The sequence below is a fragment of the Micromys minutus genome, assembly GCF_963924665.1.
Source record: "Micromys minutus genome assembly, chromosome: X".
Taxonomy (NCBI): domain Eukaryota; kingdom Metazoa; phylum Chordata; class Mammalia; order Rodentia; family Muridae; genus Micromys; species Micromys minutus.
Genome location: NC_137970.1, coordinates 126,801,644 through 126,923,539, shown reverse-complemented (window position 1 = coordinate 126,923,539; position 121,896 = coordinate 126,801,644). Strand labels below are relative to the sequence as shown.

Here is a 121,896-nt window from a genome sequence, read left to right as displayed (position 1 = left end):
CATGAGCATGGGAGATCTTTCCATCTCCTGAGGTTTTCTGAAGGGACCACCTCCTATAGATAGACATGGTTCCCATTGGAGGGATGGGGTCACCCATCCACCTCAAAAATTTAACCCAGAATTGTCCCTGTCTAAAGGAAATGCAGGGGCCACTGGGAACAGCAGAGATCCAGGGACACAGGCCTGGTGAGACTGCGCTGCAAGTAGCTGGGGTGCAGAGAGGTCTGGGCCGAGCACGCAGAAAGTGTGTCCCCCATTGGTTCAGGGGAGCAGGAACTCTGTCGTAGGGACTCAGTTTCCACCCAGAAGACACTTGCGTGCAGACCAAACGCTCAAGCCATTTGCCACCTAAAACGGCAGAGATCCAGGGACACAGGCCAGGTACACGGGAGAGACAGGAACCAATCACTGACAACAAGACCACATATAATCGCAATCAACAAGATGGCAAGAGGAAAGCAAAAGAACTTATTCAATGGAAACCAAGGCAACCTGGCAACACCAGAACCCAGATCTCCCATCACAGCAAACATTGGAATGCCAAATACTCCAGAAAAAGAGGACTCAGACCTGAAGTCATACCTCAAGATGATGATGAAGATCTTTAAACAAGAATGGGAGGAAAAGCATAAAGAAATAGAAACTTTTAAAAAGGAAACAAGAAAAACACTCAAAGAAATCAAAGAACTAGAGGAAAACAGAACCAAAGAGATGAAGGAATTGAAGAAGGAATTTAAAATGGAAATGGACACAATAAAGAAAACACTAAAAGAGACAACCCTGGAGGTAGAAAACCTAAAAAAGAAATCAGGAGTCACAGATGAAAGCATATGCAACAGACTATAAGAGTTGGAAAAGAGAATCTCAGGGGCCGAAGACAACATTGAAAACAGACAAAACAGCCAGAGAAGATGCAAAAGCCAAAAACCTCCTAACCCAAAATGTCCAGGAGTTCCAGGACACAATGAGAAGACCAAACCTAAGGATAATAGGAATAGAAGAGGGCAAAGAATATCAACTAAGAAGCACAGTAAATATCTTCAACAAAATCATAGAAGAAAATTTTCCTGCCCTTAAGAATGAGATAACCATGAGCATAAAAGAAGCCTAGAGAACTCCAAATAGAGTGGACCAGAAAAGCAATTCCTCCTAACACATAATAGTCAAAATGCCAAGTGCCCAAAGTAAAGAAAGAATACTAAAAGCAGTAAGGGAAAAAGGTCATGTAACATATAAAGGCAGACCAATCAGAATCACACCCAACTTCTCAACAGAGACTATGAAAGCTAGAAGATCCTGGACAGACATCATGCAGACCCTAAGAGAACACAAGTATCAGCCCAAGCTGCTATACCCAGAAAAACTCTCAATCATCATAGATGGAGAGATGAAGATATTTCAAGACAAATCTAAATTTACACAATATCTGACCACAAACCCAGCATTACAACGAATTATAGGTAGAAAACCCAATACAAGGAGGGAAACTACATCCTAGTAAGAACAAGAAAACTCCTAAGCAAGAAAACCAAAAGAAGAAAGACATACAGGCACAATTCTACCTCTAAAAGCAAAAATAGCAGGGAACAGCAACCACTATTCCTTGATATCTGTTAACATGAATGGACTCAATTCCCCAGTAAAAAGACATTTTCATTTCTAATTCCCCATCTTGTTGTAGCCTGCATTGTTTGTACACATAGCTAGTGATAGGGTGGCCTTTGGCAGGTACATGTGTTCTTCACTGCTATTTCTCTCCCTCTTCATAGGGTAACCTTTGTCCCTAGGCTATGTGTACAAACAATGCAGACTACAACAACTGCCCATGTTTTCTGCCAATAATCAGGTAAATTTTGGTACAAATGTCTTGGAAAAACTGTCAACACATTAGTTTTCAATAGACTCAAGGTGCTCTATCTTTAATTATGTGCACTGCTGGACAGACATAGTCTTTGTAGGAAGTGTTCTTTGTACCCTTCATGGGGGGTATGTGTCTCTCCCATCTCTACTAGAGGTTCTCTTGCATGCTAGATTTGGGAGTCATTCCAGAGAAATACCTAATGAGATGTGGTCTTAGAACCTTGTATAATAAAAACAGAATGTTGTCTTTCCTACCTATTTTCCTAGGCCCAAACATAGTCTAAGCCTTATCTCCCTGAAATACTCTTCATTTTTTGCTACTTGCTGTTTTGTTTTCAAGGATCTAGTTGTTTTTAAGACAGGTCTATATATCCCAGCAGGTCTGGAACATGTTATATAGACCCAGCTAGTTTCAAACGTAAAGATCTACTTTGTCTCTGTCTACATGCTATATTAAAGGTGTTTGCCCCCACTGTCCAGGAGAAGCTAGTTTTTTAAAAGGGGGATGGGAGTAAACTATTAATAATTAAAAAATAACTAAAATTTGGAGTTATTAAAAATAACTCAAAAGAAGTTGCAGAATTTTTGTGACTATTTTCCTGTCTATTGTTCAATTAGCCACCTCAGTGCTGCTACTGACCCACCCTAGTTGACTAGGATCTATGATAGGAACACAGAAAGCACATCCATGCTCAAGAAACCACTCTAGGTGGCTGAGAGGTCCCTACATGGATGCACTTGTAAAAATCATAACAAAGGTATACTGAACTAGTAGTAGCCTATTTAGAGAACATGGTATATATACAGTCAGGCAAAACAAAAACACTTTCTACCAAAACAAACTTGCAAAAGCATACCCAAAGTACCCAACCCACCTTCTGGATAGTGATCTTCCACAGTGATAATTCGGCCACCAGTGGCTTTTGCACTGGAAATGATGGTGGCAGTGTCCAGAGGTTTAATGGTAAATAAACCAATGACACTGATAGAGATATCTGGAGAAAAATAGTATCAGCTTAGTTTAAGAAACAGAGACAGCTGGGTGGTGGTGGCAGCACATGACTTTTATCCCATCACTCGGGAGGCAGAGATATGTCTGAGTATATCACATAGCTGACATTCTACTTGTTCCTGGCTTAGAACTTCAACATTTACACAATCAACTGACCTTCTTTAGAGAGTTCATCAGCAGCCACTAGTGTTTCATGCAGAGTGACTCCTGCTCCAATAACTAGGACCTTATCATTTTAACTATAACAGACAACCTAGTACAGCACCAAAGAAACAAAATATGGCTACTATGAAAGTCTTCTCAAAGACAATTTGTTTTTGTCCTAATGCCAGCATATTTATTAGTAAATTAATTCACCTGCAAGCCAGGTGTAGTATTCCCAGTCACTTAGGAACCAGAGGCAGGAAGGTTTCAAGCTTAAGGACAGCAGAAGCAATTTTGTGAGACCTTATTGTAAAATAAAACTTTAAGAAAGGGTTGACAATTGTATAGCCTAGATAGCTCAGCAGGTAAAGGTGCTGGCCATCAGGCCTGATGTCCTTAGTTCTATTCATTAGAACATGGTGGGAAGAAAGAATCAATCACACCCCAGGATTGTCCTGTGACCTCCACACCTGAATGCCAATTCAGATTGGATAAATTTCAATGCAAAAAGAAACACTGTTATCTGAATACTATTGTCACCCGGGGGCCCTCACAGCCAAGCAGAGATGTAGAAGAAAGCCTAGGACACCTGCATGTAGTGATGCATCTGCCACACACAAACACATAGAGTTAGCAAATATAATTGGGGAAAAATTGGCTGGCAATGACCCAGAGATAGAGTACTTCCCTAGCATGCAAATAAGGATCTAGTCTCAATCTCTAGCACTCCAAAAACAAAAAACAAAAAACAACAAACAAACAAACAAACAAACCCTTCTCCTATAAAAGGATTCAACAAAGCAGGGTGTGCTGCCACACATCTATAGGCCCCTGCACGTGGAAGGGAAAGTAAGGCAGAAGGTTTCCAAGTTTGAGGCTAGCCTGGGGTACATAATAAGATACTGTTTCTAAACAAAATACAAAAAAGACTCCATTTGGAAAGAAGTACAGATCCAGCAGGCAAAGATCACAATAGACTTAGTAAAGGAAAAGCGACTAAGACATGTCATGTAAGGGCTAGAATGGCTCTCTTTATATAACGGATACTGGTAAATACAGGAAAACTTGTGCCCTTACCTTGGCCTGTCCAATCTGAAAGGTTTCTTGAGTGGTGTAAATAACTGCAGTTTCTGCTCGGCTGGTACGAATGAAGCACATTTCCTGTGGCATGAGTGCAAACCAGAAACCACGGTTAAGAAAAATCAAACTGCAACAGATGGAGATCATTACAGAAAACCACAGCCAATCAAAATGCAGGGTTGTGGAGCCTAGTCTCAATGGATACATCTGTAAAACACTCCCAAATATAAACTTAAGAGAACACTGAGGGAGAGGGGGTGTGAAGACTGTAAAAGCCAGAGGAACATAGAATGTGCTTTGAGACTGTGTCTCCGAGACATGTTAGAAGCCACATCCATAAAGTCTTAACAACATGTCTGAACATGGACAATGATAATACACAATCTAATGTAAATGTAGGTGGGGAAGCCCAGGAGAATGTCTTAACCCTATACAAAGTACTACAGGTAACTAAAGAATGCTGAGAGTCAGAGAAATAAGTCTTCTCCAGGAAGAGCACACCAACTGCCCAGCCCTGAAAACATAAACAAACGTACAAGTAACATTACACAGACTAAGGAGGTTATGTTTCCAAATAACACACACACACACCAACACACACAACCCAATTAATGAAAAAGGAGGTCACGAATTTGAAAGCGAGCAAGGAGGGATATATGGTAAGACTTGGAGAGAGTTGAGAGAAGGGAGGAATATTATATTATAATCTCAAAATAAAAAAAGAAAATTAAGCCAAACCATAAATTTCTAAGTAACAATCTAATACTAGAAAAGAGAAACAAACAGTTCTTTTTCTTTCTTTCTTTCTGACTTTTTAATTCAAGGCAGGGTCTCTGTCCTGGGACTTGCTTTGTAGACCAGGCTGGCCTTGAACTCACAGATTCATCTGCCTTTGTCTCCCGAGTGTTAGGATCAAAGCTGTACATCATCACTGCCCAGCTGAGTGAACAGCTCTTCATACTAACAACAAAATGCATACTCTGGAGTGATGGAGAAGCTCAACTACCAGTGAACAGGTTACACATTTGTCTTAGTTGAATTATCACAGCCAAAAAGCAAGTTGAAGATGAATGTGTTTATTTGGCTTATATGTTTAGATCACAGCCCATCATTGGTGGAAGTCGGGACAAGAACTCAAACAGGGCTGAATTCTGGAGGCATGAGCTGATACAGAGGCCATGGGGATTGGGGGGGACTGTTTTGCTTCCTAGCCTGCTTCCCACAACTTGCTTAGCCTACTTTCTAGGCTAGGACAACCAGTCCAGGGATGACCTCACCCACAGTGGTCTAGGCTCTTTCCCATTAATCAGTAATTGAAAAAAATGCTTTACAGCTAGATCATATGAAGGCATTTCCTCAACTGAAGCTCTTTTGTCTCTGATGACTCTGTTTGTGTCAAGTTGACACAGAAAACCAGCCAGTACAATATTTGACTTTGCTACAGACACAGGAAACGCTCAAGCAGGACCCTAGTGATGTCCTCAGTGATAAGTTTTCTATGTTGTCCCATTTTATGGTTTGGGAAGATTTCTGAAATATGCATTGACTTTTCTTGTTCTCATGGAACAAAAAGTCAGGGCAGAGGCATTGACTTCTGTTGACAAAAAAGCTCAAAACACATTAAAATTAATTTTACCACAATACTGTTAGTAATGATTCATCCATCAATAGTATTTTAACATGTGAATATGAAATGATGTGACACAGCCATTTCCAATGAGATGATATAAATATAAATACTGTCAATTTGAATGCACACATTTTCAAGCTCTAGTGCTAGGATTAAAGATGTGCATCACCAAACCTGGATCCCTGCCCAGTTTTTATGTGAATTCTAGAGACCTGAATGCTGGTGCTTTTACTTGTGTAGCTATTTATCCACTGGGCCATCTCTCTAGACCTATACTAGGCTTTCATTTGAGTGTTTTACAATCCCAGTGCATTCATGTACATAGTCACTTGCTGTTGTAAAAGCTGTATTTTTTTTTTTTTTTGAGACAGGGTCTCATGCATCTTAGGCTGGCTTAAAACTATTGACTGAATGCAACCTTGAAAATTTGACTTCCCAGGCTCCATCTTCTAAATGCTAAGATTTTAGGTATGTACCACAATGACCAGTTTATATGGTGCATAAGATCAAACCCAGGGCCTCATGCATGCTGCATAAATATGCTAGCGCCTTAGTTATATGTTGTAACATGCCATTGGAGCCTGGCCTTATTTTCCCCTCCCCCACTTGTTTTGCTAAAGAACTCCTTCCTTATATCCATTGTGGTTCTTAACCACACCTCAGAACGGTCCATCAGAGCTATCTTTACCCTGAAAACATCCTGTTTCATATACTCTTAACTGCACCTGGCCTCCCCAAACTTTGCTGTTCACCCCATATAAAAGGAGTCCCAAATAAAGCCTAGTTGGCATTCATCGATTATTGAGTGACCCATGTGTCTGTGTGTGTTTCTTTTTCAATCCCCCAGGCCTCTGTCCAAGGCTCGGTCACAGTGGTGGCAGAGATTGGAAACTGAGAACCTGATGGGATTGTCCCCGGGAGCCAGCAATTGTAAGTAAAAGGGAGGGACATATTGGGGCAAAAAAAAAAAAAAAAACCGTTAAAAACAATGACTTAACAACAACAACAACAAAAACAAAACCAACGACTTAACCAAATTCATAAGAAAATGGTTGAATCTAGAGAATATCATCCTGAGTGAGATAACCCAGTCACAAAAGAACAGACATAATATGCAGTCACTGATAGTGGGATGCTAACCCCAGAGGCTCACACTGCCCCAGAAACAACTCACAGACTGTGTGAAGTCCAAGAAAAAAAGTAAACAAAACAAAACAAAACAAAAGAACAAAAAAAAGAAAAAAATGTCATGCTCAATTCTTACACACCAAGTAAACTTTGACTAATTCCGGGTTACATCCTGTTTTACATGTACTTTTTGCTCATTGTAACTAGTAAGACCTTAATGCAGAAGAGTATCAAACCTTAAAAAAAAGAAAAAAAAAAAAAAGCCAAACACTGACACAATTGTATTTGTATACATTTATGCAAAAATGTTTAATTTTTTTTCTTTTATGTTTGTTTTTTAAAATAAAGTTAAAAAAAAAAGAAAATGAATCAAAGAAGAGGTGATATATGTTGATGAGCATATGGAAGTGCTACCATAGCTCCCAACTTACATTTTCCTAGGCATTGTGGAATCTTGTAGATTTATGTTAAGGTGATACATGATTGAACAGGAGAGAGAGATAGGCAGAGAAAGGTCAGAGAGTGGAAGTGGAGGCAAGAGGCAAAGAGGAGATGCAGAGGGAATCAAGATGGCGGTGGAAAAAAAGAGTCTAGATCCTGGACTTAATTGGCAATATGTAGTTATGAATGTTTTAAGGGATTCTATAGGTCTTTTATCTTTATATAGAAGGGCAGTCTGTATCTTTGTCTATTGAATATAATCTTATTATATTTAATATATAAACCTACATGAGAAGAAAAAAAGGTTATTATTATTTTCTAATCTTCTTAAAGTGAAACTAAAATGGGGACGATGAGTTCCTCTGTACTGTTAGCAGTCACCAATTTCTTTTTTGGAGGTTGGTGAAAGATACTCTTTTAAGTGATAATGCTAAAATAAGAGAAATTAGGGCTGAAATGGAAAGAACTTTTGAGACTGTTCAAGATGAACAGACAAAGGGGTCTGTCGCTTCGGCAGATACTTCCGATGAGTCGGGAGACAGTGAAAGCGAAAGCGAGGAAGAATCTAAACTTGAAGAAGAAATTAGGATCCTAGAAAAGAAATTAGACAAATGTAAATTAAAAAATAAAAAGGGCTTTTCTCCAGAGAGGGTCATTGCTCCTTCGGCCCCTCCAGCCTATGCTCAAACAACAGGGAAACAGTCCTCTCCCTTTTCTGGGATGGTTTGGAAAAAGAAAAAAAAAAAAAAAAAAAGAACGTAAACTGTTCCAAGGCTCGGTCACAGTGGTGGTGTGGGCGGTGTCAGTTTTATACTTAGCTTCTTGTACCAAATTTTAGGTTTTATACTAGGAAAACAAACAAACAAAAGAAACAAAAAACAAAACAAAAAAACTGTCATCAGTTCAAAACTTGCAGTAGAGAATTTTATAACTAATCTGGCATCCTTTAAACATACCTTAGTTAAACAGCATGCTCTGTGGAGATAGCATCACTTGGATAGAAAACAATACAATTGGGAATTGCTCAGAACATGGCCAGGTCTTCTAGGGCCATATGGTAGGGGTTTTCATCATCTGAGAAAATCACAGACCAACAATCACATGAATACAACACTACCAGAAACCCACCCTCAACTCCTTCCATCATTCTTGAGAATCAGTTACTCTTACTGCTCCAGAGCATCCTGAACTGCAGGAAAGCCTTGCATGGTTAAACACTTGCTGTAATTTATATTGAGCCTTTATATATCCATCATTCTTGAAAGCTTAGTAAAATATTCTGGGTTAGGTTAGCAAATCATCTTTCAGTTCAGTAACTATTTGGCTGGCTACAGTGTACTACTCCTGTCCAAGTTAATGCCCTTTCTTCCTGAGTCAGCCCTACCCAGCCATACCAGTCTCCGATCTTGTGTCTTCCTCTCCAAAGTGTTGTATTTCTGGCTCATTCTACTATTCGCCCTCAAGAAATTAGAATTTTTCACTCTGAAGTGTCTTATTCATTTTGCCAGTCAAGTATTGAACAACATACTTCTGGGATATCCTAGGATGTTGCTGTAACTAAGGATGCCCTTGAGTATATGGGATCAGTATACCAAAATCACAATGTACAGAGAAGCAGCCTACTTCTTTCAGGTTTGGAAAAGGAGTGTCTTGTGTACACTGTGTTGCCTAGGACAACTGTCTAACCTCAGAACCCCAAATCCTTTCCACAAGATAGATTCATTTGTCTCTGTAGGCTGTCCTGATTTACAAATTCTCACTGAATCCAGTTTTGGTTGAAGATTCCAGGGCTCTTTTTCAGGCTGCTATTTCTGCCCATAGTACAGTGCTTCTCTGTCTCAGTTGCCTTGTCTCTCAGCTATATTTGCTCCCTAGGTTACAATCTGTGCCTCAGTGTCACTCATCTTGCTGTTTCCACTCCAATCTCCTGCCAGAGCTGCTTTCTACAATTAAGTTCTCCTAAGGAGCCACTTATATGGTTCCTGAATGTACAAAAGTAGCATTCTGGCAGCAAATGTAAGCTGCTACAACTATCTAAATGACTTGTCACCAGCTGACTTATCTTTTTCATGCAATTTCTGTAATTCATGAGCAGGAGTCTATCTAAGAAACTCCTAGGTACTTGCTTTTTTGCTTTTTATATAGCTCCAGATTCTTCTATTAGCAACAGCATCATCATAATCATCATCATTATCATCATTATTATTATCTCTCAGGGCCACCCCTTTTACTAGTTCCCACCTTTCTTCAATTGCTTTTCAGACTTTTCTGTTTCCAGCAATCCCTGGCAGGTTACTGGTGATAGAATGAAGATTTCATTAGCATAATTTTCTCAGAGATTACCACCCTACAATAAAAAAGGTAGAACAGAAATCTTGCTCTGCTTCTACCTAAATATGTGTTCAATTGCTCACAATCCACCTTCTCTTCTATTCATAATGCTTATTCCAATTAGTTTGTAACCACACAGAGGATAGAAAACAATTTTAGGATGTGTATGTTATCTTTATTCAGATTTGGTATATAGCAAGTTTCAGAAAAGACTGTGGACAAGTATTTCTCAATGCCTGAGTAGGTCCTTTATACTAATGTGCCTCATCTGGATTGGTATCCAGAGTACCTGAAACACCTAAAACACAATACAACTTTTCAAAAATCCTTTAGTGAACAGTAAGAAAATGCAAGGACTATACAAAACAATCAACAGGAAAATGTTCAGAATACATACCAGTAGATACCCCACAGTGGCAACCAATAAGGTTGATGTTGATTTGAGAGATGGCTCCCACTCGGATCTGATCAAATGCTCGGGTAAAAAAGGCAGCGAAGGTGCAGGCAAAAGCAATGGTCCTGTCACGAGTGGCACATCCCAGAGCCACAATCACCTAAAACACAAAGAACAGGAAGCAGAACATCTCTGGATTTGGTTTTATCCCTTCCCCCATTAAAGCACAGAGACTACATGATATAACTCCTTCTGCACATGGTCAACATTTTTGCAGTCTTAGCATGTCTCTTTCTTGGAGTTTTCCTACCCACCACTGGTGGTATGCATTCCTCACATCCCTAGAGACCAAGGAATGTAATGTCTGTCATCTACTTTTCCCTGACCTACACTTTGTGGATAGTCTGCCCAGTGCTCATCTAGGGTCACAAACTTCTTACTAGGTAGTATCTCTAATCCTATGACTCTCTCCCTTTCAACAATTTCTCACTTTCTTTTAAATCATCTGTTGCCATTCAATTATGTGTCATACTTTCTATCTCCACTTTCCAATCCCACCTTACCCTTCTTCCAGAAACTGCCCTTAATTGGTTATATTTCACATAAAAATTATCAAATAGTATTCTAGTCATTGTTCCTATTTTCTCCTTTCTCCATGGCCTACCTTATCTAGGCCTCCATTCCCATGAAAACCCTAAAGTTAAAATCTTTCCAAGTGGTCTCTTGACCTTGAGTGATATACTGGCTGGTTTTGTGTGTCAACTTGACACAAGCTGGAGTTAATCACAGAGAAAAGGGCCTCAGTTGAGGAAATGCCTCCATGAGATCCAGCTGTAAGTCATTTTCTCAACTAGTGATCAAGGGGGAGGGCCCAGCCCATTGTGGGTTGGTAGACCTGGGTTCTATAAGAAAGAAAGCCGAGTAAGCCAGGGGAAGCAACATCTCTCCATGGCCTCTGTATCAGCTCTTGCTTTCTGACCTGCTTGAGTTCCAGTCCTGAATTCCTCTGGTAATGGACAGTGATATGAAAGTGTAAGCTGAATAAACCTCTTCATCTCCAACTTGCTTCTTGGTCATGATGTTTGTGCAGGAATAGAAACCCTGACTAAGATAAGTGGCATCACAGAACAAATCACCTCTCTTTGCCACAGGGACCATCATGCTCCTGAATTTTGTGATGTTGTAATAGGACCAGTCCTACTGCCTCATGAAGGTTGCAAGAGTACGCAAACCTCTTGTTGATGAGCATACAGAGTGAGTTCTCCAAGTTCTGTGCTCATCCTTTGGGCCACTGGATCTGGAGACTGTGTCTGATTTGCACAATTTAAAAAATCTCTCTCCCCTCCCTTTGCTCTCTATGTTGTAGATTGCTGTCTGTATTTTCTGCTCCCTCAAGAGGGATGCCCCGATGAGGAGTAGATCACATACTCAGGTTAGGTCAGGTAAAATCTTAATTGGACAAATAAGGATGATTGGGCAGTGGAAGGAAAAGGTAGAGCTCAAAGTTTTGGAGGGGGACAAATGGAGGAAGAAGAGAAAAGATGAGAAGGAGGATGGAGGGAGAAGAAGATGGAGGAAGAAGAGGTAGAAGATAGAGCAGACCCACATGGTCTAGAAGAACCTCAAGTAGTTAGGGATTTCATAGCTGGGCAATAGAGTAGTGTAGGCTATATCTGCCCAATCTAGACGTTCAGCTTGTATTCATATTAACTGAGTTGTGTGTTCTTTGCATGGGCATATTGAGGTTGGAGATTTACTGATATAAATCAGTAAATAAATAAATTTACTGATATAAGTCTCTAGTGTTTTCCTTTCATGGGGCTAGAGGGAGCTGAATAAAACCAGAGTGCTGTTGGCATTCCACAGACTATCCATAGGGGTTGGCCCGAAGAACTCAATCAGCTAGCTTTAGGTGTTTTCAGAAAAAAAACTGGTTTGGTTGGCTTAGCAGCTGGCTGATGGAGTCAGGGCCCAATGGCTGCTTAGGGCTGGCCATGGGGGGGGGGAGTGGGTGAAACAACAGAAGCTGGCCCCAGACAGATTTCAATTTTAAAAATTACACATTATACCCCTCCATGTGTCTGTGTGTTTGGGTGCCCATGGAAGCCAAAAGAGACCACAGAATTCCCTGGAGCTGGAGTTATAGGATGTTGCCAAGCATTGATATTGGATCTTTTAGCCATCTCTCCAGCCCCTGATGTGCACATTAATGGTTTCCACTTTATACTGCTATCTTTACACTTCCTTTTGGCAGGCACTCCTGGTTCATATACTCTAGAAGGCTTTGAACTAGCACATGACCTTCTCTGGGAGCAAATCAGAACTTGCCAAGGGGAATGGTGGTAGTGGCTGGTCCCAAAATTAAGATACTGAGAAAGGACCCATGGCCTCTTTTCCCGCTGTCTCTGCCAACCACCTTCCAGCTAACAAATTGTCAAAAGACATGCTTACACTTACCCTAATTTTATAGTGGGTGGCATTCTGGAGTATAAACCTTCAGATCAACAGTAAACAATTTGAAATAATCATGTTGAGCCAGTCACTGTGGCTCACACCTGTAATCCCAGCACTTGGGAGGTAGAGACATGAAGATCAAAAGTTTATAATTCATTTTTAGCTATGTAATAAGTTCCTAGCTGGAGGTCTACCAAAGGGAGGCCCAAAACATGGCTGTTACTGAAATAATCAATGAAGCAATCATACCAGCTTTGATAGGGAGCTCAATTTAGAAAAAAAAAAGAATTGCACTTTTTTTTTTCTAAATGAAGAGCAGCTGTGGATGTAATTTAGTGGTAGAGCATTTGCCTTGCTTCTGTAAGACCCTGGGCTCAATCCATAGCACCATAAGAAAAACAAAATGAAAAGATCCAAGAAGGAACATGGATATTTTTATAATTGTGATGAACTATTACTTAAAAAGTATGCTCTAAATGTCTGTGTTTGAAGAAAAGTTTAGGCCAAATATGGAGGAAGAAGAAGCCAAGAAGCTAGTAAGAGGCTATTGCAGCTGGGGTCTGGAAGCAACACTGATTTGTGTGTTATCAGCAAGAGCAAGCTGGACTTTCTCTGTCCATACTCAGTGTCCAACAAGGAAGGGACCAGGTTTGGCTGGTATAGACATGAGAAAGGCACTACTGCTGTCCTCACTGAGAAAGTCACCCCTCTGAGATTGAGGTGTTAGAAGAGACTGTTCAGACAATAGATACTTCATGAATAGTGCTGTGGGTGGCTGGATATCTTTGGATAACTCAGGGTACACACCACCCCTGCCCCCACCCCACTCTACCCCAATAAGAAAATATGCATTTGGCTACTGCTCAATTGAAAAAAAAAACTTAAAGTATGCTTTAATTCCAGCACTGATGGGTTAGAAAAATGCTATAAAAGGACAATGGGGCCAACAGAGTACAATACCCAAAGAGCTGCTGGGATTGACCATCTAAACAGGGGTGATGCTTGACTCCAGCCAATGGCCATCATGAGGGAATGCCAACTCATTGGAAGTTTCTACTTTCCAAGTGAATCTAGAAATTTGGATTTTATGTAAAATCCTCTAAATTATTAACATTGCAACTCATTAAAAATTGGAAACTATTTGTTTCAAAATATAAAACTAACATGAGTTCTGCTAGTTTAGTTCCTTGTCTAACGAACAAACAAAAATAAAACATAACATTGTGGTTGTCAGAGTTTGTTTTGTCTCTGCAATGTAAAGACAAAAGAAAGCTATCATTCTCTACGTGCTTAAGTCACAAGGTGCTGGTGGTATGCACCTTTAATCTCAGTACTCTTGAGTTAGAGGCAAATCTCTGAGTTCGAGGCCAGCCTGGTCTACAGAATGAGTTCCATGACAGACAGGTTCCCATTACAGATGGTTGTGAGCCACCATGTGGTTGCTGGGAATTGAACTCGGGATCTCTGGAAGAGCAGTCAGTAGTGTTCTTAACCACTGAGCCATCTCTCTAGCACTGGTATTTTTTTAATTATAAGAAATTGCTTGAGACAGGGTCTCACTATGTTTCATTTGATGACCATGAACTCACTATGTAGACCAGGCTGACTTTGAACTCACACAGATCTGGTAGTTCCTTAAGTTGTTTGTCTCTTGGTGGCTGTAAAATTGTCTAGTTATAGGCTAGATGGGACAGAAAGGGCTACTAGGGAACTTAGGACACTTCAGATCTAGAGTGTTCAGCCTGCTGCCTGCTATCTGTATGAACAGGATGCCCAGAGGGTGTTGGGCAGTTTATATATACACTGCCCATAAGACATAGAAACCAGGGGCTGGAGAGATTGAGTCAGTGGTTAAGAACACTGGCTGTTCTTCCAGAGGTCCTGAGTTCAATTCTCAGCAACCACATGGTGACTCACAACCATCTGCAATGGGATCTGATGCCCTTTTTTGGTGTGTCTGAAGACAGCTACAGTGTACTCATATGCATTAAATAAATCTTTTTTTTTAAAAAAAAAAACTTAAAAAAAAAAGACATAGAAACTATCTCTTTGACTTTAGGTGACTACTACTGTTTCTATGGAATGTTTTTGTTACAAAGCCTTTCATAGACTACTACTGACAGTTAATGAGAAAGGACTTGAGAGATCTGCATGATACACTCGCCATGTTTTGTTCAGCAATATAATACTGGATGAATCTCTCTGGGTGTTCTTTCTTGAATATGTCAAAAAAATGCAGTTCTTGGTATCACTATCCAGCACTATAACTCTGTCATTTTCATGGCCCAGTTTAGCCAGAGCCAAACCACATGCTCTTTGAGTAGACAACTAGAACAAAGAGTCAAGTGGTTAGATTTTCTTAGGAGTATACTTAGAAGGAAGTTACTACTTTATAGAATGATAAATTGTTATCTTTAATAAATTTGATTTACCAGACAGGGCATCAAATGAGGGATGAAGTTGCCATCTCACAGTCAAAACCTCTGACCCATAACAGTTCCTGTCTAAAAGCACTGCAGGAACAAAAATGAAGAAAAGCCTGGGGAAGAGGAGGTCCAGCTACAGGCCCAAATTGGGATCCAGCTCAAGGGAAACCCCCAAAGCCTGACACTATTACTGAGACTATGGTGTGCTCACAAAAAGGGACCTATCATGACTGCCCTCCAAAAGGCCCAACAAGCAGCTGAAAGAGTCAGATGCAGATATTTACACCCAACCAATGAACAGAAGCTGCTGACCCCTGTGGTTGAATTAGGAAAAAACTGGAAGAAGCTGAGGAAAAGGGAGACCCTATAGAAAGACCAGTAGTCTCAACTAATCTGGACTCCTGAGATCTCTCAGACACTGGGTCACCAACCAGGCAGCACACACCAGCTGATATGAGTCCCCCAACACATATACAGCAGAGGACTGCAGGGTCTGGACTCAGTCAGAGAAGATACACCTAACCCTCAAGAGACTGGAGGCCCTAAGGTGTCGGGAGATGGGGGCAGGAACAGCTTTGTGAAGATGGGTAGGAGGGGAGGAGTTATAGGATGTGGAACAGTCACAGGGTGGACCAGGACAGGGGGATAAAATCTGGACTGTAAAAAGAGATTAAGTAAAATAAAAAAATAAAATAAAATAAATAAATATTATTTACCAATAGTCTCCTTCAGAATCATACATATGGTGGTTAACACCTGTAACTTCAGAACTCAAGAAGGAGAATGAGTTCAAGTCTAGCCTGGCCTTAGTTGAGATCATATTTCAAAACAAAACAAAACAAAAACCTTCCTTAAACCAATCAACTCACCCAGCCAAAACAAGAAGAAAGTCAGAGTTAATAAGAGGAGGCACATTATCTTTACAACTTATAACCATCAGTCAAATTCCATTATTGTCTACTAACTGGTAAATGAAGATTTTTGTATATTAAGGAAGAAAAAAACCCGGGATGACATATATGATGTTTTTCAATATTCTACATTTTTTGCCTACATGTCATCAGCTTTGTAAACAGAGGGCGAGGCCATATATATATATTATTGGTCTGTATCTGGCTCTCAATTAATTTGATAATTGCATCTGCTCTTTCTTTTGGCATTGGCCTTCCATACCAACTTTCTGCATCCTCAACATCTGCAACAAAACAAAGGATATTTACTCCAGGTGCTTAATGAGCCAGATCATCTGAACAGGAGTCATAGGAATAAGAATCCAACATAGGTGGGTCCTGAAATGCAACTGCAGTAAGAAAAAGCAGCCTAAGAAAGGTCCTGTGGCTTTTGAGGGAAACACAGATTCACTTGTTGGTGAATGGAGGATTTGATGAAGGAAACAAGCTGAAAAGATAGACAGGGAGAGTGACGATTATGTGTATTCCACAGGGGCTGGAGAGGTGGCTCAGTGGTTAAGACTGACTGCTCTTCCAGAGATCCTGAGTTCAATTCCCAGCAACCACATGGTGGCTGACAATAATCTGTAATGAGATCTGATGCCCTCTTATGGTGTGTCTGAAGACAGCTACAGTGTAGTCACATAGAATAAACAAATCTTTAAACAAACAAAAGATCAAACCCACAAAAAGTTTAGAAAAGGAATCAAAGATCAGATAGAAGGATCAGTCTTATAGAAAGATTGTGGTTGCTGTAATGTGCTTTCAAGAGTGATCAGGAAGTAGACAGATTCTTTGTGAAGTTTAATAAAGATGATGAGGACTTAGTGACAACTAAACTAGCAGAGAAGGAGGAGGGAATGTATAAGAGATACACTCTTAGTGACTGGGTATGTAAGGAGGCATGTAAGACACAGGTAAAAGAAAAACATTCAGGTTCTGGAAGGGGCTCATTGTTAAAGTTGTAATTTATCAAATCTGTGGACTCAGCATAAGGCTGTATTTTGGAAGAGCCACAGATCAGTTTTATTCTAAAATATCTATCATTGATTACCCATACCCTTTTCAACTACTTAAACTTGGAAAACTAAATTGAGGTAGAAAATTCTGGATGATAATCTTAAAATGTGCAGTTACATCTTGTATTATGTCTCATTTTCTCCCTAGTTTTAACTCTTTCATAGTCTGCCCACTCCCTAGTGGATTAAGTGAATAAAAATATAATAATGAAAGTGAAATCTGAACTGAAATTCCACTGCTTCAGAATGGCCATACTAAGTGTATAGTTTGGGATTGGGCAAGTATTTCAGTGGTTTCCTTAAACTAGCTGATGTTCTTATTTATGAGTTAATTAGACTAAAATTATTTTATTTAAAAAATAAGTTTCTCTTTCCCGAGCCCCTAGTTCCCAACCTTCTGTGCTTTGTGTGTTGTTCCAGAAAGTCTGGGTCTAGACAAATGAATATGCATATACCACTTTACTCATTGGCTTACCCCTACATATACCATACTTTCTGACTATGAGTCATACAGACCCTTCCCTGTTAGGGAAATGTTCTCTCTTGTGAACTGCTCCACCAGCCATTCCCTTACAAGGGTAGAAAACCATTTTTTACTTGGTAGGAAGGGTTTGGGCTACCTCTCCTATCCTAACCAGACATATTAGCTAGTGAAGTCAAGAGAGAGAAGCACTCTCTAGCATGTTACCAGCATTAACATCGTTCACTAAGGAAATCATCAGCCTAGCCAGTGCTTCTTTCTACTCCATAGACAACTGTTTTGAATACTCACAGGAACAAAACACTTGGCATGCCTTGGGCCTTGAAGGTTTTGGCAACCACAGCAGTGGGCTTGCCTCTTACTTGAGCTGCCTGTGAGAATACACGGCATAGGGTCTCCACATCATGGCCATCCACCACATAAGTATTACACCTGTAATTGAGGAGGTTAGATTACATGAAGAAGAAAGATGGGACAGAGAGACATAGGAACAGAGGCACAATTACCCAAAGGCTTCACAACATTTCTGGTAGATGGCAATGTAGTGCTCAACAGACATGGAGCTACTGTGTCCAATGCGGTTCACATCAAAGATTGCCATAAGATTGTCCAGATTGTAGTAGGATGCAAAGGCAAATGCCTCCCAAACAGAGTCTTCTGTGGACTCCTCATCCCCCAGAAGACAGAACACCCAGTAGCTAGAAACAAATCAAGAAATAGTTAGAATTCTTCTGGGGCTCACTTGGGCCACTTCAAATGCATTTCAGGGAGATAAAAATAGAAGGAGGAGGGGGAGTGAAGGGAAGGAAAGGAAGGGAGGGAGGATAGGAGTGGGGGGGGCAATGATGGGAGGGAGGAAAGGAAGAAGGAAGGGAGAAACCCTAGGAGGTGCTTCAGACTCCAATGTCCTTAAGATAATTTTCTTCATTAATTTTTCCCTAGCTTAGCAGCAGAGAAAATGAAATCCGAGCCTCATGAGACGAACTTTTACTTTTGACTAGCAGTCTCATTACAGCTCTAATACCATTTTGGGGGCTGCTTCTGTTGCCTTTCTTGGTTTTTTATCAAGCAAGAGGGAATGAGAAAGTAGGTCTCTGAAACATGTAAACAAGGTACATATGTTTTGTTTTTTTCAGAATGCTCCATTTTTAAAGCAGTTCTGAACTTAAATTTTTATTTATAATCATCATAGTAATGGAAACATCCTCCACTATAAACAGTACACTTCTCTGCAGCAGAGACATGAGACATTTATATAGGAAAAAGTGCACTCTAGACCTCATAAAAGTACTGTGAGTTTTAGAAAAGTCTTTGTAAAAAATGTTGTATTTCTTTTATATGTATGAATGTTTTCTTTGCATATATGTCTAAGACAGTGTCAGGTCCTCTAGAACTGGACTTACAGACATTTGTGTACTGCCACATAGGTGCTAGGAATTTGATTTGGGTCCTCTGGAAGACCAACCAGTAAGTGCCCTTAACTGCTAAGCCACCTATCTTCCTATCTCTTAAGAACAATGATTAAACTCAAGGTAGTAACTAAGAGGCTATCATGGATAATACTTTTTAGCAGTTCTGTGAAAATGGAACAAAAAGGCTGCTGTAGGGATGGAGGAAATCCAACCAAGTACTTCAAAAGGTTGTCTATGAATTGGAACAAGGTCTCCAGAGATCTAGGTAGTTATCTCCTGAGATCCCAGGAAAGAGAAGCACCGCACCCTGGAGAAACAGAACCAGAAGTGCTCTGGATTCAGGCTCACCACATGTAGCAGAGGCTTCAGGAAGTTCCAGGTCTAAACCAGGCATTTCATTTGTAGGCATTACAAGTAGCAGATGAGGAAAGGTCCAAAAAAGAGACTGAACCAACCCAAAAGCAAAGGACCTGTGTAACTAATATCTGTGCTACTAACATTTTGGGGCTCTTAATTCAAAGTACATGTTATTCATTTCATAGTAAAAATTTTCAGGACAAAACATGAAGCTGAATCAGAAAATATTAGTGTCCTAATGCTGCAGCCACCATTAACATCCAACAAGAGATATTAGAACGGTTCCACAAATGTAATTTATTTACTGCTTCAATACTGTGTAACCAGAACTTTCAAAACCAGCATTGGCTTCTCAAACTAATGAAGCAAAGTGCAGGGGTGAAATAGAGTCTGGTAAGCTCCTTACCTGGCTTGGCCAAAGTACTTGCCAGTATATGCCATCCCACAGGCAGCCCCTAGTCCTCGCCCAGGCCATCCTGTTGCTACTTTAACAAATGGTAGTCCCTGTAAGAGAAAATAAACCTAGTGAATATAGGAACAGCTACAGGACATGGGCTTTGGGCAGATTTGTGGCACCAAGTGCAGGCTACTCCTTTTTACCTACTCAGCTATTAAGAACTAGGACATCATGAGTTTTGCAGGAAAATGGATGGAACTAGAAAATAATCATCCTAAGTGAGGTAATTCAGATCCCAAAGGACATGCATGGTATGTACTCACTATTAAGTGGTGTACTGGTTGATTTTGTGTTAACTTGACACAAACTGGAGTTATCACAGAGAAAGGAGCCTCAGTTGAGAAAATGCCTCCATGAGATCCAGCTGTAAGGCATTTTCTCAACTAGTGATCAAGGGGGGAGAGCCCAACCCATTGTGGGTGGAGCCATCCCTGGCCCAGCCCATTGTGGGTGGAGCCATCCCTGGCCCAGCCCATTGTGGGTGGAGCCATCCCTGGGCTGGCAGACCTGGGTTCTATAAGAAAGCAGGCTGAGCAAGCCAGGGGAAGCAAGGCAGTAAGTAACATCCCTCCATGGCCTCTGCATCAGCTCCTGCTTCCTGACCTGCTTGAGTTCCTGTCCTGATTTCCTTTGGTGATGAACAGCAATGTGGAAGTGTGAGCTGAATAAACCCTTTCCTCCCCAACTTGCTTCTTGGTCATGATGTTTGTGCAGGAATACAAACCCTGACTAAGACAAGTGAATATTAGCCAAAAAAATACAGAATTCCCAGGACACAATCACAGGACTCAAGAGGTTAACAAGGACCCAAGTGAGGATGCCTCAATCTCACTTGGGAGGGAGAAGAAAGCAGTCAGGAGGGGAGGGGGCAAAGGCAGGGAGGGCTCAGGGTGAGAGAAGAGACAGGGAGGGGAAGAGGGAGATCATGATCAGGTATTGAGGGTGGGACAGGACTGAAGCCCTGAGGGCCAGTAGAAAGAATGGAAACAGGCAACCTCAGGAGGTAGGAGGTGGGGGCACCCACTAGAATGTACTAGAGATCAGGGAAGTGAGAGACTCTCAGGACTCAAAGGTAGGGGGACCTTGGATGAAGTGCTCTACAGTGGGGAGAGGGAACTTGTAGAGCCCTACTCCAGTGGTCAGGACATCAAATGGAGGGATGGGGTTGCTATCCCACAGTCAAAGGCTCTGACTCAGAATTATTACTTTCTGAAGGAACTGCAGGGGAAAAATAGAGAAGAGAATGAGGGAAAGGAGGTCGAATGACAGGCCCAAATTGGGATCCAACTCAAGGAAAGGCCTGGGGCCCTGAGACTGCTACTGATCTTGTGTTGTACTTGCAGACAGGAGCCTAACATGGCTGCCCTCTGAGAGACCCAATAAGCAGCTTAAAGAGTCAGATGCAGATACTAGTACCCAACCAATGGATGGAAGCCAGGGACCCCTGTGGTTTAATTTGGGAAAAGTTGGAAGAAGCCCCCAACACATATACAGCAGAGGACTGCTGGGTCTGGACTCAGTCAGATAAGATACACCTAACCCTCGAGAGACTTGAGGCCTTAGGGAGTGTGGAGGTCTGGTGGGGGGGGTGTGGGAGTGAGGATATCCTCTTGGAGCTGGGAGTAGTGGGTTGGTGGTGGGGGTGAGGAGGAGGTATGGGATGGGGACCCGTTGGGTGGCAGACTGGGAGGGAGATAAAGTCTAAACTTTAAAAGAGCATTAAAGAATAAAAATAAGTAATTAAAAAAAGAAAGCTGTCTGTGTGTAACCCAGAGAGGAGAGCATGCCAGTAAAGCAGCTTGAGGTTCTGTTTTGCTTCTCTAAATGATAGACTATGACATAGAAATTTAAGCCAAATAAACATTTCTTCTCAAGTTGTTTTTGGTCAGAGTGTTTCATTAGTAACAGAAAAACAACTAGCGTAACAAGATCTGGTTCCCAGATGTCTTACATGCTCTTAGATCACAGACCTACAGCATCTTTTCCTCCTAGCTGTGAAGCTAAAGGCAAATAAGCCTTAGGACTTCAATTTTTGGCACAGAGTCAGAGCCTCCACTAAAAAGTAGAAGACTATGAGGCAGACTGAGATTATGGGTTGGGTACCAAGCAAGAAGCCTGATATGGCACAAGGGCCCTGAAAAGGTTTCTTAGCTCACAAAAAAAAAAAAAAAAAAAAAAAAAAAGTCGTAAGACGTTTCTGGCCACCTCAGCAGGAAACATAGCCACCAGCAGCTAGCTGTTGAGGACCACAGCCAGAGGTATACCTGGCCACCATGGGAGAAGGGGCAGTGACTGAGGCAGCTGGGTCTGGTCTTCGTAGCCAGGGAAGATGGTGCTGCTGCTGCTGATCACCTGAGTGGCAGACGGGCTTCCGCTGGTCGCCTTGATGCAGGAGGATGAGTAGTCAGGCCGGGACCTTCAACAGTATCAGAATCAGGCTAAGCAACTCTTTCGAAAGTTGAATGAACAGTCCCCCACCAGATAGATGTATGTACCTTGGAAGCAGGAGTCATGACTTTTCACTACATTGAGCAGGGGGTGTGTTACTTGGTTTTGTGTGAAGCTGCCTTCCCTAAGAAGTTGGCTTTTGCCTACCTAGAAGACTTCCTTCATTTGAGTTTGACACCTTCATTCAGAAAACCAAGAAACTCTACATTGATAGCCGTGCTCGGAGAAATCTAGGCTCCATCAACACTGAAATGCAAGACGTGCAGATGATCATGGTGGCCAATATTGAAGAAGTCTTACAGCGGGGAGAAGCACTCTCAGCATTGGATTCAAAGGCTAACAATTTGTCCAGTCTATCTAAGAAATACCACCAGGATGCGAAATACCTGAACATGCGCTCCACTTACGCCAAGCTTGCAGCAGTGGCTGTATTTTTCATCATGCTGATAGTGTATGTGCGGTTTTGGTGACTGTGAGATATGAACCTAGTCACTAGTAAGGGAGAACCTAGAACCCAGCAGGTGTATGTTTTCAGGAAACTGAGCTCACAGAATCCAAGTGGAACTTCTGCCTCTCAAGACCTTGCAAGAAAAGACCTGTCCTGAAAATGAAAGATGGCGTCTCGTTTAAGGAAGCCTGACCCATGTGCAAGTCTCTGTGGGGCAGAGACTTTCTCTGGGTGCTAAGCCATATGTATTAGGGAACAGTAGGTTGTCTGTTTTGTTTCTTTCCCTCCCAGCACCTTTGTGAGACAGCAGAACTGGGGCATTCTCTTTGATGGCGCCATCAGTGAGAGTTAAGGTAACCAAACCATTCTAGCAGCATCCAAAATTCTGTCAAAGAAGGCGGCCCTTTGGGGAGTCTTAACTTTAATCGACATCCCTTTGTTGGTAATATGTGTGGTGGACTTTCAAGCAAGACTCAAAGTATGTGAAGGTTAATTGCTGTGATGCGCAGGTCCTATGTGTTGGCCACTGTAGGAAGTTAACTTTTGTTGTTTTCCTTTTATATTTTGCTTATTGCACAGTTGCTTTGGAATTAAATCAATTATATTAATAAAAAAAGAAAAAGGTCTATTTTTGTAGTTCAGCATGGCCTGGGACTATGTAGTTTAGGCTGGCCTAAAACTTGGTAATTTTCTTGTCTCAACTGCCTAAGTGTATAGATTAATGGTATGCATCATCTCACCCAGCTAACATTCTTTTCTTTTTGTTATTAACTATTATGCATTGAAGGGCACAACTTGGGAGTGGCAAAGTAGAATAAAGGGAAGAATTTGCTTCCAGGTAGTGCTTATCTTTCTCCTAGCCCTAACGTGTTTCAAGAAGCTGTTTATACAAAGATCTTTTGGCTACTTTCCAGGATTACTCAGCTAGAAAAATAAAAGTTGGTAAAATTAAAATCCCATCAGTTTTGGGTTGATGATTCTTCCAAGTCATTCCCAGTTTTCTGTATGTTCAGCAGGGCAGATTCACTGAAGTCATGTGCATCTCAAAGCAGAACAGAGGATGAGAGAAGTATGATTTGCCAATGGGAACTTCAATACTAGCTGGAGTGAGGTAGAGTACTACTGAGAGAGAGAGAGAGAGAGAGAGAGAGAGAGAGAGAGAGAGAGAGAGAGAGAGAGAGAGAGAGAGAGAGAAAGGAAGGAAGAAAAGATGGCCACATGCCATCTTTCCTGGTCACACATGTGATACAATTCCAAGTGGGCCTGACTAGAACAATTTCATACTATAACAAAAAAAGAAAATAGAAAAAAAAGAAAGAAAGAAAAAGAAACAAAATAGCAAATGGCCCATTTCAAGCCCACTGATACATGGTGCCTTTAAAGAGTATGTTAAGAGCAAGCTTTAAGTCTTAAAGCACAGAAGATGAATGTAGGTAGGAAGATAAAGAGTTCATGATTAGCTTGTGTTACATGGTAAGCTGAGGGCTAGCTTAGTCTTTACAAGTCCTGACCTCTTCTGAAAAAAAAAAAAGAAAAAGAAAAAATTCCAACTCAAACCAACCAAACAAAAGCAAAAACCAAAGCCCTACTACTAAAACAAGCAAGCAAGCAAGCAAACAAACAAACCAAAAACCCAACCAAAAAAAAAAAAAAAAAAAAAAAAAAAAAAAAAAAAAAACCAAGCAGCAGTATTCCCAACACCATACCTTTGAAAGGATACATCGGTTACATCGGTCATTGTCTGGGTTTTCGGGGTCTTCCTGTTTATATCTCATTGTATATAGCACAGACATGATCTCAGCAACACTGCTGCATGGTGTGAAATGGCTGAAAGGCAAATGTGATACAATTAAATTCTCACAGGCAAATGGTTCTCAATGGGCACTGTGTACTTTTATGTATAGCAGCAGTACACTGTGTCTTCCAACTAGAAGCAACATTCATTTCCCCTAGCCTGACTGAATTCAGTCAAGAATCAGGGATGCTGGGCCATGACCCCCCATGCTTGAGGCACTAAGAGCCATCTTTGAGAGGTCAACAACCTCCCAATCCCTCTTTCTCTCTGCGCACAGGGACACACTCTGAACCTATCACTCTTCTTCTATCTGAGGAGCAGCATGCACTGGGGCTTATGCTCAAGTGAATGACTTGAGCATTATTTCACTCATATTTATCATTTGTAGAACTTTCACATACTTCATTCTATCAGAACCACCACATAAATTGCATCCTACTACTTCAAATTAATTTCTCTTTTTAAAGAATTTTGTAATTTAAGTATATGGGTGTTTTGTCTAAAAATACATTTGTACACCAGAAGAGGGCACTGGATCCCATGGAACTACAGTTATAGATGGCTGTGAGCCACCATCTAGGTACTGGGAATTGAATTCAGGACCTCTGGAAGAGTAGCCACTGCTTTTAACTGCTGAGACATTCCTCCAACCCCTAAAATGAAATGTCCTGTTTTCTCTTCTCTTATAGGGGAGAGAGAACAGGATAGGAGATAAAACCTACTCTCTGAAAGTATTTCCCAGCTATCCAATTTGACAGAGCATTAATATTCAAAAGATAAGGAGCTCAAAAATTTAACAACAAACTAAAGTGGGTAAATAGTGTAAATAGATTTTCAAAGAACGAAGAATGGTCAACAATTGTATAAAAATGTTTATCATTATTAGTTATCAAAAATGTAAATATAAACTACAATAAGATTCAGACATGGTGGCCAGTATCTGTAATCCCAGTATTCAAGAGGCTGAAGCTGGAAGCTAGCTTAGATAGGGGTAACATGTAGGTGACCAAGTGTGATCCCCAGCATCAAAGAATCAATCAATCAATCAAACAAACAAACAAACAAACAACTGTAATGAAATATCTTCTCACCTATCCAAAAAAAAAAAAAAACCTATTATAAAAAACAAAGAGTATTTGCCTTATAAAACCAAGGACCGCAGCTCAGTCACCAGAACCCAAGCCTTAAAAAACAAAACAAAGCAGAACAATAGAGAGCAACTTCTGTACTATTTAATCTATTCCAGGATAAAGTAGAGGCTTATAATAAGCATTTCTTTTTAAATGACTGCCCCTGAAGTAATTCTATAGATTAGGCTGGCCTCCAACTCACAGATAAAATGCATGTGCCATCATGCCTGTTTAATATTTGCCTCCTTAAACCCATTTCTCTGTATTTGATAAAATTAAAAGACATAAATAAAAGTATTTGCTTCATTAAAAAATAAAGTGTGGCTAGACAGTTAGTGTACACCTTTAATCTCAGCAATTGGGAGGCAGAGCCAGGCAGTCGGAGGTCAGCCTGATCTACAGAGTTTCAGGACAGCTATGGCTACACAAAGAAATCCTGTCTTGAGGTGGGAAAAAAAACCTAGTGTGATGCCATGTAACTAACTTAAGTAGCGGTTGGTGGTCATGGTGGTAGACCTGAGATAGCACTAAGACGAATAAAACAAAAATGTAAAAAAAAAAAAAATCTTGTGTCTTAACTACCTTGTCCTCTTAATGTCATAGTCCAGGTTTCAGACCAAATTATTTTTGTAGTGCTGGGGATGGAACTTAGTGCCTTGCATATGTTGGCAAATAGTCTAATACTGAGATGCACTCCCAAACCCAGGGCATGATGAAAGAAAAAAAAAAAAAAACATTTGAAGTACTTTGTTTGGCTACAACGACATGAAATTAAAAACAGAAAAATAGAAAACATTTAACAGAGTTGTGGAAATTAAACAATGAACTCTTATAAAAATCAAAAGAAAAAATACTATAAAGAAAATTAGAATAAGCTGCATGAAAATAAAAGCAAAACACAAATTTTATGCAGCAAAAGCAGTGCAAAGAAAAATGTATGGCTAAAACTCATTTTTTTTTAACCATTTCTTTCTTTTTTTTTTTTTTTTTTTTTTTTTTTTTTTTTTTTTTTTTTTTGGTTTTTCAAGACAGAGTTTCTCTGTGTAGTCTTGGCTGTCCTAGAATTCACTCTGTAGACCAGGTGTGACTTCAAACTCACAAAGAACTGCCTGTCTCTACCTACCAAGTGCTGGGAGTAAAGACATATATCACCATTGCCTGGATATTTTATACAATTTCTAATCAACAACCCAACTTTACTACTTAGTGAACTACAAAAGAACTAAACCAAAAGCCTTTAAGAGAAGGAAAGAATAATAAAGATCATAGCCGAATTAAAAAATGGTTTGGCAAATGAGGATGAAAAAATCTACAAAACTAAGCATATTTTTTTGTGCAATGCTGGTGATCAAGACCAGGGCATGTTAGGCAATGCTTTGCTCTGAAGTACAATCCACAGGACCCAAAGTTGGTTCTTGCGAAAGATTAGCTCATCTCTACAGAAATAAACAAGAACTTTTACAGTTACATCAACAACTGTATCCTAAAAAACTTTGTTATTAAAAACAAAACATTTTAAATATAATTCTGTAAGTAAAAGTTGTCTCTTATCCCTTAGATACTTAATGATGTTTTTAAGTTATTTATTCAATTTATTTGAAAAAATCTATTCTGAAAGGTTTTTATAAGATTTATCTTTGTTTATTTGCCATAACATAAGCTGATGTAAGATCAACGAACTTATCTAATTCAGAAAAAAAAAAACTTTGTTAATCAAAGTAACTGGAAAAATTCCTAGAAAGAGAAAACTTAATAAGACCTGGTTAGTATTAGTAAGCCTGAATAAGCATACAAGTACTAGTTTATTGAAAAAACTGTGGAGAAGACAGGTGTAGTGGTATGTGCCTTTCATCCCAGTACCCAGGAGGCAGAGGCAGAAGAATTTTTCTGAGCTACAGGTCAGTTTGGTCTACACTTGGAATTCCAGGACAGCCAGAACTATCTAAACATATATAAAAGAATCCCCCAAAAGAGAAAGACAAAAAAAGAAAAAAAGAAAAACTGTGGGAAAAAACCTGTGGACAACCAGTGTTATAGGCCCTAATTCCAAATATTGTGGAGGCAGGAGAATCCTTTGGATTCAGTTCAGGGCCAGCCTGGACCACATGGACAAAACAACCTGTTTTTTATCATGCCCCGCCCAGTCACCTGCTGATCAGTGCAAAGTTACCTTTAACAAATATCAGCAAACCCAATAACCAATATTTCTTACGAACCATCCACTAATTTTTTTGAAAGTACACCTCTGTGTGCTACCTCTCATATTTTCACTTTCCTGTCCCACCTCCTGGAGCACTGCCTCTGTGGTGTGCTCTTAACAGAGCCAAATTTATTTTCCTGAGTAATGGTCACTCAATCATCACCAACCCCAGTTCCACTGCAACTGCTTATACACAAAATGACATTTCTAGCTAAAATGCCAAACTAGAGCTAGCTTGATAAATACTAGGGAACACTGCTCATTCACCCGATTGGGTTCTAGATTTTTCCTTACCAAGGTCGTATAGGCTTCCAGAACTTTGGTCACAATGTAGTCAGGGGTGTACCCCTGCCACCAGGGCTGAAGAGGACTGAACTTCATGGGCATCGAAAAGCAGTAGGTGTCCCTCAGAAGGCAGAAGATGGAGGATAACGGCAGGTTCCTTTCACTTCACAGCTTCAGAAAGAACGACCAAAGAACCGCATGGTAAGGCCTTCCCAAGCCCCTTACCTAGTAGTGGTCGAGGAACCTGTGGCCCTGATGGAATGGATTTGCAGGCAGTTGGCCATGTCCCGCAACACCTGAAATGTCTTCTTATCAGGCCGAGTTGTGGGCCATCTCACCACTTGCCTCAGCTTCAGACATCCTTCCTCTGTGTTGCGCTCTGCAGCTCTAAATGGACGGTCAGTTAAAAGGCCCTGGAATGCCCCGCCCAGTCATGCCCCGCCCAGTCACCTGCTGTTTATGGGGGCTTATGCCTCAACTCTGCTTGCCCATCTCTCCACCACAAGTCCGTTACTTGGCCACAAGTCTACCTCGGTTGTATGTGTATCTCTCTGTGTGTGTATCTATCTATCTATCTATCTATCTATCTATCTATCTATCTATCTATCTATCTATCTATCTATTTATCATCTATCTGTCTGTCTGTCTGCCTGTATGTCTATCTTCTATCTATTCATCTACCTATCTATGTATCTATTTATGTATCTATGTATGTATGTATGTATGTATGTATCTATCTATTTATCATCTATCTGTCTGTCTGTCTGCCTGTATGTCTATCTTCTATCTATTCATCTACCTATCTGTGTATCTATTTATGTATCTATGTATGTATCTATGTATCTATGTATCTATCTGTCTATCTATCTATCTATCTATCTATCCATCTATCTATCTATCTATCTAAAATCTCTCCATCATGAGTGCATTCCTTTGTTGTTGTGCATGTAGTCTTCCACTGCACTCACTGCATGTGTAGTCTGCCGTTGTCGTACGTGTATCTCTTCTTGGCATGTATCCTTCTGCTTTTCACAGTTGTGAATGCTTTTCATTACAAGTTTACTCCTCTGCCACACGACTATATGCTGCTGCGTGGCTATTTCAAGAGAATTTTGAACATTTGTCATTAGTATTTTCAGCACTATACAGACTAATTTTATTTCTTTATATTTTTCTTTGTGTTATCAGTTCCTCAAAGGGACTACCGCCATGTTCAGGTACAGTTTTCCTTGGGAGTGGAAAAAAAAGTTCTGCAATTAGAGTGTAGTCATGACTGGAGATGTAGAGAATTGTAGTGAACATTGTGAAACTTAAACTAGTTGCCATAGTGATGTTGATATTCACATTTTATCACTATATTAAAAATTACATCCTGGAATTCCAAAGGTTTTGGATGGTTACACCTCACATAAGGCAGTCAGCCTCTAGTTAGATTTCTCACCTGGTGAGATGAGCTGGTCATCTTGAGACTTTAAGATATTTCTGAGGTATTTTCTTTTCTAGAACTTTCTGCACAACAAGCCTGGAGTAACTGTTTAGTCCAAAACCGGCCTGTAACTTGACTGCGGAGCCTGACTTGGGTGAGTTTTCATTATGGCAGAATAATTTTTTTGAACTCTTGGGCTATGTCTCTTCTTAAAGATGACATGGTTCATCTCAAATACTTGGGATAACCTTTCACAACACCCAGTGGATGTGCCAGGTTCAGTAACATGGTAGTCCAAGTGCAGTATCTTGATACAAAAGTTAATGAATTCCTTTGTAAAACCTTCAGAATTGTCACTTGAGTGCCACTGGACTTCACTGTTCTTGCTAGGTTAAAAGGTTCCTGCATTTAAAATTTCAGTATGCCTAAAAATCAGCTGCCTGATTTAGCATGGCAAAGAATCTGAATTGATTTTGCTTACAGAGTATGTGAGTATTCTTTTTCTTTTATTCTTTTTTTTTTCTCTTACAACTTTATTTTTTGAAAAAGAGGAATACATATACAGATTTTTAAGGCGTTTTGGCATAACACTATATGAATATTTTTTGTCAGTACTTAATTCTTTTAGAGGTTTGATAGCATGCATTGAAATTACACTAGTTACCATAAGCATAAAGTACATGTAGGACAGAACGTAACATGGAAACAGTTTTCTTTAACTCATGGATGCTATTAGCACTTTTAAATTTAATTTAATTTTAATTTAGCAATCTGATGGATAAGTGGATAGTATTTAATTGCTTTAAATTAATGCCCTGATTTACAAATTGCTGATCACTTTATTTTTTAAAAAAATTATTTTTATGCATATGAATGTTTTGCCTGCATATATGTTTGTGTACAATGTACATGAGTAGTGCCAGAAGACATCAGAAGAGGGCTTTGGATCTCTTGGAACAGGAACTATACATGGTTATGAACCTCCATCTGGGTGCTGGGAGTCTAACCAAGGTCCTCTGTAAGAGTAACAAGTACTTTTAATCATTAAGCAATCTCTTCAGTTCCTTTTCCAGTTTTTTAAAAAAAAGTATTGTTTGTTGTTTATTCAAAGTTCAGCCTATCTGAAGTATTTGATACTACCTTTTGATAAGTTATTTAGTGATACTGTTTTTAGATTACTAATCTATATCATTTCCTTACATATGATGCTGATTAGTCATTTATTATAAATATTTAGCCTTTATGCCCTTAATCTATATTCATTTTTAGTTTCAATGGTAAGCTATATACTTTATTTTAAAGAAAAAGTTAAACAAAACCTAAAGTTTAACTTTATTTTTCCTTCTATACAGTAGGTCACAAAGAGTTTTTAAGGTAATAAAATATGTAAATCATTTTTATGGCATGTAGGCCTGATCATTGCTCAAAAAGTTCTTTTCACTTCAAAGATTGTAAAAATAATTATTATATATTTTTAATTTTTCTTGGATTAACTATTTAATTATTTTGTTTCATTTTGTTTATGAGTGTTTTGCTTGCATGCATATGTGAGTCCCACATGCATGCCTGGTGCCTGAGGTGATCAGAAGTAGGCATCAGATTCCCAGGAAGTGGAGTTACAGACAGTTGTGAGTTACCATGTGAGTGCTGGGACCTAAACTCAGGTCCTCTGTAATAGCAATAAATGCTTTTAACTGTTAAGCATGCCTCAAGCCCTTTTAAATGGATTTTAAATATTTAATAGTTGTGCTTATGTTTAGTTCTTTATTTGGTCCAGAATCTAATACTATACATAAAGTAGCACTTTATTAAAAAACATTTTTAAACATTTATTTATTTTATGTATGTGAGTGTACTGTAGCTGTCTTCAGACACACCAGAAGAGGGCATCAGATATCATTACAGATGGTTGAGAGCCACCATGTGGTTGCTGGGAATTGAACTCAGAACCTCTGGAAGAGCAGTCAGTGCTCTTAACCACTGAGCCATCTGTCCAGCCTCACACTCTATTTTTTGAGTAGCTTAAGACTCTATTATATTTTCCCCCAAATTACATTGATACTTTGCATTTTCTCTTCTAAACTTTGAAGTCAGTTAATTTCAGGCTCACAAGATATTCTCACTTGGATTTTTTTGTTCATTTGGTTGGCTTTTTTTTTTTTTTTTGAGATAGGGTTTTACTCTGTGGTACAGGCTGACCTTGAATTCTTCCTGCTGTCTTCCAAGTGATGAGATTGTAAGCATGTGCCCCCATACATGGTACTGTTTGATTTTTAATTGTCATTTAATGGAATATATACACACACACAGATATTTATTATACTTAGTAATCTACCTAAGATAATGATATATAGATATTAATAATCACATATTATTAACATCTTGCTTTATATTTTCTTTTTTTGTAATGATGGAGATCAAATCTTAGTCCTCATAAATCCCAGGTAAGCCCTCTATTCCTGAGATATACTCTGAGCTCTTAGAAAATCATTAGTGTGTATGCATGTGTAGGTCAGAGGACAACTTTGTGGAGTTGGGTCTCTTCTACCTTTTTGTGGGTTTTGTGGATTGAACTCAGGTCTCAAGGCTTGCATGTCCGGCACCTTTACCCACTGAGTCATCTTACTGGCTCTTCTTGTAGATTTCTTTGTTTTGTTTTGACTTTTTTTTTTATAAGCATGGTATCAGTAGCCTAGGCTGGCTTGGAACCAGAGGTCTTTATGTCTGAGCTTTCCAAGTTCTAGGGTTACATATAGGTGTGCCACTAGGCCACGTTTTCTTGTTTAAATTTAGTAAAGATAATTTATTATTAATTAATATGCGTAAAATGTGTGTGTGCATGTGTGCACAAATATAGAAGTATATAATTCTATGGTGCATGTGTGGGTGCTTAAGAGGACAACTTTTAGTAGTTCTTTCTTTCTACTGTGGGTTCTGAGGATCCAAGTCAGGCCATTAGGCTTTGAAGCAAGAGGTTTTTTTTTTTTTTTTTTTTTTTTTTTTTTTTTTTTTTTTTTTACCTATGAAAGCTTTTCTGCCAACCCTTATCCTGATTTTTTGTTTTTACCTTCTTTCCTAAGTATTTATTTTATGTGCACTGTTGTTTTGCCTGCAAGTATGTCTGTGTGAGGGTGTCGGATCCCCTGGACAGTCATGAGCTGATACATGGGTACTAGGAATTGAACCCAGGTCCTCTGTTAGAGCAGCTAGTGCTCTTATTCACTGAGCCACCTCTTTCTTTGCTTTTTAAATAACAAAAGCAGGGTCAGTTTATTAAGAGACAATATAATCCCAAGGGAGAGGAAGTAGGCCAGAGCAAAGAAAGGTTAATTTCTTTTTTGAATTTTGCTTTGTATTTTGTTATTTTGTTTGTTTACATTTAGATTGAACTTCTCTTCTGTTGATTTGAGACAGGGTCTATATGGCCCAGGTGGGCCTCAAGTTGACTGACTCCCAGCTCTGCAGCTTTCTCTTTTTTTGGAGGTGCTGAGGTTAAAGTCCTGTGCACCTCCATCACCTTATTTTAAGCAGTGCTGTGGATTCTTACCCAGGACCTTTGGTGTGTTAGATGGGCCCTCTGAGCAACAAACTTAGCATTTTTAAAAGCAATTTGTGTGTGTCGGGGGTGGGGGAGGTCCTGTGAGTGTTTGAGTCAAAGGATAACTTAGTGGGAATCAGTTATTTTTCCTTTACCATGTAGGTACCAGGAGTGAAGCTCAGGTCACTTGGCTTGGTGGCAAGCATTGTTATCCTAGAAGCTGTCTCACCAGTCTGTCTTTTCAAAGTATAAACTCATTTTATTTCTTATTACTGTGTGTGTGTCTTGCTGTGTGCCCCTAAATTCCTAGGCTTTGACTACTAAGTGGCTGAGACTACCTGGCTCATTCCCTTTTTGCATAGGTACCATGATCTAATATCAGGTCCCCATGCTTCTGTAGTTATTCACTGAGTCATATTTCTCCAGTATCTTACCTTTAATCTTTTTACACCAACATCTTTTGTCTTCAATTTTGTTTTTATATTATGTCTATAAAATTCCTCCCAGAACATGTTATAAGCAAAATTTTATTTTCCCTATTTACAACTTATTCCCTGGGAAATCATTTAGTTCCTTCATTTGGCAAAGGTCTACATAAACATAATTTAAGCATAGGTCAACAAGTTTTCTGTAAATGTTCAGAGAGCATGTTAGGTAGTTATGGTATTTGCTGAAATGGCTTTGCCCTGCTTTTGTAGCTTCAAAGGGGCCTTAGATGGTGGGGAAGTTAATGTGGCCCTAGACAAATATCTTTTGTTTCTTTTACTTCTTTTGTTTTATTTTGTTTTGTTTTTGAGATAGGGTTTCTCTGTGTAGCCCTGGCTGTCCTTGCTGTTTCAATCTCATGTAATTTTTCTATGTTCTGAATGGTCCCACTTTTTTCATCTCTTTTTAAAAGTGTACTCCTTTTTAAAAATTATTTTCTCATATATTATATCCTGACCGAGTTTCTCCCCCCCCCCCCCCCGCACATCCATGCTCCTTTCCCCCTTGCCTCCCTTCAGAAAAAGAGCATGCCTCCCAGGGACATGAACCAAACACAGTACACAACCTGCATTAAAACCAGGCACATCCAGACTGGATAAAGTAACTCAGTAGAAGCATAGAAAAGAGTCAGAGACAACTCCTACTCCCATTTTTAGGAATTCAGATCTTTAAAATGTATAAATGTAAGCCTGGAATGGTGGCACAGACCCTTAGTCATAGCATGTAGGAGGCAGAGGCAGGCTGATATCTGTAAATTCTTAAAGGCAAGCCTGCTGTACATAAAGAGTTCCATGGCATCATAGAAAAATTCTATCTCAAAAAGAAAAGGCATACATGTTTGCATGCCATTCAAAACCAGGTAGTGGACCTATATGGTAGATTTTGACAATTATTGGTGCTGCAGCTAAGTATTTCTACTAAACTTATTACCAAAAAAACCTTTAACAACCTTATTTTTTAAAAAACCTTTTATTGGTTCTCTGTGAATTTCACATCTCACTCGTCTCCCTGTACCTACCCTCTAACTTTGCAGCCCCCCTGTCTTAGTCAGGGTTTGTATTCCTGCACAAACATCATGACCAAAAAGCAAGTTTGGGGAGGAAAGGGTTTATTCAGCTTACACTTCCACATTGCTGTTCATCACCAAAGGAAGTCAGGACAGGAACTCAAGCAGGTCAGGAAGCAGGAGCTGATGCAGAGGCCATGGAGGGATGTTACTTACTGCCTTGCTTCCCCTGGCTTGCTCAGCCTGCTTTCTTATAGAACCCAGGTCTACCAGCCCAGGGATGGCACCACCCACAATGGGCTGGGCCCTCCTCCCTTGATCACTAGTTGAGAAATTGCCTTACAGCTGGATCTCATGGAGGCATTTCCTCAACTGAGGTTCCTTTCTCTGTAATAGCTCAAGTTGACACAAAACCAGCTAGTACACCCCCCAAAGAAAAAATATTGTTGTGTAAATTGTAATGTGTCACAGTGTGTCCTACAGTATACACTTTAGTCCATACATTCTTACTTGCAAATATTCATTTCAATGAGTCATGGGTCTGGTTTGAGGCCCCTGGCTTCTGCTACACTATCAATACTGGATCCTCACTAGACTCCTCTTGGATATCCTGCTGTTGCCCTGTGTCATGGAGATCCTGTAGTTTTTGGATCTGTAGGACCAGCTCCTTCATACACACCAGCAGTTCATCAATGAAGTAGATGTTGGTGTGGGCAACTCAAAGCCCTGTATGTGAGCTTGGGTAGTAGCTGATATGGTCAGGTGGCAAACTCTCTTGTGACCATGCCACTGGGGTGGGTTCTCCAGCACTGCCCTGGTTAGCTCATCCAATGCCACAGTGGGCAAGGGGGCACCAATCCTCTCTTTCTCATGTCCTCAGGGCTGGCTTATTTGTGCCCATGCCATCAGAGCCAGCTGTACTATGTTACCAAGATGAGGTTCCTGCAGCAAGCAAGGGGCTGGGCCAGCTCTCCCACTCTCAGACTCTCAGAGTTGACTCACCCTCATCCACCCCTCCCCTCTGCAACCAGGACCAGTTCTACTTTGCTGTTCAGGTGAGGGTAAGTTTAGTTTTTTTTTTTTTTTTTTTTTTTTTTTTTTTTTTTTTTTTTTTTTTTTTTTTTTAGTTAAAGGAAGATACAACTTAACACAAAAAAGTTATCAACACCCAGGCTCCAACTACCCACTGTCTATTCTCCAGAATCAAACATTTTCCACACTTTTGCTGTTTTGCTTGGCATTTGCCTTCCAGTTATCTAAACAATTGTATTATGTAATTCTATTTAATTGTCTTTTTGTATTTTAGGAACTGTTGGTTGATTTCTTATAGGAAAGATGATGATGTAGCACTTGTCTCCTCTTTAGCTATCAGATACTTCATATTTGGCCGTCCTTCTTGTACAGTACACTATGATGATTTCAGGTGTATCATTTTTTGGAGTTTACACTGTCAAATTCTCAAGTCCATGGGAACACTAGTCACAAATGAATAATTAGTGTAATTTCTTTTTCCTCTTCATCTAACTTTTTTTCCCTCTGGAGTCAACATTTGTATTCCCCCGAGTTCAGCACTTCTACCAAGTGTCTATGTAAAAATCTCCTATCTATGTGTTCAAAGATGTCTAGCATTCTAGTCAATTCCCAGTAGCTCTTAGAAGGAACTTTGTGTTTATGTATGTGTGCATTTACCCATGTTTGCATGTATTTGGGCCAGGAATAGATGTCAGGATGTCTTCCTCTATCTCTACCTTATATTTTCTTTTACAATTTTTATTTACTATTTATTTTATTTTATGTATATTTGGGTTTTTCTTGCATGTATGTATATGCACCAAATGCACGCCTAGTACAGGAAGGATGAAGAAGACATCAGATCCCCTCAAATTAGAGTTACAGTTATTTGAAGCCACTATGTATGTGCTAGGAACCAAACTGTGGTCTTCTGAAAGAGTAACAATTAATCTTAACCACTGATGAATCTCTTGCTATAGCCCCTCTAGGATTTCCTTCCTTCCTCCTCCTTCACCAGCCAGCCTAGCTTAATTGGTGAGCTCCAACACTGGGTATCCAGCATCAGGTCTTCAATTTATCCACTGAGCCATTTGTTTATCTCCAAAGGATCTCTCTCTCTCTCTCTCTCTCTCTCTCTCTCTCTCTCTCTCTCTCTCTCTCTCTCTCTCTCTCTCACACACACACACACACACACACACACACACTCTTGCATGCTCTCTCATTCTCCCAGCCTGCTGTCCAATCGAGAGCACAGGCTCTTTTTTATCATCTAGAAAATAGAAAAAGATTTTTTTCCTCATTACTCTCTTTACCCCTGCATCCAGAACCCTGTTTCCTAAATCAATCTGGAGAAAGATTGTAGAGGAAGTAAACTATTTGAATTCTTTCATGTCTGAAAATGTTTCCCTGTGCATTCATAGTTAGAGTTTGGAATATGAGCAGCAAGTTTTATCTCATATGAGGCCCTGGGTTGAATCCCTAGCATGGAGAAGAATGGGAAAGAAACTAGAGGTATGGGAGACAATAAAAAGAAGACAAAGAAAAAGCAAAAGAGAGAAGATAAAAGGAAGGAAGGGGGAGAAAACAGTCCTTATCTTAGAAAATGATTTTAGGATGAAATTCTAGGTTGGAAATCATTTATCCTTCAAGCTTCAGAGGCATATTACTTTATCTCCCTCTAGCTGTGCTGAAAAGTCTGAAGACATTCTGAATTCCAATTCTTTGAATCTGACTTAATTTATTTTTCTCCAACAGTATATCTCTTCTGGTATTGAGGATACTATTCTTGATTTTATTGATGCTATTAAGAAGTCAAATTGCAGTCTAAAAGTCATGGTTTTAAAGGTAATATGCTTCCTCCCTCTGGTTTTAATACCTTGTCTCTTGATATAGATCTATTTCTGAGTTTGTTTTTTTTTCTATTTGAGATTTATTAGGCTTCTTAATGTGTTGATTTGTGACTTTTGTTCTAAAAAGTTCTTGTCAAATATTTATTTTTCTCACACTGATACAGTGAGAAGATTTTTGTTAGATCTCCTTATTCTATTTAAAGTTTCTATTTCTTTACAGTTCTGTGCTGGATTCCAGATACCTTTTTTCCATGCCTATTTTACTATTTATCAGTTTTCTCTAGTCATATATAAAATCTGCTTTTAAATCCATCTATTGAATATTTAAAACATTTTTAAAAATTGCAGAATCTGGCATATTCACACAAAGGTGCAGAAAACATAAATATATATCTTAAGAAAAGGAGAAGTGGAGGGTTTCTGTGATAGGGAGACTGGGAAAGGGGTGTGGTATTTGGAATGGTACAGTAAATAAATATTTTAAAAACAAGATTTCATCAGATTCCATTTCTCTCTCTTTCTAAAAAAATTAATATTTTTAACTTATTTCTTTTACATCCTGCTCACTGCCTCCTCCCAGTTTATCCCTCCCACAATATTTCCTCTTCCCCTCTGGGAAGGTGAGGGCTCCCTGGGTATCCCCTGGCACTTAAAGTCTCTGCAAGGCTAGGTGCTTTCTCTCTCACTGAGTCCAGACAAGGCAGCCCAGCTAGGGGAACATACCCTACATACAGACAACAGCTTTTGGGGTAGTCCCCATTACAGTTGTTTGGGACTCACATGAAGACAAAGCTGCACATCTGCTACACATAACTGTGGAGGTCTAGGTCCAACCTGTGTATGTTCTTTGGTTGGTGGTTCAGACTCTGAGAGCCACAAGGATCCAAGTTAGTTGACTCTGTAGGTCTTTCTGTGGAGTTTCTAGCCCCTTCCGGGCCTTTAACCTTTCCTTCTATTCTTGTATAACAGTCCCCAAGCTCCATCCACTGTTTGGCTGCAGGTCTCCTTATCTGAGTCAGCTGCTGGGTGGAGACTCTCAGAGGACAACATGCTCCTGTCTGCAAGCATAACAGAGTATTATTAATAGTGCCAGAGATTGGTGCTTGTCCATGGGATGGGTTTCAAGTTGGAATAGTTATAGGTTGGCCATTTTTTTCAGTCTGTGATACATCTTTGTTCCTGCATTTCTTGTAGAAGGGACAAAATTTGTGTTAAAAGTTTTGTGAGTGGGTTGATGTCTCTATTGCTCCACACTGGGGTTCTGGCTACAGGAGGTGGCCTCTTCAGGTTCCATATGGCCAATGTAATGAATCACAGCTAAGATCATCCCCATTGATTCTTGGGTGCTTCCCTTATCCCAGATCTCTGTCTCATCCTGGAGATACCCCCTACCTCCTCACCCCTGTCAGTTTCAGATTTCCATTTATTTTCATAGCTATCTAACCATTTCTCCTGTCCTTCCATAAACCTTATCCTGAATCCCCATATTGCTCTCCCCATCCCCCTTCCCTCCCAGTTTCCTCCCTCCATCTGCCTTTTATGACTATTTTATTTCCCCTTCTAAGTGAGATTCAAGCTTCCTCACTTGTGCCTTCCTTCTTGTTTAGCTTCTTTGTGTCTGTGGAGTGTAGCATGGGTATCCTGTATTTTATTACTAATATCCACTTATCAGTGAATACATACCACGCATGTCTTTTTGGGACTGGGTTACTTCACTCAGGATGATATTCTCAACTTACACCCATTTGCCTTCAAATTCATGATTTCTTGTTTTTTTTTAAATAGCTGGATAATATTCCATTGTATAAATATACCACATTTTTTTTTTATCCATTCTTTAGTTGAGGGACACCTAGGTTGTTTCCAATTTTTGGCTATTACAAATAAATCTACTATGAACATAGTTAAACAAGTGTCTTTGTGAGGTGTTAGAACATCTTTTGGGTATATGCCTAGGAGTGGTATAGCTGGGTCTTGAAGATAGAATTATTCCCTGTTTTATGAGAAAGTACCAAATTGATTTCCAAAGTATTTGTGCAAGTTTGCATGCCTACCAGCAATGGAGAAGTGTTTCCCTTGGTTCACAACCTCAACAACATGTACCATCTCTTGAGTTTTTGATCTTAGTCATTCTGATGGGTGTAGGATGAAACCTCATAGTTGTTTTGATTTGCATTTCCCTGATGACTAAGGACTTTGAACATTTTTTTTAAAGTTCTTCTTGGCCATTCAAGATCTCTTTGTTGAGAATTCTGTTTAGTTTTGTACCCCATTTTAAATTGGGTTATTTGGGTTATTGGTGTCTATATTCTTGTGTTCTTTGTAAATTTTGGATATTAGCTCTTGGTCAGATGTAGGGTTGGTGAAGATCCTTTCCCAATCTTTTGTTTGTTCATTTGTCCTTTTAACAATGTCTTTTGCCTTACAGAAGCTTTCCAGTTTCTTGAGGTCCCATTTATCAATTGTTGACCTTAGAGCCTGAGCCATTGCTGTTCTGTTCAGGAACTTATCTTCTGTACCAATGCATTCAAGGGTATTTCCCACTTTCTCTTCTATTAGATTCAGTGTATCTGGTTTTATGTGGAGGTCCTTGATCCACTTGGACTTGAGCTTTTTACAAGGAGATGAAAATGCAGATCCCATTTCTTAAGTGTTGCTCTTAGATTAGAGAGATAGTTCAGCCATTAAAGGCCAGGTTTCATAACTGTCTTAGTCAGGGTTTCTATTCCTGCACAAAGTATCACGACCAAGAAGCAAGTTGGGGAGGAAAGGGTTTATTCAGCTTACACTTCCACATCACTGTTCATCACCAAAGGAAGTCAGGACTGGAACTCAAGCAGGTCAGGAAGCAGGAGCAGATGCAGAGGCTATGAAGGGATGCTACTTACTGGTTTGCTTTCCCTGTTTTGCTCAGCTTGATAGAACCCAGGTCTACCAGCTCAGGGATAGCACCACCCACAATGGGCTGGGCCCTCCTCCCTTGATCACTAGTTGAGAAAATGCCTTACAGCTGGATCTCATGGAGGCATTTCCTCAGCTGAGGCTCCTTTCTCTGTGATAACTCCAGCTTGTGTCAAGTTGACACAAAGCCAGCCAGTACAATAACCAAAATATTAACTGATGTTCTTTTTAAAATTTATGTTCTTAATACATGTAAAAATTAATAATGGTAAGGTAAACATGTAAGCAACTCTCTTCCAGACCAAGAATTGTAGTCTCCACCTCCCTTATAGTCACAACCTTTTCTTCCACCTTCAGGAAAATTCTCTTCCTGATTCTTATGTGTAACTTTAATTTTTTTCAAAATTCATTTTTCATGATGGTTTTTAAAATCTTTAACTTCACTTTTAGCCCACTATCTACTAGAGGTAGTGGAAAAGAGAGGATATGGGGTAAGTGGACCTGTTAGAAAGGTTCTTTGGAGCAATTCCCATCTGTGTTGTCTGGAAATCAACAGTTCAGTTCACAAGTCAGCAACAGCACCTGCTGCTAGATCCATTCCCAAACACTTCATGGATACCAAGTCCAGCTTGGTACAGTCAGGACAGCAGACAGGAATCAGCAGTAGTGGCACAATTTAGCAGAGACAGCCAGGCCTCAGCCTAGGCACAAGGCAGGAGGGACCCAGAGGGACGCTGAGAAGTTCTCAGCTGTGCCTCTCTCATCAAAGTGATGATCAGTGAAGAGGAGAAACCAACAGCTAACTCTATAAGCAAGCTTAGTTCAGCATCTGTCGCTATTCATCAAGTTCTGTTTATACCCTTCAAACATCACTTGTCCTCCATGGGTCTTGCCTCATCACATGTCTTGCCTCAGTATGTGTGTTTGTGTCAGCTGATATTACCAATTAGCCTGAGTCCTCAGAAGTGGCAAAATATTGCAGCATGCCACCAGAAGTTTTTAGTGAGTTTCTCTCTATGGAGTCCTGACAAATAGAGCTCAACTATGCAATGTAAGTTGGACCAATACATGCTCATTGTTAACAAAGAATCCTTCCTTTATCATGTGTCCTTTCATGTGCTTGCTTTAGCAGAACATCGTTTGTCCCATGTCTGCTTCAGTTAAACATTCTTTCACCTGTGTCTGCTTCAGGAAAATACTCCTTCATGTGTTTGCCCCAGCAAAACACCATCTAATACAACTGACTTTTCAAAGAATCCTTACATTTCCATTTCACTTATGCTACTTATGACTAGGCTTTGCCTTTGTCATCTATGTAGACATCCCTATTCAAGATTACTTAGTTTTGCATGCTCTTAAAATTTCTCCAAACACAACCAGATACCATGTGAAGTCTTTTGTTTGGTTTCTTCTGTTGACTAATATGTTTGAAAGATTCCTTCACATGCCTCAATGTTGTGGTTTATTTTCTTTGTTGTATAGTAGTGCATTACCCTCATCTGATTCCATGCCTACCATGTCTCACTGATGCTCAGTAAATAACATGTGGAACAAGGGCTGGAGAGATGGCTTAACTGTTAAGAGCACTGGCTGCTCTTCCAGAGGTCCAGAGTTCAATTCCCAGCAACCACATGGTGGCTCACAACCATCTGTGACAGTGTACTCACATACATAAAATGAATAAATCTTAAAAAAAAGGGGGGACAAATGATTAAACCTGTTAGCATAGAAACTTCTCTACCTATGTCTCCTTCTATCTCTCCTCCTATCTCCCAGAAATAGCAATACAGGAAGCCATATGGATTAATGGGAATACGTTTACTGCTACTTTATAAGAACAGCCCCTAAAATATGAGAGACATAATTGGAATAGATACTAGGGCAGGTGAGGCTGATGTAGACATCAGTTTATACCCATCTGAGACTTGTAGTAGGGTACAGGCAAGGAGTAGGTATTGAAAAGGAGGGAGTTGCGTTACAGAAAATGAACTCCACCTCCCCAACAGTCTGCATTGGGCCTACCATGAATATACAAATCATGTACACATTACTATCAATGCACACATGTATTTTTCAGAAGTGACTCCATACATGTTCAAATCTTCTATTTGATACTCACAGAGCACCTGCTGTATGTTTTGTTTCCTAATGCAGGTGGAAAGGACCAAGAGCTCAAGTGCAACCCTCCCCCACAACGTGTCCTCTTACAGATCTCTGTCTTCCTCCTGTGAGGATTGCCCTAGCAGTCACACTAGCTTCTCAGATGGCGAGTTTGCCCGGAATGTGAGGGAAGGTGTCAAACATCGAATCTTCTACCTCTCAGAGCAACTGAGAGTGGAGAAAGCCAGTAGGGATGAAAATACCATGAGCTACCTCAAGCTGGTATCCAAAGCTGACCGTCACCAGGCCCCACACATCCGGAAGGCCTTTGAGAGGGTGAACCAGCGCACCTCTGCCACTATTGCTCACATAGAACGAAAACTCTATCAGTGTCATCAGCAGCTGAAGGAGCTGGAAGAGGGCTGCAGTCCTACAAGCTCAGTGCTGAAAGTGGGCAGTAGCATTAACAGCCATAAGCAACCAGGCAAGAAGGTTTCATATTCCAAGTTGTCCAAGCCGGGTGGGGAAGATAGCTTGCCTATCAATGTTGCTAGGTCCTCCACTCTAGAGAGTCACTTGCCAGGCATGCAGCAGAGGAAATTTTCAGACAAAAAGTATGTGGCCCAGCATCAAAAGCTGCTTTTGCAGAAGATAAAGGAAGAAGTAACAGAAGCCAAGAGGGTTCATGCTAGCCTTCAGCTCTCCCATCAAAGCCTCAAGGAAATTCATATGATTGATGTACAGAGAATACTGGAGTCACTCCAGGAAAAGAAAAACAGGTAAGGAAAGCTTCCTTTTACATTTTGATTCCCAAACTAAGAAGCAGTCAAGAGATAATTTGTGATTCACCTATGAAGGGTTGGGAAAGAGCAGGGATAGAGTCAGGGTGAGGACAGCTGAAAGGGGTAGGCATGTGCTCTTCTTTGGTGATTGTTACCTACAATGGAATGGGTGGTCCTTTTTTTGGTTCTCCATGCTTTGTCCCTTGCTGGTTAAATTATGGTGTCTAGTAGGCAGTCTACTTGGTGCAGGAGGAGCAATAGAGGCATCCAGTTGCAGTGAGAGCCTAACAGACCATTAGTATTACAGAGGAATTGTTCCCTATGTTCCATTTCCTGGGAAAGTTTGTTGAGACTTAAGTCTGAACTGAAGTATGCTAAGCACTGGATATATTAGATATTTAGTTCAAAAATGACTACCTTTTATGGACATTTCTCTTCAGTATGCTGTGGTTTGAATTTATTTATTTTTCTCTAAGGCAAAACAAAGATCCACCAACTTAAAGAGAAGCAAGCCATGAATTTGCTATGTAGTAATTTCAAGACCAGTTCTCAATACACAGTGAGATCCTGTCTTAAAACAACAACAAAAAAAAAAAAAAAAAAAAAAAAAAAACAGAACACATAAATATAATCCCTCAATGGACCCATTGCACTCCTATTGAGCCCCTTCTCTGGTATCTCACCAGCCTTAAGTACCTTGCTCATGTTATTATCACTATAGGCAACCATTAATACAAATCCTCTCAACAGTTTAGCAAGAGAGGGAAGGATTTGAAGTCAAATTATGGGTCTAAGCTGAGAACCTGTGTTCTGCTCGAGATGGCTTTCAAGAAAGCTCTCTGTAGATAGCTCTTGGCTCTGTAGTTGCTCTCTTGAGACAGATCTCTCTACTTGTTAGAAATAAATTCTAAAAGCTCTCTGGATAGCTCATGGATTTTTCAATCAAAGTCAGAAAGCTACTATAAAAATTATTGGATTTCTCACCAAATCAGAAATCCTGTTAGAAAAAAATACTAAAAGTAATTCTTGGGTTTTCTGATCAAAATCAGAAAGCCAAAAAACATTCTAAAAGCTGTGTTTGCTCTTTAGACAGCCTTCTCTGGATAGCTGCTAGAAAACATTCTAAAAGAGTTAGATCTCTAAGTAATTCTTGGGATTTCTAAAACAAGGCCAGAAATCCTGTTAGAAAATATTTTAAAAGAGCTATGAAAAATTCTGAAAGAACTGTGTTAGCTCTCCATGGATTCCCATCTAAAATCAGGAAAAAATCAGAAATCTTATTAGAAAAAATCTCTTAAAGAGCTTTATTTGCTCTTTAGTGATCTTCAGATAGCCCAGCTCTTACTAGAAAAGAATTCTAAAGAACTGCTACTGCTCTCTGCTAGCTCTCATTTCATGGGGACCAAAAGCCCAGTCTTTTATTTACATATCAACACAGTCATTTCTTCAGGTTCCCCGTTGATTATACCATGAATCAGCATCCCATGACCCTAGCCCCTTGACTCTTAGAAAGAGAACAAGTACAAGCACAGAAAATAAGACAGCTGGGTGGGATCTTGCCCTGCAATCATCACTCCTTAAATCTTTTTCTTCTTCCTTGGTATCTTTCTGACAAGCTGGTTCATAGTGCAGTTGCCTTTATTTTTCTGAGTCTGAGAAGCCCCTTATATAATTCATATTGCATCCTTATATATTGTATAGTTGAGAAATTATACATTTTGGAACCTATGATTTTAGGGTTTTTTAAATTTACATAAATGTTTTATTTTAAGTCTACACTTTTCCTGGTCCATTTTTGTTCAGTTTTAAAGTCAGAGCTTCCAGAACAGTGCCTCATCTCAATTTTGTACTGTTGTCCCAATCTGGGCCAGCATGGGCCACTCCTGTAGATCCCGCTTTGAAGAGGTGGAGGCAGGAGGATCAGGTCAAAACCATGCTCAGCTACTAGATACTGTCTTTAAAACAAATAAATGAAAATAAACAAAACCCAAAGAGTAAAGGTCAAAACTAATCTTTTTGCCATAACAGCTATGCCTTGCACACTCCACTCCCACTTATTACTAATGGGTGAATGTGAGCAGCTCTTATGTACCGTCTGTTAGCTGCTGAGACCCAGGGTCCTACTGCAAGCTGTGTGCTGTAGAACTATTCTGTGCTGACGTATGTCAGAGTGTGCAGGTCTGAATGAGTTAAGGACAAAGCCCCTCCTAGCAAAGCACCCCAAGGTTTTATTCAGGCAGTTTGCTGACACAGTGGAAGTAGGAACTGATTTCCTTTTTGTCCTGATAGTGCATGCCCTTAGCAGGATTTGCCTGCTTCTTCAGGGAGGAATGAACTTCATTTGAATGTTTTTTCCTTCAACAAAACAATGAGTGCCTGCCTGTTCTTAACCTTCCTGACATGGTGCAAACCTGCAGGTGTTATTTCCTGGTTTCCAAACTTAAAGGATGGGTCACATGGTCATGGTATTTGGGGTTACCCACTGCATGTCAGGCTGGGGGGGGGTGGAGGGTGTCACAGCTTTATTCAACTCTAGCTTCTCTCTATCCCACAAACATTGCACAGGACCCACAAGAGTTAAAATTGGGATCTCTTTTTGCAAGACAGGGCTTCCCTGTACAACCTGAGCTGGCCTTGGACTTTTGTCCTGCCCCTCTCTGCCCTTTGTTTAATAGCACTTGTGCTCCTGAATTTAAAATTACCTCTTGGCACTATTTGAGAAAATGTGCAGGTTCATTAGAATAATTTTTTAATGTTAGATCCAGTGCTTGCTGCCTCAGTTTACTGAATTCTCTTAAACTGTACGTGCCTGTGTACCCCTAAGAAGGGTGTAGGTAGCCAGCATTAGAGCCAGATGACTCTCTTGTGCCAGTGTTGGATGTGATTATCTGCCTGCAAAATGAGGAGACTGCTCTTCCGTGACATATGCAAATCTCTTAAGCACATTCAGCCTGAAACAGAAGACATGGTATTGTAGACTTTCTGCTCCTGAGCTTCTGAAGCTAGAAGCTAGAAGCGCAGCTAGCCTGAAGTCCATCCTGTAAGGGCTCAGGGGTAGGTAGACTGCCACTATCCTGTCGCTATCACAAAAGATGAAGAGAGCCTTGTTCTTTAGATTTAGCCTGGCCTAGATAGGTATATAAACCAGAACAGCTAAGGCAAGTCTGTGATTATAAAGCACCCAGAGAAATTCTAAAGTAGATTACAACTAAAATTAGAACTAAAAACTAAAGTATTAGCATCCAGAGAGATGGCTCAGCAGTTAGCTCTAGAGCTCTTCCCAGAACCTACAAGCAGCTCACAACCATTTACTACTTTAGTTTCAGAGAGTCCAGCGCCCTCTTCTGGCCTGTAGGTACACTGGATAGAGAACCTGCAGGCAAGCAGCATTCAAGACATACAAATTTTTAAAAATTGAAGATCAAAATACTAGCTTCTCTAGATCTCACATTCCTGAGATGTAGATTCTATGCGCTGTGAGCGCGTGCCACTCTTAAGGATGGGTCACATCGACAGCCTTAGCTAATGTGTGTTTTTGCTTCAGTTGAACACGGGTTTTTATCTGCTGTTTCTGGATCACTCTGAATAGCAACTTGGAGGAAGTGGAGGAGCATGAGCGACTCACACTTCTGCCAGCTGTGTTGAGCAGGCTCCTCATTGAGGAGCTGCAGCTCCAAGGCATTTGGTAACTAGTGGGCAGGCTTCAGGTTCAATGCTGAGGAGTTCCAGTCTCCTAAATCTGAGTCAGTTGTTGCTAGTCAGCTTATCAAAAGTTAGTGATTGCAGCAAGTGATTACGTTGGAAAGTAGTTTATATTTTACATGTTGAAACTGGAATGAATGTTCATGTGGCTTTGTTTTTGACAGTCTTATTTAGCACAGGCTGGCCCTCAAATCACTATGTAGCTGAAGCTGGCCTTGAATTCCTGATCCTTGTGCCTCCACCTCCCTAGTGCTCAAAATCTTACAGATATGAGTGTATCTAGCTTTGGTTGTATAAATTCTAAAGACAGTACATTAGTAAGATTCTTACTTACATCTGTAAGATTTTGCTTGCTCTACAGAGAGAAATGAAACTTGTTTCTTTTACTTGTTATTTGTCCATATGAGGTCAGAGTATATAGATTGCACCTCACGACACATGGATGGCCATGGAAACAAGGAAGAGTCTTGGCAGAATAGAATATACAACAGCTTAGACTAAAGACTGAACTCTTGATAGTGGGCCAAAAGTATTATTGAAAAGAAAGTCGTCTAACCAAAACAGACTTTTATTTCATCAGAATTACACCTGTCAAGGACCTGGGCAGTACCTCCCTGTATAGCACCATCTCCTTTGGGGGCACAGCCATCTTGACTCGGCTCTCCAGACTGGCACTAGGGGTGTCCTAAGTATGTATGGTCTCAGCAGCATGAATGTCCAGGCACACTCAGGGCACAGGTTTCTGGCTCAGGACTGCTTTGCTCCATTGCCCCTTCCATCCTACGGCCCCCACAGTCAGCACATAGCTCTTCCTTCCCGCCCCCAGCAAACCCTTGTGCCCTATCACAGCTCCTCCTTCTCAGCCCCTTTCTTCCGGAAGGCAGTCAGGATGTTCGAGCTCTTCTGCAGCTCTTCTTTCTTGCCGTCACTCATCTTGCTCTCGATCAGCTTACTGATCCGGGACATCTCTGAGGCTGGAAAGTTTTCACCTTGGTCCAAGATCTTCCCCATGATCTTCAGGTACTGGCTGGCCCACTTCTTGTCTGTCTCCTTCACCCCCGAGAGGCCATCCTGCCCCTGTTTCAAGATGGCCTGGTGGGCCTCTGTGCTGGAGGCCTTGATGAATTCGGCTGTCAGGGTATCATATGCAGGCAGGCATCCAGGCATGCCCAGGTAGACTCCCTGCCCCTTTAGCCAGCGCTGGATGGCTCCAACTTTAACTCCCCCACAGTACAGGACAGGATTCTCAAAGTCCCCATCCCGGAAGATGGGGTAGTTCTCTTTGTCCAGCTTGTACTTTTCACTCAGCTCCATGTTCAGCTTGTCACCGTAGTCTTGAAGAAAGCGACTGTGTCCAAGGGAAGGGTGCCCTTCGTGTGCAGGCCGCTGCCGCCATGAGGAGCAGAGAGGAGCAGTAGGCCCAGGAGAAGAGACAGCAGTGGGGAGAGTGAAACAGCGCCAGGCACCGCCGCAGCCATCCTGTAGGAGCGGGAGACCCGCAAGCTAGAGCCTGAGCGCTCGGAGTGGGCAGTCACGTCACTGGGAGGGCCGTCCCGCTGGCGCGCATGAGCGCACATGGCCACTCCAAGAGACTCAGGCCTCCTCTATGGTGGAAGGGATGGGCCGCAGAGGGCGATTTTAGAGTTTTTTCCCCACAGCCTTGAAGGGTGTCCATTCACCATTTTGCTGAAACATTAGCCACACCTCTTGGACTCATGCTGTTTCTGATTATCATGGAGTCATTAACCTTGGCAGAGAGAACATTCTTTCAGGGAGGAACATGAAATTATATACATTATCATACAAACAAGCCCATATACCTACTGTAACCATCAACTCTTAGTGGAGGTCTATGCTCTGCTGGCTCTCTTCCAGGAGTGGGAACCATGTCTTTCCATTCCTTCCATGGTAGAGCAGGACGTAGCAGTCTTATTCAGAAAGTTCTTGGCTATGTCTATTATCTTAAAGCATTTTTTTTTCTACTCTCTTCTTTTATAATTTCAGCATTTCAGGTTTTACATTATGTTTTGTTTTTTTTTTGGTCTATTTAAGATTGAATTTTTTTTTTTTAATTGGGTGGGAGACAGGAACTAAGTTTCATTATTCTAGTGTTCACAGCACCATTTGTTGAAGGGGTTCTTTTTCTCTAACAGACACACACACACACACACACACACATGAAAATTTTATATATATATATATATATATATTTACTTTTTTTTCAAAAAGGCAGACATTTGTAACTGTTGGGGTCTGGGAATCATCATGCAAACTACTCAGACACCAGTCTCAGTCAAACAGGATGGTTTATTGACCACACACTCCAAGACTGATCAATCTGGGATGCAGTCCATACCAATCTGAGCTGAACTGCAACCACCAGCTAGAATCCTATAGAGGTTTTAATCCTGAAATCCACAAACACCTGCCTGTGCCAGGTTATTCCACCAACCAGGATTTAGGGATAGAGAATTTCCTTAGGAACATGTCTTTGTTGTACATTTATCCTGTTCTCATTGATTGGGATATTCAACTATGGCAGGGGACTACATGGCTCAGTGGTTAAAGGTGCTTGCTACCAAGTCTGGTGGCTGAAAAACCTGAGTTTGCTCATATGGGTGGAGAAATACTGACAAGTCATTCTGACCTACATATGCACTAGAATGTGCATGCCCATGTACATTTATATATACATATGTAAAACAATTCCCAAATGCCAATGGTTCATTTTAATTTGTTCTGTGTATTTATTACTAAAAATTAAGATAACAAGATTGTCTTTCTTACAAATTTCTGCAAACTAGGAAATCCAAAGATTTATTTTAATTATCTTCTAAACCACCCCAAATTCTATTTATATTCTTTTAAAATCTCAGACTTGAGGCTTCTAAAGCTCATAAAATATTTTAGACTCATTCTTGCTTCTTTGAGTCAAATTAAAATTAAATCATTCACATGCATTCAAACTTCACACATTCTATATAATGTAAAGGTTAACAAGTTTAGAGGAGCAGGGAAACTTTAATATTAAAATGAACAAACAAATAAAACTTCTGGTTGTGAGCCCAGACTTTAACAGTTGAGCCATCTTTTTAGGCCTCAGTGGGAGGGGGTGTACTTGGTCCTTTGAAGACTTGATGTCCCAAAGAAGGGGCATGCTAGAGGGGTGAGGTGGGAGTGGGTGGGTATGTGGAGGAGCACCCTCTTAGAGGTGAAAGAGAGGGGATATATAGTGGGCATTCTTGTGGAGGGGGGGACCAGGAAGGGGGGCAATATTTGAAATGTAAATAAATAAAATAACTAAGAAAAAAGAAAAATAGCTTTCATGTTTGCTGCATTGCATTATTAGCAGTAAGGACAGTATATAATTTAAATTGATATCCTAATATTTCCTATTTTAGCTCATTGTTCTCTTTATATTTGTTTCCCTTAAGACTTCTTAGTTTCTTCTCAATCCAAATAACTCTACATTCTTACCACAGGATCTCTTTGCACCAACAATAATGTTTGGACCCTTCTGGGAAAGGCACTTTGAACCTCCCCTAAGATTTTTTTCCACTTCTGTTCTTTACTTGTCTATTCTCCATCCAACAGTGGCAACAATGTACTAACTGCTTGGCACTGGGGTTGGTGGTCAGCTTTTTCAAGACCTTTGCTAACATCTCTTCTGGCTGTGGGACTTAAGAATCATTGGAGGACTCTTCTTCATGAGGAATTTCTGAGTCCATAACTGGGTCAAATATCTCTGAGGGCTCCTCCATGGTGTTGGGCAGAAGCCTCAGCTAGCAGAGGAGAAGTGAGGCACTATATTTTTTAGCTCTCTATATAATCCATATTTATTCTTTATGAAATATTTGGCTTCCTTATCTTGGAGTGCTTCCAAGGTGTTGATGTACTAGTTACTTTTTCTATTGTGATATTTAAAAAAAATCCCAACAAACTCAATTTAAGGGAGAAAGAGCATATTTTGGCTCATAGTTTAAGGGCAAAGTTCATCATTTTGGAAACTCATGGCAGAAGGAACTTAAGGTCACCCACATTCAGGAAGCAAAGAATGATGAATGCTCATACTTAGCTCTCTTTTTCCCTTTAAAAGATTTTTATTAAATTTATTTATTGCTATATATATGTGAGCACATGTGGAAATCACAAAAAACTTTCTTTTTTTTTAAGAGTAGGAGAAATAATTTATCCCAGAGAAAAGCATAACAAATTGTATCCAATACAAAATGGTAAGACTCGAAAGCATTCATAGAACTAACCAATTACAGACTAAACAGTTTATATTTAAGTATATATACACATATACATACCTAAAGATAGAAAATAAAATAATGAAAATAGAGGTCATGAATGTGATTTGGAGGAAGGCAAGGGATGGGAGAAAATATGTAATTATAGTGTAGTTTTAGAAGTGAAGGAAAATTTTAGAAAGTTAATACCTATCTTGTTTACATGTACTCCATGCTCACCGTAACTAGCAAGATCACAATGCACACCATCAAACCTTCAAAAAAAATCAAGTGCTGACAAAAATGCATTCATACACCTCCATGCAAAAATGCTTTTAAAATCTGTACACTTATTTTTCTCTGATAAATTTTATTAAGCTTGGAAACCAGTTATTTCCTGTTATATAACAATTCTTTTTTTTGAACAACTTTATTTTAAAAAAACAAAGATAAATGAACAAATTTTAAGCATTTTTGCATAAAAGTATACGAATACATTTTTGTCAGTGCTTGGCTTTTTTTCCCCCAAAGGTTTGATAGTGTGCATTAAGGTCTTACTAGTTACAATGAGCATAAAGTACATGTAAAACAGGATGTAACCTGGAATTAGTCAAAGTTTTCTTTGTGTGTAAGGATTGAGCATAATGGTTTTTTCTTTTCTTTTTTTTTCTTTCCTTGAACCTCACACTGTCTGTGAGTTGTTTCTAGGATATTCAGAGCTTTTTGGGTTAGTATCCAATTATCAGTGACTGTATATTATGTCTGTTCTTTTGTGACTGGGTTATCTCACTCAGGATGATATTCTCTAGATGCATCCATTTTCATTTTTTCTTTAAGTTCAAAAGTACATTTATTTAAATGTGAGCAAGTTATCAATATAAAAGAAAAGTGTAAGAAATAAAAATAATTAAAGTACAAAACATCTCATCTTTAACATACATAATTTAGACAGCAAAGTCTTTATTTACATCATTTTTATTTGTAGATGAAATTTCATACAGCATTCTGAAAACACATAAAAACCTGGCAAATTAATCAGAAGACTTAATGTGGGCTCTTAGGCATATAATACAAAACATAATTTATGTTTCTAGAATAAGATCACACATCTTAACACGATGCAGTCAGTATTACATCTGTCTTCCTGGTAGAGGTCTCTCCCTAAGGCAGAGCTGGAAAACAAGCCCTCTGCAGGGAGGGAGTCCTGGTTCATGCTGCCAGCAGCTACCCCTGTGCTCCAGGCTCCAGGCTAGCAGCACCAAGAGGCCATCAGTTAAATTTATACGATTCATAGTCCAGTGTCTGTGTGAGCACTCCAGACAGAACAAACTCAGCATTGTGAACATCTATTCCCCTGGCAAAGTACTCTCGGCATAAGTGCAGGTCATTCTCACAGGATATTAAAATGATCTCTGACAGACTCTTATTCTGCTTGTGCTCCATGAGCTTCCGGAAGGACAGCTGTTTGGCTAAGACCTTTCCCCCTGCACACTCCACAATTGCCTTCATAGTTGCAAGGCTTGGGCAGATGCGAGGGGTGATGTAAAAATACTTTGTCTTAAAGTGGGGAAAGACGTGGGCTCGCTTTAAGGACTTTTCCAGACTGAAAGAGAAGAGCACTTCTGCCTCAGCATCTCATAGGATGTAGTTCTGCTCATCAATAAACGTCTGGCACTTGAAGCACTCCTCCAGCCAGTCCAGAGTCACGATATGCTTCAACACAGGCATGGCCGACAGGAACTTCACTGTGTGTGTCACCTTGCTGGCAATGAGGTGGGTACACTTCTTCGTGGACTCAGCTACTTCCCCACCGAGAATGTACAGCTTCTTAATGTACTGCTGAACTTGAGCAGGCACAAACCCGGTGAAGAGCACAAAAGGTGTCAGCTCTGGAGTCAATGCATCCATTTTCTTAAGAATTTGGTTAAGTCATTGTTTCTGGTGGCTAAGCAGTACTCCATTGTGTAAATGTACCACAATTTTTATATCCATTTATCTTTTCATTAAGTCATTGTTTCTGATAGCTGAGTAGTACTCCATTGTGTAAATATACCACATTTTTTTTTATCCATTTATCTACTGAAGGACATCTGGGTTCTTTCCAGCTTCTGGCTATTATAAATAGGGCTGCTATGAACATTGTGGTGCATGTGTCTTTGTTGTATGTTGGAGGGTCTCTGGGGTAAATGCCCAGAAGTGGAATAACTGGGTCTTCAGGTAGTACTATGTCCAATTTTCTGAGGAACCGCCACACTGATTTCCAGAGTGGTTATACCAGTTCACAACCACACCAGCAGTGGAGAAGTGTTCCTCTTTCTCCACATCTTCACCAGCATCTGCTGTCATCTGAGTTTTGGATCTGGGCCAATCTGACTGGTGTGAGGTGGAATCTCAGGGTTGTTTTGATTTGCATTTCCCTGTTGGCCAAGGATGTCGAGCACTTCCTTAGCTGCTTCTCAGCCATTCAATAATCCTCAATTGAGAACGTTTTGTTTAGCTCTGTACCCCATTTTTTAATAGGGTTGTTTGATTCTCTGGTGTCTAGCTTTCTAGTTCTTTGTATACATTGGATATTAGGTCTCTATCTGATGTGGGGTTGGTAAAGATCTTTTCCCGCTCTATTGGATGCCCTTTTGTTTTCTTGACAGTGTCCTTAGCCTTACAGAAACTTTGAAATCTCATTAAGTCCCATTTGTCAATCTTTGATCTTAGAGTACAAACAACTGGTGTTTTCTTCAGGAAATTTTCTCCTGTGCCTATGTGTTCTAAGGTTTTCCCTACTTTCTCATCTAATAGTTTCAGTGTACCTGGTTTAATGTGGAGATCTTTGATCCACTTGCACTTGAGCTTTGTACAAGGAGATAAGAAAGGGTCTATTTTCATTCTTCTGCATGCTGAGTGCCAGTTGGACCAACACCATTTGTTGAATAGGCTGTCCTTTTTCCATTGAATGTTTACAGTTCCTTTGTCAAAAATCAGGTGACCATATACTTGAGGGCTCATTTCTGGATCTTCTATTCTATTCCATTGATCCACATGCCTGTTTCTGTACCACTACCATGCAGTTTTTAGCACAGTTGCCTTGTAATATAGCTTGAGGTCAGGGATAGTGATTCCCGCAGATGTTTTCTTGTTGTTGGGGATGGATTTCATTATTCTAGGTCTTTTGTTATTCCAGATGAAATTGCACATTGTTCTTTCCAACTCTATGAAGAATTGGGTTGGAATTTTGATGAGGATTGCATTGAATCTCTGGATTGCTTTTGGTAAAATGCCCATTTTTACAATGTTGATCCTTCCAATCCATGAGCATGGGAGATCTTTCCATTTTCTGAGATCATCCTCGATTTCCTTCTTTAGAGGTTTGAAGTTCTTGTCATACAGGTCCTTCAGTTGCTTAGTTAGAGTCACACCAAGGTATTTCATAGTTTTTGTGACTATTGTGAAGGGTATCTTTTCCCTAATTTCTTTCTCCACATGTTTGTCCTTTGAGTACAGGAAGGCTACTGATTTGTTTGAGTTAATTTTATATCCAGGTACTTTACTGAACTTGTTTATCAGCTGTAGGAGTTCTCTGGTGGAATTTGTGGGGTCGCTTAAGTACACTATCATATCATCTGCAAATAGTGATGTTTTTACTTCTTCCTTGCCAATTTGTATCCCTTTGATTTCCTTTTGCTGTCTAATTGGACCGGCCAGGACTTCCGGTACTATGTTGAATAGGTAGGGGGAGAGTGGGCAGCCTTGTCGAGTCCCTGAATTTAGTGGGATTTCTTTAAGTTTCCCACTGTTAAGTTTGATGTTGTCTGTTTGTTTGATTTATATTGCCTTTATTATGTTTAGGTATGGGCCTTGGATTTCTGTTCTTTCCAAGACTTTTACCATGAAGGGGTGTTGAATTTTGTCAAATGGTTTCTCAGCATCTAGTGAGATGACCATGTGTTTTTTTTTCTTTGAGTTTGTTTATATGGTGGATTACATTGATGGATTTCCATATATTAAACCATCCCTGCATCCCAGGGATAAAGCCTACTTGATCATGGTGAATGATCTTTTTGATGTGTTCTTGGATTCGGTTTGCAAGGATTTTGTTGAGTAGTTTTGCATCAATGTTAATAAGTGAGATTGGTCTGAATTTCTCTTTCCTTGTAAGGTCTTTGTGTGGTTTAGGAATGAGGGTTATTATAGCCTCAAAAAATGAGTTAAGTAGTGTTCCATCTGATTCAATTTTGTGGAAAAGTTTGGAGAGTATTGGTATTATGTCTTTGATAAATGTCTGATAAAATTCTGCACTGAACCCATCTGGACCTGGGCTTTTTTTGGTTGGGAGGCTTTTAATGGCTGCTTCTATTTCTTTAGGTGTTATGGGATTATTTAGATGGTTTACCTGGTTCTGGTTTAACTTTAGTATCTTATGTCTGTCCAGGAATTCATTCATTTTCTCCAGATTTTCCAGCTCTGTTGAGTATAGGCTGTTGTAGTAGGATCTGATGATTTTTTGAATTTCCTCAGTTTCAGTTATTATTTCTCCACTTTCCTTTCTGATTTTGTTAATTTGGATACTCTCTCTTTGCCCTCTAGTTAGTCTGGCTAAGGGTTTATCAATCTTGTTAATTTTCTCAAAGAACCAGCTCTTGGTTTTGTTGATTCTTTAGATGGTTCTTTTTGTTTCTATTTGGTCTATTTCTGCCCTAAGTTTTATTATTTCTTGCGGTCTACTCCTCTTAGGTGTATCTGCTTCCTTTTGTTCTAGTGCTTTCAGCTGTGCTGTCAAGTTGCTGGTTTATGTTCTCTCCAGTTTCTTTTTGGAAGCACTCAGCGCTATGAGTTTTTCTCTCAGTACTGCTTTCATTGCATCCCATAGGTTTGGGTATGTTGTGTCTTCGTTTTCATTGAATTCTAGAAAATCCTTAATTTCTTTTTTTATTTCTTCTTTCACCCTGCTATTGTTTAATAGATCATATTTTATTTTCCATGTGTATATGGTCTTTTTGTTTTCTTTGTTGTTATTAAAGACCAGTCTTAGACCATGGTGATTTCATAGGATGCATGGGAGTATTTTAATCTTCTTATGTTTATTGAGGCTCGTTTTGTGACCAATTATGTGGTCAATTTTGGAGAAAGTGCGGTGAGGTGCTGAGAAGAAGGTGTATTCTTTTGTTTTAGGATGATATGTTCTGTAGATATCTGTTAATTCCAGTTGATTCATAACCTCTGTTACTTTTACAGTGTCCTTATTATTTTTTGTTTCCAAGATTTGTCCATTGGTGAGAGTGGGGTATTGAGGTTTCCCACTATTATTGTGTGGAGCACAATGTATTTTTTTGAGCTTTAGTAGGGTTTCTTTTTGAATATGGGTGCTTTTGTATTTGGAGCATATATGCTAAGGATTGAGAGTTCCTCCTGACAAATTTCCCCTGTAATGAGTTAAAAGTGTCCTTTATCTTTTTTCATAACTTTTGGTTAAAAATCTACTTTATTCAATATTAGAATGGCCACTCCTGCTTGCTTCTTGGGGCCATTTGCTTGGAAGTTTTTTTTTCCAACCTTTTACTCTGAGATAGTGTCTGTCTTTGTCTCTGAGATGAGTTTTCTGTATGCAGCAAAATGCTGGGTTTTGTTTATGTATCCTGTCTGATAGCCTATATCTTTTTATTGGGGAATTCAGTCCATTTATGTTAACAGATATCAAGGAATAGTGGTTGCTGTTTCCTGCTATTTTTGCTTTTGGACGTTGAATTGTGCCTTTATGTCTTTCTTCTTTTGGTTTTCTTGCTTAGGAGTTTTCTTGTTTTTATTAGGATGTAGTTCCCCTCGTTGTATTGGGTTTTCCCCCTATAATTCGTTGTAGTGCTGGGTTTGTGGTCAGATATTGTTTAGTTTTTCCTTGGAATATCTTATTCTGTCCATCTATGGTGATTGAGAGTTTTGCTGGGTATAGCAGCTTGGGCTGATACTTTTGCTCTCTTAGGGTCTGCATGATGTCTGTCCAGGCTCTTCTAGTTTTCATAGTCTCTGTTGAGAAGTCGGGTGTGATTCTGATTGGTCTGCCTTTATATGTTACATGGCCTTTTCCCCTTACTGCTTTTAGTATTCTTTCTTTGCTTTGGGCACTTGGTGTTTTGACTATTATGTGTCAGGAGGAATTTCTTTTCTGGTCCAACCTATTTGGAGTTCTGTAGGCTTCTTTTATGGTCATGGTCATCTCATTCTTAAGGGTAGGGGAGTTTTCTTGTATGATTAAGTTGAAGATATTTTCTGTACCTCTTAGTTGATATTCTTCGCCCTCTTCTATTCCTATTATGTTTAGGTTTGGTCTTCTCATTGTGTCCTGGATCTTCTGGACATTTTGGGTTGGGAGCTTTTTTATTTTTGCTTCTTCTCTGACTGTTTTGTCTATGTTTTCAATGTTGTCTTCAGCCCCTGAGATTCTCTCTTCCGTCTCTTGTACTCTGTTGGAAATGCTTGCATCTGTGACTCCTGATTTCTTTTTTAGGTTTTCTACCTCTAGGGTTTTCTCTTTTAGTGTTTTCTTTATTGTGTCCATTTCCGTTTTAAATTCCTTCTTCCAGGGCTGGAGAGATGGCTCAGAGGTTAAGAGCACTGACTGCTCTTCCAGAGGTCCTGAGTTCAAATCCCAGCAACCACATGGTGGCTCACAACCATCTGCAATGAGATCTGATGCCCTTTTCTGATGTGTCTGAATAATGTGTACTTGTATATAGAAAATAAATAAATCTTTAAAAAAAATTTCTTCTTCCATTCCTTCATCTTTTTGGTTCTGTTTTCCTCTAGTTCTTTGAGTTCTTTGAGTGTTTTTCTTGTTTCTTCTTTAAAAGCTTTTAATTCTTTATGCTTTTCCTAATGTTCTTGTTTAAGGTTCTCTATCATCATCGTGAGGTATGATTTCAGGTCCGAGTCTTCTTTTTCTGGAGTGTTTGGCATTCTGCTGTTTGCTGTGATGGGAGAGGTGGGTTCTGGTGTTGCCATGTTGTCTTGATTTCCCTGGGGTACGTTATTTCGCTTTCTTCTTGCCATCTTGTTGTCCTGTGTTTATATCTGGTCTTGTTGTCAGTGATTAGTTCTTGCCTCTCCCTTGTACCTGGCCTGTGTCCCTGGATCTCCTGCTCCCCAGCTACTTGGAACACCTTCTCCCCAGGCCTGTTTCTTTGGATCTTCTTGTTCCTGGTGGCGGATGGTCTGAGCGCCTGTCCTGCACTCAAAGTCCTCCGACTGGGAATAGCCTGTTTCCAGGTTACTGGTTTCCTGAACCAAGCAGGGGGGGGGACGCACTTTCCTTGCACTCGACAGAGATCTCTCTGCAGAGATCTCTCTGCACCCCGGCTAGTTGGAATGCCTTCTTAGCAGTCCTGTGTCCCTGGATCTCCGCTGTTCCTGGTGGCGGATGGTCTCTTTTTTTTTTAATTGAAGAACTTTATTTTAAAAAATTAAAGATAAATGTACAAATTTTAAGCATTTTTGCATAAACGTATACAAATAGATTTTTGTTATTGCTTGGCTTTTTTTTTCTTTTTTTAAGGTTTGATAGTGTGCATTAAGATCTTACTAGTTACAATGAGCATAAAGTACATGCAAAACAGGATGTTACCTGGAATTAGTCAAAGTTTTCTTGGTGTGTATGGAGTAAACATTATAGTTTTTTTCTTTCTTTTTTTTTTTCTTGAACTTCACAGTCTGTGAGTTGTTTCTGGGGTGTTCACAGCTTTCTGGGGTTAGTATCCAATTATCAGTGACTACATATTATGTCTGTTCTTTTGTGACTGGGTTATCTCACTCAGGGTGATATTCTCTAGATGCATCCATTTTCTTAAGAATTTCATAAAGTCATTGTTTCTGATAGCTGAGTACTCCATTGTGTAAATGTACTACAAAAAAAACTTTCAGGAATCAGTTCGTTCCTTCCACCATGTGGAATTGAACTTAGGAGGTCAGGCTTTGCAACAATTCCCTTTACCAGCATAGCCATTGTACCCATATTTTATTTCTAAAGGATGTCTTTGCTAGACTTAGAATTCTGGGTTAGAATTTATCTTTTAAAATACTATGCATATGGAAAAGTATCCATTATGGCTTCTCTTGTTTGTATTGAAAAGGCTCTGTTAATCCTGACAAATGAGAATAAAGACCATCGACCCAAATTTTTGGTCAAATTAAGCAAAGTTTATTTTTTGTCAGACAGGGCTATCTCCCTGAAGTAAGGTCCAAGAGAATAGTATTGAACATAGGAGAATGTGAGGTTTCTATAGCTCAAAAAACTGTAAGGCTAGGAGGTTTCTAAGGGTTTTGGTTTACATAGGAATCTTTCAGAAATTTTTGGCAGAGCATCTTATCAGGGTGGAGGTCAGCGTATGGTTGAGTATAGTGTGAGAAACATGTCGAATTCCAGAAAGTGGGTCAAGACATGGCCAAACTTGTGTTTTTCAGAAAACAGGAATAGCCTTATTTTGACCTTGTAATAAGATGGCTTCTAGTCTTAAGATGGAGCCAGGGTGCCCCATTAGCTGGTGCTGTTTTGATGGTGGTTGTTTTGAATATTATCAGTATTATTTTCCTCTGGCTCTTTTTTGAAGTTTATAGGGTTTTGTTTTGAGACAAGTTTTCCTTGTGTAGCTCTGGCTAACCTTGAACTTGCTTTGTTTTGGTGTTTATTGTTTTTGCTGTGGTGACACTGTGTGTAATTTTACTCACTCTCAACAGTGCTTTTAAAATATTGTTTTCTCTGAATCTGTTTTTTTTTTTTTTTTTTATAGAAATGTGCTGTTTTATTACAAAGAGTCTCACAAAATGAAAACATCTCAAAAAGGAAGCTAGGGCAACAACATCCACCTACAGAATTGGGGGAAGAGGGTAATACGTTTTCTGCTTGTCCAGGATGGGTGGGAAGGTATAAACAGAACCAATCTAAAAATGGCTGATATTACCCAAGCCTTAAAGGGGGTCCCAGAAGACCCATTCATCTCTTATAAAAAGCTTAATAAGGACATATTAACAGAGCTCCTAAGCAGGCACTTGGCAGTTCAGGATTTTGTCTTCTGTTTTTCTTTTCACTCAGATCCTACGTGGTTCAAAACTAAGACCTGGGGCAGGACAGACAAGGGAGCTCCGGGAAGAGCTCTTCAGCACCACTGCCCTGGGCTCTGGTCCCTGGTTCTTGTCTAGTCCCTGGGGACGTTATATTAAATATATTTTATATAAATACACAGAGGAATGGAAAATATAAAACCTGAGAAATTGAGGAAAAGTGGGGGAGTTGGGGAGAAGATGGAGCTGCAGACCTTGCTCAGGCCAACTTGACCTCTTCTCTGACCCCTTTGGCTTCTGACTTCTCTTCCTTGGTTTTCTCCTCTTCTGTGACTTCTTTTTTCTCTTCTGATTTTTTTTTTATTTCTCATCCTCTGTTTTGACTCTTTTGGCTTTTTTGAAGTTAGAAGAGTTCTTGCGACCACCTTCTCCCTCCTCACCGGAATCAGAGAATTCTTCCTCACAGGCAATGTGTTTGTCAGAGAATCAGATGGAGATTCATTTGTCAGGGTCTTCCTCACCCTCATCACCACTCTCTTCTGGGATGGCATCCTCGGGTATGGCCTGAAATTGGACCCCAAGGGACATGGGGCAGCATTCTCAAGTATTCATTAGTGTTCTGGTTAGTAATATTGGAGAGGCTGATGTGAAACTTGAAATCTGGTTCAAAGTATTTAAAGTAGTCACTGTATGGTAGCTCATCAGGGATCTCTGTGTCCAAGTCCACAGCTGTTTCATAAGTCTAGCACCAAGGGACATTACGGATGGTGTAGCCACCCCCTCCCAGCATTAGCATAGGCAACTTGAAACTCTTCACGAACTCCACACACTTGGCACACCCTTTGATGGTCAGATTGAAGCAACCTAACTGATCCCCAGACAGGGAATCTGAGCCACACTGTAAGACCACTGTAAGGCCAGAATGTCTCCATTATTTTGGACATGACTGGCTTGAAGATGGCTTCATAGGATTCATCATCAATGCCGTCTCGCAGTGGGTAGTTAACAGCGTAGTACTTGCCTTTGCCAGCTCCAATACCCTGTAGGTCCCCAGTTCCTGGGAAGTACACTCCATATTTATGAAAGGACATAGTCATGACCCAGTCTGTAGTATAGAAGGCCTCTTCCACGCCATCGCCATGATGAATATCAATGTCAATATACAGCATCCTCTGGTGATACTTTAGCAGTTCCAGGATGGCCAAGACAGTATCATTTATGCAACAGAAACCAGATGATTCAGACTTATTTGCATGGTGCAGGCCTCCAGCCCACTTCACAGCGATATCTGTCTGCTGCTTATTGAGTTTCACAGCACTTGCGACAGAGCCACCCATGGACAACTGACAAAACTCAAACAACCAAGTACTGGACAGTCCTTACCCACATTGAGTCTCTGCGTCTGCTTGCTGTGTTCAGACAAATTATCTGGGTGAATAGAATGCAAGAACTTAATGTAGTCATCACTGTGGTACTTGGTCATCTCCCAGCGTTGGCTTTTTGAGGACGATAGATTTCCATTTTCTGGTAGAGACCATAGTTGAGCAACAAATTGTGAGTCATACGGATTTGGTGAGGCTTCATTGGGTGCCCTTGTCCATAATAGTAGTTTCCGATGTACCTGTCGTAGTAACAGACTTTCCTCTTGGTGCCCCGAGTCTGTGCCATCTTGCTCACTGCCCAGCCCTCCTGTCAGTCTGTGAATCCTGTTTTTATTCTTGTTCTTTTGCTGTTTTCTCCTACTTTATATGACCTTTACATGTGGAAATTCCTCAGTTAGGCAAGTTCTGCAGCTCATTCTGCCTCAGTTTGTTTGTACTGGATTTCACAAAGAAAGCGACTGGAATATCTAAGACTGTCATGGGGTAGGAGGGAGATTGGAGGATGTTGCATTGATGAATCTGATGCCAGGTGACATGAAACTCCTTCTGGGGTAAGTAGAAGTATTACAGTCTGGTACAAAAGTGAAGGATCCCATTACACACTTTAGACTCTCAGGCTCAGTGGTCTTTACCTCTAATCTCTTCCAGTCAGCTAGTTGTCTCATAGTCATAGCAGAAACTTTGCCAGTCCTCCATGACATTACTTATACCTGGCATCTTCAAGCACTGACTTCTCTTACTACTATCCTCACCCAAACTCCTAGAGTTTCTCATTCCTCTGTTCTTTAGTCTTCATTAACCCACTGAGATCTTTACCTTGCCACTTCATAGTTATAATAATAAATTATTATTTTTTATTTAAGCTTTTTATCATTTATTATTTATTATTGTTATTGTTATTGTTATTATTATTATTCTCAACCTGTAAAGTAGAAATTGATTCAATGGCTTGTCCAACTAGGTGCTAGAAAGATTCTATCTTAGGGTGAAATAATGTCAAAACCAGTCCTGAATCATTTTTCCCAAACCTACTCATTTTTAAAAATATATATTTTCTTATTTCTTAGAAAATTTCATGTATTATAATTATATTTATTCCTTATTATTCCACAATATCTTCCTAGATGCACTCACTCCCAAAATTATCTTATCATATTCTTCAACAAGTTCTTCTTTTTCCTCCTCCTCTTCCTCTTTCTTCTTCTTCTTCTTCTTTTTTTTTTTTAAGAAGACTATCTTAAAACACCCATCTTAGTCCCTGGGCTCTTACAATCTTCCTGCCACCTCTTCCACCATGTTCCCTAAGCCTTAAGAGTATTGCAAATGTTTGGTTGGGGGCAGACACCACAGTCAGTGATCTCTGCATTTTGACCAATTGTGATTTTCTCTAATGATCCAAATCTACTTAAAGAAGGAGCTTCATTAGTGAGGGATGAGAGCTATATTTTACTTTTTATTTTATGTATTTTGGTGTCTTGCCTGCATAAGTTTTTGTGCATTATGTGGGTGCAATCTTCAGAGATCTCCTGGGTTTAGAGTTACAGACAGTTGTGAGCTATGGGTCCTGGGAATTGAACCTAGGTCCTATAGAAGATCAGTAAGAATATAATCTCTTTGACTATGGAGTAACAACAGCAGTATCTGCTTTCCAAGCCCATTAGATTCCTTAGAGACTTGTTTACTTGTTTTGAGATAGTCCTCATTATGTAGCCCAAGTGGTCTTCTAATTTATTATCTTCTTTTCTTGGTCCCCCGAGTATTGCAATCAGGGGTGTAATGGGCTTTTTGGGTGGAATATTAGGCAAACAATGTCTTTCATATAACTGCCATCCCACATGCTTTTTATTTTGGATTCTATCAGTCCCCAGACAGACTTCTGATGAGTTGTTTCCATCCATCCTCATGACTCCCTGGCCACTCACTCCACCTCACTTTTCAGTTTTCCAGCTTCTACTCTGCTCTTACCCTAAAATCACCTACCTCAAGCTCCTGACTGGTGCTCTTACTCTATCAGCACTACCTCCATTGCCTGTTTCACTATCAAATTATATTTGATGCTTGTTATCATTATACCTTCTTCAAACACTTTCTAATTTGGACTTTAGGTGAGATAACTATCATGGGAATTCTCCCATTTTACATACCCCCCTTTTTATTTCAATCCCCATGGCTTTACTTTGTACCTTGACTTGGGGTGACACAATAACTACCATGTCTGTTCTACATGACCCCTTCTGTATCTCGCTCTCAGTCTTTGACTTCAGATCCAAGATGAAACCCATTGGATTGTAATTGAATGACAATAGCCACTTCTCAGAAATGACCAACACTGTACCTTTGAAAGAAATTACGTTTGTTTGATAGGGTAACGCTTGTTTTGCCTTGCTTTGTTTTGTTTGTGATTCTAGAGATTGAATTCAGGGCCTATCATGCTAGAGTGTGACTCTCCTTCCTGACTTTTGTGGCAACACTGCCTTTCTAAATGCTTCATGGAGGAGTCACCAATTCTAACTCAGGTCAGACCTGCTACTGCTCTGCCTGGAATGGGAGGATCAGGGAGTCCTCTGTGGTAGCCTGGCTTCTATTCTCTGGCTTATCCTTCAAAGGGTATAGATGAAGGACTTCAAAAAAGTTTTTCTGTTGTAAATCAAATCTTAACACTTGCCACACATTCTTTTCAAATCTCTTTTTAAAAAGAAATAAAACTTCAAAAGATTCAGTTGTATGGACTAGTCTGGTGTTTGCCTAGTATGTGGGAAGCTCTGTGTTTCAAACTCAGACACACACACACACACACACACACACACACACACACACACACACATAAAACACCCAACCCCATCAGTAACACACACAAGTCTGCATACATTCACACAGAGATTCAGAGGCACTCTCTTGGTACCTTTTACTCCAACCCCTTTGTCTTACCTCACTACCTTCATTGGGGTGTTAATCTTTTCCATGCATGTTATAATACTTTCTTATTTATGTTTGTATATATATATATATATATATATATATATATATATATATATATATGAGGTAGTATATTTTGCTTATATTTTTCAACATCTGTGTTAAGATTTAATTTACAAGTCATGAAATGCACCATTTTAATTGCATTTCCATGATTTTCATTAAATTTACTGAGTTGTGATACCATTAATACAACCCAATGTTTGCTTTTATTGAAATAACTTTATTGAGTTATAATTCACATACAATTAATTTTACTCATTTAAAGAATACAATTCAGTTTGATCTAATGGCATATGCCTGCAATCCTAGCACTGAGGAGTCAGAACCAGGAGGATCACAAGTTCAAAGGCTTAGGCTACAGTGTGAGATTCTATCTCCCCACCAAAGCATACAATTTTAGTGGGGTCTTAATTATATTCAAAGTTAATCTCTACCTAATCTTAAAATTTTATCATCCCTAAAACAATAAACCCTACTAGCAGTCATTCCTTGTCACTCCTGATTCCTGGCACCCACTCATATGATTTGTTTATGGATTGCATACAAATGGAACTTTACACAATGTGGTCTTTTGTGACTACTCATGCTTTATAATAAAGATTCATTTATGGAGTAACTACTGCATCCTCAACACTGTTCCTGGGAGCATTTGGGGAATTTGATAGCATATACAGATAGCTTAAAATTTTATTTCTATACTTTCTAGTCTATTGCATATTTGGTAAAATAGTTAGTAGAGAATAATTGTGAACAAGATCTATTAGTGTAAGTATTCCCAAGCAGAGGTAGAGGATCCAGCCCCATTTGACAGAATCCTAGGGGTGTGTGTGTGTGTGTGTGTGTGTGTGTGTGTGTGTGTGTGTGTAGGGGTGTTTTAGTAAATCCAGCTTCATGTACTCACTGTCAGAATGAGCTCTGAGTAAGGACACAGAAAGAGTATTACTTTCTCTCTTGCATCCTAGACAATCACTGATGGAAGAACAGGTGAATGATCACTTGCAGAGATACCTGGATGAGATTTGCCACCTCAAACAGCATCTGGCATGCACTGAAGAGAAAATGGCCTATTTGTCCTATGAAAGAGCCAAGGAAATATGGGTGAGGGTGTTGGGGAGTAAGGACAAGTGAGAAGGATGTGGGGATGAATAGATCTGTTTGGATGGACTCAAGCCAAGGCAAGAGAAGATATAGCTGTGTCTATCCTGATGGTACAATAGTAACCTGTACCTTTACTTTAGAGCCAGCAGTGTCCACACTGCACGCCTATGTGAGCTCCACTCCTTACCAAGGTGCTTTGGAGACTTTGGACAGTGGTTCTCATCTTGTAGGGGCAATCACTGAGCCTATAAATTAGGAGCGAGGCCTGACAAGCTCAAGTGATGCTGGGGTGTTTGCATTGCTAGAGGAAGTCTTTGGGAATCCCTTCTTGGGGTCTAGCCTTCTGCCTGTCAGTCCTTTCCACACTCATAACTCCCACTCCTGTTCCTGGTTAGACCTTTTCACCTAGGTCCTCAGTCTCAGCAGTAGATAATTCTCATCAGGACCCATTAGCCCAGCATTCCACAGCAACTATCTGTTTCTGTTGGGCATATCCAAGAGGTTCTCCCCAAATTTTCTAAAAGATTCAACTCATTGGGTTTGATAGCACATGTCTTAATCACAGGATTTGGGAGGCAGAGGCAGGCAGATCTCTGTGAGTTTAAGAACAGCCTGTTAATCTAACAAGTTTCAGGCCAACTGGAACTATACATTGAGATCTTGTCTCAAATAAATAAAGAAGGAAGAAAAAATGAAAAATATCTTAACAGTCCTTCTTGAATACCCCTAAGCAAATAAATTACTAGATTAGATAAGCACATTTCTGTCTGACTTCAAGTGTGAATATGTATATGTGTTTCCTACAGGATGTAATGGAAACTTTCAAGAGCAGAATAACCAAGCTAGAAACTCTACAGCAAGCTACCCAACTGGAGATGATGGCCAGCCTCAGAACACGTCCCAAGGACTTTTTGTTTAGATTCATAAGCCTGCTTCTCACTCTGACAACTATCCTCTTGGTCGTGGTCTCTACATTGTGTTCTTGCCCTTGGCCTTTGCTCAACTCACGCCTACGTATCTTCATTGTATTTATGGTCATAGGGCTTGGGACCTTGGCCTGGCAGAAGCGGCATGTCATCTCTATTATTGACTGGCAGGCCTGGGTCCCCTTTAAGTGGAGACCAGACTTAAAGGATGCTAAGCCTCCATCAAATGAACACTGAAGGGCAAGAAGTGCCATTCACCTGAATTTCTTCCTCCTTTCAGTTATTGAGGGCACCCAGTAAGACCTCTTTAGAAAGTTACTTTGTTGCTCTCATTTTATTAATTCTGTAACTACAAGCACAGTGAGATACATGCAGATGCCAACTTGCCTTCTCCTTCCAGTTTTCCATGCTCTTTTTTCATAATATCTAGAGACACAGGGACTGGATTAAAAATGGAAACAAACAAACACATATTCTGGTCTTTTTGCCTACACTGTGTCTGGTGCCTGAACATCCAGCAACTTAGATAAACTCAAATTGTAGACATCTCTGGGACTTTGATGGTTTGGGCAAGGAGAAATTAGGTTTATTTCACAAGGATGGATGAGAAGGGTGGTAACACATGGCCAAAGCTTTGGTGGACGAGACAGGTTGGAGGCAGACATTATGCAGGTGACACTGAAGACACAGATGAGACTTCTGTTTTGGAGGTGCTGGAAAGTTCAGAGCTATCATCAACCTTCTTTCCAAAGAGCTGTAAGATGCAATTTCGAAACTAGAAGGGCAAAAATTATTATTCAGCAAAGCAGAAAGGGCTAGTGCACTGTGCTAAAGGTGAAGCTTGGGACATTTTGTACTGTCACTTTGTAGATGTACACCTTCTTTTCTTCCATTGAGAATATTATGAGTAGGATGAGGAAGGCCCAGCTCATTATTTACACATATGAATGGAGGAGGTCTGAACCATCCAATTCAGCAGTTAATGGTGATTGTAGTTGAATTGTGACCTCTCCTAAAAAATATGACAAATTCTAATTACTGGAACCTGTGACTGCCTTTTTGGAATGGAGGTCTTTTCACATGTATGTTCCAATGAGGTCATACTAAATTAGCATTATTACTTGTCTAGTGACCAGTGTTCTTATGAGGAAAAGATTTAGACCTACTTTGAATAATAGTATTCCATTAAAAAAGATATCACTAGAAGGTATTACCACAGGGAATGTTAAATAGTACAACTTTATGTCAGTGTTTTGTATAACAACTATTAGAAATAATTTATAAGAAATTCCTTCGATCTGTTATTTATCACTATATGGATGACATTCTTTTGCCTGATTCTAACGAAGATGTTTTAGAGAATATGTATAAGGTAACACAAAAAATTCTGCCATGCTGGAGGCCATAGATTGCCCGAGAAGAAATACAAAGAGGAGATTCACTTAGTTATTTGGGTTATAAAATCTGTCAACAAAACATTTGACCATAAAAGGTACAAATCTGTAGGGACAAATTACAAACTCTTAACAATTTTCAAAAATTAATGGGAAATATTAACTGGTTGAGTTCTACAATTGAATTAAGGGCATATGTGTTAAAGTAATTTGTTTCAAACTTTACAAGGACATTCAAATTTAAACAGTTCAAGATGTCTAACAGCTGAAGCAGTAAAAGAATTTACTGTTGTAGAACAAAGACTGCAGAAGACATATATGGATCAAATTGATCCTAAACTTGATTGTATTCTGGTCATTTTATCTTCAAATCATTCTTCTACTGAGCTCATTATGCAAAGGGAAGATAGTATTGTGAAGTAGATTTTCTAAGTTCATAAACAAAATAAAAAATTGAAGACATTTATAGAAAAGATTTCTGAATTAATTATAAAAGGTAGAATAAGACTACATCAATTGTCAGGAAAAAGATCCAGCCTAACCAATATACTATAAGGAAGTGTTGCCATTAGAATAGAAACCTGCAGTTGGTTATGCTTATGTATCTGCAGGGAATGAAAAAATATGGTTACCAAAAACTTCTAAAAATTAGATCTGACCCTGGAAAACCTCTTATCAGCTGAGACACGAATGAATGTCTTCACAAAGCAGACAGCCCATGTGATTCACTCTCACAGACTATCTCAATTACTGATTTCTCCAAAATATGCATGCAAATCAGCTTCAAAAGGGCTAGCTCCCAAAAAGCTTAGAATATCTAAGAAAAAATTCACAGACCTTATGAAGCTCAAAAAGAAGGAAGGCTAAAACGGGGATGCCTCAGCTCTTCTTAGAAGGGAGAACAAAACACTCATGGAAGGAAATAAAGGGACAAATAGAGGAGCAGGGATTGGAGAAAACATCACCCAGAGACTGTCTCACCTGGGGATCCACCCCATATGCAGCCACTAAACTGACACACTATTGCTGATACCAAAAACTGCTTACAGGCAGGAGCCTGATATAGATGCCTCCTCAGAGGCTATGCCAGAGCCATACTGATACAGAGGAGGATGCTTGCAGCTAACCATTGGACTGAACACGGGGTCCCCAATGATGGAGCTAGAGAAAGAACTGAAGGAGCTGAAAGGGTCTGCAAACTCCATGGGAAGAACAACATCAACCAACCAAACCCTCCAGAGCTCCCAGAGACTGTAATACCAACCAATGAGCACACATGGAGAGACACATGGCTCCAGTAGCACATGTAGAAGAGGATAGCATTGTCTGGCATCAATGGGAGGAGAGACCTTTGGTTTAGTGAAGGATCATTTTCCCAGTGTAGGGGAATGCCAAGGTGGTGAGGTGGGAGTGGGTGGTTGGGAGGGGAGCACTTTTATGGAGGCAAGGAAAGGGGGAGTTGGAGTGGGGGGAAAGGGGATAACATTTGAAATGTAAATACAGAGAATGGCCAATAAAAAATTTAGGTTTAAAACAAGGGCTAGCTCAAGTGATCTCTCACTCGCATGCACACACAAAAGCTTGACAGACAAAACATAGGCTGGACAGACAACACTGAGACTGGATAACACAGAAACTGGGCAAAAATGCTACAGCTAGCTTTTAATTTCCCCACTCCTTGGGCCCCAAACAGTAATTCTTTACCCCAATTATGTCAAGAAGTAATCATAAGAAGATTACCTTCCCAGTCTCTTAAGTTGGGGTGGGTGGTTTTCATAGTTTTATGAATTATAGATATGTTATTTTAAGGAACAATTTACAAATAATTATAGTTTTGGACAAGGAGGAAACTAAAAGAAAGCTTAGACTCAGTGATTTCTATCTTTCCTTTCCTCTTCTCTATCCTTCTGTCTTTTTAAGGCAAAGGGAAGGGGGTTGAATAGAAAAAAAGGTGAATACAGTAATATTATAACAAATTAGACAAATATGGATGGATTATTAAATTTACTGTTATATCATTTTATAGCCATAATCTTACATTGATAGAAATCTTTATATTCTGATGCAGAGTTGACTACATTGCTACAAAATTTGTATATTGATACAGTTTAAGATTTTCATTGATATAAATCTTTGTATGTTGATATGAAATTTAAAATAGTGTTACTCTTAGATAGGCATTGTGCCTACACAACTCGTTTAAGAATACAAGGCTCATTTAAGAATACCTACCTATACAAACTGTTTAGAATAATTAAGTAATGTAAGTTAAGAGTCAGATAGTCACTCATGGTCATATTAGATTTTAATTTATTTAATTACAATAACATGTTTTCAAGGTTATTCAAATAGTAAATATCTAAAAATATCATTTTAACTCAAATAGCTCAAAAGTACCAGAGATCCACAGAATATGGCTTTTAATGTTATTTCATTATCAAAAGATCTTTTGACTTTGAGACATGTTTGCTCCTGACAGTAACCCCATTCTACTTTAAGGAAGACGATGAGCATCAATACCTCTATGTGGAGTTGCTTCAATTGTGGCGAGCTAGACAATGGTCATAAAATGACCTAATTTAATTTGCAGACAGAATGATGTTCAAAAAAGGCAAATGGATACATGGTAGTCAACTGCTAAGTTCTGCCAAGACAGGGTATAATTCCTGCTTCACTTAAGGTCTGTCAGATACTCTGCTTCAGTGTTATAAGGAATATTGGGGACTGTCCAGATGTCTCTGTCAATTGTCTAAATTTAGAAGCTACATTCCATACTCAAATATATATTCCTTCTTAAATCTTTGATGGGGTTGAAGACTAGCTACAGTCTCACAATTGAACTTAAGTCGTTTAGCATTTAAGAAGGTGTTCTAGATGTAAAAGCATGGTTTTCAGATGGCAATACAATTTAAAATCAAACATGGTTGAGGTACAGGATTGTAAACTCATTAAATTAGGATAGATGATAAAATATCTAAATTGCCAAATATAATGGACTGAATGTTATAAATGTGTACTATACCATATAATTTGCACAATTTTAAAAATTGTGTTTAGTTTGTATCTGAGAGTAAAGAGCCTTTTATTGGACTAAAGGGGAATTGTTGAGGTTTGGTCTTTTGCTTTCTATTGTAATGCTAAGTGCAGGCCCCCAAGACCTGGTTTTAACAGAGATGAGAGAGTCCAAATGTGCACCTTGGCCCCAAGTTATTTCTGATTGGTAAATAAAGATTCCAACAGCCAATAGCTGACACGGGTGGGGTTTAGGTTTCCCAGGCTTGGGGGCAGAGAGGGACCATGAGGAAGAAGAAGGTGCAGAAGGAGGACAGAAAGGCCACCATGGGTTAGGAGCCAAGAAAACGTGTCCTTGAGGGCTGGTCAATTGGAGTTAAGAGCAACCCAGATAAAACATAGTAAGTAGTAAGTAATAGTTTAGGGTTATCTAGAAAGGTGATTCTAATATCAAAAAAAGGCTAGGTATATGTCCAGCCCTTGTACTGTCTAAGGCTTATTGTAAATATAAAGGTTGTGTGTGGTTTTTATTTGGAACTAAATGATCAAAGGCAGGGTAGAAACCCATGGTCGGGATTAAATAATTTCTACAACACACATATCACAAAAGGGGTATGTGAAGCATAATATTGGAGCAGTATGCTTGTGAGTTGTAGAACAGAGAAGTTAAGAGAAAGACATTAAGTTTCTCACAGTTCCAGAAGCCAGAAATCTAGGTATCATCTGGCTCTGGAACTATGAGAAACTTAATGTCTTTCTCTTAGCTTCCTTTGTTCTACAACTCTATTTTCTTGTTTGTTTGTTTGTTGTAGAAGTAGGGACTTAGTCTAGGACTTTGTGTATACTAGGCAAAGACTCTTCACTGAGCTATACAATTCTGTTGTTTTAAGCCATGAAGGTTGTGGAATTTGTTGTGATAGCCTCAGGATACTTAGGCAGTGACAAAAACAAAACAATGCCAACTAAGGAGCCTAACTAGAAAGCTTTGAGAACCTAAACTAAAAGTGTCCTCAAATTTTAGTTCTATTTATGACTAACTTCATTACTTGTAACATTAAAACCCTCAAAATAAGAATACTTGAGTGTCGACATTGAGAACATCAGAGATGGGAGGAATAACAACATGAATTTGGCTGAAAAGTTGACAGATCTCCTCAGTTTTCACTTTATGCCTGACTCTAACTGTTTTCGGGAGGGATATAGCAGTGAACAAGGATGAAATGCTCTGTTCCAGTTTTCTTGGAATATAGCAGAATGAGTAAAAGCAAAATTTGTGTACCTGCCAAGAAGAATGTGTTTCAATTCCTACCATTGTTTCCTGTCTTTCACGAGGATTTATTTCTAGAACTGATTTTTAGAAGAGGAAATCTGGGGTAGATTACTTGCCTGGCATGCACCAGGGCCTGTGTTCCATCCCAAGCACCAGAGGAAGAAAGATGAGATAGGAAAGAAAAGTCAGTTGGAAGGATTCACTGAGTCTGATGAAATGAGAGGCTCCATTGAACACTCCTGATTACTAATAACTCACACAGTAGATGCTCCTTAATGAAGCACATAAAATATATTTAAGAAAGAGGAAGGTAAATGGCATTCAGAAGGTATTGAGAGCCTCATAAAATTTACCTATAACCTACCACAGGATTCTAAGAGCCACAAGCAACTTGTGTCAAAGTTCTATATGGCAGCTAAGAATGGTTACCATCAGACAAGACCTTGGGTAAGTCCATAGGATGCTTTCTCTAAACTAACTTATGAGCTCATAAAAGCCCTGAACTCTTACCTAGTGTAACCAAGAAGAGCTAAACTTTTAAGGAGGCAAAAATCCAAAGTCAAGGTTTGAAATGAAAAAAAAAAATATTAGAGTTGAATCTGTAAACACAAGAGGAACAGAACTAGCTAGAATCATTGTGTGCTTTCTGAATGCTTAGTGCATCTGCATTATAGCAGCACCTTTAGAAGATTTTTGGTCATTGTTGTGGAGTTATCAGAAGGGAAAAGCCTGCAGTGCACCATACTTTCTTAAGTACCAGACTCAGGTGGAGATAGTGTAAGGATACCAGAGGTTATGGTTGAGTTGAGGTCTGGCCAGGGTGGATCATATGTAGAGCCTTTTCACACTTATTTACTTGGAGGATCATCATTAACCCCCATTCCCAGGTTCTCTATAAAGCTTCTACATTGATTATTTGATTTCAAGTAAGAACCCTCACTGAGTTCTGGGCCGTTTTGGGTTTGATCTGCTCAGGCTCTTGCTTACCTGCCGGTTCATAAAGACATAGATAATGGGATTGTAGATAGTGGCACTCTTGGCAAAGTAGGCTGGTAGGGAGGCCACAAGAGGGTGGAAGGCATAGCCAGGGTTGGCAGCAGCAAAGCATGCAAAGAAAGTATAGGGTCCCCAGCAGAGGCAGTATGCGAAAACCATCACTACCACCATGCGTGTCACCTCCTTCTCAGCCTTCTGGGTGGATTCAGATTCTTTCTGTTGCTTTGCCACCTAGAGAAGACAAGGATGGTGAATTGATTACTCAGATAGGCTTCTATATAAGGAGGGACTATTGGTGTTGCTCAGGTACCAAGTTGGGATACTATCAAGAAGAGGGAAACCTAGGGATCTAAGGGAAATGGGAAATGGTCCACCTAGTATCCCAATCCTGCCTCCTACCCCATGTCAAAGAATGACCTTACTTGGAAGCCAGAGTGGTCCTGGAACTGTCTTTATGTAGGCCTATTGGGAACAAGTGGCTGGCCTGGCCAAGGACAATCCTCAGACCAGACCTTTAAAGCTGTTGTTTATAGTTTCACAGAAGCTTGTGAAGGAGAACTAAGAAGACTGAGTTTAGTCTGTGTCTAATCCCTTCCAAGAAGATCTAGTCTTGTGCTCAGGTTTGAGTCTGGAGTCCTGAATGGGAGCCCTAGGAGTGAAGCTTGCTTTAGCTAAACCAGGCCTGGTAATTGTCAGATGCCCAGTGGCAATGCAAGACCCATACATAACACTTCGCCCTGGTTTTCTAAAGACTAGAAAACCTCCAGCCACTATCTACCGTGGAAGGCTTACTGATGATAAACAGCTGTAAAAGGAATCAGGAAAGCTACAATACAGGGAAAACTGGAACAGCATTGATGGGCTCTGCTAGCCAAGAGTTAATACTGCTAAAGCTGGAGGGAAACACTGTCAGATATCCAGAAAGAGCTTATAAATACCTGTTCATGCAGGAATGAGCACAAAACACCTTCATATAGGTAAAGCACCACCTTCATGGACTTTCTGCCACCTGTGCTACACAATGCTGGGGCACTGAACAAATGGTATATGAAGTAAATGGTAGGGGAATTGTTTAACAAAGGGACAATTTATGTTGGGAAGGGAGACCGTTAGAGGATCACAGAGCTCTCAGCATACAGTACCCACCTTAAACATTTTATTATTCTCATTTTTTGTAGAGGCTTTCCAGTGATAGCCTGGCCTGGATAGTGATGTTGGTGAAATAGAGACTACTGACAGAACCGGCTTCCTAAGACACAGTACAGTATTGAGCAGGTCTATGTGAAAATGACATTCTGGAGTTCACTTTTTGATCTTCTCCCAAGAGCCTCCTTGTGGTGGTTTAAATGAAAATGGCCCCCGTAGGCTCATGTATTTGAACATCTGGTTTCTACTTGATGAAACTGTTTTGGAAGTTTAGGAGGTATGGTCTTCTTGAAGGAGGTGCATTATGAGGGGTGAGCTTTGATGTTTTAAAAGTCCATGACAGGGTCACTCTATCTTTCTCTGCCTTCAATTTACAGATCAGGATTAAGCTCTCAGATACTGTCCCAGTGCCATGACTGCCTGCTGCCATGCTCCCCAATAAATTTTTCATGGACTCACGCTCTGAAATGGTAAGCATCCACTAATCAAGCTCTGAAATGCTAAGCATCCACTAATCAAACACTTAAAAAAAATAAAGTTGCTTTGGTCATGGTATCTTTTTGAAGCAATGGAATAGTAACTAAGACACCTGTGAAGGTGTTGTGTAGGTTATGGTCCACAAGAGGGCTATACTGTGCCAGGGGGAAGGCACAGAGAGCTCTGCTCTCTTACTGAATCCTCTAGGAGTGGGCAGGCAGTCACTTTCCATCTCATTGGAGTAAGAACAAGGAAGCCAGGTTTGAGACTATAAAAACGTCGTTTATGTGTATATTAGTCCTGTTGTGTCTGTTTCATTGGAGCTATTCACCACCTCTACATCTTACATACTTCTAACTCCTTTTCTGCATTAAGGGATGTAATAGTACACAGAAGACCTGTAAAGTTCAAACCATACAAAATTTCAGCACAGAAAGATAAAGTTCCATCCCCAACCAAGAAGCTATTTGCAACTGATACCTACTGAGAAAGGGGAAATCAGTTTTCTCCAATGGAATGTCACTAGGTATATCTGCCACACTCCAGGGTAGGCCCCATGCCCATGAGTAGCTGTCTAACATAAAATGGACTCCATAATTGGTTTATTTGTTTGTTTGTTTGGTTTTATTTGTTTGTTTTGGTTTTATGAGCTTTTCATTTGGGTAATTTTTGTCTTAATGAATTTTGCTTGTTAATTTATTTTAACTTTTGTTTTGTGTTTTTTTTTTTTCCGACTGAGGGAGACAAAGGGAGAGATGGGGCAGAGAGTGAGAGAGAACATGAAATTGGGTGGAGAGGATTTGAGAGGAGTTGGGAGAGGAGAAAAATATGATAAACATATTGTGCATACTTTTTAAATAATAAAAATCCCTCAAATTTATTCCCCAAGGAACTCCTTACATCTCCTTATTCAATGTAGACATTAGGCTGGCTTTGAATTTGCTATACAGCAGAGGAAAAAGTTAAACTTTTTGATCCTCCTGTGTTCACTTTCTAAGAGCCACCACTCACAGTTTATTTGGTGCTTAGGATGGAACCCAGGTCTTCAATGCATGCTAGGCAAATATTATACCTGTCCCATACCAGTGGTTCAGAATATTTTCTTATAGTGATGAATCTGCTTATATGGTGTGGTGGTTTGAATAAAAATTCCCTTTCCATAGGTGTTTGAATGTTTAGTCATCAAGGAGTTGCACTATTTGAGAAGGATTAAGAGAGGTGGCCTTGTTGAAGTAGGTTTGGCCTTGTTAAAAGCAGTATGTCACTGGAGGTGAGGTTCCAAAAGCCTACATCAGGGCAACATTCTTCTCTTTGCCTTTGGATCAGAATGAAGCTCTTAGCTACCACTCCAGCACCATGCCTGTCTGATCTCCAAAACAATCATAATGGACTAAGCCTCTGAACCTCTTAGCAAGCTCCCAATTAAATGTTTTTTATTTTTATTTTTTTTGTGAGTTGCTTTGGTCACAGTGTCTCTTAACAGCAATTGAATAGTGACTAAGACTCATGGCAGATAAAAAAGTTTAAGCCAGTCTTGGTGGTATACACTCAAGAGGCAGAGGCAAGTGGATCTCTGTGAATTTGAATCTAACCTGAGCTACATAAAAAATTTCAGGCCAGCCAGGACTCCATACTGAGTCCTTGTCTCCAAAGATAAAGGGGGGGGGGGTTCATTTAAGAGACTCTGGTGGACTGATTGATTTGGGATCAGAGCAGTGTGGAGGCAGGAGAGTTACCAGGGTGTGCCTCTGAGCTTGCCTACATATCTTGCCAGTTTGGGATGAGGGCAGGAGGGTAAAGGGCTTACTGCTCGGATGGCCAGCCACACTTGGAGGTAGCAGAGCACGATGATGCTGAGTGGGAAGATGCAGCACGTGACCATGAGGACCATCATATAAGACTGAACCCCGGGGTACGAGGTACCGCTGAACACGTCTGGGCCACAGGATGTCTTCAGGCCGTAAGGCCAGTACCTAAAGAGAAGGGCCAGCAGCCCATCCTAATTCAAGGTGGGGCAACCTGGAACCTCCCCAACCAGCCATATCACACCCCTGACTTGCGTCAGAGGGTTTTTAAACTAAGAAGAAATTAACCAATTAGAAGTAAACAAGTTAATAGCATTTCATATCTACACAGTGTTGTACTTCCAGAATATTCTGATCACCTTAAAACTCTCTAGTAGGATTTTTATAAATCTTTATCCATTTATATACTTCACATCATCTTTTCACAAATGGCAAAATATACATAATATAAAATTTGCCATTATGACATTCAAGATTTTCCCAAGGTTGTATAAGTATCACTACTTGGTTCAAGAATATTTTCATAAGAAGGTGAAGAGGCTTTCTCTTTCTCTTCCTTTTTATAAACACCTAAAAATATCTGAATTTTTTATGAGGCCAGTTTATGCTAGGGCTGTAATGAAGGTGCATGCTCACTGGGTAACCACGGAAGTGAAATGAAATCATCTAGTCTAAGCCTCCACCAGAGCTAGTACTAGGACATTCTTTTTTTTTAATTGGATATTTTCTTTACTTACATTTCAAATGTTATCTCCTTTCCAGGTTTCCCCTCTGGAATGCCCTTATCCCATTCCCCCTTCCCCTGCCTCTATGAGAGTATTCCTCCACCCACCCACTCACTCCCACCTCCCTGCCCTGGCATTCCCCTACACTGGGGTACTGAACCTTCACAGGGCCAAGGGCCCCTCCTCCCATTGATACCCAACAATGCCATCCTCTGCTACATATGCTGTTTGAGCCATGGGTCCCTCCATGTGTACTCTTTGATTGGTGGTTTAGTCCATGGAAGCTCTGGTTGGTTGATACTGTTCTTCCTGTAGGGTTGAAAACCCCTTCAGCTGCACTAGGACATTCTTAATTACTGGTAGTAATTGTGGTTTTGGGAAAGAAAAACCGTTTACAAGGATTATTTCACAGAATGATGGAAACTTCCCAAAGAAAGAACATCCCCTGTCCAAATACCACCAGAACACACACTCAAAGATTGTCATGTACAATAGTAAAATCAATCGTTCATGTCTCATTCCTTCCAGCCAAACATCTAAGTCATTGCCTTATCAGTTTTAAGTATTTTCCCCCAAAGAGTGAATCTGGCAAGGATATATATAGCTTCCATTATCTCCTGTACCTTCTAAGAAATCTCTGAAGGTGTTGGGGTAAAATGTATAAGAAAGGCCTGGTACAGAGTTTTTAGAGGGCTTTGAAATCTAAATGTACCCAGTATTCACTTACACTATAGCCCTAGGATGGGCATTTTGAATATTCCTAGTGTTCTTGTGAGCTTCTTATACTTGAGATAAACATTTTCATAGTCTAGGGAGTGAGCCACTAGGCCTCTTTTGATGTCATAGGCAAATACATCCAGACATTTATGTACATGTCTGACTGGAAGCTAGGGGAGAGTTTCCTCCCTCTTTCTTGTAAGCAAGAAGCCCTACAGGCCCAAAAACCAGAAGTGATCACAGCCTGGCCTTCTACACTTGGTCCTACATGGGCTACCTTTCTAGCATCATTACACCCTTACCTGCTCCAACCAAAGATTGGTGGGGCCGTCCATATAGCAGACCAGACCCAGGAGAAGACGATTCCCACAGTGGCCAGCTTAGCATCAAATCTCATATTGCCAAAGGGCTTGCAAACCACCAGCCATCTTTCCCAGGAAATAATGGCCAGGGACCAGAGGCCTGTGATCCCTATAAGGAAAAAGAGATAGACCAGGGCTTCAAACCAAACAAAGGATTATTCATACAGCTTCCTCCCCCACCCCCTCCAGGCTGGCAGCTTTCAAGACTCCTAGCTGCCACACCACATCTTTGAAAATGTTTCTAGATACAGAGTACCATGAACCTCTTGGTGAATAGATTTTTTTCAATGCATTTTAATGACATGTATGTCTCACCTTCTTTCCCCATCTCCTTTAGGCTCATCTGCTTTGCATCCATGTTAAGCCCAGCAACTTGCCTTCTTCTCTCTCATTTTCCTTCTAATCGTAGTTGCTTATTATGCTCTAGAGCAGGATGTCCTAGTTCTCAGTTTAGTTACTGAGTCATAGAATCCCAAGGTTAGTAACTTAGAACTCTCATGGCTCTCTCTCCTTAACCTCAGCCTGCATACCTCATCACCAAAAAGAAGGCAAGAAAGGGCCATTGTAGCTGGCTGTCTTGTCCATAGGGGCCCTGCAAATTCTTTTTGTCTCCTTGGCCTCTGAGACTCCTTTGATGTCATTGATGAAATTCTCGGAAACACATGTCCATACTGGCATGACCACACTGAAGTGTTATTGTTCCAAAGAAACAGAACATGTAATCTGTACCCTGCCTTCTCAGTTGCTGCTTCTTTAAGTGTTTGGGGATAGCTCATATTCTCTCTAATAGTAGGGTGGCTCAGGTTTCTACTCTATCTTATGCCAAAGGTGTGTACATAGGCCTCAGGGACCTATAAACCAGGGCAGGGAAAAGCATCTTTCATTCACCTAACCTCTAAAGGACATTCTGTATTACTTGGCAGTATTAGTAATAACCCTGACCCAGTCACATAGATAAAAAAGTGACAGATATTCTCATATAACCTTATATTATTACTCATTATCACTTGAGTTTTTATTAGTAGCCAGACCAGATACCTGTTTGAAATACTTTAGTACAGAATACTGTTGCTAATGTTTTAGTGAAGAATTTTAAAGAAGTACTTATTTTTATTTTGAGTGTGTGGGTGTTTCACCTGCATATATGCCTGTGTATGTCTACAACATGTATGCCCAATGCCCATGTAAGTCAGAAGAGTGTGATATATACCTTGGAACTGGAGTTTAAAATGGTTGTGAGCCTTCGTATGGGTGCTACATAATAGAACCCAGGTTCTCTGGAAGAGCAACTGATACTCTTGACCACTGAGACATCTCTCCAACTCCATTTTAGCCCATAGTTTAATACGTTTTTTTTGTTTTTTGTTTTTTTTTGTTTTTTTTTTTTTTTTGAGACAGAGTTTTTCCGTGTAGCCCTGGATGCCCTGGTAGACCAGACTGACCTCAAACTCAGAAATCTTCCTGCCTCTGTCTTCTGGGTGCTGGGATTAAAGGCATGTGCCACCATTACCTAGAAATATTTGTATTTTTTATAATGACTATGTAACTAATAGTTAAAACTTTGATAGCTATTTTCAGTGTAATTGCTAGCTTTGTGATGTTGTGGATTTCATTTTATGTATTTGTAAACATTCCTGAAGGTGAAGGCATCTGTGACACCAAAATATGCTGGCTACTGGACACCTGAGTGAACCAAGAATACACTGTAGGGGTAGGACAAAGGCAAGCCTAGCTGAGGCAGAGCAAGACATGAGGATGCCACTTAGGAAGGGCTATCTAATCACCAAGGCATGCATCTATAACTGAAAGCACTTGGACTTGGGAGATAAATATTGTTTATTTGATCTTTCTTGATTATTCTACCCCTATGCTTTTGGGATACTGCCTCATATTCCCTCTGACCCGAATTTTATCTGCCAAATGGATGAAGGGCAAGGAGAGACAATGGTGAGGGAACCAAAAGCAGGGGCAGCTACTGATAGATATCTGCTGGGTATACAGCTAGATAAGTGAGGTTCTAACCATGTCCATTTGTGGGTCTTCCATCCCCAGTTTGGATCTTTCAAAGTGTCTGCTTATAAGCATGACATTCAAACCCTCCTTTTTTTTTTTATATACTCATCAAAGCCTGTCTTCCAGACTAGCTACTACTCCTAGACTCTCCTTGCCCATTTAGAGATAAAGTAAGAAAGGGGGTAACAGAGGCATTGTGTTGTCCCCACCTGGTTACTGGGCCCTCTCCAGCATAGAATCTATAGCACACTGGTACTTCTTAACCAGTACTTTTTAGGGTTTGTATGTGTGTATAGCTGTACTGTATATATGAGAATTAGAGGATCATTTCTGGGAGCTGGTTCTCTTCTTCTAACATGTGGATCCTAGGAATGAAACACAGCTCATCAGGCTTGGCAGCAAGCTTCTTTACCCACTGAACCATCTCATCAATCCTTAGTTACCTATCCTAAGTAAATCATAAACAACCAGTCTTAGTGATGGTTGTAAAGAAAAGTGTCTAGAATCTGGTCACTCCAAAAACCCTGGCAACCTTTTCTCTCTTAGAACAGCTCATTCAGTGCCATTAAACAGCCTGAGAACTAAGATGAAAACACATATATCCCTGAATTAGGTAGGAGTCCATCCTAGGTGTTCAGAGCCTGTCTTCCATATGGTTCTGGAATTCTCTGGCTCAATATCTGTCTCTTTCCACATGAGCTCCATGGCCCCAAACTGGGTACATACATGTTGGTACATACTCAAGCAAACTGAATTGAAAATGTGTGCTCAGATAGAAGTCTTCAGAACTATGTAAATCTGTCCCTCCAACCCTTGTGCTGATTGTGATTCAGCTTCTACCATGAGTATCTCCCTTCATACTATGCCACATAAATGAACACCATTTGTGAACCTCAGGGTTTGCAGTATGATTTCCTTTAGGCATATCAAGTTATGTCTCTTTCAGCTTACCACACAGTGAGACAATGTAGCCTTCTATGACACACAGAGGGTGGCCCAACACAAAGTAGCCATAGATTTGGTTCACAACACTGATAGTGCTGGCAATAACGGTCTCTGCGAGGTCAGCAACTGCCAAGTTCACTAGAATCCAGTTCAGAGGATGGCGCAGCTTCTTGAACCTCATGGTGGCTGCCAGCACAAGTCCATTAGTGAAGACAGATGCAATGACCACAAGAATCATCCAGGTGCTGGTGAGGTGGTACACCCACCTGGGAGCAATGTGATAATTAGGACCTTCAAAGGGACCTGGAGGCAAGAGGTACAGAATATAGGAGGAGTTTCACCAAGCTTTGTGCAGCTGCACCAACACCTTGACCCCACTTTTCCTTGCTCAATGTAAACCCTGTACATAAATCAATTAGGGTAAGGTCTAATTCAGTAGGATGGGTGTACTTAAAAAGGGGAACATTTGCCATTGCTCTCTTTTGCCAGAATAATTGGATAGGTTCACAAGCTCCAAACTTGGTTACTGGATAATGAGGCCTGTTACTGGATAATGAGGCCTCACAGCATTAGGAAAACACAAAGAGACCTGTGCTTGCTAGAATTCTCCAGTCTATGCATTCCAACAAAACAAAAATAAAAAACAAAAAGCAAACAAAACCTATCAACCCCTCTAAAACCCACCAACCCCCCCAAAAACAAAACAGATAAAGAAAACCAGGGCTATTCTGGCTGTACTAGGAGGGACAGGTAAATCTCTCCCTCAGCACAATTGTATCCTGTGATACCTCTGCTTCACTCTGTGTATAGGCCCTATTTATTTCTAAAAAGACACCTTGCACAGCTTTCCAGAAACCCCCAACATTAGATGTAATAACAGGCCACTTATAACCCCAGACTCACAGAGTCTTAGTCTCTATGCAAAAGGGAATAGTATGAATAAATATGAATAAATGGGGCCTTTAAAAGACCTGAGAGCAGAGAACCCTCAGACTGTCAGTATATCTTCCCTGAGAAATTACTGCAGATTAACTGGAGCAGAGAAGGGGGAACTGGGTGGTATTTGGAACCTCTAATTTATAGACAAGAAAAGGGGTTAGAGCAATTGAATGTCACAGATTATAAGCCAAACCCCTTCTAGATGATAGACTTCAAATCAGGCAGAGCACTGACAAAAAGAAGTAAGTATCTGGGCACAGGGAGCAGTGACACCAGAGCAGCCTGACCCTCCTGCCTGAACAAGATTCATAAAGAAATAATCAAGAAAAAGTTATCGAAAGTCAGCTCCCATATAAAAAATAGTTGTAAGGAAAACAGGGAAGGAAATAATGGGTCATGGAAGTTGGACATCTTCAAATTTATCTTGTGTCCTAAATTTTCTTTTGGAACACATTATTATTATTATTATTATTAAAATCTAAATGTAATCTTTCTCTCATTTTGGAGTAAATTATCTTTACTGAGTCCTAGATGTGCTGGAACTTGCTATGTAGACCAGGCTGACATCAAAATCACAGAGATCTTCCTGCTTCTGTCTCCTAATTGCTAGGAACTTTATAACCAACATATCACATAATTAAAAAAAATAAAAACATACTTTGAGACAAGATTTATCTATGTAGACATGGCTGATCTGAAACTTAGTATGTAGACTAAGCTGGCCTTGAACTTATCCTGCCTCTGCATTTAAATACTAGAATTACAAGCAAAGTGACTTATTCCTGACCTAAAATTTAAACTTAAAATGTAATATTTGATTTCCAGGTGTGCTGGTTTATGTCTATTTTTAAAAAAAGTAATTCCTGGTTAGCAAAAACAAAACAAAACAAAACAAAAACAACAACAATAAAAACCCCAAAAAAACTTAGTGACCCTACGTGCACACCCAATCAGTAGAATTACTCCAAGACAGGAATTGAAAGTGCAGTATCTCAACTACACAAGTTAAGGACATACATCCTAAGTGAGAAAAGGCATGTACAAATGTTAGGTCTTTATCAGTCCTATTTAAAAGATTTAATTTTTTTTTATTTATGTACATAGGCATTGTGCATCAGCAACTTGTGATTCCCCAAGAGATGCTTCTGAAAACTGTCATCACTGAGACAAAAAGATACCCGCTGGATGCTGATCTATAAACGAGAGAAAACTAAATAAGAACTTTAGCTTTGCTGGCTCTTACTTAACTTCAAGATTGCTAATTCTTCTTTTTTAAGATTTATCCTCAGAGGATAGAGGTGTCAGATTCCCTGGAGCTGGCTTACAGACTCCAGTTCTGAGACACCTGCTGTGGGTTCTGGATTTGAATTTAGGTCTTCTGAAAGTGTTCTCATTCACTTCTTCAGCTCAAATATTACTAATTCTGAAAGTCATTTCCTACTAGCTTTAATGCAGAGAACAATTGAGGTGTAGGTTATGTTAACAGTTTCTTAGGTTACTGCTCAGGGGCCTTAAGGCTGCTTATGCTGGCAGTTCTGTCTCTTTACTACAGCCTGCAGGTGTCTGATAGCTTGACTGGGATGGGATGATTAGCTTGACTCATCTGTTTTCACTTTTACTGAGTTAACCTTTGAGTCAGAGTCTACTCAGTTCTGTGTTTACAGGGTTAGCCAGTGTCTTAAATAAAAAATGGAATATCTTTTTGAGACCAAAGCTATAGTCAGGAGAAAAATCTTCAGGCTAAACCAGCAAACAAAGAAAAGCTTGCCTCTCTTCTTCCATCTGTAGAGCAGTCTGTTTTCCTTTTCTATCAATACTGAGTACCTCCTGCTCAAGGTTGAGTGTTCTGCTTGAGTTGATGCCCCAATAAATAGTTTCTCAGAAGCTCCTGACCCAGAACTTGCTTTTATTTTTATTACTACTGCCAAAAGATGCCTTTTGTATTAGTCAGACTTTCAGAACAACTGTTAATTTACAGAAAAGGCTGATAATTAATACAACTCAGAGGCTAGTCACCAGTAATGTTTGAAGATAGGAAAAGCCCAAAAGGAAAGGGTTATTTTCTTTTTTTAAAAAAAAGTGCAAGGAAGGGATGGAGAGATGGTTCAGTAGTTAAGAGCACTGGCTGCTTTTCCAGAGGTCCTGAGTTCAGTTTCCAGCTCACAACCATCTGTAACAGGGTCCGAAGCCCTCTTCTGTTGTGTCTGAAGACAGCTACAGCATACTCATATACATAAAATAAATAAAAATCTTTTTTTAAGTCCTAGGAAAATGAAAGATGTAGCAATTGGGTTGGGGAATAGATACATGATAGAGTACTTACATGAGATACTGGGTTTGAAATAGTAATCAACATAAATCTGTGTATTTCATTTGGGCCTTGATTCAAGTCAACTTTTTAAAAAAGTATAAAACACTTTTTCTGGTCATAGTAGTACATGGCTGTAATACCAGAACTTTGGAGGATGAGGCAGAAGATCATGAATTCAAGGCCACCCTGGGCTATAAAATCTAGGATGGCTTCAAAATCATATGAAAACTCTGACTCAAAAACAAAAACAAAACAAATGAACAAACAAACAAATAAACAAACAAGTATGGGGCTGTGATAGAACTTAATGGCAATCCGAATTGGTCCATGGAACACACATGCTGGAAGAGAACTCACTACTCTCACAAGTTCTGACCTTTATGTGGATGCTGTGGTATATGCCATTTCTGATAAATAAATGACTAAATTTGAATGTAAAACAAAACAAAACATGATCTTTTTGATGCAAAGTCTTGAGAGCTATGTAGCTGAGAAGACCTATGTAGTCTTGGCTGGCCAGGACCTTGCTATGTAGAACAAATTGGTCCCAAACTCATAGAGATCCACCTTTCTCTGCCTCACAAATGCTGGAAGTAAAGGTGTATACCATTACTACTTACTAATTTATGTTGACACAGGGTTTTATGTATGACAGACTGCCTCAAACTCCATATGTACCTTGAACTTCTGATCTTCTGTTTCTATCTCCCAGGTGCTGGAAATACAAGCATCTACTATCATGAGCAGTTGGATGTAGTATCTTTCTTACATCAACTAAGATAATGCATACTATCCAGGAAATATTGTTGAATTTTTGGTATTAGGATGACATAATAGTTATGTTTTAGTAGCCCTATCATCTTAAAGGAAAAAGACTAGGAGGAGTGGAGAAAGGGGAATATATGATTGAAGAATAAATAATAATAAACTTCTGGTAAAGAAGGATATGATGTGTTAGATTTGTGTCTAAGAATCAGAAACCAGGAGGAGCCAGTGAGATGGCTTAGTAGGTAAAGGTGCTTGTTGTCAAGCTTGACATTTGATCCTGGGTCCCACATAGTGGAAAGAGAGAACTGACTGCCCCAAGTTATCCTCAGACCTCTACACATATGTTGCCAAGTTTTCCTCTGGCGTCTATGTGCAACTGTCTGTCTGTCTGTCTGTCTGTCTGTCTGTCTGTCTGTCTGTCTCTCTCTCTCTCTCTCTCTCTCTCTCTCTCTCTCTCTCTCTCTATATATATATATATATATATATATATATACACATATGTGTGTGTATTCTCTCATATATAATATATATAATTTTTAAATAAAAATAATTAGGAGGAAAGGGATTGGAAGGGAGACAAATGAAATAAGATAAAACCTATGGGCATTATGGTTTTATGATAAGGACCTGAAGTTCATGATACTCTCCCATTACTTTGATATACACTTGAAGCTTTGCACAAAACAAACCCTCTGGCCACAGAAACAGAGGTGTTGGGTCTCATTGAAGCCATGGGTACCAAAACAATCCTGTGGAGGTGAAGTACAGAAACCTAGCTAGTTTTGCGTGAGGTCCCTGTTCTTACAGTAGTGGCTCTGGCAATGCTAAAGTAGGTTGTAGCCAATCCTGGGTTCTAGGGAAGCTTTAAGGAGAAACCTGGTCTGCCGACTGAACCTCCAGTACGCCTGTTGCTCACCTCTGGTGCTGTTGCTGTTCGTATAGGTGAAGATGCTTTCAAGGGTGCTATCCTCATAGTGGTCCGGTGTCTGTTCACCTGTAAGCCTTTGGGCCATGGCTGTGGAAAACAGTGTCTCTGGAACCTGTCAGACTTGGCACATTGCCTGTGGGGTTACAGGACTTTATATCAGTCCACAGGATCAGCCCAGACCTCCTTACCTTAAGGGCCCCCAAACCCATCACCATCTGATCTCTTAATTGGGCCCAGGACTTAGATCACCCCCTCCTACCCTCACTTCCATGTTTCTGAGTCCAACCCACAGGGGTGGCTCAGGGCCATTTGCCTGCAATGAAACCTAGATAATGCACACACTCTACCCTTTCCCTTCCTGGCTTGCAGTAGAACTTGTGGAATCCACTGTAGCTCATGCTTGTTTACAAGGGTTTGTCTTCTATCTCTTTCTAGTTCTATGGGTCAGGAAAATGGGGTTTGTAGACAAGAATGTGAGTAGGGAAGCAGCTCAGAGTTCCAGTCTACTTCCCTTCTCTGACTCTGTTGAAAGCAGCTCCTGGAAACCTTTCAGGCAGACATCTGGAACACAACTGTGTTGCAGTTTGTCAGCGGGCCCTGGGGATACAGTGTGTGTTAGCAGGACTGTTCCCATGGGAAAGAGGGTGGGAGCTTCAGCCCCCTTCCTCATCTACCTCTGCCTGCTGCAGCTCTTATTGTCACTAGGAGCCCATTGTAGGTCTTCCCAGAAACATGGTACAGCACTTGAAGGTGCTCACATGGTACTTCCTTTTTGCCTGTTCAAGTGCACAATATGTCCCTGGACTATAGCTAGCTGCTTCCTGCTTCTTTACATTGTCTAGACAGGGTACCTCACTGTCCTTCTCTGCTCATAGCAGTGTGGCTGCTGCTGGCTTCACAATTAGTAGGAGACATTCATTCTTTGAACATGGCCACTTCCAAGCAAAGACTCCTGCTTTCTTGCTGTGGCATCCCCAGGAATCACATCCTCTGTTAAGGTTTCCACCAGCTCCTTTCTACTTGATCCTGGAATTCAGCTGCCTTGAGGAATCTCCTTTGAGTTGGCTTCTTGGGCTCAGTAAAGACTCATGGACTGGTGAAATTAATGTCTCCATCCTCTGTGCTATCATTATACAGTATCATTCTACTCTTGACCCCACCCTTAACATGGGAGCCAGGTAGAACCTTTGTAGTTACCCATCCCAAGAATGATTCTTGGAATTAACTTATTTACCCATATAAGAACCAAGCTAGAGGTTCTGTGTGTAACTTAATCCTGGCCACAGTCTTACTCAACAGCATCCTGGAAAGCATGTGCCTACAAGCAGAACTAACACCAAAAGCCATGTAGATATGATTCTCTGATGTCAAGTATAAAGAGAAGGCAAATCTATTGAGACAGAAAGTAGATACGTTATTACTAGTATATTCAAGGAAGGGAGATGAGAGTAACTTTTTTGTCATTGAATCTTTATTTCTAAGTTTCTGGAGTGGGGAGGCAGTGACTGGTGACATCTTTTCAATTAAATGGCGTTTGTGATACAGGATTTTGAAAACTATTTATATTATTGAAAAATTTACTAGGAAGCCAGAATATACGCACCAGGGTTCTAAACATTTAATAGATGTATGGAAACTTACCCTAAACAAGGCTTTGCAAGTTTTAAATTTTGGTTACTCATGATAAATCTTTTTTTTCCTGTGGATACAGTGGAACTTTATTGATGGTATTCAAGAGAGCAGAGAGGCTCCCTAGGCCCTATTATTATGGGGGTCTGGGATGGAAATTGTGAGGGAGATGCTCAGTGTTGGGGGCCAAGTTGGTATGTGAATCCTCAGCAACTGAGGGCCTCTCTCTTGCTTGCAGTGTCATTGCTGGGGTGGGTAGTCCAGGGTTTCTTACTCCTTAGAGACCATGAGGTCCACCACCCTATTGCTGTAGCCATATTCATTGTCATACCAGGAAATGAGCTTCACAAAGTTGTCATTGAGAGCAATGCTAGCTCTGGCATCAAAAGTGGAAGAGTGGGAGTTGCTGTTGAAGTCACAGGAGACAACCTGGTTCTCAGTGTAGCCCAGGATGCCCTTTAGTGGGCCCTCAGCTGCCTGCTTCACCACCTTCTTGATGTCATCATACTTGGCAGGCTTCTCCAGGCGGCATGTCAGATACACAACTGATATGGTAGGAACATGGAAGGCCATGCCAGTGAGCTTCCCATTCAGCTCTAGGATGACCTTGCCACAGCCTTGGCGGCACCAGTGGATACAGGGATGATCTTCTGGGCTGCCCCACAGCCATCACGCCACAGCTTTCCAGAGGGGCCATCCACAGTCTTCTGAGTGGCAGTGATGGCATGAACTGTGGTCATGAGCCCTTCTACGATGCCAAAGTCGTCATGGATGACCTTAGCCGGGGGGGAGGGCGCTAAACAGTTGGTGGTGCAGGATGCATTGCTGACAATCTTGAGGGAGTTGTCATATTTCTCATGTTTCACACCCATCACAAACATGGGGGCATTGGCCAAAGAGGCAGAGATGATGACCCTTTTGGTCCCACCCTTCAAGTGGGCCCCGGCCTTCTCCAAGGTAGTGAGGACACCAGTAGATTCCACAAAATACTCAGCACCAGCATCAACCCCATTTGATGTTAGTAGGATCTTGCTCCTGGAAGATGGTGATGGGCTTCCCATTGATGACAAACTTCCTATTCTCAGCCTTGTCGGTGCCATTAAATTTGCCATGGGTAGAGTAATACTGGAACATGTAGACCATGTAGTTGAGGTCAATGAAGGGGTCTTTGATGGCGACAATCTCCACTTTGCTAGGTCCTTAGCATAAGGCAGCCCTGGTAACCAGGCACCCAATATGGCCAAATATGTTCACACCAACCTTCACCATCTTGTCTAAAGGACGAGGCTGGTACTGCATGAGAAGATGCGGCTGTCTGTAGAACAGGGAGGAGCAGAGAGCTGAGAAATCTTTTGTTAAGACTTTTATAAATATTTTAGTAGTGTGTATTGATTTATATATTAGAGGAATTAGGTATAATATTTCAACATGGGAACTGCTCAAATCCAACCTTCTTTGTCTATCCTCTCTTTTCCTAATATCTAGAATATTTTAAAAGACATAATATTTTTATTAATTATCTGGGAACCTTATAAAATGAGGCTTGATTCCCACTCCTCCCAGGTCTGCCCTTCCACCCTTGTACCCCCCCAAAACTCTACAAAGTCCAATTTGTGCTGCCCATATACTCATTGGAGAATGATCAAACTCCCAGTGGCCAGCAATTCCACCAACAGTGAAGGAGAGTTCCTCTTTCTCCACATCCTGGCCAGCATCTGTTGTCACTTGAGTTTTTGATCTTAGCCATTCTGACTGGTGTAAGGTGGAATCTCAGGATTGTTTTCATTTGCACTTCCCTGATGACTAAGGATGTCGAGCACTTCTTTAGGTGCTTCTCAGCCATTCAAAATGTTTCAGTTGAGAATTCTTTGTCTAGCTCTGTCCATTATTTTTAATAGGGATATTTGATTCTCTGGAGTCTAACTTCTTGAGTTCTTTGTATGTATTAGATATTATCCCTCTATTGAATTTTGGATTGGTAAAGATCTTTTCCCAATCTGTTGTCTGCAGTTTTGTCCTATTGATTTTTGTCTGTGACATGTTTTTCAGGATGAATTTAAACTTGCTATATAGCTGAGGATGACTTTGAACTTTGGATACCTCTTCTTCTATTAATCAAATACAGAGATTATAATCATAAAACTTAGTTTAACATGAACATATTTTAGAGTCCCAAACCCAGAAATATGAGTGACATCCATTTGCCATACTTTGAGTGGCAAGAGACCTCTGGGATTAACTCCTATTTCAGGAGGGTGATGGAAGGTGATACACTGTTGACATTCTAAGACAATTTGGTGAGCATCAGCTCTAGATAACTTAAATTTTTGCTGTAAAGTCCTTGATGGTACATGAAATTGTTGATGAAACTATCTTGCCTGATCAAGAGATGAGCTAAGAAAAACATACTCTCTTCGGGTACATTTATCTACTTCATCATTTTCTGCACTCAGTGGTCTGAGCAGTCCAGTATGTACTCTAACATGCTGAATAAAATTTTTTTGATCTCTATGCCAAAAAAAACTTAGTTTAAGTGGTACCAGGGGTTGAACCCAGGGCTTCATGAATGCCAAGCGAGTACCTTACTAACTGATCCAACCCCTTTCTGAAAATTTTTAAACATGGAATTATCATGTGATCCAAAAGACTTGAAAATAGAGTTTCAAAGAAAAACTTGTACCACTATCTTGACAGCAGCCATATTCCTTACTGAGATGGGGTGTGTGCCAGTCTAGTGTGCAGCAACAGATGAATGACTAAACAAAACATGACATATCCATTACTCAGGCTTAAAAAGGAAGAAAATATTATACATGCAGAAACATGAATGGCCAGGAGGATAAGAACCCTTGTGAAATGAGCCAGGTACTAAAAGACAAATATTTGAGTTCTAGGAGTTTCTTAGAATAGTCAGATTTGAAACAAGTAGGCTGGTGATTGACAAGTGCTAGGAGACACAGCAGTTGATGTTTCATGGGCATAGCCTTTCAGTTGTCCAAAATGAACAGATTCTGGAGTTGGAGGTACTGGCAGCTGTCCAGGAAAAGATCCTTTTGAAAGTGGCTAGGATGGTAGACTTTTTATGTGTTTTATCACTGTTTTGGAGATGTCAACTGGAAAAGGTCAAATGATTCCTTGTCTTGTAGTTGGTTTTATTGATGGGCTTGAGAGTTGAATGGAGGAGACAGGCATCCACCAGAAGCCTTAATAAAATGACAATAAAAGCCGTATGAAAGAAAGTGGCAGGAAGCTTTCAGAACTCCTAATAAGTTCTCCTTGTGAAGGTGAAGCACTATCTATGTGCAGAGGAGCTTGGTGTCTGGGAGAACTACCACCTTGTCTGAACTCTAGAGCTAATTTTCTGTTTTGTCCTGCCTGCCCTTGTCCAATATTATGCTTATGACACCTCACCATAGTGCCTCAAAACCCCAAGGAAGGAGTTTAGAAATGGGAGGAAGAAGAGGAGGTGGAATAAGGTATTGAGTTCTAAGTCTTGGAGTTGCTGCACTAATGGGTACTAATTGATGATTAGGGCCAACAGAAGATCAAGTCTTGATTTAGTTTAAATCGGATTACTACCTTAAAAGTGCCCAAACACATGTGAGGGCATGTGAGCTCCCCAGCTCTAATGACAGCTCCCTGGAGCTCCAGCAAAAAGGTGGGTGGAAGGAGAGAGACATTGGAAATGGAAATGTTGGGTAAAGGTGGAGAGAAAATGGGAGTATAGAAGAACAAGGGCACAGTGAGGGTGGAAAGAGAAAGAACTTCCGTGTCAGCATCCTCTTCTCTGCCTCACCCCAGCATTATTTGCCATCATTGTACCAGCTGGTATCCTGGAACCTGGAAGATTAAATGTCACGCTTATCTCTAATCTGACTATTTCTAAATGACTCTATAAAGGATTGCTTATTAGGAGTTCTGGAAGCTGCCTGTCACCTTCATTCAGCTCTCAGCTTCATCTGGCAGGTCAAAGACTTTATCAGCAACAGCCAATAGCCGATTTTGCTAGAGAGCAAGGAACCATTTGTTAATTTTCTTTGGCATTTAAAAAAATTGTGGGAAATATATATAACATATTAGGGGCCGTGTTTATTTTTTAAAGTGTACAGTTCAACACGTTCATGTCACTGAAGCACCACCAAACCCAGCCAACTTCAGAACTTTATTTTTATCTTGTAAAACTGAAACTCAGAACACATTATTTGCTCCTCATCCCTTCAACCGCTGGCAACCATTCCTCTACCTTATGTGGTTTGGCTACTCTGGGGTACCTCCTAGAAGTGAAATCATATAATATTTATCCTTTGTTGTCTGGTTTCTTTCTCTAAGCATCATGTCTGTAAGAATGATCTATTGCCCTTAACTTTAGATTTGGAATAGATTGAAATACATTGAATTTTTTTACATGATAAAGTATGATTATGTTTCTATTTCTTTTCCTGGCTTTTAAAATGTATGTGTACGTGTGTGTTTGTGTGTTAAACCCCTAGGACAAAGAGCCTTGATGGGTGTCTTTTCTATCTATCCTATTTTTTGAGGCAATTATCTCACTAAATCTGGAGTCACTAATTTATGTATGGCAAGGACTTTACTGATGAATTATCTTCTCAGTCCCTGGAAAACATACCTTAAGTAAAGTAATATGAGAGATGGGGAGAGGAGAGAAAGAGAATGAGAGAATGAGAGAGTGAGAGAGCAATAGAGCAAGCAAGCAAACAAGCAGAAGAGCTAGTGAGCAATTGAGTATTGTGTGTGGCACACACCTCTAATCCTAGCATTTGGATGGTGGAAGTAGGAGTATCAGGAGTTCAAGGAATCCTCTATATTATTTCCACTTCAAGGCAAAGCCTGAGCTACTTCAAAAAAACAAAAAAATAAGATTGGATAATTTCATTATTTTTGTGTTTTCTGCATGGCTCATCTTAGAACCTGGCAACATGCTTCTGGTACCTGGTGTGAGTTCCATTGTTTCTAATAGCTGAGTATTAATTACTCCATTGTGTACCACACATTTTGCTGCATGAAGGAAACTCATCTGAGCAACAAAGACAGGCACTACCTCAGAGTAAAAGGTTGGGAAAAAACTTTCCAAGCAAATGGTCCCAAGAAAAAGCCCACATAAACATGGAAGCTAAACAGTGCTCTACTCAATAATAACATAGTCAAGGAAGAAATAAATAAAGGAATTAAGGACCAGGCTTGAGGAGAGGTGAGGGAGGTCACGGCGTGAAAGCGTATACTCTACAGCCGCACCTGATACCTCTGCGAGCTGCCTGCGTTGTGAACAACCACGTCCTACTGCTGGCAGGAAGGGAAGGATTGGATCATATTTGTGACCAAAGAAGATCATGAAACTCTTAGCTGTGCCGAGCTGGTGGTTGATGACCCCAATTATCCCTATGAGGAGCACGGGTTGATACTGCCTAACAGAGATATTAACTGGAATTGCCCATGTCTTGGGGGAATGGAGCAGTTTAAGTCTGCCTTTTCCCGCTACCACTCCAGCACAGAGGATATCAAGGGATCAGACTGTATAGACCAGTTCCGGGCCATGCAAGAGTGCATGCAGAAGTACCCAGACCTCTATCCCCAAGATGAGGAGGAGAAAGAGGAGGCAAAGCCAGTGGAGCAGGTGGAAGAAACAGCTGACACTAAAGCCTCTGCAGTCAAAGAACAGGGGTTAAGTTCCTGAAGGCCATGGGCCCTCGCTGCCACTCACTGTGGGACTTTCTATACAATGCTTTTTGGTCACCTCTGTGAAAATTCTTTCCCTCTGTGCACTGTAATATACAAAATAACTTATTTTAATGATCAGGGGTCTTGGCTACTTGCAGTATACACTGAAGAAAAAGGGTGTGTGTGCACCTGTGTCCTCCATAAACCTGTCCTTATACATCCAGGCCACTCCTGGATGTACTTCTGTGATTGCCCTGGATTTTGCCACTTTAAAATAATGTGCTGAGGCTTCGTAACAACCAAAAGTTGTTACTCAGGAAAGTTTATCCTGAGAAAGATGATCTGTTCTTATCTATGGTATCCCTTTTGGTAGATTTTATACCTCTTGGGAAAATTAAGTAAATAGATGCCAAAACTTCTTTAAGAGTGGGTCCGTTCCTACTGGAAGAGGTACATGAGCTGGAGTGCGTGGGACAGTTTCTGTGTTTGCAGTCCAGGCTCCAGTGCTTACAGTCGCAGGATGGGATTGGACCCTGGGACTCCCAGTCCCTTCTAGGTGAAAGGAGAGGCTGGGTTTGCTGTTTATGATTTTGCTGTTCTGAGAGCACCAATTTGGGGCCCATGTTCACTCAGTTGTGATATTGAGGTGGGGAGCTAGCTGCTTCCAGATCATAAGCCAGCAAATGAATGTCTGAATAAAGCACTCAATTAAAAAGAAACAATTTCTAAAAAAAGAAAGAAAGAAAGAAACTAAGTATTTTCTAGAATTTAATGAAAATGAAAGCACAACACACCCAAACCTATGGGATGCAATGAAAGCAGTACTGAGAGGCAAACTCATAGGTCTGAGTGCCTCCAAAAAGAAACTGGAGAGAGCATACACTAGCACCTTGACAGCACACCTAAAAGCTCTAGAACAAAAAGAAGCAGGTACACCCAAGAGGAGTAGAAGGCAGAAAATAATCAAACTCAGAGCAGAAATCAACCAAGAAGAAACAAAACAATACAAAGAATCAACAAAACCAGAAGCTGGTTCTTTGAGAAAATCAACAAGATTGATAAACCCTTAGCCAGACTAACTGGAGGGCACAGAGAGAGTATCCAAATTAACAAAATCAGAAATGAAAGGGAAGACATCACAACTGAATCTGAGGAAATTCAAGAAATCATCAGAGGCTACTACAAAATCCTATACTCAACAAAAATCCTATACTCAACTGGAAAATCTAGAGGAAATGGTCAAATTTCTAGAGAGATACCAGGTAATAAAATTAAATCAGGATTATATAAACCATCTAACAGTCTCATAACACCTAAAGAAATAGAAGCAGTCATCAAAAGCCTCCCAAGCCACAAAAAGCCCAGGGTTCAGTGCAGAATTCTATCAGACCTTCATAGAAGACCTAATACTAATACTCTCCAAACTATTCCACAAAATAAAGACAGAGGGAACACTACCCAATTCATTCTTTGAAGCCACAATTACACTCGTTCCTAAACCACACAAAGACCCTACAAAAATAGAACTTCAGACCAATTTTCCTGGTTAACATTAATGCAAAAATACTCAATAAAATACTTGCAAATCAAATCCAAGAACACATCAAAACAATCATTAACCATGACCAAGTAAGCTTCATTCCAGAGATGCAGGCATGGTTCAATATACAGAAATCCATCAACGTAATCCACTATGCAAACAAACTGAAAGAAACACACACACACACACACACACACACACACACACACACACACACACACACATACACGGTCATCTCACTAGATGCTGAGAAAGCATTTGACATCTCGACATCTGCTTATCTCTGGTGTTAGTTGGTCTTGCTGTCTCTGACTGGAACTTGACCCTCCTGTGGACTTTTGAGCCTGTGTGCTTAGTAGTGAGAGCACTCCTGGGGAACTAGCTCTTTCCAGAAGGGATTTGGGTATGGAGGGCTGTGAGATACCCTTAGTTCTGAGTGCAGATGGAGTCTGGGATATTTTCTTTATTTACATTTCAAATTTTATTCTCTTTTTCAATTTCTTCTCTGGAAGCCACCTATATCACCCCCCCCCCCGCTTCTCCTGCCTTGGAGTTGGTTTTCTTTTTACACTTTTTAAAATAAGGTTGTAATTAAGTATTTGTGGGTACATATACATACACATATGTATATATGTAACAATAATATAGGAAAAGAGGTTATTAATTTGAGGAGATAGGAGAGAAACTGGGAGGGGCTGTAGGAAGGAAAGGTGGATGTGATACAGTTCTATTTTAATTAAAATATATTCTTTTTTTCTTTTTTTTCTTGATCTTCATACAGTCTGTGGGTTGTTTCTGGGGTGTTCAGAGCTTTCTGGGGTTAGTATCCCATTATCAGTGACTGCATATTATGTCTGTTCTTTTGTGATTCTTTTTACACTTTTATGTTTGTTTTAGGATTTGAGCTCAGGTTGCCAGACTTGTGTTTGTTTGTTTGTTTTAGACAGTATCTCACTATGTAGCCCTGGAAGAACTGGAAGTCATTGTGTAGACTAGGCTGGCCTGAAACTCACATGGATCTGACTACCTCTGCCTCCTGAGTGCTGGGATTAAAGACATGTGACCATTATAGAAAAACACAACCAATCAAAATGCATAGTTGTGGAACCCAGTATTACTAAATACATCTACAAAACACTCCTGTATGTAAGATTCAGAAAGATTGTGATAGCCAGTGGATTGGAGAGTTTGATGTGAGACTGTGTCTCCAAGGAATGTCAGAAACTATACCAATAAAGTCTCACCGACATAACTGCTCAAACATGAGCTAAACATGAACAACAAAAATAAACAAGCTAATATGAATGGGGATAAGGAAGCCTAAAATACTTCAACCCTAAACAAAGAACTAAAGGATACTAAGCAACATTGAGAATAAGAGAAATAAATAGTCTTCCCTAGGGAAGAAAACACAAACTGGTTATCCAATACCAAATAGCCAGTCCTGAAGACATAAACATTCAAGTAATATTATACAGACTGAACAAGTTATATTTAGGGATGTACATGTAATAAAAATTAATTAAAAAAATCCATTCCAGGCTTTTTACACTGGTGCTGGCATTAAAGACATTTAGTTTGAAACTCGGAGCTTAAACATATTTCCTGCCCCAGTTCCCAAACTGAGACTATAGTCACATGCCATCAAAACCAGTTTTTCAACATATTTTTTGCTTGAAAAAAGTGTCACATCTCAAACCAGATTCATCGAGTATAGAATCAAGCCTTAGATTGTATAGAATTCCTCTTTGATTAGTATCTCCTCTTTAATTTGTAAATTTTTTAAAGGGGTATATTTTCCAAACTCATTTACAATTTGATTCCATTTACTATGTGGTCCTGGATTAGCCTAACTCATAAAAATCAGGAAGGATGCCAGGGCCCAGAGAGAACAGCATGGGGTTAATGGTTCATGGAACCAGAGTCTCATTTGTTAAGATAATGAGGCTCAGTGATCTCACTCTCTCTTTGGCCTCCACTTGTACCACGTGATGTGATGCCAATATATAGTTAGTTAGCTTCTCTGTTGTGTCTCAAAATACTGACTAAAAGGAACTTGGGGAGGAAAGGGTTTATTTGGCTTATGCTTCCACATCATAGTCCATCACTGAGGGAAGTCATGGCAGGAACTTAAGTAGGAACTTGGAAGCAAGAACTGAAGCAGAGATCAAGGAGGAACACTGCTTACTGCCTTGCTTCTGATAGCTTTCTTTCTTTCTTTAAATTATATTTTAGTGTTTTTGTGTATGTAGAGGTCAGAGGACAATGTGTGGAAGTCAGTTCTCTCCTTCTACTATGTAGCTCATAGGGATTGAACTCAGATTGTCAGTTTTGACAGCAGGAGCCTCTACCTTCTGAGTCATTTCCCTCATCCCTCACCTTGATTTCTTATACCACTCGGAACCACCTGCCCAGGGTGGCATTTCTTAAAGTGGGCTGGGCTCTCTGACATCAATAAATAATCAAGAAATTGTCCCCACAGACTAATGGAGGCATTTACTTGGTGGAGGTTCCCTCTTCCCAAATGACCCTACCTGGTGTCAAGTTGACAAAATCCCCCAAAACAAACAAGCAACAAACAAAAACCCAAGACTTTCACAACCCATGATGGATGTGAAAGAAGGCAGGGGAAAAGCTTGGGAAAAAAAAGAAGTCATCAAACAGTTGGCACTGAAGGTTCTGATGAGGGTATGCTAGTGCTGCATAGCTGTTTCCTCCAGTATGGACATCACAATTGCAATATTGAATTAGAATAGCTGTGGATGACCCCAAAACAACCCTCACTAATGAGGAGAGAAACAGGCAGATCATGGGGTTCACAGGTCCTGTGTGAGAGATGGAAGGTCGGCTGGTAGAAGGGACTGGTGGTATAGCCTTTTGTGAATTGTGCATACTGTGGGTGGCATTTTTAGTGCTATAGCTTCTTGTGAGTCACCCATGCTATTGATGGGACTCTTTAGTGGTCTAGCTGCCCACAAATTGCTCAGGGGCTTCCACTAGTGTAGTTTTCTTTGAGTCACCCACATTCCTGGGAAACCCAATGAACTTACTGATTTCTCAAAGTGGAACACTTTCATTGGTCTGTCAGTGCATTCTTTATCTGGAGTGGGTAGACATTTCTTCATGTCTCCTTAGGCAAAGTCACATGATAGTCAAAGCATTTTATTAATGTTAAAAATACCCTTTAAAAACTTACAAGGAAGACAAGTTTTACCCCTTGGTGGATGTGCTCAGTTTTCTGTAGGCTTGGGTCAGGGCAAAAACATCATGGAGGTAGGAGCCTATAGGAGGTGATAGTCACTTTGTGGCAGCCAGTGAGCAAACAGAGAAAGAGGAAGGACCTAGTGACAAGATACCCTTTGAAGGTACATACCTAGCAGCTAATTTTCACCAACATATTTTTGGCAACATCCCAAAAATTTTACCACATTTTGACTCCATTAGTAGGTTATTTCATTGATGAAGTTAGAACCCTCACTACTGAATTCAACAGTTGGGGAACAACCACCTCCTTCAGCAAGGAGGTAGGAAGTATGGGTCTACAACAATGACACTAACATTTGCCAGGTTCAGCTATTCTGATTTTTACCAGTAGATAAATATAAAGCCAAGAGTGTGAACCATGTTTTTGCTAGATCAAGTGCAAAATACATTGCACTGTATTTGCTTATGAACTTAAAGCTGGGTTGGGCCAGGTGAGTCACTTCTAACTACCTTGTTCATGGTAACAACCACTCTGGAAATCAGACTGGCAGTTCCTCAGAAAATTGGACATAGTATTATCTGAGGACGCAGCTATTCCACTCCTAGGCATATACTCAAAAGAAACTCCAACATATAATGAAGACACATGCTTCACCATGTTCATAGCAGCCTTATTTATAATAACCAGAAGCTGGAAAGAACACAGATGTCCTTCAGTAGAGGAATGGATACAGAAATTGTGGTACATTTACACAATGGAGTACTACTCAGCTATTAAAAACAATGACTTCATGAAATTCCTAGGCAAATGGATGGAAAATGAAGCTATCATCCTGAATGAGTTAACCCAGTCACAAAAGAATACACACGGCATGTACTCATGGATTCGTGGATATTAGCCCCAAAGGTCATAATGCCCAAAACACAATCCACAGAACACATGAAACTCAAGAAGAAGGAAGACCAAAGTGTGGATGATCTCTTCTGAACTCTCAGCTAGGAGCAGTTCCTGTACTCAGAGAAGTCTTTCCAATTTTATATATGTATTGTTTTCAAGCTTTCATATTGTAAGTCAATGAAAATAAGAAATGAGTTCCACAGATCCTGGTTTTCAGTGTAAAAAAGGAGAGAAACGTAATAAAAACTAGAAATTGAAAATATTAATAGGAACTCACTTTTTAAAATGTATTTGGAAATTGCTTTATTAGATACATATTTACTAGTACTGTCTACTAAAACAAGTGTGCGGTGAGCTGCAAGCATCTTGGTTGCACAAAAACTGATGGCAAGAACACAAAAGCCTCTTGGAAAGGCATATCCACTGGCTAAAATGATGACATATTACATATCAAAAATAATTTATAGGGATTGGAAACATGTTCCATTGTTAAGGGAATTTCTTGCTTTTTCAGTGGACCAGGGTTCAGTTCCCAGTACACACCTGGTAGCTCTTAAACATCTATAATTCCAGTTTGAGGGAACCTGAAATACTCCTCCAGCCTATACCAGTACTGCCTAGTGAGTTTGAAGCCATCCTGGGCTTCATGTCACCCACACTCAAAACAACAAAAAAAGTTATATAACAAGAACTGATGCGGCCATCTGCCACCAGGAACAGCAGAGATCCAGGAATGCAGGACTGGTGAGACTGTGCTGCGAGTAGCCAGGGCCCAGAGAGCTTGCCCCCCACCCCCATTGGTTCAGGGGAGTAGGAACTCTGCCATAGGGACTCAGGTTCCACCCGGAGGGCCTTTGTATGAGGAACAAATGCTCAGGCCATCTGCCACCTGGAACAACAGAGATCCAGGGACACAGGCCAGGTACACGGGAGAGAGGGGAACCAATCACTGACAACAGGACCACGTATAATCACAGACAACAAGATGGCAAGAGGAAAGAGAAAGAACTTACCCAGTGTAAACCAACACAACCTGGCAACACCAGAACCCACCTCTCCCATCACAGCAAACAGCAGAATGCCAAACATTCCAGAAAAAGAAGACTCAGACCTGAAATCATACCTCAAGATGATGATAGAGATCTTTAAAAAAGAACAGGAGAAAAACATAAAGAAATAGAAGCTTTTAAAGAGGAAACAAGAAAAACACTCAAAGAAATCAAAGAACTAGAGGAAAACAGAACCAAAGAGATGAAGGAATGGAAGAAGGAATTTAAAATGGAAATGGAAACAATGAAGAAAACACTAAAAGAGACAACCCTAGAGGTAGAAAACCTATAAAAGAAATCAGTAGTCACAGATGCAAGCATCTCCAACAGACTACAAAAGATGGAAGAGAGAATCTTGGGGGCAGAAGACAACATTGAAAACATAGACAAAACAGTCAGAGAAGATGCAAAAGCCAAAAACCTCTTAACACAAAATATCCAGGAGATCCAGGACACAATGAGAAGACCAAACCTGAGGATAATAGGAATAGAAGAGGGCAAATAAGAGGCACAGTAAATATCTTTAACAAAATCATAGAATAAAATTTCCCTACCCTTAAGAATGAGATGACCATGAGCAGAAAAGAAGCCTACAGAACTCCAAATAGAGAGGACCAGAAAAGAAATTCCTCCTGACACATAATAGACAAAACACCAAGTGCCCAAAGCAAAGAAAGAATACTAAAAGCAGTAAGGGAAAAAGGTCATGTAACATATAAAGGCAGACCAATCAGAATCACACCTGACTTCAACAGAGACTATGAAAGCTAGAAGATCCTGGACAGACATCATGCAGACCCTAAGACAGCACAAGTGCCAGCCCAAGCTGCTATACCCAGCAAACTATCAATCACCATAGATGGGGAGACCAAGATATTTCAAGAGAAAATCAAATTTTACAATATATGACCACAAACCCAACACTACAACGAATTTTAGGTGGAAAACCCAATACAAGGAGGGAAACTACATCCTAGTAAAAACAAGAAAATACCTAAGTAAAAAAAAAAAAACAAAAAAAAAAACAAAAAAAAAAAAAAAAAACAAAAGAAGAATGACACACAGCCACAATTCTACCACTAAAACAAAAATAGCAGGAAACAGCAACCACTATCACTTAATATCTGTTAACATAAATGGACTCAATTTCCCAATAAAAAGATAAACTATGAGACTGGATACATAAACAGAATCCAGCATTTTGCTGCATATAGGACACTCATCTCAGAGACAGAGACAGAAACTATCTCAGAGTAAAATTTTGGAGAAAAACCTTCCAAGCAAACGGCTCCAAGAAGCAAGCTGGAGTGGCCATTCTAATATTGAGTAAAGTAGATTTTCAACCAAAAGTTATCAAAGTAGACAAGGAAGGACACTTTTTACCCATTACAGGGAAAATTTGTCAGGAGGAACTCTCAATCCTTAATATATATGCTCCAAATACAAGAGCACCCATATTCATAAGAGAAACCCTACTAAAGCTCAAAACATACATTGCACCCCACATAATAGTAGTGGGAGACCTCAACACCCCACTCTCATCAATGGACAGATCATGGAAACAGAAACTGAACAAGGATACAGTAAAACTAGCAGAGGTTAACAACCAATTGGAATTAATAGACAGGTACAGAACATACCATCCTAAAACAAAAGAATACACCTTCTTCTCAGCACCTCACAGCACCTTCTCCAAAACTGACCACATAATCAGTCACAGAACAAGCCACAATAGATATATGAAGATTGAAATACTCCCATGCATCCTATCAGATCACATGGTCTAAAGCTGGTCTTTAATAGCAAGAAAGACAACAAAAAGCCCATATACACATGGAAAGTAAACAGTGCTCTATTAAACGATAGCAAGGTCAAAGAAGAAATAAAAAAAATCAAGGATTTTCTAGAATTTAATAAAAATGAAAACATAACATACCCAAACCTATGGGATGCAATGAAATCAGCACTGACAGGAAAACTCATGGCTCTGAGTATTTCCAAAAAAAAAAAAAAAAAAAAAAAAAAACTGGAGAGAGCATACACTAGCATATTGACAGCACAGTTGAAAGCTCTAGATCAAAAGGAAGCAGATACACTCAAGAGGAGTAGACAGCAAGAAATAATCAAACTCGGAGCAGAAACTGACCAAATAGAAATAAAAAGAACCATTTAAAAAATCAACAAAACCAAGAACTGGTTCTCTGAGAAAATCAACAAGGTTGATAAACCCTTAGCCAGACTAACTAGAGGGCAAAGAGAGAGTATACAAATTAACAAAATCAGAAAGGAAAGTGGAGACATAACAACTGAAACTAAGGAAATTCAAGAAATGATCAGATCCTACTACAAAAGCCTATACTCAACAAAGCTGGAAAATCTGGAGGAAATGGATGAATTCCTAGACAGAAATGAGATACTAAAGTTAAACCAGGACCAGGTAAACCATCTAAATAATCCCATAACACCTAAAGAAATAGAAGCAGTCATCAAAGGCCTCCCAACCAAAAAAAGCCCAGGTACAGATGGGTTCAGTACAGAATTCTATCAGTCATTTATTGGCGACCTAATACCAATACTCTCCAAACTATTCCACAAAATAGAATCAGATGGAAAACTACCTAACTCATTCTTCGAGGTCACAATAACCCTCGTTCCTAAACCACACAAGGACCCTACAAGGAAAAAAGAACTTCAGACCAGTCTCCCTTATGAACATTGATGCAAAAATACTCAACAAAATCATTGCAAAATGAATCCAAGAACACATCAAAAAGATAATTTACCATGATTACATAGGATTCATCCCTGGGATGCAGGGATGGTTTAACATATAGAAATCCATCAATGTAATCCACCATATAAACAAACTCAAAGGAAAAAAAAAACACATGGCCATCTCACTAGATGCTGAGAAACCTTTTGACAAAATTCAACTCCCCTTTATGTTTAAAGTCTTGGAAAGAACAGGAATCCAAGACCCATACCTAAACATAATAAAAGCAATATACAACAAACCAATAGCCAACATCAAACTTAACGGTGAGAAACTTGAAGCAATCCCACTAAAATCAGAGACTCGACAAGGCTGCCCACTCTCCCCCTACCTATTCAACATAGTACTGGAAGTTCTGGCCTGAGCAATTAGACAGCAAAAAGAAATCAAAGGGATACAAATTGACAAGGAAAAAGTAAAAACATCCATCACTGTTTGCAGATGACATGATAGTGTATGTAAGTGACCCCAAAAATTCTACCACAGAACTCCTACAGCTGATAAACAAGTTCAGCAAAGTGGCTGGTTATAAAATTATCTCAAACAAATCAGTAGCCTTCCTCTACTCAAAGGACAAACATGTGGAGAAAGAAATTAGGGAAAAGATACCCTTCACATTAGTCACAAACAATATGAAATACCTTGGTGTGACTCTAACTAAGCAAGTGAAGGACCTATATGAGAAGAACTTCAAACCTCTAAAGAAGGAAATCGAGGATGATCTCAGAAAATGGAAAGATCTCCCATGCTCATGGATTGGAAGGATCAACATTGTAAAAATTGCCATCCTACCAAAAGCAATCTACAGGTTCAATGCAATCCCCAGCAAAATTAAAACACAAGAGTTGGAAAGAGCAATGTGCAATTTCATCTGGAACAACAAAAGACCTAGAATAGCAAAAACAATACTCAACAACAAGAAAACATCTGTGGGAATCACCATCCCTGACCTCAAGCTATATTAAAAGGCAATTGTGCTAAAAACTGCTTGGTACTGGTACAGAGATACACAAGTGGATCAATGGAATAGAATAGAAGATCCAGAAATGAGCCCTCAACTATATGGTCACCTGATTTTGGACAAAGGTGCTGTAATCATTCAGTGGAAAAGGGACAGCCTCTTCAACAAATGGTGTTGGTCCAACTGGCACTCAGCATGCAAAATAATGAAAATAGACCCTTTCTTGTCTCCTTGTACAAAGCTCAAGTGCAAGTGGATCAAAGATCTCCACATTAAACCAGATACACTGAAATTATTAGATGAGAAAGTAGGGAAAACCTTAGAACACATAGGCACAGGAGAGAATTTCCTGAACAGAACACCAATGGCTAGTGCTCTAAGGTCAAAGATTGACAAATGGGACTCAATGAGATTGCAAATTTCTGTAAGGCTAAGGACACTGTCAAGAAAACAAAACAGCAGCCAACAGATTGGGAAAAGAAATTTAGCAACCCCACATCAGATAGAGGCCTAATATCCAAGGTATACAAAGAACTCAAGAAGTTAGACACCAGAGAATCAAACAACCCTATTAAAAAATGGGGTACAGAGCTAAACAAAAAGTTCTTAATTGAGGAATATCAAATGGCTGAGAAACATCTAAGGAAGTGCTCGACATCCTTAGCCATCAGGGAAATGCAAATCAAAACAACCCTGAGATTCCACCTCACACCAACCAGAATGACTAAGATCAAAAATTCAGATGGTAGCCGATGCTGGCAAGGATGCAGAGAAGGAAGAACACTTCTCCACTATTGGTGGGGTTGTAAACTGGTACAACCACTCTGGAAATAAAGCTGGCGGTTCCTCTGAACATTGGACATAGTACTACCTGACGATCCAGCTATTCCACTTCTGGGCATATACCCCAGAGAAGCTCCAACATACAACAAAGACACATGCACCACAATGTTTATAGCAGCCCTATTTATAATAGCCAGAAGCTGGAAAGAACCCAGATGTCCTTCAGTAGATAAATGGATACAAAAATTGTGGTACATATACACAATGGAATACTACTCAGCCACCAGAAACAATGACTTAACCAAATTCTTAAGAAAATGGCTGCATCTAGAGAATATCATTCTGAGTGAGATAACCCAGTCACAAAAGAACAGACATAATATGCAGTCACTGATAGTGAGATGCTAACCCCAGAGGCTTGCACTCCCCCAGAAACAACTCAAAGACTGTATGAAGTCCAAGAAATAAAGAAAACAAAACAAAACAAAAAATATTTACAAAACAAGAAAACTTTAACTATTTCCATGTTACATTTTGTTTTACATGTACTTTAGCTCATTATAACTATTAAGTTTTCAAGGCATACAATCAAACCTTGAAAAAAATCAAGTACTGACTAAAAAATATATTCATATATAAAAATTATGTTAAAATCTGAAAAAAAAGTACTGACAAAAAATATATAATTTAAGCAAAAATGTTTAAAATCTGTACATTTATCTTTGTTTTGTAAAATAAAGTTGTTTAAAAAAATCAAGTACTGACAAAAATGTATTCATATACTTTTATGCAAAAATGCTTAAAATCTGTACATTTATCTTTGTTTTTTAAAATAAAGTTGTTCAATTAAAAAAAAGAATTGATTTAAACACAGAGATTCCATGAAGAACATAAACTCCTCAGTCCATTTTCTCTTCCAGCACACCCTTCCTCCACCCCCCACCTCATCCCTCCTGTTTTCATCCCCATCCTTCTCCCATCCAGTCTTCTCTCTCCATCCACACCAGTATCTAATCTATTTCTGCTTCTGAGTGAGATTCACGAGTCCTCCCTATTACTTGTTTTCTTGGGTCTGTGGATTGTAGCAAGGTTCTCCTGTACTTTATAACTTATATCCACTTATAAGTGGGTATATACCATGGTGTCCTTTTGGGTCTGGTTTATCTAACTGAGGATGACAGTTTCTAGTTCCATCCATTTGCTGGTAAATTTCATAATGTCATTTTTAATGGGTGATTAATACTCTATTGTGTAAATGTACCACCTTTTCTTTATCCATTCTTTGATAGTGGGGAATCTTTGGGGTTAGTCAGATACCTAGGACACTGGAAACTCCCGGAAATGTATGAGGGTGACCTTAACTAAGAATTCTAGTAATGGGAGATATGGAGACTGAACACGCCATCTCCTGTAGCCAGGCAAGACTTCCAATGGAGGGGTTGGGACCCACTCACCCACAAAACCTTAGACCCACAATTTGTTCTTCCAGAAGATGTGCAGAGGTAAATATGGAGCAGAATTTGAGGGAAGGGACAATCAATGACTGCTTGAGCATCATGCCATGAGACACTGTTAATGATATATCTGCTATACTTGCAGACAGGAGCCTAGTATAATTTTCATTAGAGGCTTCACCTAGAAACCGATGGAATCAGATGCAGAGATCCACAGCCAAATATTAAGTGGAGCTTGGGCAATCCTTTGTAAGAAGAGGAGGAAGGACTAAAGGAGCCAGAGGGGTCAAGGAAACCACAGGAAACCTACAGAACCAACTAACCTGGGGTCACAGGAGCTCATAAAGACTGATGCATGGGATGGACCTAAGCCCTATGCATATATATATATATATATATATATATATATATATATATATATAATGTACATCTTAGTTTTCATGTAGAACTTCTAACAATGGGAGCAGGGGCTGTCTCTGACTCTGTTATCTGCCTTTGGAACTATTTCCCACTACTGGGATGTCTTGTTTAGCCTCAGTGGGAGAAGCTGTACCTAGTCTTACTGCAACTTGTTAGCCTAAGGCTGATTGATATTATCTATGATATACCTCCCCTTTTCTGAGGAGTAGAAAGGGTAGATTAGGATGAGGGAAGGTGAGAATTAGAGACTAGGAAGAGAGGAGGGAGGGGAAGCTACAATAAGGATGTAAAATAAATAAAAATTTAATAATAAAAATAAATCTTTAAATAACTTTTTACAGTATAAAACAATTTTATTTGCAGGAATGCAAAATGATTGTTTGCCACGAGTATTTTGAACATATGACATGTCTAATTTTCTTGTTAAATTTGCATTTACCGGGGAACTGGTGTGTATAAAACCTTAATTAGGTATAAGCTCTGATCTTCATTGTGGTGCCTATTGGGTATGTGATATAACTGCAGTATCCTTGTAGGGTCTTTGTGTGGTTTAGGTACGAGGGTTATTGTAGCCTCAAAAAATGAGTTAGGTAGTATTCCATCTGATTCTATCTTTTGGAATAGTTTGGAGAGTATTGGTGTTATGTCCGCAATAAATGTCTGATAGAATTCTGCACTGAACCCGTCTGGACCTGGGCTTTTTTTGGTTGGGAGGCTTTTGATGACTTCTTCTATTTCTTTAGGTGTTACAGGGTTATTTAGATGGTTTACTTGGTCCTGGTTTAACTTTGGGATCTTGTATCTGTCTAGGAATTTGTCCATTTCCTCCAGATTTTCCAATTTTGTGGAGTATAAGTTTTTGTAGTAGGATCTGATGATTTCTTGAATTTCCTCAGTTTCAGTTGTTATGTCTCCACTTTCCTTTCTGATTTTGTTAATTTGTATACTCTCTCTTTGCCCTCTAGTTGGTCTGGCTAGGGGTTTATCAAACCTTTAAAAATATCAAGTACTGTCTAAAAAATATATTCATACAGTTTTATGTAAAAATTATTTTAAAATCTGAAAAAAAGTACTGACAAAAATGTATTGTATAATTTTACGCAAAAAATGCTTAAAATCTGTACATTTTTCTTTGTTTTGTAAAATAAAGTTGTTAAAAAAATAACTGCAGTATCCCTTTGGGAAGGGGAGAAGGTATTTCTTTACACCAAGTCTTACTTAAACTATAATTTTACTTTTGGCTTTAAGCTATCAACTTAGGACTTGGCTAAAAAAATTTTGAGGGTGATTCAATAGAGGATGCTTTACCACTGAACACTCACTGTCATCAAGGTGCTTTAGAAAATTAAAAACATAGCACAAATGATTGTACTCTATTCTACAAGTTATCATGACCTGCATAAGAAATGGAAAGCTGATTCACATTTTTATAGTGATCAGCAGTAACAAATGCAGTAATGAAACATACCTTTTACCTAAAAAGCTAGACCACAGCCATATACTTACTAATTTCTTTGATTTATGAAAAAACTTAAAAATATCCAAATGTCAGGCTTTGCTGTACAATTGTCACTTTTAGTCTGACTTTTTATAAAGGGACACTGCAGTATTTAGTACAAGTTCGGATGTACTTTTTTTTTTTGAACATCTGATGTCTTACAAAAGTAACATCTTGCTAAACTATTATACATTCAAATAACTACAATATCTGAAGAAGCAAGGCTGCTTTCTCAGCCACAAAATACGACAAAAGCAAGGCCTGTTATGATGGTCATGAGGAAGTCTTACAAACCTCTGAAACTAAAGGCAACTAAGAATGTTACATTTGGTATATTAAAATCTTACCCTCATATCATATTTAACAAGCCTTGCTTTTATCTACAAAGATTTTCTATGTACAGTACAGACAGGGTATAGTTCAATCCTCTACTACTGAGGTAGTTAACCATCCCTTTAAAAAAGGTTCTGAAAAGAACCACTATCTGGAATGCCTGACTAACCAGCTCTGATGATTACACCTGAAACTGCATCTGAACACAATTCAAAATGATTACTATAAAAAAGATATAGACAATCATGATTAATTTTGGTGAGCAGAAATAAAAATTTAAGGGTACCTAAACAGTGGTATCTGTATCACTGCAATAAAATTTAAATGCACAAATTCATGAGAATATTTCAAAATACCACTGCTGAGATCCTTAATTTAAAAAAAAAGAGGGTAAAAATCTACTTAGAGCAGATTTTTTAAAAGAGAACAACTTTATTCTTTATTAAGATACCATGCTAGAAGTTATGAAGGATTTTTGTTTGAACACATTTGGAGAATAGAGTAGCTTTAGTTTAATAACTTGTACTGCAGAGAAAATTGTTAAAGAAATTCATATTAAAGTTCAAGTATTAGTTCAATGTCCTGTATTTGATTCCATGATCTTCATAGGAAGGTCTTCTGCAATCGAATATGCTCCTATACAGCCGAGATATTTAAGGTTGCTTGATTTTCCTTACCATTACTCCACTGCAAGCTTCTGGTGTAATCCCACATAGCAAGTCAGTCTTCATTGTAACAGGTCAGGACCGGCCTCGACCCCTTTTCCCTGCCCGCGGCCTCTTTGTTATTGGGCACCTACTCTCGAACCACGAATGCCTCTTACTGATCCAGGGCCTCCTCTCTGTGAATAACCAGCTCTACCACGGGGAGGAGCAGCCCCGTGACCTCTGGATGGAGCGGCACCCCTTGCTCCTCTACCACCCCTTCCTCTAGCTCCAACTTGAAAATCTTTATAACCATAATATGGATCTTCATATCCATCACGATAGTTACGGTAATCATAACCATAATAATCATAATAATCTTCGTATCTATAATAATCTGGAGGATATCCATAGCCACCTCTACCTCCATGCCCTCGACCTCTTGTTGGGAGGGGGATATGAGGTGGACAATAATAGCAGTAATCATTGTACATTTGATTCTTTGCTGTTTGCCTCTGAGCTTTTCTTTCTTTCCTCTTCTGATCTGGTGGCTTAGCAAAAACAATTTCAACATTTTCTCCCTCTAAGTCTTTACCATTCATTTCTTCCATAGCCTTGACAGCACCATCTCGCTCCTCAACACGAATGAAAGCATACTCTTAGCTTCTTCACTCGTTCCAGTTTCCCAAACTGACTAAATGACTTTTCTAAAATTTCTTCTGTTATAGTGTTGGCAAGGTCGAATACAAACAGCACTTGTATCTTTGCCATAACTTCAGGATCAGAATCTTCAATAGGATCAGCCCATTCAACAGTTCCAACATTTCCCCAGACTTTGACTTTACCACTCATTAGCCTACGCCTTGCCTGGGCAGCTGTTTTGTGATCTTCATATTCAAGAAAGCAAAAGCCTCTGTTTTTTTTTTTTTTCTTCTTGTCATCAAGTTGGTGGTATAAAATGACATCTGTGAGATCCCCTGTCACTTTACTAAATTCTTCAAGAGTCTGTTCCTTGGTTTTACTCTTAGGAATAGAGCCCACAAAAAGCCTATTGTTTGCAACAGAGATGCAGACACCAGTGTGCTTCCCGGAACAAATTTCATGATTATTATACAATTTAACAGCCTCTTGTGCTGCTTCTTTTGTACAAAAAGTGACATGCAATACCTCTGTTGAGACCAGTAAGCGGATCCATCATTAAACGTAGATCCCATATAGGTCCAGCTTTCTCAAATAATGGAACAAGCTCATCCTCAAACAGATCTCTGGGGATCTTCCCCACAAATATGTCAGAGCCAACAGAAGGCAGCTGACCTGAATAAACAGAACCTGGTAGTGGTCCCCCATACTTCCTCTGACCTGTAGTCACATCAAGTGTGTAGCCTGTTCTTTCCAAAAGTGCCTTAATCTTTGCCTCATCTGTTCCTTTACTAAAGTCTGCTACTTTGGTCCCCCTTTTTATTCTCTTTCTGCCCGTAAGTCTTCAGGACTCCACATAAAAAAGCACTTTTGCTCTGAACATGAGAGAGATCACTGTCTTTAAACTGTTGTAGCACTGCCAATGCGCCGTCTTCATTGAACTCTTTTAAAGCTTCGATAGCTCTTTCATCTAAATCACTATGTGCAACTAACCCTGCAAAGTAAATTTAGTCTAGTTTTTCAGCAACTTTCTGTGGTAAAACAGCATCAAACAATGTCTGAAAATTTTCTGAATGGATAACTGCTGAAGTAGTATCCATGGGCTCTTCAGTACCATTTCCATTAACATATTCTGTAGCCATGTTTCCGGAGATCTCCCCGCGGGGCTGGGGCCGAGGAATCCTGTCCGACGGGGTTGGGTGGCGGGGAACGCGTGCTCGCTGCTCCCTGTGTCCCGCGTGAGTGGAGCTGTTGTGATCTTAAATTAAAAAACCCCATGAACTCAAGAACAGTGAGTCACTGAGTCACTGAGAACATTTAAAGCGATTGCTGGTGATCTGCTTGCTAATGCTTAGACTGTTTACTTTGTGGGTTTTTTTTCCCTCTTTTGTGTAGATGCAGCACTTTAAGTTTTTTGTTTTTGTTTTGTTTGCTTTTGTTCTTGCTGTTGATATTTGAATATTCTTGGTCTCTTAGATGCCAGCCTTAGCACAGGCCACGCCCTAGGGAACTCAAGAGATCTGTCGTTTCCTCGGTTCTCGGGCGCCCTCTGCTGGTTCCAGAGCCTCTTGGGCTTCCATACCCATGGCTACCCATTGTTTTCTTAGCTTTTGCTTCTCTAAGCCATCTGACTGGACCTGAGCTCATCTGCACACAGGTGTTTTCAAGCTAAGTTGGGCAGTCTCCTGCTGTACTGGATCCCAGTTAATAAGTCCTGGTGATCGTTGAGACACTTAGCAACTTCCTACTATTTCCTAAACACAGAAATCTCCTTATTTTTTCCTCATTGCTTTTTTATTTTTATTTTTTTAAAAACAGAGCACATACCTGCTTCAATCACCTGGACTTGCCACCCTATGAATCCTTTGAAGAATTCTGGGATAAACTTTAGATGGCAATTGAGAACACGCAGGGCTTTGATGGGGTTGATTAGATTATAAGGAACAAGCTGTGGTGTCTTATACACCACAGTTTCTAACCAAAAGCAAAAACAAAATCACATTTTAACATTTTCCAGATAAATTCTAAAAGATGGTCACTGGCTCTTCCCACAGAGACCAGAGGACAGTTTATCTATGAATCTCACTCAGAAGCAGAAATAGATTAGATACTGGTGTGGATGGAGAGAGAAGACTGGATGGGAGAAGGATGGGGATGAAAACAGGAGGGATGAGGTGGGGGGTGTAGGAAGGGTGTGCTGGAAGAGAAAATGGACTGAGGAGTTTATGTTCTTCATGGAATCTCTGTGTTTAAATCAATTCTTTTTTTTAATTGAACAACTTTATTTTAAAAAACAAAGATAAATGTACAGATTTTAAGCATTTTTGCATAAAAGTATATGAATACATTTTTGTCAGTACTTGATTTTTTAAAGGTTGGATACTATGCATTAAAATCTTACTAGTTACAATGAGCATAAATAAAGTACACGTAAAACAAGATGTAAAGTGGAATTAGTCAAAGTTTTCTTGGTGTGTAAAGATTAAGCATAATGGTTTTTCATTTTCTTTTCTTTTTTTGGCCTTTGATTTTCTTGAACTTAATATAGTCTGTGAGTTGTTTCTGGGGTGTTCAGAGCTTTCTGGGGTTAGCATCCCACTATCAGTGACTGCATATTATGTCTGTTCTTTTGTGACTGGGTTATCTCACTCAGGATGATCTTCTCTAGATGCATCCATTTTCTTAAGAATTTCTTAAGGTCATTGTTTCTGATAGGTGAGTAGTACTCCAATGTGTAAATATACCACAATCTATGTATCCATAAATCTACTGAAGGACATCTGGGTTCTTTCCAGCTTCTGGTTATTATAAATAGAGCTGCAATGAACATTGTGGTGCATGTGTCTTTATTGTATGTTGGAGCCTCTCTGGGGTATATGCCCAGAAGTGGAATAGCTGGATCTTCAGGTAGTACTATGTATGTCCAATGTTCAGAGGACCCGCCAGACTTATTTCCAGAGTGGTTGTATCAGTTTACAGTCCCACCAATAGTGGAGAAGTGTTCCTCTTTCTTTGCATCCTCCCCACCATCTGCTGTAATCTGAGTTTTGGATCTTGGCCAATCTGACTGGTGTGAGGTGGAATCTCAGGGTTGTTTTGATTTGCATTTCCCTGATGGCTAAGGATGTTGAGCACTTCCTTAGATGTTTCTCAGCCGTTCCATATTCCTCAATTGAGAACTTTTTGTTTAGCTCTGTACCCCATTTTTTAAATAGGGTTGTTTCATTCTCTGGTGTCTAACTTCTTGAGTTCTTTGTGTACCTTGGATATTAGGCCTCTATCTGATGTGGGTTTGCTAAATTTCTTTTCCCAATCTGTTGACTGCTGTTAGTATCCTTAGCCTTACAGAAATTTGCAATCTCATTGAGTCCCATTTGTCAATCTTTGACCTTAGAGCACTAGCCATTGGTGTTCTATTCAGGAAATTCTCTCCTGTGCCTATGTGTTCTAAGGTTTTCCCTACTTTCTCATCTAATAGTTTCAGTGTATCTGGTTTAATGTGGAGATCTTTGATCCACTTGCACTTGAGCTTTGTACAAGGAGACAAGAAAGGGTCTATTTTCATTATTTTGCATGCTGAGTGCCAGTTGGACCAACACCATTTGTTGAATAGGCTGTCCTTTTTCCATTGAATGTTTACAGATCCTTTGTCAAAAATCAGGTGACCATATACTTGAGGGCTCATTTCTGGATCTTCTATTCTATTCCATTGATCCACTTGTGTATCTCTGTACCAGTACCAAGCAGTTTTTAGCACAATTGCCTTTTAATATAGCTTGAGGTCAGGGATGGTGATTCCCACAGATGTTTTCTTGTTGTTGAGTATTGTTTTTGCTATTCTAGGTCTTTTGTTGTTCCAGATGAAATTGCACATTGCTCTTTCCAACTCTTGTGTTGTAATTTTGCTGGGGATTGCATTGAACCTGTAGATTGCTTTTGGTAGGATGGCGATTTTTACAATATTGATCCTTCCAATCCATGAGCATGGGAGATCTTTCCATTTTCTGAGATCATCCTCGATTTCCTTCTTTAGAGGTTTGAAGTTCTTCTCATATAGGTCCTTCACTTGCTTAGTTAGAGTCACACCAAGGTATTTCATATTGTTTGTGACTAATGTGAAGGGTATCTTTTCCCTAATTTCTTTCTCCACATGTTTGTCCTTTGAGTAGAGGAAGGCTACTGATTTGTTTGAGATAATTTTATAACCAGCCACTTTGCTGAACTTGTTTATCAGCTGTAGGAGTTCTCTGGTGGAATTTTTGGGGTCACTTACGTACACTATCATGTCATCTGCAAACAGTGATGTTTTTACTTCTTCCTTGCCAATTTGTATCCCTTTGATTTCTATTTGTTGTCTAATTGCTCCTGTCAGGACTTCCAGTACTATGTTGAATAGGTAGGGGGAGAGTGGGCAGCCTTGTCGAGTCCCTAATTTTAGTGAGATTGCTTCAAGTTTCTCACCGTTAAGTTTGATGTTGGCTATTGGTTTGCTGTATATTGCTTTTATTATGTTTAGGTATGGGTCTTGGATTCCTGTTCTTTCCAATCCTTTTAACATGAAGGGGTGATGAATTTTGTCAAATGCTTTCTCAGCATCTAGTGAGATGACCATGTGATTTTTTCTTTGAGTTTGTTTATATGGTGGATTACATTGATGGATGTCCATATAATAAACCATCCCTGCATCCCAGGGATGAAGCCTATGTAATCATGGTGAATGATCTTTTGATATGTTCTTGGATTCATTTTGCAATGATTTTGTTGAGTATTTTTGCATCAATGTTCATAAGGGAGATTGGTCTGAGGTTCTCTTTCCTTGTAGGGTGTTTGTGTGGTTTAGGAATGAGGGTTATTATAGCCTCAAAAAATGAGTTAAGTAGTGTTCCATCTGATTAAATTTTGTAGAACAGTTTGGAGAGTATTGGTATTATGTCTTCGATAAATGTCTGATAAAATTCTGCACTGAACCCATCTGGACCTGGGCTTTTTTTGGTTGGGAGGCCTTTGATGACTGCTTCTATTTTTTTAGGCGTTATGGGATTACTTAGATGGTTTACCTGATTTTGGTTTAACTTTAGTATCTGGTATCTGTCTAGGAATTCATCCATTCCCTCCAGATTTTCCAGCTTTGTTGAGTATAGGCTTTTGTTGTAGGGTCTGATCATTTCTTGAATTTCCTTAGTATCAGTTGTTATGTCTACATTTTCCTTTCTGATTTTGTTAATTTGTATACTCTCTCTTTGCCCTCTATTTAGTCTGGCTAAGGGTTTATCAACCTTGTTGATTTTTTCAGAGAATCAGCTCTTGGTTTTGTTGATTCTTTGAATGGTTCTTTTTGTTTCTATTTGGTCAATTTCTGCTCTGAGTTTTATTATTTCTTTGCTGTCTACTCTTCTTTGGTGTATCTGCTTCCTTTTGTTCTAGAGCTTTCAACTGTGCTGTTAGGTTTCTAGTGTATGCTCTCTCTAGTTTCTTTTTGGAAGTACTCAGAGCTTTGAGTTTTCCTCTCAGTGCTGCTTTCATTGCATCTCATAGGTTTGGGTATGTTGTGTTTTCATTTTCATTAAATTGTAGAATATCTTTGATTTCTTTCTTTATTTCTTCTTTGACCCAGCCATCGTTTAATAGAGCATTGTTCATTTTCCATCTGTATATGGACTTTTTGTTGTCTTTCTTGCTATTAAAGACCAACCTTAGAACATGTGATCTGATCGGATGCATGGGAGTATTTCAATCTTCTTATATCTATTGAGGCTTGTTTTGTGACCAATTATATGGTCAATTTTGGAGAAGGTGCCATGAGGTGCTGAGAAGAAGGTGTGTTCTTTTGTTTTAGGATGGTATGTTCTGTAGCTGTCTATCAATTCCAATTGGTTCATAACCTCTGCTAGTTTTACTGTATCCTTGTTCAGTTTCTTTTTCCATGATCTGTCCATTGATCAAAGTGGGGTGTTGAGGTCTCCCACTATTATTGTGTGGGGTGCAATGTATGTTTTGAGCTTTAGTAGAGTTTCTCTTATGAATATGGGTGCTCTTGTATTTGGAGCATATATGTTAAGGATTGAGAGTTCCTCCTGACATTTTTCCTTGTAATGGGTAAAAAGTGCCCTTCCTTTTGGGGAGCCGAATGCGGACACCATTACAAGATGGCGCTGGCTCCCTCACGGTTTGAGGTAAACAACTCCATATATAGTAATGCTCTTGTCAGCTAAGGTGCTGCACCCTGCTCATGCGCAGTACATAACCTATCTCTGGCCAATCCTGAGGCCTCTGGTGTCAGCAGACTGGTGACAACCAATCATGGCAAGCCCGTATGCGCTTCTCCCTATATAAGCGGTCAGCTAGGGTAGTTCAGGCCCCTCAATTCCTGCTTTCCCCTTCAACCAAGAGGCTCCCACAATAAAGCATGATCTGAGAAGAATCCTCTGGTGGAGATCGTCTTTCCTCGCTGGCCGAGGAGCGCGCCGCAAGTGGTGCCGGAATCCTGGGAAGCTTTGAACACCAGTGGCGCCAAGTGGAATCTTCATTCCTCGAAAGTGGATTCAGAACTGCGAAAAGGTAAATAGGTAAGCCCTGAGAGACGTGTCCCTCTTTGGATTTTGGGGTGCCAAAAACGGAGGCATGTCTCTTCTTGGATTTTCTCCGGAAGTAGAAGGGTTATTGCTTGCATTTGTGGTAACTATTGTAACATTACTGTTGTGGAAGTTATCTAGACAGAAAGTTATCACGCAGCACCAAGAGGGTGGGTCAGAAACGGAGCGGAATAAAATAGGGAGCTCGCAAAGAACAAAAGGTAAAACAGGTAGGCTCCGAGATGCATGTTCAAAACAAGTCAGAAACGGAGTGAATTTCAAAATAAAACTAAATGAAAACCAAAAGGCGGAAAGACCGCCGGGAGAAGAGAGTGCCCCAGGAAATGAAGTACAAGTTGCCAGGAGAGGATACTTTGTATCCGCTAAAAGAGCATAAAAGCTTTAGAGCTGGCAGAAGAAGAGTTAGAGGATGAATTATTTGAATCTGTGGAGGAAGACTTAGAGGAGGAGGCAGCAGAATGTGAGGCTGAGCGGTTTGAGCCCAGGCAGGAGTCTCCTGCAACACAACCGGAAGCTCTTAAAGCAGCCGCCGCCTCTGCTCTTCAGCTCTATTCAGAGAGGAAGTGTGAGTTCTCCTTTTGTACACCAGAGACACGCCATGCCCTCAGGCAAATGTTTCCGGTTTTCGAGGATGATCACCGCCTCGAACATAAGCAAGTTAAAGTGTTGGCAGAGTAAGTCCAAACTTATAGAGTCACTGCTAATTATACAAAAAACCTAGATAGGCTGATGCCACCTGGATTGCCGGTTGCTGGCCTATTTCCCAGCCAAAGGGTAATTTGTTTATTCCAGCCCAACCTAAGTGGTCACCTTTCTGTACAGGAAGAAGAGATTCAGCCCTGCATCCTTAGACTGGCTGTCAATCTCGGGGAGTACGTTGGGCAGTTAAAGGCCTCTTTACTTTTTCTCCTAATATAGGAACTGTTTATAATAATACCTTAGAGAATTGATCTGGTTCAAGAACAGATAGATATATTGTGGCAGGTTGCCCAGCTGGGCTGCCAATGGAAATTCTCAAGATTATGTGCGACCAGTATTCAGTATGAATATTTTACTAAATCTGCAAATTATTCTAAACAATTATCTCAGTATCTTTTACATGTGTCCATTGATACCTGTTCAAGAGTTATTTTTGCTTCTCCTCTATCGGGAGAAAAGGCCTCTCATGTTATTACTCATTGTCTTGAAGCGTGGAGTGCATGGGACATACCTAAAGTGTTAAAAACAGATAATGGTCCTGCCTATACCTCAGCAAGATTCAAGCAATTTTGCCATCACATGGGAGTTTCACTCCTGACAAGATTGCGTATAATCCTCAAGGCCAAGGCATTGTTGAAAGGGCCAATAAAAATCTTAAAAAATGTTTACAAAAACAAAAAGGGGGTATAGCAGAAGGAGCTGCACCCTGGGAAAGAGTCTCTCTTGCACTCTTTACCCTTAATTTTTTGCATCTAAATGATGATGGAAAAATCAGCCACAGACAGGCATGCCTCCGAGGGACCACCGGATGAGGAGAGGCTAGTTATGTGGAAAAATGTGCTGGATAATAAATGGTATGGACCGGATCCGGTTATATCGAGATCCAGGGGAGCTGTTTGTGTTTTCCCCCAGAGAAAGGAAACACCTCATTGGGTCCCAGCCCGGCTGACGCGCCCCGTCAAGAATGAGTCGACCTCGGTAGAAGATGTCCCTGCTGCTCCTGTCACTGACAACAATGGCGACCAAGACCGCAGTGGACCTGAGATGGGGAATATTATCAGCGTTCCCCAAGCCCATATTGGTCCAAAAATTTCAATGCCAACCTTGACGAACTAAGAAGAGCAGTGACTGCCATCAATGCTACTCGCGTAGATCCAAGATTTGCTGAGGGACTTACCTCTTGGCTCTCCTCTGCTGTGTCCTACTTAAAAAAATGGGTGGGGGTGGGGTTGTTTATAGCTTGCTGTCTGGGAGGTTGCATACTTTGTCTATGGTTGATGTGCCAGCTGCACGCCCAAAATCAGCGAGATAAGGTTGCTATTACCCAGGCATTTGCTGCATTGGAGGATGGTGCCTCACCCCAAATTTGGCTCTCAGCCTTAAAGAGCACTTAAGTTAGGATGCACATGCGGCCTTTGCACCCCCACGAGACCATGTTGTCTCATTGCACCCGGTCTTTGGCGTAGCCTTTGCACCTCCCTGGGGTAGTTCCCATTGCACGAGAGAAGGTGCGCCTTGGACACGGCCTCCTTCGAGCAGTCCACACATCATGAGGTGGGGACTTGTACGGGAGTAAGTCCAATGTTGCTTGTGCTCAAGTTAAAACAGAAGGGGGAACTGTGGGGAGCCAAATGCGGACGCTATTACAAGATGGCGCTGGCTCCCTCACGGTTTGAGGTAAACAACTCCATATATAGTAATGTTCTTGTCAGCTAAGGCGCTGCACCCTGCTCATGCGCAGTACATAACCTATCTCTGGCCAATCCTGAGGCCTCTGGTGTCAGCAGACTGGTGACAACCAATCATGGCAAGCCCGTATGCGCTTCTCCCTATATAAGCGGACAGCTAGGGTAGTTCGGGCCCCTCAATTCCTGCTTTCCCCTTCAACCAAGAGGCTCCCACAATAAAGCGTGATCTGAGAAGAATCCTCTGGTGGTGGTCGTCTTTCCTCACTGGTCGAAGAGTACGCCACACTTCCTTATCTTTTTTGATAACTTTTGTTTTAAAATATACTTTATTTGGTATTAGAATGACCACTTCAGCTTGTTTCTTTGAGCCGTTTGCTTGGAAGTTTTTTTTCCCCAACCTTTTACCTTGAGATAGCATCTGTCTTTGTCTCTGAGATGAGTTTCCTATATGCAGCAAAAAGCTGGATTCTGTTTATGTATCTTGCCTGATAGCCTATATCTTTTTATTGGGGAATTGAGTCCATTTATGTTAACAGATATTAAGGAATAGTAGTTGCTGTTTCCTGCTATTTTTGTATTTAAAGGTAGAATAGTGTTTGTGTGTCTTTATTCTTTTGGTTTTTTTGCTTATGTATTTTCTTGTTTTTACTCGGATATAGTTTCCTTCCTTGTATTGGGTTTTCCACCTATAATTCGTTGTAGTGTTGGCTTTATGGTCAGATATTGTATAAATTTAGTTTTGTAAAATCTCTCTCACCTGGCATGTGGCCCTGGATCTCTGCTGTTCCTGGTGGCAGATGGCCTGAGCGCCTGTTCTGTATGCAAGGGCCCACCAGGTGGAAACCAATTCCCTAAGGCAGAGTTCCTGCTCTCCTGAATCAATGGGTGGGGTGCTTTCCAGGCACTCAGCCTATACCAACTCTTCTTTTTTTTTTTTAAGATGTATTTATTTATTTATTATATATAAGTACACTGTAGTTGTCTTCAGACACACCAGAAGAGGGCATCAGATCCCATTACAGATGGCTGTGAGCCACCATGTGGTTGCTGGGAATTGAACTCAGGACCTCTGGAAGAGCAGCCAGTGTTCTTAACCACTGAGCCATCTCTCCAGCCCCTTGACTATTTCAAATTGCTGCATTTTATGAAAAGTCAAGAAGTCCCCTAGGAATTGGTATGGCATATCTATGGCAGTGCTTGAGATGAATCAGTCACCCAGTTCCCCTACAGACCTAAGCTCAATTGAAAATGTATTATAGTTTGACTGAATAAAAGCCAAGATTAATATGTTCATAACTCAAATTCCTCTATCAAAAGGCAATTGTGGGCTGGAGATGTGCTTCAGTGATAGAACACTTGACTATTGTGTATAAGGCCATGGGTTCCATTCCCGGTGCTGTGGATTTCTGAGGCTCAGCCCATTTGTCTAAATTACAACCACAGTCATTGTCTCCAGACTCTAACTTTTATTTGCTTTTTTTTCTTTTTCACTAGCATATATTTGACATGCAAAATAATGGCCTTCTTGATTGCATTACATATTGTGTATCACACACATTGAATATATTCACCCCTTATACTCTCTTGTGTCCTACAACTAGTCCTAGCCATCTCCCCAAATAGTCTATCTACTTTCAAGTCCTGTAAAAGTTCTTAAATGTAGGTTCTATACATGAAAAAAATTATTTGTCTTTCCAAGTCTGACTTATTTCACTTAACATAATTATCTTCAAGTTGTATCCATTTTCTTTCAAATGATATAATTTCATTCTTTATGGCGAAATAATAACTGCATTGGATATACATACAACATTTTCTTTATTATTCCTGTGCTGATGGACATCTTGGCTCACTCTGTAACTTGGCCATTGAGAACAAAGCCACTGTTGCTGAACATGGAAGTATACACATGTAATACCAGTACTCCAGAGGCATAGTCAAGTAGGTCTTTATGAGTTTCAGGTCAGCCTGGTTAACATAGCTAGTTTCAGGGTAGGCAAAATGCTTGAGGGTGCTCTACAAGCAAGAGAACAAACATGTAAACGTAGATGTGTAGGTATCTTTGCAATGTGCTTGGAAAGACTACATTGTGAGACTTCTCCATTGCTATAGTGACAGTATTGGTATAGACTCAAAGGAGTCCAGCATAATACAAAGATACCCACATGTCTGGAATATCAGCAGTGCTATTCATTTATTATTATTATTATTATTATTATTATTATTATTATTATTATTATTATTATTATTAATGAGTATGATGTATGTGTGGATGCATACACGCCATAGCATGCACATGGCAGTCAGAGAGCATCTTTGGTTCTTTTCTTTCACCTTTTATGTAGATTCTACAGCAAACTCATATTGTCAGGCTTTTATGGCAAGCACTTTATTTGTTGAGCCATCTTACTGACCTATTATATTCATTTTGGCACTGCTTTTTGGAAAACAATTATCAGATAATGGTCACAGGAAGGCAGTCAGGTATTTAATATGTCAAGTGCCAGGTGCCTCAGAACATGAAAAAAATCCTGGCTCTGGCATTGTACAGACTCACAATATTTTACCACAAGCCATAGGGACAGTAGGGTGATAACTGAGTAAGAATTAGATCCCCTAGAAAGTGAAACTTTAGCCTTTGTTTAATTTGATGCCCCCTTTCTTATAAATGGCCACAATTCATACGTATCTCTTTTGACAGAACGGAAGTGCTGTTAGTTCCTTGTGTATTGAAAATAAAAACCCCTGGTGTGATGGTTTGCATAAGCTTGGTCCAGGGAGTGGCACTATTAGAAGGTGTGGCCTTGGAGAAAGTGTGTCACTCTGCGGTAGGGGAGCTTAGAGACACTCCTCCTAGCCATCTGAGGATGCTTAGTCTGTTCCTAGCTTCCTTTGGATGAAGGTGTAGAACTCTCAGCTCCTCCTGCAGCATGCCTGCCTGGATGCTGCCATGCTCTTGTCTTAATGATAATGGACTGCACCTCTGAACCTGTAAGCCAGCCTCAATTAAATGTTGTCATTTATAAGACTTGCCTTGGTCATGGTGTCTGTTCACAGAAATAAAATCCTGAGACATCTGGGTTTGGGTAAATATCTGATATAGAAAAGATATTGGATAGCTTATGCTCTAAGAGCAAGAATTGACAAATGGGACCTCATAAAATTGCAAAGCTCCTGTAAAGCAAAGGACACTATCAAAAGGACAAAATGGCAACCAGCAGACTGGGAAAAGATCTTTACCAATCTTACATCTGATAGAGGGCT

At 40.0% G+C, this 121,896-nt stretch overlaps 5 protein-coding genes and 4 pseudogenes across 9 annotated transcripts; 3 read left to right on the top strand and 6 right to left on the bottom strand.

Moving 5' to 3' along the window:
- Positions 1 to 2,470: 2,470 nt before the first annotated feature.
- On the bottom strand, positions 2,471 to 28,242 carry TKTL1 (transketolase like 1; the record flags this gene model as incomplete). Its single annotated transcript, XM_080910268.1, is given in 19 exon segments — positions 2,471 to 2,520; positions 2,736 to 2,855; positions 3,029 to 3,107; positions 3,111 to 3,125; positions 4,094 to 4,177; positions 8,252 to 8,259; positions 8,262 to 8,319; positions 8,323 to 8,369; positions 10,024 to 10,180; positions 14,639 to 14,709; positions 14,712 to 14,802; positions 14,947 to 14,987; positions 15,955 to 16,095; positions 17,655 to 17,782; positions 17,857 to 18,048; positions 19,526 to 19,623; positions 24,179 to 24,299; positions 28,108 to 28,200; positions 28,202 to 28,242. Coding segments are annotated over 19 exon segments (1,635 nt in total).
- Positions 21,906 to 22,494, top strand: LOC308414609 (vesicle-trafficking protein SEC22b-like; annotated as a pseudogene). Its single transcript has one exon. The product of its transcript is annotated as a vesicle-trafficking protein SEC22b-like (transcript).
- A 6,995-nt stretch (positions 28,243 to 35,237) lies between the features above and the next one.
- On the top strand, positions 35,238 to 66,580 carry TEX28 (testis expressed 28; the record flags this gene model as incomplete). The annotated part of the gene is made up of 5 exons (XM_080910267.1): positions 35,238 to 35,399; positions 37,105 to 37,194; positions 42,255 to 42,979; positions 65,282 to 65,417; positions 66,224 to 66,580. The coding sequence occupies 5 exons, from the start codon at positions 35,238 to 35,240 to the stop codon at positions 66,578 to 66,580; spliced, it is 1,470 nt and encodes a 489-aa protein (XP_080766393.1).
- On the bottom strand, positions 47,528 to 48,162 carry LOC308416029 (endoplasmic reticulum resident protein 29-like; annotated as a pseudogene). Its single transcript has one exon. The product of its transcript is annotated as an endoplasmic reticulum resident protein 29-like (transcript).
- Positions 51,787 to 52,824, bottom strand: PAXIP1 (PAX interacting protein 1; the record flags this gene model as incomplete). Its single annotated transcript, XM_080910860.1, is given in 2 exon segments — positions 51,787 to 52,551; positions 52,555 to 52,824. Coding segments are annotated over 2 exon segments (636 nt in total). The 3' UTR covers positions 51,787 to 52,185.
- LOC308416028 (histone deacetylase 1-like) lies at positions 60,218 to 61,626 on the bottom strand (annotated as a pseudogene). The gene has a single exon. The product of its transcript is annotated as a histone deacetylase 1-like (transcript).
- Positions 66,581 to 67,007: 427 nt separating the features above from the next.
- Positions 67,008 to 86,236, bottom strand: LOC308414440 (medium-wave-sensitive opsin 1; the record flags this gene model as incomplete). Its single annotated transcript, XM_080909660.1, has 6 exons — positions 67,008 to 67,118; positions 73,007 to 73,246; positions 76,446 to 76,611; positions 78,188 to 78,356; positions 81,212 to 81,508; positions 86,140 to 86,236. The coding sequence occupies 6 exons, from the start codon at positions 86,234 to 86,236 to the stop codon at positions 67,008 to 67,010; spliced, it is 1,080 nt and encodes a 359-aa protein (XP_080765786.1).
- A 4,367-nt stretch (positions 86,237 to 90,603) lies between these two features.
- LOC308415277 (mitochondrial intermembrane space import and assembly protein 40-like) lies at positions 90,604 to 93,472 on the top strand (the record flags this gene model as incomplete). The annotated part of the gene is made up of 2 exons (XM_080910266.1): positions 90,604 to 90,645; positions 93,089 to 93,472. 2 exons carry the CDS (start codon positions 90,604 to 90,606, stop codon positions 93,470 to 93,472), a joined length of 426 nt encoding a protein of 141 aa, XP_080766392.1.
- Positions 93,473 to 108,942: 15,470 nt separating this feature from the next.
- Positions 108,943 to 110,794, bottom strand: LOC308414615 (heterogeneous nuclear ribonucleoprotein Q-like; annotated as a pseudogene). Its single transcript has one exon. The product of its transcript is annotated as a heterogeneous nuclear ribonucleoprotein Q-like (transcript).
- Positions 110,795 to 121,896: the final 11,102 nt, after the last annotated feature.